Source organism: Oncorhynchus nerka, linkage group LG2 (genome assembly GCF_034236695.1).
Source record: "Oncorhynchus nerka isolate Pitt River linkage group LG2, Oner_Uvic_2.0, whole genome shotgun sequence".
Classification (NCBI taxonomy): domain Eukaryota; kingdom Metazoa; phylum Chordata; class Actinopteri; order Salmoniformes; family Salmonidae; genus Oncorhynchus; species Oncorhynchus nerka.
Window position 1 is genome coordinate 73,345,792 of NC_088397.1, and position 133,361 is coordinate 73,479,152.

General features: G+C 41.3%; 7 protein-coding genes across 14 annotated transcripts; 2 read left to right on the top strand and 5 right to left on the bottom strand.

Annotated features, from left to right (window-relative positions):
- Positions 1-1,685: 1,685 nt before the first annotated feature.
- On the bottom strand, positions 1,686-20,736 carry hdhd3 (haloacid dehalogenase-like hydrolase domain containing 3). Of its 3 annotated transcripts, none has more exons than XM_029681569.2 (3): positions 20,602-20,736; positions 2,606-2,943; positions 1,686-2,406 (listed from the first exon to the last, which is right to left on the bottom strand). In XM_029681569.2, the coding sequence occupies exons 2-3, from the start codon at positions 2,936-2,938 to the stop codon at positions 2,011-2,013; spliced, it is 729 nt and encodes a 242-aa protein (XP_029537429.1). In that variant the 5' UTR covers positions 2,939-2,943; positions 20,602-20,736; the 3' UTR covers positions 1,686-2,010. The 3 variants fall into 3 exon arrangements, with proteins under 3 accessions (XP_029537429.1, XP_029537416.1, XP_029537422.1); XM_029681556.2 differs by lacking the exon at positions 20,602-20,736 and adding an exon at positions 3,733-5,575; XM_029681562.2 differs by lacking the exon at positions 20,602-20,736 and adding an exon at positions 3,580-3,726.
- A 911-nt stretch (positions 20,737-21,647) lies between these two features.
- LOC115142106 (pseudouridylate synthase TRUB2, mitochondrial-like) lies at positions 21,648-25,578 on the bottom strand. Its single transcript, XM_029681577.2, has 8 exons — positions 25,306-25,578; positions 24,513-24,650; positions 24,276-24,350; positions 24,061-24,122; positions 23,627-23,708; positions 23,448-23,520; positions 23,051-23,187; positions 21,648-22,242 (listed from the first exon to the last, which is right to left on the bottom strand). Exons 1-8 carry the CDS (start codon positions 25,421-25,423, stop codon positions 21,899-21,901), a joined length of 1,029 nt encoding a protein of 342 aa, XP_029537437.1. The 5' UTR covers positions 25,424-25,578; the 3' UTR covers positions 21,648-21,898.
- Positions 25,579-32,854: 7,276 nt separating this feature from the next.
- On the top strand, positions 32,855-42,987 carry entpd8 (ectonucleoside triphosphate diphosphohydrolase 8). 4 transcript variants are annotated; one of them, XM_065002466.1, is made up of 10 exons: positions 32,862-33,296; positions 34,175-34,325; positions 34,780-34,897; positions 35,342-35,492; positions 35,937-36,096; positions 36,939-37,169; positions 37,749-38,015; positions 38,153-38,263; positions 39,143-39,274; positions 42,417-42,987. In XM_065002466.1, the coding sequence occupies exons 2-10, from the start codon at positions 34,203-34,205 to the stop codon at positions 42,603-42,605; spliced, it is 1,482 nt and encodes a 493-aa protein (XP_064858538.1). In that variant the 5' UTR covers positions 32,862-33,296; positions 34,175-34,202; the 3' UTR covers positions 42,606-42,987. The 4 variants fall into 4 exon arrangements, with proteins under 4 accessions (XP_029537465.1, XP_064858538.1, XP_029537460.1 ...); XM_029681600.2 differs by having other exon boundaries at positions 34,186-34,325; XM_029681605.2 differs by lacking the exon at positions 34,175-34,325 and having other exon boundaries at positions 32,855-33,296.
- LOC115131625 (uncharacterized) lies at positions 42,814-48,017 on the bottom strand. The gene is made up of 8 exons (XM_065002464.1): positions 45,353-48,017; positions 44,884-45,004; positions 44,523-44,657; positions 44,288-44,369; positions 44,014-44,128; positions 43,774-43,878; positions 43,501-43,577; positions 42,814-43,338 (listed from the first exon to the last, which is right to left on the bottom strand). The coding sequence occupies exons 1-8, from the start codon at positions 47,708-47,710 to the stop codon at positions 43,245-43,247; spliced, it is 3,087 nt and encodes a 1,028-aa protein (XP_064858536.1). The 5' UTR covers positions 47,711-48,017; the 3' UTR covers positions 42,814-43,244.
- Positions 48,018-58,343: 10,326 nt separating this feature from the next.
- LOC115142161 (uncharacterized) lies at positions 58,344-69,690 on the bottom strand. The gene is made up of 5 exons (XM_065021846.1): positions 67,309-69,690; positions 59,876-61,525; positions 59,391-59,513; positions 58,973-59,222; positions 58,344-58,735 (listed from the first exon to the last, which is right to left on the bottom strand). The coding sequence occupies exons 2-5, from the start codon at positions 61,505-61,507 to the stop codon at positions 58,344-58,346; spliced, it is 2,397 nt and encodes a 798-aa protein (XP_064877918.1). The 5' UTR covers positions 61,508-61,525; positions 67,309-69,690.
- A 101-nt stretch (positions 69,691-69,791) lies between these two features.
- Positions 69,792-79,325, bottom strand: LOC115142169 (serine/arginine-rich splicing factor 3-like). Of its 3 annotated transcripts, none has more exons than XM_029681634.2 (7): positions 79,152-79,286; positions 78,710-78,761; positions 78,315-78,525; positions 78,059-78,205; positions 76,434-76,472; positions 70,762-70,848; positions 69,792-70,612 (listed from the first exon to the last, which is right to left on the bottom strand). In XM_029681634.2, the coding sequence occupies exons 2-7, from the start codon at positions 78,714-78,716 to the stop codon at positions 70,585-70,587; spliced, it is 519 nt and encodes a 172-aa protein (XP_029537494.1). In that variant the 5' UTR covers positions 78,717-78,761; positions 79,152-79,286; the 3' UTR covers positions 69,792-70,584. The 3 variants fall into 3 exon arrangements, 1 of the variants encoding a protein (XP_029537494.1); XR_003865476.2 differs by lacking the exon at positions 69,792-70,612 and adding an exon at positions 77,066-77,551 and having other exon boundaries at positions 70,799-70,848; positions 79,152-79,325; XR_010459326.1 differs by lacking the exon at positions 69,792-70,612 and having other exon boundaries at positions 70,786-70,848; positions 76,434-77,551; positions 79,152-79,325.
- Positions 79,326-96,047: 16,722 nt separating this feature from the next.
- On the top strand, positions 96,048-127,373 carry LOC115142182 (peptidyl-prolyl cis-trans isomerase FKBP5-like). Its single transcript, XM_029681646.2, has 11 exons — positions 96,048-96,416; positions 105,105-105,237; positions 106,485-106,629; positions 111,407-111,549; positions 111,817-111,931; positions 112,197-112,353; positions 112,550-112,640; positions 113,077-113,160; positions 119,731-119,916; positions 124,487-124,726; positions 125,984-127,373. Exons 2-11 carry the CDS (start codon positions 105,133-105,135, stop codon positions 126,095-126,097), a joined length of 1,380 nt encoding a protein of 459 aa, XP_029537506.2. The 5' UTR covers positions 96,048-96,416; positions 105,105-105,132; the 3' UTR covers positions 126,098-127,373.
- The last annotated feature ends 5,988 nt before the right edge of the window (positions 127,374-133,361 follow it).

Here is a 133,361-nt window from a genome sequence, read left to right on the forward strand (position 1 = left end):
GTTCAATCTTGGTTTCATCAGACCAGAGAATCTTGTTTCTCATGGTCAGAGTCCTTTAGGTGCCTTTTGGCAAACTCCAAACTGGCTGTCATGTGCCTTTTACTGAGGAGTGGCTTCCATCTTGCCACTACCATAAAGGCCTGATTGGTGGAGTGCTGCAGAGATGGTTGTCCTTCTGGAAGGTTCTCCCATCTCCACAAAGGAACTCTATCAGAGTGAACATCGGGTTCTTGGTCACCTCCCTGACAAAGGCCATTCTCCCTCGGTTGTCCAGTTTGGCCGGGCGGCCAGCTCTAGGAAGTCGTAGTGTTTCCAAACTTCTTCCATTTAAGAATGATGGAAGCCACTGTGCTCTTAGGGACCTTCAATGCTGCATAAATGTGTTGGTACCCTTCCCCAGATCTGTGCCTCAACACAATCCTGTCTCGGAGCTCTACGGACAATTCGTTTGACTCCATGGCTTGATTTTTGCTCTGGCATGCACTGTCAACTGTGCAACCTTTTTATATAGACAGGTGTGTGCGCCTTTCAAACCATGTCCAATCAATTGAATTTACCAAAGTTGGACTCCAATCAAGTTGTCGAAACATCAAGGATGATCAATAGAAACAGGATGAACCTGAGCTCAATTATGAGACTCATAGCAAAGGGTCTGAATAATTATGTAAATAAGTTTATTTTTAGTTTGAATACATTTGCAAAAATGTCTAAACCTTTGTTCACTTTGTTATGAGGATATTTATTTAATTAATTTTAGAATAAAGGCTTTAACGTAACAAAATGTGGGAAAAAACTAGGTCTGAGTACTTTCCGAATGCACCGTATACAATCAGCTGACCTGTAGACAAAGGAACTTGTATCTTACTCTATAATTATGTAGCATGTGTTATGACGTAAAAGTATTTACCACATTTAAATACATTAATTTGGCTCCCTGACTTGCATACTGCTAGGCTACTGCTTTTTGAGCTCCAGACAACAATTATCTGTAGAAGTTATAAACATATTCTCTGAAGATGGGAATTTCCTCACTGCAGGAACAATAGGCAGTGAGGTGTGAGCCTCATTCTGGTACACGCTTAATTTAAGTTCGTTGTGGAGGACAGGCTCATTGTAACACAGTGTTGAAAATGTTAACTCCTGAATCAACACAAAGAATGTTACATTGAAAAGGTAACACTGGCCAATTTGCTGTGTAACAAAAGAGCTCTACTATTAATGAAAGACCAACAAAGAATTCATGCCTTTTAGGCCAAAACTACACAACAATGAAAATAGGCTTAAGATGGATAGCGGTATGCTTTTCACTGGGTTGTACTGAATGGTGGGATGGACCACCCATGCAAACAAATAAAGACTGGTTCCTGCCCTCAGATTGGATGCACTTTGGAGTGCTTCTCTCAATCATGTGCAGCCAGTCATAGCTTTTTATGTCAGGTAACAGTTTTGACTGGGTGGGATGCAGTTAATGTCAGAAGTGACTAGCAGGTTTGGAGAATTAGGTTAAGGTTAGGTAAAGGTAAGGTTAGGTAAAATGCTAAACTTTTGATATCACTTTGACATTAGCTGCATCATATCTAGCCACGACCATAAATAACCAGCCCGATTCCTCCTCGTCTCAGCTCAAGTGAGCTGAAATCTAATGCTGTATGAAAAAAAAAAAAAAAATTCCAAGAGAAGTTAAATCGTAGAAGAATGTAGCACTGGCTGTAGAACAGGCATTTTTATTTATTGAACATAATACATTAATTGGAGGGTGTCACAACGTGATATAAATATATATATTGGTGAAGTAAGTTATGAAAACATTAGATAAATTATATGTACATATTTAGATAATCTAAAAGTGGTCATTGCATATGTTAAGTTTTGGGGCTAGTTTCACTGCCATAGATTAAGGCTTGGCTTTTATATATAGTTTTTATACTTTAATGTCAAGTGCAGTGAAATGTTGGAACAGTGCGGTTTGTTTGAGTCCTGGCTTGAGTTTACTTGTGTAATAGATAACATTTAGTCCATATGTTGCTGGAGACGTGCAGGTAGCTCCTCCAGGGTCTTTAGTCGATGCTGTGTGGGAACATCAGGGTATTTATTCCTGCCCTGTCTGTCCAGCAAGTACCCATGGAGGCCCAGTGACCGAGAGGTCACATAGTCATAGACATAATGGTCCCCAATGTGAGCTACACTCGCGGCTGTTACGCCACATTTCTCTAGTGCCCGGTGGAAGATGGCTGGGTTAGGCTTGGCTATACCGGCCTCCTCTGAGGTGAGCAGGAAGCTGAAGTGAGACAGCAGGCCACAGCCTCGTAGAATCCCCTCCAGGCGATTGTCAAAGTTGGACACCACACCCTGCTTCAGTCCCAGGGAGGATATGCTCTCCAGGGTCTTCGCAGAGTCTGGAAATACCTTAGGACGGAAGATACATGCTATTCATTTCACAATGTGGCACAATTGTTCCAATTGATATTGAGGATGTTTACAATTTAACTATTTTAATGAATGCATGATCATTTTGCACAATCATAATATCACATTTTTGGAGATGTTACATGAATTATACAACATACTGTCATGCTGAGTGAAGCAATTATTATAATCCCCTCACCTCCCAGTTACTAGGGCTGCAGAAGCCATGATACAAGTTGTGGGCCAGTGTGTCTAGTAGGGCTGCGTCCTGTACTCTACACTGGGCGAAGGTGTCCCGAACCACTCCCATCCACCAGGCATTCCCCCCCAGGCCCTGGGCCGTACCGTAGTTGGGGTAGAGTTTGGAGTACTGGTGGAAGGACTGGCGGAAGGCAGCCTCCACCTCTGTAGGGTTAAGACTGAAACCTGCGGTTCGCTGGACCTCCTGGCAGTACTGCTCCCCGACAGACCTGCGCACCTTCAGCAGGGTGTCTTTCACATCCCACAGCACCCAGCGCAGTGGCACATGCATCACACCTGCCACAGAAATACACACATCCACACGCATCTCATGTTGTAGATGTAGCTGAGATGGAGGAAATCAGAAAAGGTATGAAAAATGGCTCAGCTACTTTCACTGCATTGACAAAAAGAAAATTAACAAAAATAGTTAAGGCTGCAAAATAAAACACAAAAAAGCTCTGGAAGGCACTGAAAGATTAGTGGAATCTGTGTGGGTAGCTGGACAGGTAGAATGACTGACAGTGAGGGTGAACAGGTGGTCACGGGTCGAGTGACAGAGGAATGGATGAGACTGAGGAAGGAATTATTTTAACCATAAAGTGGTATATTTACTGAGTAGTCTGTGCTGCATAACAAAGGAAACAATATAACATGTATCCAATCAAATTCATAGTCAAAGAGCAAATCATAACAATCATTATTAACATAATTTAGGTCATTCAACAGTCCAGTTCATTAAGAAGTCAATAGTAATCATCTGTGAGTTACTTAGGCTCGTAACTATTTATCATAAATCATGAAAGAATATGAACAGTGAATGGTTATTCAATCTATAATCCCCAGTAGTTTGATATCAAAGTCAATCAGTTCAGCAAACAATGACGTTTCTCATTTCACCCTTTCATGTGTACATGTAATTAATTTCATTACCTATTAACCATATCGATTGCATAATTGGCCTATGAGGATCCGTAGGGCCGTGATCATTGACAATTCACATTACACTATGTTTGAAGCGTGCGCTCCGCGGTAATAACAAACAATAACTGATGGCCCACTCTCCGGATCGCAACAGATTGTTACCTCTCATCTGAACTGAGTCGGGGGATTTACGTGGATTCATGGACGCACAGAACTTCTGGATCAGACGGAGTTAAGGAAGAGAAAGCAGTGAGCTCAAGCGATGGCAATTTCCTCCCTTTATGGAGTTGAGATCTGTCTGACTTTTCCTTCCACCTGACCTAATTAAAGCGCCCCTGGCCCAGCTGAGTAAGTGGCAATGAGTTAAAGGATTATTCCACCAACACCATGGGCCTTTTCTACAGGTACAAAGTCCAGATACTGTTTTATTTCTAACTGATTGATCCCACAGTGATACACTGACTTTTTTTGTTAGTTGCTCAATGATAACACCACATAGTGGTGCCTGGAGAAGTGAGTATACTCTAATTGAGCAAAACATTTCCCAAATGGCCTGCCCGGTGAAAGAAAGATGCTCTGTGTGAAAATGTATGAGAAACAGTGACATACACTCTGAATGACCAACAATTATCTTTCAGTCAGGCCAACCCAAGCTGTACTGTACAGGTAGGCCTACTAGTGAAACAGATAAATGGAGGCTGTCAACTAAGCCAGGTTTTCGCTCTCAAAGTTGTTAAGTTCATGTTTTAAGAATCCCAATATTTCTGTTATAACGGGGCTATCACTCAGTCAAGAGTGTGCCTGTGCAGGGAGTCTTGTGGTTGATGGACCTAGCCTAGAGTGGAATGGCTACCTTGTAGTGTGTTCATACGGTATAGTAAACTTTGTTAAACTGGAACCTTGTCATTGTGTCATTTCAAGTTAAAAGTCACACTTTTTTGAAAAAAAAAACAGAAAAACAACTAAATAGGATGTTCTATGTCCATAACAATGCTTAAACCACATCAGGAGTGCACTAAGGTCTGGGAATTGTATTTGTTGTTGTGTAGTTATCGTTTAATTTAAGTGGCAGGCACCTAGAACTGCTGTTTGGCTAGCAGTGTTTCTGAGATGTTGTTAGCACAACAAATGGCCACTGGATTGATGCAGATAATCATGATATCATTCTGCCAGGTAGGCAAAGACTACTTTGTAGCTAGTTAACATTTTAAATTGAGAGTTTTTGGGAAAGCCTTTCCATCTACCAGAAGACTGTTAGGCCAACCATTAGCATTGCTATATTTTTCCTTCCTTACGTTTTACTTCATGACATTATGAGGCATGTTTTGCCTTGCTTCATAGTAGCCTATAGCCAAAATCCCACCATAGAAACATGGAGAGAATTATTTTATAAAGACCTCAATGTTCTCCTGTTCTTTGGTTTACTTTAAACTTTATTACATTGTCTAGCAGCCATAGGTATGATCCTAGTCATATGATCCTAGCAACCCATGATAGTTGTAAGTTGTTGCATCTTCAGAGCTCCCTTCTTTCTAAAAGGATATGTCTATTTCTGTCTATAAAACTGCTTTCAGGTATGGGTGGTGCACATTTTAGAATGCTTTTCCTGTAAATTGCAATTTGGAACATTCACATGTAGGCCTGCACCATGTGCGCATTGCTGCACCTACAATGTGAGGAAATAATAGTTAAATCAACATTTTAAGCTAAACATTCTGATATGTTCCATCAACCTTATTAATTGATATGACATATTCCTCCAACCAAAAAATGTGATCATAGTACTCCAGTGCTAGCCTCCCTACACTGGCTTCCTGTCAAAGCAAGGGCTGATTTCAAGGTTTTACTGCCAACCTACAAAGCATTACATGGGCTTGCTCCTACCTATCTCTCTGATTTGGTCCTGCCGTACATACCTACACATACTCTACGGTCACAAGACGCAGGCCTCCTAATTGTCCCTAGAATTTCTAAGCAAACAGCTGGAGGCAGGGCTTTCTCCTATAGAGCTCCATTTTTATGGAATGATCTGCCTACCCATGTAAGAGACGCAAACTCGGTCTCAATCTTTAAGTCTTTACTGAAGACTCATCTCTTCAGTGGGTCATATGATTGAGTGTAGTCTGGCCCAGGAGTGGGAAGGTGAACAGAAAGGCTCTGGAGCAACGAACCGCCCTTGCTGTCTCTGCCTGGCCGGTTTCCCTCTTTCCACTGGGATTCTCTGCCTCTAACCCTATTACAGGGGCTGAGTCACTGGCTTACTGGGGCTCTTTCATACCGTCCCTAGGAGGGGTGCGTCACTTGAGTGGGTTGAGTCACTGATGTGATCTTCCTGTCTGGGTTGGCGCCCCCCTTGGGTTGTGCCATGGCGGAGATCTTTGTGGGCTATACTCAGCCTTGTCTCAGGATGGTAAGTTGGTGGTTGAAGGTATCCCTCTAGTGGTGTGGGGGCTGTGCTTTGGCAAAGTGGGTGGGGTTATATCCTTCCTGTTTGGCCCTGTCCGGGGGTGTCCTCGGATGGGGCCACAGTGTCTCCTGACCCCTCCTGTCTCAGCCTCCAGTATTTATGCTGCAGTAGTTTGTGTCGGGGGGCTAGGGTCAGTTTGTTATATCTGGAGTACTTCTCCTGTCCTATTTGGTGTCCTGTGTGAATTTAAGTGTGCTCTCTAATTCTCTCTTTCTTTCTCTCTCTCGGAGGACCTGAGCCCTAGGACCATGCCTCAGGACTACCTGACATGATGACTCCTTGCTGTCCCCAGTCCACCTGGCCGTGCTGCTGCTCCAGTTTCAACTGTTCTGCCTTATTATTATTGGACCATGCTGGTCATTTATGAACATTTGAACATCTTGGCCATGTTCTGTTATAATCTCCACCCGGCACAGCCAGAAGAGGACTGGCCACCCCACATACCTAGAGAGGAACCAGGCTTTCTTCCTAGGTTTTGGCCTTTCTAGGGAGTTTTTCCTAGCCACCGTGCTTCTACACCTGCATTGCTTGCTGTTTGGGGTTTTAGGCTGGGTTTCTGTACAGCACTTTGAGATATCAGCTGATGTACGAAGGGCTATATAAATAAATTTGATTTGATTCACTAGACCACTTTGAAATGCATCGAGGGGATTAAGAAGTGAGTATACGCAATGCCCATTGAAAAATAAGTGGCTATACAGTGTATACCCTCCACTACACCACTGACAACACACATAGGGGCAGGTGTACCGAGACTGCTTGCGTTACACGCGTTATTACATGCTGACGTTCGTCATGGTGTATACTTTAACCATGAAACAAATCAAATTTTATTTGTCACATACTTCGTAAACAACAGACTAACAGTGAAATGCTTACTTACGAGCCCTTTCCAACAATGAGTTGTATATAGCCATAAGTTGGCTATATACACGGGGTACCAGTACCGAGTCGATGTGCAGACGTAGTTAGCGACACCGTGTGCTATGGGGTGATCATAGCACACGGTGATCAGGGACATAAGCCTAGGCAACCGTACCACCTGACATGATACCAACGCCTTACAAACATCTGTGTGACTCCTGCGTTACGGGTCTGACTGACATGACACCAACGCCTTACTAACGTGTGCGTGATGCCTGCATCGCGTATAACTTCTCTAGGGTTTGTGGGACGCCATCGTCCCACCTGTCCAACATCCAGTGAGATTGCAGAGCGCCAAATTCAAATACAGAAATACTCATTATAAAAATTCAGAAAAGACAACTATTTTACATTGGTTTAAAGATGAACTTCTTGTGAATCCAACCACTGTGTCAGATTTAAAAAATGCTTTATGGAAAAAGCATTATAGTACAATTATTTGAGAACATAGCCCTGCAGACAAATCATTACAAACATAACCAGCCAAGTAGAAGAGTTACACAAGTCAGAAATAGAGAGAGAATTAATCACTTACCTTTGATGATCTTCATATGTTTGCACTCAGAAGACATTAATTTATTCTTATATCCGAAAATCTCAGTTTTGTTCCTTGTTTTCTTTAGTAATCCACAGGCTCAAACACAGTCACAACAGGCAGACAAAAAATCCAAATTGTATCCGTAAAGTTCATAGAAACATGTCAAACGATGTTTAGATTCAATCATCAGGTTGTTTTTAGCCTAAATAATCTACAATATTTCAACCGGACAATAACGTTGTCAATATAAAAGGTAAACAAGAAAGGCACTCTCTGGTCGCGCTCATGAAAAAGCTCTGTGACACGGCAGGGTCCACTCATTCAAACTGCTCTTACTCCCTCATTTTTCAGAATATAGGCCTGAAACAATTTCTAAAGACGTAAATTCTGGTGGAAGGCACAGTCCTAAGTCAGTGGATACTGTAATGGCATTGAATAGAAAACTACAACAACAACAAAATCCTACTTCCTGAATGGATTTTTCTCAGGTTTTCGCCTGCCAAATCAGTTCTGTTATACTCACAGACACATTATTTTAACAGTTTTGGAAACTTTAGAGTTTTCTATTCAAATCTACTAATTATATGCACATCCTATCTTCTGGGCCTGAGTAGAAGGCAGTTTAATTTGGGCATGCTTTTCATCCAAAATTCCAAATGCTATCCCCTACCCTAGAGAAGTTAATGAAAGTCATAATGTGCATAGTTTATATTTATATTAATTAAATCTCAACCATAAATGTTAGAAACGTACAATTTCTCCCGTGCAAGCAGACATTCCAACGTAGCCACATTGAACTATAGTGTAGCCTACGTGTATATTTCCTGTTATCGCTAATGGCCTAGAAAAGATGATGCCCAATCTGTCTTTCCCTCAACACCTCATAGCATGGTATGTTATCTTATCTCTCTGTATACAGATCTAAATGTTAGCCAATCACAGACGGTGTTGTTACCAGTTCCACAGACAACCAATAACAGTTGTGTCCACAGCTTTCAGAGGAGTTCATAGGTGCAATTAGGGATCCTTGGGATGTCCCTTCAGTCGAATAGAGCAGTTCATAGACTTTCCCAGAGGGTCTGTGCTAATCGGACTCCTTGGGATGTCCCTCCCTCTATCATGTACAGAGGGAGCCCCTGAACAAAGCAGTTAACCCACTGTTCCTAGGCCATCATTGAAAATAAGAATTTGTTCTTAACGGACTTGCCTAGTTAAAAAAGGTACAAAATAAAACAATAAAAAAGTATAATAATGTAAATTGGTTAAGTTTAGTGTTAGTTAAAAGTAAGGACGTCCCAAGGAATCCGGATTGCAGTGACTGTTCATAAAGTGAGAGACTGGCACGGTATTTCAGAGCTCGGCGGCGACACATTCATTCATTCTTGTTTTTCTTTACAAGCGACAGAAGCGATTTGAGTGTCTGTCCTAGGTAGTTTCATTAGAAACTATGAAAATAATTACCAAGATGTACTTGATCCAATTGAGGAGTAAGTAGGCTATATCGTTGTTGTGATATCGTTCGGAAATATTTAGGCCTACTGTGTTAAGGCAAATTTGGTTTATTTGAAAATAATATTTTTTTGTTGATAACATATCGTTGAAAGCACGTAGGCACTATTATTTACTGAGGAGTTCATATGCTTTCCCAGAGGGTCCATGCTATTTGGGCTCCTTGGAATGTCCCTATCAAGTATAAATGTATAAAATTGTAAAGTTCAGGGTAAGGACGTCCAAAGGAATCCGGATAGCAGTGACCGTTCATAAAGTAAGTGACTGGTACGGTATTTGAGAGCTCGGCGGCAACACAGACATTCAGTTGTTTGTTTGTTTTTCTACAAGTGGCACAAGCGATTTGAGTGTCTGCCCCAGATAGTTTCCTCATTAGAGACGATGAAAAGAATTACCATGATGTCCTTGATACAATTGAGAAGTGGGCTATATTTAAGTTGTGATATCGTTAGGAAATATTTATGTCTACTGTGTTAAGGCAAATGTGGTTTATTTGAAAATTATTTTTTGTTGATATTATTTACTATGTCGATAGCAGAGTAGGATAGTGTACAATAACGTCATTTGATGTGCTAGTATTATTTATTTCATGGATTAATTAAATTGTAAATTAAATAACTACTTTTCACTAAAGGGAAACGAGGTACAACACGCAACTTCGATTGAAGACCTAAAATCACAACGGTATCCTAATATAGTGTGGATACAGTAGTAGCCTATTCTACAATCTAACTGTATGTGCTAGTATTATTTATCTAATTTATCAATTAAATGTGGATGGGTACGCTATTTCATTCCATGATTATGTTATTGTAGATACAAGAGTAGTCTATATCTACAATAATAATTAATTGAATGTGATATAGTATAATTTATTTCATTGATGAATACAATTGTAAATGGGGATGGGTAGGCTACTTTATTCAGTGAATACATTGCTATCTCTGGGAGTATGTTAATGACAGCTTTTCAGCTGTTGAACTATGGCAATGTCTAAGTCATTTCTAAATCGCTTTCTTTTAGTCAAGATGTGATGAGCAATCAGCTTCACTGCAGGTGCTCAACCCACCACTTTTCTCCCTCCACATCCTCTTCTCCTGTTCAACTACTTTGCCACCACACAAAAAATGACTGTACATATACCCCTGTGCCCATCTCAGTGAAACATGATCCATCCAAGGCCTCAGCTCGATGCCTAAAATGTGAGAAATGTAAGCAAGGTGCTATAGTGTGTGTATGGATGGAGTTCCAAGTTAAGACATGAGAAGATGGCAAAGGAGATAGTGAGAGCATACAGTATGAAAATGGGATCTAAAATGAGTGTGAGGTGCCTTGTCTGCTTTTTGTCCGTTTGAGGATACTACAGTCACCCCTGGTGGAGGTTCTTGGAACACTGCGATTTAAGTCTGAGCACAGGTTGACGAAAACCTTCAAAAGGTGGTGGTGCTATGTTGCATATTATCTTGAATACCAGGCAGATGTTTGAGTACAGAATCAAATGGTGTAAACTTAACAGGCTAAACTTGTTGAGTACACTCTTTGAGAAACGGGTTCCAACAGGGTTCTTTGGTTGTCACCAAAGGAGAAAACTTTTTGGTTCCAGGTAGAACCCTCTGTGGAATGGAACCAAAAAGGGTTCTACCTAGACACAGAAGGGGTTCTACCTGGAATCAAAAAGGGTTCTCCTATGGGGACAGCGGAAGAATCCTGTTAGTTTGTAGATAGCACCTTTTTAACCGAGTGTAGACCTGTACTGCAGTTGTGGATATCTGTGAAAAATACAATTAATTGGTGCTGGTGAGTTAAGATAATCAGAAATACTATGAAACATCCCCACTTTTAGCACACATTTGCAAGCAGGCAAAGTAACCTGTGTGTGATCACAACATTGACAGGACCAACAAAAAAATACTTGCTTGGGACACCCGAGTGGCGCAGCGGTCTAAGGCACTGCATCTCAGTGTTAGAGGCATAACTACAGACCCTGGTTCGTTTCCAGGCTGTATCACACCCGGCCGCGATTGAGAGTCCCATAGGGCAGCGCACAATTGGCCCAGCGTCGTCCGGGTTTAGCTGGGGTAGGTCGTCATTGTAAATAAGAATTTGTTCTTAACGGACTTGCCGAGTTAAATAAAGGTTCAATAAAAAAATAAAAAACATGCAAACAAAATATGACACGTCTAACTTGCACCGTTATGCAATTATTATGAGACTAGATACACTGCTGCTACTGCATTGCCCCCCCTCTCCATTTGTTTTGTACAATGCTGTTACTCGTTGTTTATTAAACTATTCTTGAACTGCACTGTTGGTTAAGGGCTTGTAAGTAAGCATTTCACGGTAAGGTCTACACGTGTATGTGGCGCATGTGAAAAAGTTAGATTTTATTTGAAATAGCTAATCCTGGCTACCAATGTTCTAGAATTCATTTATTGAGGCAAGCAGATCATAGATGTCAAGGTGGTACTCAAGCATATGCCATGTGTATACAGTGGGGCAAAAAAGTATTTAGTCAGCCACCAATTGTGCAAGTTCTCCCACATAAAAAGATGAGGCATGTCATTTTCATCATAGGTACACTTCAACTATGACAGACAAAATGAGAAAAAAATCCAGAAAATCACATTGTAGGATTTATGAATTGATTTGCAAATTATGATGGAAAATAAGTATTTGGTCAATAACAAAAGTTTCTCAATACTTTGTTATATACCCTTTGTTGGCAATGACAGAGGTCAAACGTTTTCTGTAAGTCTTCACAAGGTTTTCACACACTGTTGCTGGTATTTTGTCCCATTCCTCCATGCATATCTCCTCGAGAGCAGTGATGTTTTGGGGCTGTTGCTGGGCAACATGGACTTTCAACTCCCTCCAAAGATTTTCTATGGGGTTGAGATCTGGAGACTGGCTAGGCCACTCCAGGACCTTGAAATGCTTCTTACGAAGCCACTCCTTCGTTGCCCGGGCAGTGTGTTTGGGATCAGTCATGCTGAAAGACCCAGCCACGTTTCATCTTCAATGCCCTTGCTGATGGAAGGAGGTTTTCACTCAAAATCTCACGATACATGGCCCCATTCATTCTTTCCTTTACACGGATCAGTCGTCCTGGTCCCTTTGCAGAAAAACAGCCGCAAAGCATGATGTTTCCACCCCCATGCTTCACAGTAGGTATGGTGTTATTTGGATGCAACTCAGCACTCTTTGTCCTCCTCCTTTTTTACCAAAAAGTTATATTTTGGTTTCATCTGACCATATGACATTCTCCCAATCTTCTTCTGGATCATTCAAATGCTCTCTACCAAACTTCAGACGGGCCTGGACATGTACTGGCTTAAGCAGGGGGACATGTCTGGCACTGCTGGATTTGAGTCCCTGGCGGCGTAGTGTGTTACTGATGGTAGGCTTTGTTACTTTGGTCCCAGCTCTCTGCAGGTCATTCACTAGGTCCCCCCGTGTGGTTCTGGGATTTTTGCTCGCAGTTCTTGTGATCATTTTGACCCCACAGGGTGAGATCTTGCGTGGAGCCCCAGATCGAGGGAGATTATCAGTGGTCTTGTATGTCTTCCATTTCCTAATAATTTCTCCCACAATTGATTTCTTCAAACCAAGCTGCTTACCTATTGCAGATTCAGTCTTCCCAGACTGGTGCAGGTCTACAATTTTGTTTCTGGTGTCCTTTGACAGCTCTTTGGTCTTGGCCATAGTGGAGTTTGGAGTGTGACTGTTTGAGGTTGTGGACAGGTGTCTTCGATACTGATAACAAGTTCAAACAGGTGCCATTAATACAGGTAACGAGTAGAAGACAGAGGAACCTCTTAAAGAAGAAGTTACAGGTCTGTGAGAGCCAGAAATCTTGCTTGTTGACCAAATACTTATTTTCCACCATAATTTGCAAATAAATTCATTGAAAATCCTACAATGTCATTTTCTGGATTTTTCCCCCTTCATTTTGTCTTTCATAATTGAAGTGTACCTATGATGAAAATTACAGGCCTCTCTCTAATTTTGCAAACCCAATTTTTCAGTTTTTGATTTGTTAAAAAAAGTTTGAAATATCCAATAAATGTCGTTCCACTTCATGATTGTGTCCCACTTGTTGTTGATTCTTCACAAAAAAATACAGTTTTATATCTTTATGTTTGAAGCCTGAAATGTGGCAAAAGGTCGCAAAGTTCAAGGGGGCCGAATACTTTCGCAAGGCACTGTAATTACTGCTGATAGGGGAGCTGTGACATCAATGAAGGGAGTTAGTAAGATATTTAACATTTCTTATTTAATATATATTTAGCATTTCTACATTATGGAGAATGACTAGTTCTTAAAATGGACGTTTCTCTATCTCAACACTAACTATTAATTCAGGTATGTAATGTGCAAAAATGCAATATGACTCAAAATATTGAGATAACATGGTTAGTTACATAGTCCATGAGTTTGGTGATGTTTGAAGGCAGTTTTAACTGAGTGAAATACTGGTTGGTATTATCCCCATTGTACGTAAGTTAATGGAATTAGGCTAGGTTGCTAATGGTTTACATTTATTTTTATTTCACCTTTATTTAGCCAGGTAGGCAAGTTGAGAACAAGTTCTCATTTACAACTGCGACCTGGCCAAGAATAAAGCAAAGCAGTTCGACACGTACAACAACACAGAGTTACAAATGCAATAAACAAAACATACAGTCAATAATACAGTTGAATAAAATGTATATACAGTGTGTGCAAATGCGGTAAGAAAAGGGAGTAAAGGCAATAAATAGGCCATGGTGGCGAAGTAATTACAATATACCAATTAGACACTAGAAGGATTGATGTGCAGAAGATGAATGTGCAAGTATAGATACAGGGGTGCAAAGGAGCACAATAAATAAATAATACAGTATGGGGATGGGCTATTTACAGATGGGCTATGTACAGGTGCAGTGATCTGTGAGCTGCTCAGACAGCTGGTGCTTAAAGCTAGTGAGGGAGGTAAGAGTCAGTGATTTTTGCAATTCATTCCAGTCATTGGCAGCAGAGAACTGGAAGGAGAGGTGGTCAAAGTAGGAATTGGCTTTTGGGGTGACTAGAGAGATATACCTGCTGGAGCGCGTGCTAAGGGTGGGTGCTGCTATGGTGACCAGTGAGCTGAGATAAGACTGGGCCTTACCTATCAGAGACTTGTAGATGTCCTGAAGCCAGTGGGTTTGGCTTCGAGTACGAAGCGAGGGCCAGCCAACGAGAGCGTACAGGTCGCAGTGGTGGGTAGGATATGGGGCTTTGGTGACAAAACAGATGGCACTGTGATAGACTGCATCCAATTTGTTGAGTAGAGTGTTGGGGGCTATTTTGTAAATGACATCGCCGAAGTTGAGGATCGGTAGGATGGTATGTTTGGCAGCATGAGTGAAGGATGCTTTGTTGCGAAATAGGAAGCCGATTCTAGATGTAATTTTGGATTGGAGTTTCTTAATGTGAGTCTGGAAGGAGAGTTTACAGTCTAACCAGACACCCAGGTATTTGTAGTTGTCCACATATTCTAATTCAGAACCGTCCAGAGAAGTGAAGCTGGGAAGGCGGGCAGGTTCGGCAGCGATCGGTTGAAGAGCATGCATTTAGTTTTACTTGCATTTAAGAGCAGTTGGAGGCCACGGTAGGAGAGATGTATGGTATTGAAGCTTGCATGGAGGTTAGTTAACACAGGTCCAAAGAAGGGCCAGAAGTATACAGAATGGTGTCGTCTGCGTAGAGGTGGATCAGAGAATCACCAGCAGCAAGAGCGACATCATTGATGTTTACAGATAAGAGAGTCGGCCCGAGAATTTAACCCTGTGGCACCCTCATAGAGACTGCCAGAGGTCCGGACAACAGGCCCTCTGATTTGACACACTGAACTCTGTCAGAGAAGTAGTTGGTGAACCAGGCGAGGAGGTCATTTGAGAAACCAAGGCTGTTTTGTCTGCCGATGTGATTTGTCTGACAGAGTCGAAAGCCTTGGCCAGGTCGATGAAGACGGCTACACAGTAATGTCTCTTATCGATGGCAGTTATGATGTCGTTTAGGACCTTGAGCGTGGCTGAGGTGCACCCATGACCAGCTCTGAAACCAGAATGCACAGTGGGATTCTAAATGGTTGGTAATCTGTTTGTTAACTTGGTTTCGAAGAAATTAGAAAGTGTGGTGGAAATGTCCTGTATTACCAAATCACAAGAGAGCAAAACCCACACACAAGTCAGAGTTATCATAAAGAGAGGGTCCAGATTGTCTAGCCCGGCTGATTTGTAGGGGTCCAGATTTTGCAGCTCTTTCAGAACATCAGCTATCTGGATTTGGGTGAAGGAGAAATGGTGGGGGCTTGGGCGGGTTTGCTGTGGAGGGTGCCGGGCAGTTGACCGGGGTAGGGATAGCCAGGTGGAAATCATGGCCAGCCGTAGAAAAATGCTTATTGAAATTCTCAATTATAGTGGATTTATTGGTAGTGACAGTGTTTCCTAGCCTCAGAGCAGTGGGCAGCTGGGAGGAGGTACTCTTATTCTCCATGGACTTTACAGTGTCCAATAACTTTTTTGAGTTTGTACTACAGGATGCAAATTTCTGTTTGAAAAAGCTAGCCTTAGCTTTTCTAACTGCCTGTGTATATTGGTTCCTAACTTCCCTGAAAAGTTACATATTACAGGGGCTATTCGATACTAATGCAAACCGCCACATTATGTTTTTGTGCTGGTCAAGGGCAGACAGGTCTGGAGTGAACCAAGGGCTATATCTATTCCTGGTTAAAAAAAATTTGAATGGAGTATGCTTATTTCAGATGGTGAGGAAGGCACTTTTTAAAGAATAACCAGGCATCCTCTACAGACGGGATGAGGTCAATGTCATTCCAGGATACCCCGGCCAGGTCGATTAGAAAGGCCTGTTCGCTGAAGTGTTTTAGGGAGCGTTTGACAGCGATGACGGGTGGTCGTTTGACCGCAGACCCATTACGTATATGCAGGCAATGAGGCAGTGATCGCTGAGATCTTGGTTGAAAACAGCAGAGGTGTATTTGGAGGGAGAGTAAGTTAGTATGATATCTATGAGGGTGCCCGTGTTTACGGATTTGGGGTTGTACCTGGTAGGTTCATTGATAATTTGTGTGAGATTGAGGGCATCAAGCTTAGATTGTAGGATGGCCGGGGTGTTAAGCATGTCCCAGTTTAGGTCACCTAGCAGCACAAGCTCAGAAGATAGATGGGGGGGCAATCAATTCACATACGGTGTCCAGGGCCCAGCTGGGGGCAGAGGGTGGTCTATAGAAAGCGGCAACGGTGAGAGACTTGTTTCTGGAAAGGTGAAGTTTTAGAAGTAGAAGCTCAAATTGTTTTGGTACAGACCTGGATAGTAAGTAAGACAGAACTCTGCAAGCTATCTTTGCAGTAGATTGCAACACCGCCCCCTTTGGCAGTTCTATCTTGGCGGAAAATGTTATAGTTAGGGATGGAAATGTCAGGGTTTTTGGTGGTTTTCCTAAGCCAGGATTCAGACACGGCTAAGACATCCAGGTTGGCAGAATGTGCTAAAGCCGTGAATAAAGCAAACTTAGGGGGTAGGCTTCTAATGTTAACATGCATGAAACCAAGGCTTTTACGGTTACAGAAGTCAACCCATGAGAGCACCTGGGGAGTAGGAGTGGAGCTAGGCATTGCAGGTCCTGGATTAACCTCTACATCACCAGAGGAACAGAGGGGAAGTAGGATAAGGGTATGGCTAAAGGCTATAAGAACTGGCCGTCTAGCACGTTCGGAACAGAGAGTGAAAGGAGCAGGTTTCAGGGCACGATACCATAGATTCAAGGCATAATGTACAGACAAAATAACGAGAAGGGATTAACTAGTTGCTCCTACCCTCTACTTTTTTGAACATTTTGTTAAAAATCGCGCAACATTTCAGCGCCCTGCTACTCATGCCAGGAATATAGTACGTTCATATGGTTAGAATGTGTGGATAGGAAACCCTCTGACGTTTTTAAAACTGGTTAAATCACGACTGTGGCTATAACATAACGTGCGTTACATCGGAAAGCGCAGGAAAACCTGATCACAGAAAATGGAAATAAATATCCTTGCGCCACTTCCAGCAATTGTTAACAGTGAGCCGAATTAGATAAGACCGAGCATTCAACTCCCACAGCATCCCCATGTTGTCTAGAGTCTTGTGAATTGAATCATCTTTGATTCTTGGTTGAACCGAAACAGGGGCACCACTTACCTCCAGTCTCCGCCCAGATCATTCTGGAAGAGCTCTCTCCTGAAATTTTTTCCAAGACGACAGCTAATGATTTTTACATCGCCTACGGATGATTTTTATCGCTTATTAACGTTTACTAATACCTAAAGTAGCATTACAAACGTATTTCGAAGTGTTTTGTGAAAGTTTATCGTCTACTTTTTGAATTTTAAAAAATGACGTTACGTTGTGAAATCGCTGTTTTTTTCGTTTATCACACAGTCTACATATAACGATATCTTGGCTTTATATGGCCCGATTTAATCGAAATAAAGACCCAATAGTGTTTATGGGACATCTAGGAGTGCCAACAAAGAAGATGGTGAAAGGTAATGACTGTTTTCTATTTTATTGTGCGGTTTGTGTAACGCCGAAATGCTAATTATTTTGTTTACGTCCCCTGCTGTGCTTTTGTGTTGTAGTGTATTGGTGCATGCTATCAGATAATAGCTTCTCATGCTGTCGCCGAAAAGCATTTTAAAAATCTGACTCGTTGCCTGGATTCACAACGAGTGTAGCTTTAATTTGATACCCTGCATGTGTATTTTAATGAACTTTTGAGTTTTAACTAATACTATTAGCATTTAGCGTAGCGCATTTGCATTTCCAGAGCTCTAGTTGGGACGCAAGCGTCCCAAGTAGAAGCAAGAGGTTTTTAACATGGCGCCCAGACATTCTGTACTTTTTTTTCAACGTTTTAGATCCAATTTGTTTTATTTTCTATGAACAAAGGCTCAGTTCACTTTAGGTAATACATGTAAATATGTGACGTCACGATAAAATGTGTTAGTGTTAATATTTGTACAAAAATAGTGTAACAGTTCACTAGCTTGATGCTAACCAAATTTAGCTTGGCTAAGCACAATAGTAGTTAGCTCTAGCCTAGTTGGTTTTAGTCGATGTCAGCTTAATGTAATGTGGCATGTTGTGGCATTGTTTTGCATTGGCGTCCAGTAATTTAGAGTTTTTTAAAAATTGACACTGATCGTACAGTGAGTTATATATAATGTGAATGTGTAGATGTATGGGGACTCCACATTTGGATGAACGGACCAAGGGGACTGCCACGGGCAAGTCCCTTGACGGGTACCAGGAATGGTGGAAGGACAATCTGAAGGTAATTGTCTTTGCACATAACACAGCAGTGTCCAGGCCTTCAGAGTATTCACTCTATTGCCTGCCATATGGAGGGGAGCCGCAGCAGTTAACTGACGTAAACAATGCAATTGTATATAACATTATTGCATATATATAACATATATATATATAACATTATTGCATATACTTGAAGCAGATCAGAATGCCTTTGAAGACCACCTTTAGGTGACTGTGTCTGTTAATCCGGTAAAGTGGTAAATCTGGGAAGTGGGGGGGAAACTAGGTCAAATCATGACGTCAGTGATTTTCAGGTAAGATGCAGAGATTCTGAGTTAGATGACTGTTCAAAACAAAAATTCCAGTCTGAGCTCGTTTTTTTCCAGAGTTCCCAGTTGTCTTGAAGGCACTGTATTTGGAAGTCAGAGATTGATTTGCCCGACTTGTGAGCTGTTTTGAATATGCCACTAGACACCTAGGCTACCTCCAACAAAGAAAAGGAAAGGGGATACCTAGTCAGTTGTATAACTGAATGCATTCAACTGAAATGTGTCTTTCGTGTTTAACCCAACCCAACCTCTCTGAATCAGAGAGGTGCGGGGGGCTGCCTTAATCAAAATCCATGTATTCACAGCCTGGGGGAACAGTGCTTTGCTTGGACAAGACAACAAAAAAAGTGAATATTTTCAGCTTTGGGATTCAATCTAGCAACCTTTCGGTTACTGGCTCAGCGCTTTAACCACTAGGCTACCAAGAAACCCTTGTGTTTCTATTGATGCGAGAAATAGGCATATCTACACAGTAATGGTGGCTACGATATCAACTAGCCTAATACTTTTTGCATTGAGGTGATGGGCCTATTTTAGCTAAATCAACAAATGAAATTGATAAACTAAACAGACACTTAAACTAACACTAACACATGTAGACGTTTTTAAGGCGTTCATGGTAAAATCATTCAGAATAAACTTACACGTGACTTGTTACACGATGTGAACACCACGAACACTATGTCTACATGACGTGTACGTGTCAGCAGTTTGATGCCTTAGAAACAAACTTGTCTCCATTGACAGTCCATGTTAATTCATGGCGTTATTTTATGGCGCTAGGAAAATGTTAGGTGACTTGGTGAGAGGTATCAGTAGCTTCACGAGGCTTAATTGTGGCATGAATCACCCCCCATAGTGTGCTGGCTAGCTAGCACAAAGTGTCACTCCCACCTCTCGCCTGCTGTGTCCCAGAGTCCTCCGTAGGACTAGCTGGATAAACTGGCACAGTGTCATTTGCTCCCGAATTCTGAACACCTGCCCTCGGCATCGTTAACAGAACTGCAGGAAAACAGTGCCCGTTGTCACCCTGCCCCTTCTTCTGTGGGTTTAATCGGCTGCTGGCATCCAACGTTATTGTTCAATAACGCCACCCACTGTACTGGATCGCTTCTGCCTTCCCTAACCTAAAAATGTACTTATAGAAGTATAAAGAGGGGTTCCTGCAGATACAGGAATGCAGGCCGAAATTGCACCATTCTCTTTCTCTAAGGCCTAGGCCCTAGACACATCACTACTATGGGCGCAAGACGAGCAAATAATCAGAGGCGCAAACAGTAGTTTTCCCACGAAAATGCTGGTAATGTTAGCTAACTAGTGTTGTAGTAGTGTGACAATGGCAACAGCGGCTGTAGAAGCTGTTATTTACTTCAAGGTGGATGTTGTTGCTTATTTGTTAGCACCACCCTTTTAACTTTCAAACTTTGTTTACAAATGATAATCTGGTGAATGGCACTTTTTTTGCAGCTCACTTGATGTTTGCGATCTCTGAAAATAATGACTATGAAACATTGTTGCATTTAAACTTTAGACCACTGGTTAGTGTGATGAAGGTCATAAAATAACTCTTGTTAATTTCATTTGGGAAATTAAATGGTTGTGCTTTTGTATTATTATGATTTTCTGTCTCCGAGGCTCGGCCAGGCCTGTTTTCATTCCTCCTTCAGTAGAACTAGAATGGTCCGACTCCAGAAGCTATAATAAATTATACTATGTTTTCTGTTATTTTCTTGATTTGAGTTTGACACAACGTATTGGAAGATTTTTGGTCCCTCTGAAGACTAGGGCCATAGTTACGGTTCGCCACTGATTTATAGGCAGGGATAAAGTGACTAAGCAACAGGATAAACAGCAGCAGCACATATGACAACATCGGAGTTAAATGATATGTATGTCAAAGATAACCGAAGGGTGTGTGTGTATCGTACCTGTCACTCTCGACGCTACAATCACCGACAGAAGAAGGGTTAGTTACCAATATATTTGCTACAATGCAATGAGGTATTGGTACTGGCAGTCGGTCCTAGGGTGCAGCACTTCAAATATCACCACGGAATCTCTTGCACAAAAGAAAGGGTTCCATTTGAGTCCTGCACTCAAACATGTAGCCTACCGTGTATTGTTTGTTGTGTTAATCCTTTGCATAAATGTATTATAATACTGAGGTTGGACAAAAAGTTACAGGACGTTCAAAATAGAGTAAATACATTCTAAATTGTGACAAATAACTGCTTCTCCTGCCATCTAATGTTGGGATAACCCAATATGTACCTACTCTTAAATAAGGAGCCTGTCTTAAGGTTCAAGGACCTTGTATGTTATTTTAGAGGTAGACTGGCTCTGGCAGCAAAATATTCTATTGAAACGTGAATCGATTCTCAATTGGAATACGGTTCTAGAAACAGAAGCCCGTTACGTTCGTTCATATAACATCCAAATAATTTATCGCAAAATATACACTGTACACTGTTTACCGGCTTTATCACAGTTGTAGCCGACAGTATTTTTTTCAGTGACAACACGTTTCTGGTGGCCTTATTCCATTACATACACAGGCGTTCAGAGCACGATAGATTGCTAATTAGCAGAGGTGGTCCGTCTGTCTTCCAAAAAACACGCGCTGTAACATAGCGATATGGCCGTGTGGGAACACTAACCCTAAAAAAGGTGTATCAATTGAACCGTTTAAAAAAAATGTTTTAAACGTATTGCTTGCTGATATGAAAAATAAGGTCCTTATGTTTCCAAAACTGTACTGCAAGCAACGCGTGTTAATGTTCAAAACAAGTGTCAGGGATCTTAACAAAAAACCCTATACAGAAGACGCCTTCGCCCAATGACTTATGTGTAATGTAATTGAACTGAGGGTCATGATCAAGGGCTAATGTTGGGATGGCTCAAGCTACTTACTAGTGTTTCTTAAAACTAAGAATATTTATTAGCTTATTTCCCCCTACTGATTGAGATGATCACATAATTTGGTATATTTTAATTTAAAAGAACAGACATTAACTAATACAAACTGGTCATACATTTTTACATTGGCCTAAAGAAAGCAGACATTACACATGAAAAAAAAAAAACATTGGTTTTCCAACAGCCACATCCTCATCGGCCTAGGCTCCAGGCTTCGCACTCGTAGGTGAAGTGAAAGCCTGTTTTCATTGACTAAAACCAGTATGTTTTGAGGCTGATGTAGCTTTCAAGGATATCTATTCCAGGGCATCAAGAGCCAAATGCTTTTGAGGTCAATACAGAGTGTAACCGGTGGGAATCACCAGTGACTGCTGCTTCTTCTGCCATCTCCTGTCTCTGACTGGCTGTTCCTGTATCCTTCCCTGGCTGTGTGTGCTTGGCTTTGCTAGCCTTTCTGGAAGAGCGGTACTGTCGGATGGCCTGTATGACATCTGGGGAAGTCCAGTGTTGATGGGTCAAGGCATGTTGTATGGTGAAGGGCCCGTCTCGAGTGCGGCGCACTCCCTTACATAAGGCCGTGCTGCGGAGCTCCAAGCCCACTTCATGCAGGATTCTGCACAGGTACCGCTGGGTTTCATTCAAACACTGCACCTCTGCGAGAGGGAGAAAACTGGTTAATGAAATGTACAAAACTGAATTAGCAAGTTTCAAGTTGTATTAGTCGTATGTAAGGGACACGCATGGTATACATTGTCCAATGAAATGCTTACTTGCAGGTTCCTTTTTGACATTGCATTAACAATATGAAATAGTAAAAAAATAAGAATATGAACAAAGTAAATGGCAGTAGAATAGAATTAACATTTGAGAAATATGTATAATACAGATAGGCACAATTTATAGTACCATATTTACACATGTATTGGGTAAGGGGGAGGGGAGTGTATACATTTAATTGAGCACTGGGCAATTCCACAGTAACAGATTTGATTTATAGTACAATATCTACACATGTATTGGGAAAAGAGTGTCAAGTGTATAAATTGAATTAAGCACTGGGCAGTTCCACGGTAACATAACTGTATGTCAAACAAAAACCAATGACTGCAAAGTTAAACAAACCATACAACTATGCACAATAACTACATTTAACTATTTATACTGTAGTTCTTGTGCATAGAGTTGTATGGTTTGTTTAACTTTGCAATCATTGGTTTTGGTTTGGCATACATTTTAAAGTGAAAAATCAGTCTCAGTGTCACTGTCATCATGGAATTGCCCCACTATTCAAGAATACTGGATACATATCTAATGCAACTGTTGCAGTTCATCAGTTAGAAAGAGCCATGTGCCATGTCCTATTGCATGCGAGTGTGTCCCTGTGTCTTTGTGTGTGATCAAGTGTCTATCTAGCAGGGTGTTGTACAGTACAGGTGAAACTGGAGGTGGCAATACATTTACCCAAGGTAAAATGGGGTGGTTGGAAGTGTAATAAACGCAGGCCTGTCATAATAGGGGGAGACTTCCCGTCGGGACGCAGTTCCCCCTTCACAGCCAGCTCATAGGCCCCCTGGGTGCTCATGTCCACCTTAGAGTACCTGCCAGAGCAAACAGTTATCCTACACTGCTCCACACACTAGGTATAGCAAAAATAACAAATAAGCTTTCACTGACACAGACAACAACTGACTGGCACTTACATCACAGCATTAGTTTGGTAAGTCATGGGGTTGAATTGGTACAGGTCTATGGAAATGCTCTAATTGCAATATACCTTGGTTCAGTGAGTAGATAAAGTAAGGTGAACAGAGAGGGATAAAGAGGTGGACCACAGAACTAGAATGAATGGTGGACGTACGTGAGCAGGGCCTTCTGATTGGATCCTTGCATCATGGCCAGGACTCTCTCCAGCTTGTCCCGTGTAATGTGATCTGGAAGGCATGTCAAGGGTTGCTACAGTCAAAATAATGTTTTTATAGATTCTGTATTTATTTCAATAAGGTGAAAGGCAAAAAAATAAAGTGCTGCTGTACCTACCATATGTGGTCCTTTCTATGAGGCGGCCTGTGTGAGAGAAATTATCTGTGGCCATCCCCAATTCACCTTCCAATGTATAATCCTGAATAAATTATCGAAAGTTGAACAAGAAATGCATCATGGCAATCTCGGCATTCTATCAGAACGATGCCATATGGATTTTCCACCTCCAATAAACTGTATGCTCTTTTACTTGTAACATAAATAGAGATGGGGCGGCAGGGTAGCCTAGTGGTTAAGAGTGTTGGACTAGTAACCGGAAGGTTGCAAGTTCAAACCCCCGAGCTGACAAGGTACAAATCTGTCATTCTGCCCCTGAACAGGCAGTTAACCCACTGTTCCCAGGCCATCATTGAAAATAAGAATTTGTTCTTAACTGACTTGCCTGGTTAAATAAAGGTAAAATAAAAAATAAAATAAAAATGAACGCTTACTCTAGTGACATGAGATCTGTAGAGATCAGTCAGAGCCTTGTTTGACTGGCCAACACCTAGAACTGAGGAGAAACAGATGCCATGATGATGTACATGATCTAACATGAAAACTTATATCGGTGCAGTAATGCAGGCACGATGTGGTTCAAATGAGCATATCCCTCAGCAGTATATATATATTTTTGTAATTTGGAGGACATGACAGAAAGTCCCACCTAGAACTCCAGAGGAGAATACATCCAGGCGATGTCCCACTCCTACTCCTATGTGCTGGAACTCAGGTCCACTCACTGACAAGAAAACAGTAAGACCGTTATTGAATTCACACAAATCCAGCATCATTACGATATGGAGAGCCTCACCTTTAAAATACAAGTGAACGCACTTATAGGTTGTGTAAGGGACAGGTCATGAAAGACTTGGAAGTGATTGTACAGTGAACCTGAACATACCCAGAGGGTGATGAGCCAGAGCTGGGACAGAGGCTGCAGACAGGGTGAGCTCATTGGAACCCTCAGCCACAACACTGGTGGGCTCAGCCAGAAACTGGACCCGCTGACGAGGGGCTGGAGGAGGGGCAGCATTTATCCCTTTGGAAAGAGATTGCATCAACATCATCGGTCCCGCCTGACTCAGTAAAGCATGGTGGTTGAAATGCCAGGGTAGTGGGTTCGATTCCCAGGGGGACCAGGACAAATATTTTTTATGAAAATGTATGCTCTTGCTACTAAGTCGCTCTGGATAAGAGCGTCTGCTAAAATGACTAGAAATGTAAGATGTAAAATTATTCTCTAATTTCCTTCAACTGCACTGCTGTGAATGAACTGGACATGTGACAGGAAATCCCTTGCTGGCATTTCTTGTCGAGTGGTAAACCCATTAGGTAACAGCAGTAGCAACTCATAACGTTACTACTAAACATTACCGGCTCTCTAAAATGTCGGGTAAATACTTTCCTGTGGATATTTTGTCTCAAATTACGAGCAGCTATAGTGCAAACCGTACAGACAACAGGTAGAGTAAGCTTAAATATATATTTTTTTCAACATTCAGGCTTGTAAGGTAACGTTACATTTACACGATTTTGCAGGCAATATTTCCAGGCTGAATATACCAATTCATTGTGTATTACAGCCTGATTAATCAAACTACAATTAAGCATGCAATTATCAAAATAACAACATGGGGGATTATGTTGCATTTGTAGTGCAAAAGTAAATGCTAGTGTCAGTAACGTTACAGTACCTTTGAGCAGGTTTGTCTCGATGGTATCCCGGACGAGTTTCCAGTGGACACCGGGGGGTTTGTAAATGGAAAACAATCCCTCTAGTTTATGAAACACGCGAACAGATGGCCTCGCCATGACGCTAGATCTCAACAAATATTGTCCAGCATTTGTTACCCATAAAAGGTGTTAAATAACGCTACACTTCGTCAAATTTCACATAAACGCAGTTCCAACCTGGCAATGTTTCACATCTCGACAATGTCAACATGTGGAACTAATGCGCACGCGTAGACGTGATTTAGATATTCCAGAACACTGCCACCTAACGAGTTGGAGTAGTTACTTCACTTGCCTTGGCAACGTTAACAAATGTTTCCTATGCCAATAAAGCCCTTGAATTGAATTTAAATTGAATTGTATTTATTTAACTTAAACCCAAATAAATAAATGTTAGAGTTAGAGTTATCAAAATAATAGAATAGAATACAACTTTATTGTTCATTATGGCGATTAGGATTAAGAAGGTCACACATCAAATCACATTTTATTGGTCACATACACATGGTTAGTAGATGTTATTGCGAGTGTAGCGAAATGCCTGTGCTTCTAGTTTGACAGTGCAGCAATATCTAACAAGTAATCTAACAATTCCACAACAACTACCTAATAAAGGAATGGAATAAGAATATATACATCTAAATATATCGATGAGCAATGACCGAGCTGCATCGGCAAAATGCAATAGATGGTTTAAAATACAGTATATACTGTACATACAGTGACGGTTCTAGCTTGTATGGCTCCCTTGGCGAACCCCCACTTTTGTGCCTAGCTCACAAACTAGAATCAGGGCACCCACTCCGACAAGGTTAATTGATCCACAGTCCCATATGATATCATTGACGTGACATGCAAATGACCGATAGAAAATTGATTGCACAAATTTCACCATTCCAAATGTTTTTGTGCGGGTTTCCCATGCCGCCCCCGGGAAGATGCTGCCCTGGGCGGCTGCCCATGTCGCCTATACCTAAATCCGCCACTGTAAACATATGAGATGAGTAATGCAAGATATGTAAACATTATTAAAGTGACTAGTGATCCATTTATTAAAGAAAGTGTGTACAATCCACTTTCAAATTTGCGACGCACTTGGATTGAGACAAAACAAAACAAATTTTAACGATATAACCAGGTGCGCAACTTTGGCTTTAGAAGTGTAGCATCGCTACAGCAATATTTGTGCTTAGCATATATGCATGTCCTGAAATGGGGTGTTATGGCTGTGCGCTGCTGGTGGAGAAGTCAGGTGCAGGAGAGCAGTGAGTATTGAACAAGCGCACATTTATTATGGCAGGAGATAAAAAATAACAGAAGAATGCAGCTTCTTAAAAAACCTCCAGCCCACAAGGCAAAAGTGCAAGGCGCGAATAATGTTCAATACAAGACACTGTAAATACCAAAATAAACAAACTGTGCAAAAGACACAGAAACATGAAACCCAGTCTGGCGCGTAACGATAACCACGTAACACGAAACAATTTCACACAAAGACATGGAGGGGAACAGAGGACTAAATACAAGTAGTGTTATTAGGGAATGAAAACCAGGTGTGTATGGAACAAGACAAAACAAATGGAAATGTGAAAAATGGAGCGGCGATGGCTAGAAAGCCGGTGATGTCGATCGCCAAACGCCGCCCGAACAAGGAGAGGGGCCGACTTCGGCGGAAGTCGTGACATGCAGACTTTGTGTTTGGAATGAATTGTAAGTTCTTGTTTCTAATCTGCAAGGTTATTCACCAACAATTTTTTTTGGTATTATTGATGTTTTTTATTTTTTATTATCCAGTCTGATAAACACTCAAAACAGCCTACCTGACCGCTCAGAGTCTTCCGAATGGTCCTAAAGCACACAGTTGCCTCATTTTGTATCAGATTCCAATTTATAAAACTGGAGGGACAAAAATGGTATTTCAGAATGTGAGGGGTACATGTCCCCCCTGTCCCCAGTGAAAGTTGCACCCCCAGATATAACTATAAACAAAAAAAAACTATTCACGCAGGTGAGCTCAGGGTCTGGCAGCAATGCCGCGCCCCCAATGTCTCTTTAATTAGAAACATTATAATAAAACACACAGAACACTCAATGCATAATTAGTACAAAAAAATATAAAGATGATACCGCCTACCCTGTGTCCAGTGCTATATGTGACATTGTATCCACAAATATCAAACTGTATGCTTGTGTCAGAGGAGACGACTCCACTAGCCTAACCATGGAGCTTCAGCGGTAATGTCCTAAGGAATTTCAGTAGCCCAGTAATGTTATATAATGTAAGGTTGCAAAAATCTGGTAACTTTCCCCAAATTCTCAGGGTTTCCAGAAATCCCAGTTATGGATTCCTAGTTTCGCAACACTAGTTCTGTGATACTTCAGTGGTAGTGTTCTATGAGGCTTCAGGTAATGTCCTGAGATTTGGTGATTGATACAGACTTAGTGCAAATAGTTCTTAATTATTCAAATGGGTATGAAGAAATGAATCACCGATCACTCCATCTACAAAGCAACTTGTGTTTGTGTGTGACGTGCGTGCATTACTGAGTATGTTTGTGCAAATTATCACGTTTTCTGTAATGCCGCACAATTGAATTAAGCATAGGTATTCTGTGAACTGATCTGTAATTATTGATTATTGATAGGTTTTATTCACACCTAAACATTATAAATCCTAAACGTTAATTTATAATTGACTCTGATGGGTTGCAGTCTTTGTGTGGGAGGCACAGGCCAGAGGTAAGTTTTTGTAACGGACTAATCAGGGAGCAAAAAGTGAGTGTGGAGAAAAGACATGGGAGAGGGTGCTCACACAGGTGCTCGGAGTCCAGAGGGCCATTGCCATAGCAACAAACGATGGGCATTTATTTATTTGTCAAGTTACATAACATTGATATCTCCATACAACTTATATCGGAGTGTTTTCAGTGTAAAGTGAATTGTTGTCTGTGCCACCTCTGCAGTGTGCTGTCTGTGCCTCCTCTTTCACACTGTGCTGTCTGTGCCTCCTTTACTACAGTTTGTTGTGTGGCGCATGATGGCTGTCAAGATCACTGTCCTTGGCTCAGAAAACAAAGTTTTCATTCATCACACTGACTTCTGAAACAACATGCAAAGCTCTGCGAAGCACACTATCAACAAACAGTATTATGTGATGAAACATTGCATATGTGAATATATCAAAACTTTCACATGTAACCCAACTCTTTTGAGAAACTACACAAACCAAATTATGGACACATGGGGAAAATGTATTAATAGTGTATTTGAAGTGGACAAGTTTTCTTTACAAAACGTTATATCCACCAAAGTCAAACGTCACAACACGTTCTAAACCGCTCTGATAACAAACACTTGTCCACCTGGCTGCGCTTCGCAAACCCTGAAAAATATTGTGAAGATTGACCACCATTTTGTTTTTGTCAGGACACAAAAAACAGAGGCAGTGAGAAAAACAATTCAGGTAAATAAATACACTTTTAAAATGTTAAAAGACAATATATTATTAGCTAGTTAGATAGCTGTAGGCCACTAGGTCACATTGTTGGCTAACTAAAATTAGCTGCTAGCTAGCTAACTGTACACGCTGTTTAGCTAAGTTAATTAAATTGTTATTCATTTTTTTGCTCCTTTGCACCCCAGTATCTCCACTTGCACATTCATCTTCTGCACATATATCACTCCAGTTTTTAATTGCAATATTGTAATTATTTTGCCACTATGGCCTATTTATTGCTTTACCTCCCTAATCTTTCCTCATTTGCACACACTGTATATAGATTTTTTGCTATTGCGTTATTGACTGTACGTTTGTTTATTCCATGTGTAACTCTGTGTTGTTGTTTGTGTCACACTGCTTTGCTTTATCCCGCCTAGGTCGCAGTTGTAAATGAGAACTTGTTCTCAACTGTCCTACCTGATTAAATTAAGATGAAATAAAACATTTAAAATAAATACAAATGTCATCAAGCTACACTCGTAGAAAAAGGTTTCCAAAAGGGTTCTTCAGCTGTCCCCATAGGATAACCATTTTTGGTTCCAGGTGGAACCATTTTTGGTTTCAGGTAGAATCCTTTTGGAACCCTCTGTGGAAAGGGTTCTTCACGAAGCCAAAAATGATTTTTCAAAGTGTACTGCTATGGGGACAGCCGAGTAACAGTTACACTCTTAGAAAAAAAGGGTGCTAACTTCCTATTAGTTAGATATCTTGATGTAATCATTGTAAATTAAAAACACAGTCTCCAAATGCATTTGTAGATAACAGCCATGGAAAATTGGGTGAAATTGCAGATCCATCTGTCATTAAAGGGAGATTGTAGGCTACTGGATAGGGCAGGTAATTTTGTGGGAGGACATTACGTAAAGATTCTCCAGTTTCAGCTCCTAGAGGGGAAATCTTTGAGGACAGAGAGATAATAGCAACATAATATAGAGTGCTCTCTAATTTGTGTATAATGAAGCCTGTTTCTTTGTGATGTTTTCGGTCCTTAGAAATGGAAAGTTGTGAAGGCAGATAAAGAGAGAGGTCCCAAGAGACTAAGGATATATCCTATATGCCATGGGTTATATGTGTAGGCCTACCTATGTTAGCAAATGTTGTATACAAAAATACAGTTAAACATCACACACAATGTATAAACCTATTACAATTGGAGCAGGCCAACCCTGCTTGTGGTCTGCCGGGTGTGCAGGGTTCTGTTTCAGCCCAGCAGCTGATTTAACTTATCAAATTTAATGAGTTGATAATCAAGTGTGCTTTTGCTGGGCTGGAAAAGAAGTCGGCTCACCTAGTAGATCAGGGATCAGTGGAGCAAGGTTGGCCACCACTGGTATGGAGTTTTTTTGTTCACTTGAAATTATGCTTCAGTAATTATAGTCTACTTGTTACCACTTAATTATCTATTGTTGTTTAGACTAAGATGTCTAATCTTTACATACAGTTAGCTTATTTGTATGTATTGAAGTGATGACGTGTTAATTCTTTGAAGTAAAGTGTTTAACCTTGTTTTAAATGTTAAACTATTATTCAAAATGAACCAGTGTCTGTTGATTAATCACATATCACAATCTGCAATAAATAGGGGAGGGGATTCTGTCTATAATGTGTCTGTGTTTATGTGTTGTATTCTCAATAGAACATTTCCTTTTTGTTTATTTGTAAGATCTCAAATCTGTTTTATTTGTCTGTCACTTTCTCTCATTATGTCAGCTATGTGAATCCATTTAGCAGCTTATCATATGGCATGCATCACCAATGCAGCCATAGGCCTACAGCATGATGGCATTACTGGGCTTATGGGCATCTGTCATCTGAGGCAGAGAATAGCTGAACTCACACATTGTTTACATGTTGAGCTATACACTGAGTATACAAATATTAAGAACACCTGCTCTTTACATTATATAAACTGACCAGGTAAATCCAGGTGAAAGCTATGATCCATTATTGATGTCACTTGTTAAATCCACTTCAATCAGCGTAGATGAAGGGGAGGGGACTGTAACAGACAGGTTCAAGAAGGATTTTTAAGGCTTGAGACAATTGAGACATGGATTGTGTACGTGTGCCATTCAGAGCATGAATGGGAAAGACAAAAAATGTAAGCACCTTTGAAAGGGGTATTGAAAACTCAATATTAGAATGGTGTTCGTAATGTTTGGTATACTCAGTGTATTTTCTCAATTTAAAATAGACAATGTATATGAGGCAAACCATATACTAGATTTTGTACATGCCCTGTAAGTGCTGACATATAAAATTGTTTAGTGTAAATCCAAGCTGTGTTATCGAGGTACTAATAAAGGAGAATTAGGCTAAAGGAGATGAGCATTACAGGTGACATTTTATGAGGTTCATTTTATTTTATGTCCTTTATTTTAGAAAAGTTTCTAGCAAAATTATTGCAGTTCCCATGAATAGAAAACCTCCCACTAATAGTACATGGCTGCTTCATGTATCACTGACTCTGGATAAGCTTGTGTGTCTAACACAGCTAACATTTTAGGTAAAATTAAAGGTTAGCTTTACAATCGTGAGAGGATTTAAACTAGCTAGTAGCTAGCTAGTTAATTATGCCTAGGTAGTTTACAAGGTTAGCTGACCTTTCTCTAGGATAAAGTAATCCCTCTCACCCCCCCCCCCCCCCCCCCCCCTTAAAAGATTTAGATGCACTACTGTTCCACTGGATGTCATAAGGTGAATGCACCAATTTGTAAGTCGCTCTGGATAAGAGCGTCTGCTAAATGACTTAAATGTAAATGTAAATGTAAACCTCATTGTGGCTAGATACTTGTCCCTCATGCTAGCCTTTACAGCCAAATATCATTTCAGAAACATCAACATAAAAATATTAATGTGGCCAGCTTTGTAGACCATTTCTCTCCTCTTTCTGCATGTTTAGCTCATCTCGAAATAACAGAGAAAAATGTTTTGTCACCCGTGCTTGTTTTGTTGACATTTTAATCTTCAGTGTTGCTCCTATGGCACTAATCTGGTGAGCACCTATAGAGTACCACAGTATGAGTCATAATACCTATCAAACCTAGCGGTCAAACAAGGAAATGGTTCCAATAGTTTTTCCACCATTCATTTTTCACATAAGGGATTTTAGGAACACTTAAAATAAGGGCTGTCTTTCATGTAGGCCTACCCTGGCGTGATGTTTTGATAACAGTGTAAATCTCTCTAGCAAAAAGTACCTTTTATCAATATATTCGCCTGTATTTACCACCCAAAAATGAAATTCTAATTAGCTGCTAATGTGAAGAACTACAAATGCCATCATGATCTGGATGAGTCTGACGACTTGAGGCAAAGGTAAGAATCTCTGGATTAACTATATCATATTAACAAAATGTTGTAATTAATAAACTAGCTACATTTCTTTAAATTCACAATTCTGTGAACTTTCTTGTGCAAGTTTTAAGTTGACACAATACCTGTTAGCAAACGTGTCAGCTCGAGATGACGTGCAGAAGCTTGCAGGGATTTGTAGTCTTGCATAATGTCTACTTTAATGCTAATTAGCATTTTCGAATTTGAGAGTAAATAGAGGCAAATATATTGATAAAAGTCACCTTGTCCGAGAAAGATTTACATGGTTATCAAAACGTCACGCCAGGGTAAGCCTACACAAAACACAGCCCTTATTTTAAGTGTTTCATAAATGAGCTATGGGGAAAAAATGATGGTGGAAAACGATTGGAACCTTTTCCCTGTTTGACCGATAGGTTTTATGGGTATCATGACACCTCCACTGTGGGGCTCTATTGAGGAATGTATTGACCCTGAGGGTAGGGCTTGGTTTTAGTGGTTTCGGTAAAGATAAGAGACAGTATCTTGTTAGTGGTTTCAGTAAAGATAAGAGACAGTTTCTTGGAAACACTGTCCTGCCCTGTGTGCAAGTGCAAAGTCAAGTGTTGAACGCTCAAACATTTGTCTTTCATGGTTATTTCAAAGGCAGCATTGTCAGCATTACGTCAAGCATGAGACATCACATACTTCAAATGTCCACATATTCAATGTATTCAAATTCGTGAGTAGCTGTGAGGGCTCTAACATTACATTTCAGCCTACCACTTGAGGAAGAAAGATGACAAATTGTACAGTGTATCAGATCTTGGGAGGAAGAGAGAGAGTGTGAGTTTATTGGGATATGTGAGGTAGGGAGGGAAAGAGTGAGAGAGAGAGGGTGAGTGAGAGAGACAGAGAGAGTGTGAGTTTATTAGGGATACGTGAGGTAGGGAGGGAAAGAGTGAGAGAGAGAGGGTGAGTGAGAGAGACAGAGAGAGTGCGTAAGTGATAGTCAGTGAGAGCACAAGAGAAAGGGGGAGAACACCTATACTCTGGTCAGTGTAAGATCTTGCAAAACATTTCTAAGGTAACGCATCTGTTTCTAATTTGACCTGGGGGTCAGAGAGAAGAGATCACAGAGAAGAAACTTCTCTGAAGGTAAGTCCAGTTGTTTTGACCATTTTGGACCATGGAGGATCAAGTGGAAAACTCCTGTCGTCATCTCATGTTTTAATAGAACAGTTCAGGGGCTTTCTCTGTTAATGGTTGACTACTAGTCAGTCACTGCTCCTATTTGTCTTTCATGGTTATTTCAAAGGCAGCATTATCTGTTCAATACGTTAGGCAAAATTCTCTCATGTTAACATCTTTATAATAGCACTATGCAGTAAACCAAGACAAAACTATACTGTTAAGCGATATGTATATTTTGGATGTACAGACAGCATTTTAAGATCACATAATGTACAATAGTCTTTGTCAGTTCTTTACACCTTTGGAGAAGAGGAGACAGTGGCATAGGAGACAAGTGGCATAAATACATTAAACTCACAATTGCTGTGGTAAAATCTGAATCAGAATATATATATATATATATATTGTCCTTGCCAACTCTGTAACGAGTCTGATAAGAATCTGATAAAATAAAGCAGATACATCAGATAAGATATACATTATTTTGGGATAGACTGTGTACATTGTGCCTATTTATAGAAACTAGTACTGTTATAATGTTATAAATAATGTTATATTTATGAATGAAGATCGGTGACAATGTAATATTTCACATTGATGGCATGAAAAAAAACTCCAGTGTAATTTGTTTTTATAATCAAAGGATTGATTTTAGAGAGACAGCTGATTAGTTCTCAACAAATTCGCCATGTGTGTGTATGTTTGTCCGGGAGAGTGGGCTTACGTGTGTTTGGAATGAAGATGTCACTGGTAAAACAGATGTTCTCTTTCGCGATGGTGGCATAAAAACAAGACCAAAGTGTAATTTACCCTGTGTGTGTGTGTGTGTGTGTCCGGGAGAGTGGGCTTACAGGTGTGTTTGGAAGGAAGATGTCAATGGGGAAACAGGTTGCGCTGGCTGCAGTGGTGGTAGTGATGGGATGTGTGGGCATCATCGCTCTAATCCTCACATTAGTTCAGCACCACTTGGTGGATCTCCCCCATCGCATGCAGGTGATGAAGAAAAACTGTTACCTGGGTTGTAACTACAGTAATTGGGGAATATTCACTCTGGGAACTCACCCATGTAAAATCCTAAAATTCACCTTAAAAATCGACGTTTTTCATGTTGAAATCATTTGACTTTGGGAACGCCGTTCCAACGCGTTCCCTCCTAATTCCACCCTTGACCCGTTTGGATATCACATTTCCTTCATCATTTCCCAGACATCAATGTTACTTCACAAAGCACATACCTCACAGGATGCAACAGGGCCCCTGTCAAGCTCCCAATATGGGACAATATTCAACAATAATATGGGAAAGTAGGTACTCAAAAATGTCTCAACATTAATATGGGACTTTATGAAAAATGTATATTTATGAGATTGTCCCAGTAAGGACGAAGTACTCTTAGTTTCTCTCTCTCTGTTGGTATTTGACTTCTCTGTCTCTGTGTGTCCTTCAGTATGGGATGGTGTTCGATGCTGGATCCACACACACTTCTCTCTACATGTATCGTTGGCCTGGCAACAAAGAAAACAACACTGGGGTGGTGTCACAGATGCTGGTCTGTGATGTTGACGGTCAGTGCTGAGTGCTGTCAGTGAACCATGATTACTACTCTATTATTTGATCTCTTAGGGGTGAATACTAACTTCTACGTAAGGCAAATCTTCACTTAGTCATGCAATGACGTTAAGGTTTAAAAAATTCCAGTAACTTTCCCAAAATTCCCAGGTTTTGGAATGTAGAGGGAATAAGCTGCAGGGGCAGCCTCCAACCTGGAGTTCCTCATCTGGGATTTTAGTTACCGGAATTTGTCAATCAAAATTGATGTCAATGGGAGAGTAGTTAGGATTTGCCCCTAGAAGGAAGAAGTTAGAATATGCCCTTAAGTCATCTTACACCTATTTTCATGGCAGCTTGATCGCAAGGGCCAAGACAAATCACCCAGTACCACCCAATAATGTTTGTCACATAAAAAAATATACCAGTGACTCACACCTCTGTCCCCTGCTTGTCCGTAGGAGATGGCATCTCTAGCTATGCCCAGGACCCACCTGGTGCAGGGCTCAGTCTGAGGAAGTGCCTGGAAAGTGCACTGGCAGCCGTCCCTGCAAACCAGCAGAGGGAAACTCCTGTGTACCTTGGTGCTACCGCTGGCATGCGACTCTTGCAGTAAGTCAAGACAGCACAGTGTTATCTTGATAGGTTTAATCATTTTCATTTACCTCATCCCAATACTACGACTTTATGAATGAATGTGCAAGGAAAACCTCCCACTAATCTATGTGGTGACTACACTCTAAGAATAAAAAGGTGCTATCTAGAACCTATAACGGTTCTTCGGCTGTCCCCATAGGAGACCCTTTTTGAAGAACCATTTTGGTTCCAGGAAGATCCCTTTTGGATTCCATGTAAAACCCTTTCCACAGAGGGCTCTACCTGGAACCACAAAGCTTTTGGAACCCTTTTTTCTGAGTGTATTTAACCTCCTGTACATTATGACTGGGTGATGTATGTTCTTTCAGGCTGCAGAACTTGGTTTTAATAATAAAGTAGCATTTATGAAATCTACTTTCATTGTCCGGTAAGAATGGCTGAATATTTTCCTCTCCTCAGGCTACAGAATCACACCCAGTCTTATCAGGTGTTGGAGCAGGTAACCAAGGTGATCCAGGGGTATCCCTTTGACTTCCGGGGGGCACGGATCTTATCTGGGATGGAGGAAGGGGCTTACGGATGGATCACCATCAACTATCTACAAGAGAGCTTCATCAAGGTGTGTATGAGAGGTATTGACATGTTGAATGCACCAAGCTGTCTGTCTAAACTACTTGCACATAGCTTGGCCACCCATACATAGCCCACAAGACATGCCACAATAGGTCTCTTCACAGTCCCCAAGTACAGAACAGACTATGGGAGGCACACAGTACCACATAGAGCCATGACTACATGGAACTCTATTCCACATCAAGTAACTGACACAAGCAGTAAAATTTGATTTAAAAAATATTTTAAAAAACACCTTATGGAACAGCAGGGACTGTGAAGAACACAAACATTGGCACAGACACATGCATACACACTCACACACATACACACACACACACACACACACACACACACACACACACACACACACACACACACACACACACACACACACACACACACACACACACACACACACACACACACGATAACATACGCACTATACATACACATCGATTTAGTACTGTAGATATGTGGTGGTGGTGGAGTAGGGGCCTTAGGGCACACAGTGTGTTGTGAAATCTGTGACTGTATTGTAATGTTTTTAACATTAACATTAAACTGCCTTAATTTCGCTGGACGCCAGGAAGAGTAGCTGCTGCTTTGGCTAATGGGGATCAATAAAAAATATGAATACAAATATAGGGAACGCGCACACGCACCCACACACACACACACACTCCCGAATGGTGTCAACCTTGTTTAGGCAAAATTAACAGAGGTTTGTGGATATACAGTAGTAGTACAATTTATAACCACTGTAAAAGCTTGTTATAATGGTGAATTGCAGGTCTTTGCAGTTTAACATTATAGCTAACATACAGTATTTGTACTTCTCCTGAGCAGCACACCTTTGAGGGAGAATGGGTGAGCCCTAAAGGAAGGAAGATCTGGGGCGCCCTGGACATGGGAGGTTCTTCTACCCAGATATCCTTTACCCCCGGCCAGCCTGTACAGGACCCTGCCTCCGCCCTGGGACCCAAGCTCTATGGTTACCAATATGAGGTGTACACACACAGCTACCTGTGCTATGGCAAGGACCAGGCCATGAGGCAGCTACAGGTTCATCTACTGAAGGTACTGTGAGTAGTTGTCTGGTCACCTGTTAGATATGACTCAAAGAAATTGCAGAATGGTTTTGGGTACTGGAAAAATGCCAGGTAAAGTTCCCCTACATGTCAATATAAAACCAGTTTTCAGGAATAGAAACGTGTAAACAGGCAGTAGTGTTTTGGCCTTACCCAGGCCTTCTTTAAAGCTAAGATCTGCATAAGTTGAAACAGCGCCACTGGATGCCTCAGGTGCATTTATTATTGTTTTTAGATTTAAAAAATTGTAACTGGTCAGAGGAGCATCCTGCATCGTGGTAAAAATAATCATAGTACATACTCTGCTGTTTTATTGCACGTGCAATGGTGTCCGAGGGGGAAAAACAATGTTCGTTGTTTAAAGTAGCCACTTTGTTGTTTACGCAAACAGACGTGGCAGTTTCACCGCTATGGATTCCAGCTTTAAAGCACGTCATAAATATCTTTGGGCCAATCTAATTACCCAAAATCTGTTTGACTGAATGCTTCTCAGTTGAGTCAGAAGCATTTTATGGCTGTTTAAAGGGCTGTTTTTCTTTTGATTCAAGCAAACTTCCTCCTCTCTTAGATGAGTGGGTCTACCCGCCCAGTCAAGCACCCCTGCTACCACCTGGGCTACAACCTAACCCTGACTCTGGGTGACCTCTATGACTCCCCCTGCGTTGCCAGACCCGTGACCTTTGATCCGGCCTCAGAGGTTACCTTCACAGGGACCAGTGAGCCACCGCGATGTCTCAACCAGATGAAGAACATCATGAACCTGACTGACTGCTCCCTGGCTCCTGACTGTGGCTTCAACGGGGTATACCAGCCCCCAGTCAGTGGCGACTTCTTTGTGAGTGTTCATCCTATATCTACGCAAAGCCCACTCAACTGGCACTCCAGGCAGGCTCAATCAAACACTCCAATTTGAAACATGTCTGAACTTTGTACAGTATATATTGTCACCATCATACTGTTCCTTCTCCCTAGGCTTTCTCAACATACTATTATACCTTTGACTTCCTTGGTCTGGCTCCTCAGCCTTCTCTGGCTGAGGCTACCACAACTATAGACACATTCTGTAAAAGGACCTGGGACTCGGTGAGATATAGAGACCTCTGCTGACCTTCCACATTACCAGTACACTTCCTAAAATCGAGCGGCATCTCGTTGTTGTTGGCAATCACGCCTACTAATGTTGTGTCATCACAACGGTGGTTTGATAGAAATAGGAGACAGAGAATATTAAGGTAGCCTGTAATTAAAACATTTGAGAGGGCCCATCTCTGCAAGCAAAAAAGCCTTGTAATTTAAATACTGCATAATGGCACAGCATTTCATAAACTTTAATAGATCTAAAACAAGTGTAATTTATATTTACAATGCATTTATCCAAACAGATTAATAATTTACCTACTGTAGCTCTTATCAAGTTGTAAATTACAGTGCATGGAGAATGGTGTTATTTCTATCTGAAAAATTAATTTGATGCTTTTTCCACTTGGGACCGGCAGGTAGACTCCACGTTATTCATGGTTTCCTCACACGTAAAGGTGGTGGAATTATTAGGGATATAAGTCAAGGTCAGAATACAGCATATCTGTCTACACACCTTCATTTATTTGATCGCCACCCCCAACAAATAGGGGGTGAATAGCATGCTATTCTCACGCTTAAGTTCAAGGTCAGAATACACATAGAGAGAAAAGTGCATAAAAAGGGAATTATGTTCCATTTACGCCACTGATGAAGACAGCTTGTCTGTCGTAACGTTGGTTATTAGGTTATTCAATTATTGCATCTGAGCTCCTAGAGTGTGTGACTCTCCTTTTCTTTTTCATGTGTTTTACTCCGCAAGCCAGCACCTCACCTAAACAGGTGTGCGTTTCTTTCACCTCCATGTACACCACTTACCTCGGGTCAGAATCGGCCCCAATGTTACTACAACTTTGTTTGTGATAATATCAATTATTTTGGCAGCTCAAGACAGAGTATAGTGAAAAGGACAAGTACCTTCGTGATTACTGTGCCTCAGCAAACTACATAATGACAGTACTACTAGACGGCTACAAGTTCAACCAGACCTGGGGAAATATATACTTCCAGAGACAGGTGTGTGCTTAACACTTGTGTATTGACATATGTAAAACATCAACATCCAATTCGAAAGATTTTGCTTCAAGGACATAGAATGAAAGACATTTTACCACAGAAATCATGAAAAAAGGAATGTTCTTGTATGGCAGTAAATGTGAATAGCTGTGCTGCCTTAATGAAGCTGTGTGTCTATTATATAAAGTCGTGGGCAAAAGTTTTGAGAATGACACAAATATTAATTTTCACAAAGTCTGCTGCCTCAGTTTGCATGATGGCAATTTGCATATACTCCACAATGTTATGAAGAGTGATCAGATGAATTGCAATTAATTCAATTAAGTCCCTCTTTGCCATGCAAGCGAACTGAATTCCCCAAAAATATTTCCACTGCCCTGCAACAAAAGGACCAGCTGACATGATGTCAGTGATTCTCTCGTTAACACAGGTGTGAGTGTTGACGAGGACAGGACTGGAGATCACTCTGTCATGCTGATTGAGTTCGAATAACAGACTGCAAGCTTCAAAAGGAGGGTGGTGCTTGGAATCATTGTTCTTCCTCTGTCAACCATGGTTACCTGCAAGGAAACATGTGTCGTCATCATTTCTTTGCACAAAAAGGGCTTCACAGGCAAGGATATTGCTGCCAGTAAGATTGCACCTAAATCAACCATTTATCGGATCATCAAGAACTTCAAGGAGAGCGGTTCAATTGTTGTGAAGAAGGCTTCAGGGCGCCCAACCCAAAGTTGATTCAGCTGCGGGATCGGGGCACCACCAGTACAGAGCTTGCTCAGGAATGGCAGCAGGCAGATGTGGGTGCATCTGCACGCACAGTGAGGCGAATACTTTTGGAGGATGGCCTGGTGTCAAGAAGTGCAGCAAAGAAGCCACTTCTCTCCAGGAAAAACATCAGGGACAGACTGATATTCTGCAAAAGGTACAGGGATTGGACTGCTGAGGACTAGGGTAAAGTCATTTTCTCTGATGAATCCCCTTTCCGATTGTTTGGGGCATCCGGAAAAAAGCTTGTCCAGAGAAGACAAGGTGAGCTCTACCATCAGTCCTTAGTCATGCCAACAGTAAAGCATCCTGAGACCATTCATGTGTGGGGTTGCTTCTCAGCCAAGGGAGTGGGCTCACTCACAATTTTGCTTAAGAACACAGCCATGAATAAAGAATGGTACCAACACATCCTTCGAGAGCAACTTCTCCCAACCATCCAGGAACAGTTTGATGACGAACAATGCATTTTCCAGCATGATGGAGCACCTTGCCATAAGGCAAAAATGATAACTAAGTGGCTCGGGGAACAAAACATTGATATTTTGGGTCCATGGCCAGGAAACTCCCCATTGAGAACTTGTGGTCAATACTCAAGAGGCGGATGGACAAACAAAAACCCACAAATTCTGACAAACTCCAAGCATTGATTATGCAAGAATGGGCTGCCATCAGTTGGGATGTGGCCCAGAAGTTAATTGACAGCATACAGCATGCCAGGGCGTATTGCAGAGGTCTTGAAAAAGAAGGGTCAACACTGCAAATATTGACTCTTTGCATCAACTTCATGTAATTGTCAATAAAAGCCTTTGACACTTATGAAATGCTAATAATTATACTTCAGTATTCCATAGTAACAAAATATCTAAAGACACTGACGCAGCAAACTTTGTGGAAATGAATATTTGTGTCATTTTCAAAACTTTTAGCCACGACTGTACATGCATATAAACTCAGTAAAAAAAGAAACGTCCTCTCACTGTCAACTGCGTTTATTTTCAGCAAACTTAACACATGTAAATATTTGTATGAACATAACAAGATTCAACAACTGAGACATAAACTGAACAAGTTCCACAGACATGTGACTAACAGAAATGGAATAATATGTCCCTGAACAAAAGGGGGGGTTAAAATAGTAACAGTCAGTATCTGGTGTGGCCACCAGCCTCATTAAGTACTGCAGTGCATCTCCTCCTCATGGACTGCACCAGATTTGCCAGTTATTACTGTGAAATGTTACCCCACTCTTCCACCAAGGCACATGCAAGTTCCCGGACATTTCTGGGAGGAATGGCCCTAGCCCTCACCCTCCGATCCAACAGGTTCCAGACGTGCTCAATGAGATTGAGATCCGGGCTCTTCACTGACCATGGCAGAACACTGACATTCCTGTCTTGCAGGAAATCACGCACAGAACGAGCAGTATGGCTGGTGGCATTCTCATGCTGGAAGGTCATGTCAGGATGAGCCTCCAGGAAGGGTACCACATGAGGGAGGATGTCTTCCCTGTAACGCACAGCGTTGAGATTCCCTGCAATGACAACAAGATCAGTCCTATGATGCTGTGACACACCGCCCCAGACCATGACGGACCCTCCACCTCTAAATCGATCCCGCTCCAGACTACAGGCCTCGGTGTAACGCTCATTCCTTCTGCGATAAATGTGAATCCGACCATCACCGCTGTTGAGACAAAACCATGACTCGTCAGAGAAGAGCACTTTTTTCAAGTCCTGTCTGGTCCAGCAACTGTGGCGACGTTGTTGTCGGTGATGTCTGGTGAGGACCTGCCTTACAACAGGCCTACAAGTCCTCAGTCCAGCCTCTCTCGGCCTATTGCGGACAGTCTGAGCACTGATGGAGGGATTGTGCGTTCCTGGTGTAACTCAGGCAGTTGTTGTTGCTATCCTGTACCTGTCCCGCAGGTGTGATGTTCGGATGTACCGTTCCTGTGCAGGTGTTGTTACACGTGGTCTGCCACCGCGAGGACGATCAGCTGTCCATCCTGTAACCCTGTAGCGCTGTCTTAGGCATCTCACAGTATGGACATTGCAATTTATTGTCCTGGCCACATCTGCAGTCCTCATGCCTCCTTGCAGCATGCCTAAGGCACGTTCATGCAAATGAGCAGGGACCCTGGGAGTCAGTAGAAAGACCTCTTTAGTGTCCTAAGTTTTCATAACTGTGACCTTAATTGCCTACCGTCTGTTAGTGTCTTAACGACCATTCCACAGGTGCATGTTTATTACTTGTTTCTCGTTCATTGAACAAGCAGTGTTTAAACCCTTTACAATAAAGATCTGTGAAGTTAATTGGAATTTTACAAATGATCTTTGAAACACAGCTTATGTTTATATACATCACTGTCTATCAGGTGGCAGATACAGACATCAACTGGACGCTGGGCTACATGTTGAACCTGACCAACCTGATCCCTTCAGAGCGCCCCCTGGTGGTGACAGGTGTGCAGCATGGCCAGTGGGCAGCAGAAGTCTTCTTCATAACGTTTGCTGTGTTCCTCAGCCTGTTGGTGCTAGCCATACTGTTGCTCTGGAACCCATGAGGCAACACAACAATCGATGCAATCACACTCTGAACGTCTCTGACTTCTAGTCTCTTCTAGTCCATACAGATTATTACAATGTGATAATAGCAGTGAGTCAATAAGATCGACGGATCGGACGAGCGTGGCAGCTTCTGGAACTCACAGTAATAGTTAAAGAAATAATTTGTAATATTTTCTGTCAATATGACTGGAATTATGGAGGCAATTGAATGTATTATGTATTTATTAGGCTTGTATAAACTGCATAGGTGGATGTTTTCAAGCAAAAAGAAACCCAACAATAAATTGTAATATGACACTATCTAACTGTAAATAAATAGTGTTGCTATGAATATATATCTCTTCATAATCTAATAAATACATTTTTTCCCCCCACAAACAGTGTTTGAAAGAAGTAGAAAAGGGAGAATCATCTCAAGCGTTACATTACTACCACTACAGTATATGCTTTGGCATGCACTGACAAATGTTTTTAACATTTAAATCTGCTATATTACATATAGAACATTTAGAAATAAAAATACTTTCATAAGGGGCTATAGGGCACAAATGCATGTGTGTGTGCGTACGTGGGTGCGTACGTGTGTGCGTGTATGTGCTGCAGATTATGACATGTACCAATCTTCTCCACCTTGATCAGCAGCAGCCTGATTTCTTCATTGGCGGTTCTTTCTGCAACACCAAGCTTCCCTCTTCTTGTCTTGTCTGCTCACCCAGCTGCTTTAGCATCCTTGAAGCAACAACACACCAAATCAATGTTTGAATATTCACAGAACAGAGTCCTCTTCCACTTGCAGATAATGACAATACGCAGCCAAATCCAGACTACACACAACAACACAAACAAACAATAGCTTTTACTGTACTTGGAAGACCTGTCGGCATGTCTTACCTTGCCAGAGTTTCCATAGACAGAGTCACATTGTCACCTGTTGCAGCACTACACTCCATAAAGTGCATGTCGTACCCCTTTAAGAGTGAGGGCAAGTATCATCAATAAAAGTATTATTTGTATTTATTATGAATGATCTCAATCCTGCTTTGCTACCACTGTCAATTTCAGCACCAGCTACAGAAGTGTAAAATAATCATTTATATCACCTGTAAATCCTACTGTCCAGTCGCCCACATTCTGCCTGTTAAAGTTACAGTAACGTCAACATACCTTTGCAAGGTTCTCCCCTTCATGAGTCTGAACCTCTCGATCTAGTTCAGCACAATCAGTCTTGTTCCCAAGGAGTATAACGATGACATCATCTGGAGCCCCCTCCTACAAAATACAAAAGGTTATGACAGTACAATAGATACCAGTGGAAGAACTGTGAATCCTGCAAACAATTGTTTGTGTTGTTACATAGTTGTTCTTTGATTATAATATTAAAGGCATGATTTAAATGCCCCCTACCTGAATGCAATTGACCCAGTAGCAGATGTCACAGAAGCTCTGAGAGGAAGTGATGTCATACATCAGCATTAGACCCTGGGCTTTGTGGAACACTTGTCTGGTGATGCTGTGGAATCTGGGGAGTAGAATGTAACAATAGTATAAAATGTATGTAATTATATACTAACAAATAAAACACACACATGGAGGGTTCAAATTAGGACAGAGGAACAGATTCTGTATCGATGCATTACATATAATGAACAATTGTGATGAACTTAGGTTAGAGACCCACCTTTCCTGACCTGCAGTATCCCATAACTGTAGAGTCACTGGGCTGCCATCCACTGTCACAGACTGTATACAGGTATCAATACCTGCTCAGATGATAAGCACACAAACAAACAAACATGAAACCAGACATGAATGAGTAATATGAATAATGTACAGTAATACCATGGTGTGTTCATTTCTTCGCATGACATGAAAGGGCATGATGCCAAACATACAACAAGGATGATGATACTCACCAATGGTTGCATCGTGGTGCAGACAGAACTCTCCACTTTGGAAACGCCTCATGAAGGAGGTTTTTCCCACACTGCTGTTTCCAACCATCACCACGTTGTAGGGGTTTGAACTAGAGCCAGAGCTTCCGAAGGTACCTGGAGGGGGATCAAAGAGACTGGTCTATTACAGTTGATATCACTTCTCTGATCTCACTCAAACCTAACTTGACTTATTCCTTTGGCTACAAGTGGAGAGCAAAGGGCCTCAACAGTGCATATCCAGCAGTTAATTCCAGGTGATTCCTGCCTGGTGGGCTTACTTACACAAGACTAACATTTCCATCCCACTTGTACATCCTCACTGTTGCTATTCGATACTTACCCGGTGGCTTCTCCACAAGCTCTGCCTTTTCTTGACCTCTTTTATTCCCAGGGCCTGGCTGTGGAGCTGGAGCCACTGGTTCAGACCCTTTTCCACTCAAAACCGTGCTTGAGACAACCACCTTAGACAAATAGAAAACATCATCTCACACAAAGGACAGGATATGATAATCTCTTCAAAATGAAATGTGAAATATCCTTGTGTGTTCAAAATTCTATATACTGTCTGGTATACACACTATGTAAAACATTTAAAAGTAACAAATCAGATGTTTAACATATATTGAAATGTTAGGGCCAAATTCAGATTTACAGTATATGAACAATTTCAGTTGTGACATCACTGCAGCTCTTTATCATAAAATGTTGAATACTCAAATATCCTCAAATACTCAGGGTGTTTGTACACGTCAAGAATGCTATGAGTTCAATAAAATAAGTGAAGCCATTTGTAAGGAAAGCCAGAGTACCTCTATGAGTATTGTCTCCTTCTCTGTGCTCTGTATCTCCTGTTGGTCCTCCAGACTGACAGCTTCAGCCCTGCGCTCCTCTTGAAATCTTTCCAAAACAGCATTGACTTCTGGATTTCCAATGGTTTCTGCTCTGACCTCTGCCTCTGTTATATTTTCTCCTGTCTCCTGCTTCTCATCCTCGTGGAGTCCTCCCTGTGTCCGATGAGTAAAGCCCATCTTTCTTCTCTTCCCTGTAGCTTTGGATTCACCAACATCCTCGTGAGATTGGGAACTCAGAGACAGAGATGATTTCGAAGGAAGACTGGGGCTATTACTTTGTGTTAACAGACATTGTTCCATGTCAGCTGTTTGGGTATGTTGAATAGCAGAGATGTAAGGGTCTATACAAACCATGTCACCTGACTCTTGGGCCTCTACTGTAAGAGCAGCTGTGTCAGTTTGGCTGCTCTCGCTCTCCATGACTGTATGCACTTCAACTTCTATCTCCTCCACCTCTCTAACTTTTTCTGTTGAAATCAGTGTGTCTTCAGTCAAGTGGGACTCAAGATTAGGAACATCAGGGTTGTGAAGAGTTTCCCTAATCTCAGAGAAATCTGATTGACGTAGAAGCATGAGTTTTGCTGTCATTGAATGATTTATAATTGATTGGCTCTCACTTTCTATATTGTCAGTCTCCATGTTTCTTCTCTCTTGATTTGAAGTACTGAATGAACAGCTGAGGTCAGTCAGGACAGTCTCCTCATTTCTCTCTTCTCCTTCATTCTTCTCATTACCAGCTCCAACCTTAGATTCCATCAACATTTCAAACTCCATGCAAGAACCTTCCTCTGCATCCATGTTTTCTCTCTTGTCTTCTATCTCTGTGCTTTCTATTTCCCCTTCTTGTTTCTCCTCTGTGTCCTCCTCTTCTCTTTGTACACCTCTAGGATGCCTACGAGTCGACCCCATCTTTCTCCTCCTGCTTGGAGAAGGACTCTGATTGGAGTTGATGTTTGCTGCGTTATCACCTTGGTCCTGAACACTCTGCAGTAAGAGTGAATTGGGAAAAGAGTTATGGCTTTCATCCGAGTATGGAGTTTGGTTGAGTTGACTAGCAGAGATATTGGGATCAGTGCTCAAAGCCTCATCTGTTTGACAGGGCTCTGTTGTGAGAGTTCTATCATCATACGTCATTTGGCTACTGACACTCACTTCATTTACAAGCGGCACATGATCACTCATTTCCTCCTCGCTGAGTAACATGACCTCTGATGTGTCCAGTCCCCCTGTGGTATTGGGGTCAGTGTTTGCACGACCCTCATTCCCCTGAATACTCTGCGGTAATAATGGTTTGAGAAAGGGGTTAGTGATTTCCATACATGGAGTTTGGATGAGTTGACTAGGAGAGATTTTGGGATCAGTGCTGAAAGTGTCATCTGACTCTAGTGTAAGAGCACAATCATATGCTATTTGGCTGCACTTGATCACTTCAGAATTATTCACAAGCAGTGTGAAATCACTAACTTCTTCCTCCCTGAGTAAAGTGTCTCCTGATTGGTCCAGTCCAACACTGAAGGGCTCTATTGGGTCAACTATGTGGGCCATGCTTGCTTCATTGTTGCTCTCAGTTTCTGTATTGACAGAGTCTACAGTGAATCTGTTGCCTTTCTCTTGGTTATATAATTGATCTGCAATACCAAATGAATCGATGTATTGATCAAAAGGGGTGGGTTCAATCAGACTTTCTTCTTCCATTCCTTTCTTCTCCTCATCTGCTCCATGCTCCGGTTCCAATAACATCAGAGACTCTTCCGATGTTTCAACACCAGATCCTTCCACTGTTCCCATGTCCCACTCCAACCTCCTTCCTGGCTCTTCTATGTTTTCTGTGTCTTCCTCTGTTTGGAAATTCTCCTTTTCCATCTGCTCTCCTTCTTTCTCGTCTACACTGGCTCTATCTTTAGGCTCCATAGATATTTCAAACTCAGTGTCTTCGATGCCAAACATTCTTTCTTTTCCCAATATGACCTCTTCTCCCTCATCATAAAGGTAACGATATCCATGCATCTTACTCTCTCCATGTTCTTCCTCCTCATGTATAGCTCTATGATTCCTGCGAGTTGAACCCATCTTTCTTCTCCTGGATTCTGATTGAGCACTTTTGTCATGACCCAAAGAGCTGTCTGAGGGGGTTGATTGTAAAAAGCAGGTCATATCCTCACTTTGTTCAGGTTCAATGCTTTCTACATGGTCTGGTTGTCTAAAATGAGTTATATTTGCCATTACTATGTTTTCCTCAACTATCAGATCAACAAAGTCATCATCTTCATCTCTTTGGTGCAACGTTTCCTGATTGCCTGGACCAGTAGAGTTCATATCATCTTGCAATTCTGACTCATTTACAACAGGTTCAAGTTTCTCGTCACCTTCTCCACTTTGGAGGATTATTGTGTTATTGAATGACTCAAACTCTTCTGTGTTGGTTAAAGTGTCTGACTCAAGGGATTGATCTAATGACTGCCTAGAGCTGAGAAATGTGGAGGACTCCACCTCGGCATGCTCACTTTCCTGCCTCCTCTCTTCCTCTTTCTTCAACTCCTCTGTTATGGGTTCAGCAGCGAATCCATGAACAACTTGCAACGTAAGGTCTAGGGGCAGATGCAAGAGTGATTCGGTTCCAAGAGTATCTTGAAGCAATTCACTGCTATAACTAACTACAGCTTCACTACTAGGTTCAATATCCTCACCAACTTCCTCTTTCCATCTGTCATCCGGTTTGTCGAGTGTGTTAGAAGCAAACAAAGACACTCAGTGTCCGTTTCACTTTCCTTTGGACCCAGGAGCTCTTCTGTGTTGCTGTAGGACCAGGATTCCACAACTGCAATGGATGCCTGAAGTTGTAGGGATTTGTCTGTGTCTCCAGTTTTGGCGTCTTGTTTCTCCCCAAAGTCTGTCTCTGCTTGTTTACCTTTATTCTGACGAGTAGAGCCCCTTTTCCTTCTCTTCTTTGTAGTGTCAGGTGATTCCAGCAGATATGGGTTTTCAGTTTGAGACATATTTAATTCTGTGAGCTCATTTAATGAGGGATTATTGTCTTCCAGGTATTGTGATGTTATATATGGCTCTATACAAACCATGTCACATGACTCTTGGGCCTCTACTGTAAGAGCTGCTGTGTCAGAGGGAGTTTGGTTGCTCTCGCTCTCTGCGACTATTTTCACTTCTACTTCTATCTCCTCCACCTCTCTAACTTTTTCTGTATGTTCTACAAGCTCAGACCTTTCGATGCCAGATTCTCCTTCTACTACTATGTTGACCTCTCCCTCCACTACTATGATCGCTGGGTCTCCCATCGCCTGCTGCTCTGTCACTTTTTCTAGAAGTTCCCCAAGCTCTACAAGCTCAGTCTTTTCTATGCTAGAATCCATTTCTGCTGTTGTAATGACATCTCCCACCTCTCCTATAACATCTGTGTCTTCTCCTTTCTCTTCCTCCTGTCCCTGCTCTCTTCTCTCCTCTCCTTTTCTACCTGGATGAGACTTGCTTCGAGTGGAACCGATCTTTCTTTTCCTCCCTGGAGTGTAGGATTCTACCTCTGCTGTTTCCTCTGGAACAAGAGAACTCTGCAGTGAGGGTGGATCTGGAGGGGAGTCAGTGTTTCCTCTTGATTCATCAAGTGTTTCCTCCAATGATGTTCCTTTGTGTTGCAAACCAGTGATGGCAGGATTTGAGTTCAGTGTGTCATCGGTCAGGTAGGAGTCATATGACTCTATAGTAGGAACATCAGGGTAAGTGTTGTGAAGAGGTTGACTAATCTGAGTCAACTCTACTTCACGTAGAAGCAATAGTTTTGTTTCCATTGATTCCTTTATAATTGATTGGCTCTCACTTTCTATATTGTCAGTCTCTATGTTTCTTCCCTCTTGATTTGAAGTACTGAATGAACAGCTGAGGTCAGTCAGGACAGTCTCCTCATTTCTCTCTTCTCCTTCATTCTTCTCATTACCAGCTCCATCCTTAGATTCCATCAACATTTCAAACTCCATGCAAGAACCTTCCTCTGCATCCATGTTTTCTCTCTTGTCTTCTATCTCTGTGCTTTCTATTTCCCCTTCTTGTTTCTCCTCTGTGTCCTCCTCTTCTCTTTGTACACCTCTAGGATGCCTACGAGTCGACCCCATCTTTCTCCTCCTGCTTGGAGAAGGACTCTGATTGGAGTTGATGTTTGCTGCGTTATCACCTTGGTCCTGAACACTCTGCAGTAAGAGTGAATTGGGAAAAGAGTTATGGCTTTCATCCGAGTATGGAGTTTGGTTGAGTTGACTAGCAGAGATATTGGGATCAGTACTCAAAGCCTCATCTGTTTGGCAGGGCTCTGTTGTGAGAGTTCTATCATCATACGTCATTTGGCTACTGACACTCACTTCATTTACAAGCGGCACATGATCACTCATTTCCTCCTCGCTGAGTAACATGACCTCTGATGTGTCCAGTCCCCCTGTGGTATTGGGGTCAGTGTTTGCACGACCCTCATTCCCCTGAATACTCTGCGGTAATAATGGTTTGAGAAAGGGGTTAGTGATTTCCATACATGGAGTTTGGATGAGTTGACTAGGAGAGATTTTGGGATCAGTGCTGAAAGTGTCATCTGACTCTAGTGTAAGAGCACAATCATATGCTATTTGGCTGCACTTGATCACTTCAGAATTATTCACAAGCAGTGTGAAATCACTAACTTCTTCCTCCCTGAGTAAAGTGTCTCCTGATTGGTCCAGTCCAACACTGAAGGGCTCTATTGGGTCAACTATGTGGGCCATGCTTGCTTCATTGTTGCTCTCAGTTTCTGTATTGACAGAGTCTACAGTGAATCTGTTGCCTTTCTCTTGGTTATATAATTGATCTGCAATACCAAATGAATCGATGTATTGATCAAAGGGGTGGGTTCAATCAGACTTTCTTCTTCCATTCCTTTCTTCTCCTCATCTGCTCCATGCTCCGGTTCCAATAACATCAGAGACTCTTCCGATGTTTCAACACCAGATCCTTCCACTGTTCCCATGTCCCACTCCAACCTCCTTCCTGGCTCTTCTATGTTTTCTGTGTCTTCCTCTGTTTGGAAATTCTCCTTTTCCATCTGCTCTCCTTCTTTCTCGTCTACACTGGCTCTATCTTTAGGCTCCATAGATATTTCAAACTCAGTGTCTTCGATGCCAAACATTCCTTCTTTTCCCAATATGACCTCTTCTCCCTCATCATAAAGGTAACGATATCCATGCATCTTACTCTCTCCATGTTCTTCCTCCTCATGTATAGCTCTATGATTCCTGCGAGTTGAACCCATCTTTCTTCTCCTGGATTCTGATTGAGCACTTTTGTCATGACCCAAAGAGCTGTCTGAGGGGTTGATTGTAAAAAAGCAGGTCATATCCTCACTTTGTTCAGGTTCAAAGCTTTCTACATGGTCTGGTTGTCTAAAATGAGTTATATTTGCCATTACTATGTTTTCCTCAACTATCAGATCAACAAAGTCATCATCTTCATATCTTTGGTGCAACGTTTCCTGATTGCCTGGACCAGTAGAGTTCATATCATCTTGCAATTCTGACTCATTTACAACAGGTTCAAGTTTCTCGTCACCTTCTCCACTTTGGAGGATTATTGTGTTATTGAATGACTCAAACTCTTCTGTGTTGGTTAAAGTGTCTGACTCAAGGGATTGATCTAATGACTGCCTAGAGCTGAGAAATGTGGAGGACTCCACCTCGGCATGCTCACTTTCCTGCCTCCTCTCTTCCTCTTTCTTCAACTCCTCTGTTATGGGTTCAGCAGCGAATCCATGAACAACTTGCAACGTAAGGTCTAGGGGCAGATGCAAGAGTGATTCGGTTCCAAGAGTATCTTGAAGCAATTCACTGCTATAACTAACTACAGCTTCACTACTAGGTTCAATATCCTCACCAACTTCCTCTTTCCATCTGTCATCCGGTTTGTCGAGTGTGTTAGAAGCAAACAAAAGACACTCAGTGTCCGTTTCACTTTCCTTTGGACCCAGGAGCTCTTCTGTGTTGCTGTAGGACCAGGATTCCACAACTGCAATGGATGCCTGAAGTTGTAGGGATTTGTCTGTGTCTCCAGTTTTGGCGTCTTGTTTCTCCCCAAAGTCTGTCTCTGCTTGTTTACCTTTATTCTGACGAGTAGAGCCCCTTTTCCTTCTCTTCTTTGTAGTGTCAGGTGATTCCAGCAGATATGGGTTTTCAGTTTGAGACATATTTAATTCTGTGAGCTCATTTAATGAGGGATTATTGTCTTCCAGGTATTGTGATGTTATATATGGCTCTATACAAACCATGTCACATGACTCTTGGGCCTCTACTGTAAGAGCTGCTGTGTCAGAGGGAGTTTGGTTGCTCTCGCTCTCTGCGACTATTTTCACTTCTACTTCTATCTCCTCCGCCTCTCTAACTTTTTCTGTATGTTCTACAAGCTCAGACCTTTCGATGCCAGATTCTCCTTCTACTACTATGTTGACCTCTCCCTCCACTACTATGATCGCTGGGTCTCCCATTGCCTGCTGCTCTGTCACTTTTTCTAGAAGTTCCCCAAGCTCTACAAGCTCAGTCTTTTCTATGCTAGAATCCATTTCTGCTGTTGTAATGACATCTCCCACCTCTCCTATAACATCTGTGTCTTCTCCTTTCTCTTCCTCCTGTCCCTGCTCTCTTCTCTCCTCTCCTTTTCTACCTGGATGAGACTTGCTTCAGTGGAACCGATCTTTCTTTTCCTCCCTGGAGTGTAGGATTCTACCTCTGCTGTTTCCTCTGGAACAAGAGAACTCTGCAGTGAGGGTGGATCTGGAGGGGAGTCAGTGTTTCCTCTTGATTCATCAAGTGTTTCCTCCAATGATGTTCCTTTGTGTTGCAAACCAGTGATGGCAGGATTTGAGTTCAGTGTGTCATCGGTCAGGTAGGAGTCATATGACTCTATAGTAGGAACATCAGGGTAAGTGTTGTGAAGAGGTTGACTAATCTGAGTCAACTCTACTTCACGTAGAAGCAATAGTTTTGTTGCCATTGATTCCTTTATAATTGATTGGCTCTCACTTTCTATATTGTCAGTCTCTATGTTTCTTCCCTCTTGATTTGAAGTACTGAATGAACAGCTGAGGTCAGTCAGGACAGTCTCCTCATTTCTCTCTTCTCCTTCATTCTTCTCATTACCAGCTCCATCCTTAGATTCCATCAACATTTCAAACTCCATGCAAGAACCTTCCTCTGCATCCATGTTTTCTCTCTTGTCTTCTATCTCTGTGCTTTCTATTTCCCCTTCTTGTTTCTCCTCTGTGTCCTCCTCTTCTCTTTGTACACCTCTAGGATGCCTACGAGTCGACCCCATCTTTCTCCTCCTGCTTGGAGAAGGACTCTGATTGGAGTTGATGTTTGCTGCGTTATCACCTTGGTCCTGAACACTCTGCAGTAAGAGTGAATTGGGAAAAGAGTTATGGCTTTCATCCGAGTATGGAGTTTGGTTGAGTTGACTAGCAGAGATATTGGGATCAGTGCTCAAAGCCTCATCTGTTTGGCAGGGCTCTGTTGTGAGAGTTCTATCATCATACGTCATTTGGCTACTGACACTCACTTCATTTACAAGCGGCACATGATCACTCATTTCCTCCTCGCTGAGTAACATGACCTCTGATGTGTCCAGTCCCCCTGTGGTATTGGGGTCAGTGTTTGCACGACCCTCATTCCCTGAATACTCTGCGGTAATAATGGTTTGAGAAAGGGGTTAGTGATTTCCATACATGGAGTTTGGATGAGTTGACTAGGAGAGATTTTGGGATCAGTGCTGAAAGTGTCATCTGACTCTAGTGTAAGAGCACAATCATATGCTATTTGGCTGCACTTGATCACTTCAGAATTATTCACAAGCAGTGTGAAATCACTAACTTCTTCCTCCCTGAGTAAAGTGTCTCCTGATTGGTCCAGTCCAACACTGAAGGGCTCTATTGGGTCAACTATGTGGGCCATGCTTGCTTCATTGTTGCTCTCAGTTTCTGTATTGACAGAGTCTACAGTGAATCTGTTGCCTTTCTCTTGGTTATATAATTGATCTGCAATACCAAATGAATCGATGTATTGATCAAAAGGGGTGGGTTCAATCAGACTTTCTTCTTCCATTCCTTTCTTCTCCTCATCTGCTCCATGCTCCGGTTTCAATAACATCAGAGACTCTTCCGATGTTTCAACACCAGATCCTTCCACTGTTCCCATGTTCCACTCCAACCTCCTTCCTGGCTCTTCTATGTTTTCTGTGTCTTCCTCTGTTTGGAAATTCTCCTTTTCCATCTGCTCTCCTTCTTTCTCGTCTACACTGGCTCTATCTTTAGGCTCCATAGATATTTCAAACTCAGTGTCTTCGATGCCAAACATTCCTTCTTTTCCCAATATGACCTCTTCTCCCTCATCATAAAGGTAACGATATCCATGCATCTTACTCTCTCCATGTTCTTCCTCCTCATGTATAGCTCTATGATTCCTGCGAGTTGAACCCATCTTTCTTCTCCTGGATTCTGATTGAGCACTTTTGTCATGACCCAAAGAGCTGTCTGAGGGGGTTGATTGTAAAAAGCAGGTCATATCCTCACTTTGTTCAGGTTCAAAGCTTTCTACATGGTCTGGTTGTCTAAAATGAGTTATATTTGCCAGTACTATATTTTCCTCAACTATCAGATCAACAAAGTCATCATCTTCATCTCTTTGGTGCAACGTTTCCTGATTGCCTGGACCAGTAGAGTTCATATCATCTTGCAATTCTGACTCATTTACAACAGGTTCAAGTTTCTCGTCACCTTCTCCACTTTGGAGGATTATTGTGTTATTGAATGACTCAAACTCTTCTGTGTTGGTTAAAGTGTCAGACTCAAGGGATTGATCTAATGACTGTCTAGAGCTGAGAAATGTGGAGGACTCCACCTCGGCATGCTCACTTTCCTGCCTCCTCTCTTCCTCTTTCTTCAACTCCTCTGTTATGGGTTCAGCAGCGAATCCATGAACAACTTGCAACGTAAGGTCTAGGGGCAGATGCAAGAGTGATTCGGTTCCAAGAGTATCTTGAAGCAATTCACTGCTATAACTAACTACAGCTTCACTACTAGGTTCAATATCCTCACCAACTTCCTCTTTCCATCTGTCATCCGGTTTGTCGAGTGTGTTAGAAGCAAACAAAAGACACTCAGTGTCCGTTTCACTTTCCTTTGGACCCAGGAGCTCTTCTGTGTTGCTGTAGGACCAGGATTCCACAACTGCAATGGATGCCTGAAGTTGTAGGGATTTGTCTGTGTCTCCAGTTTTGGCGTCTTGTTTCTCCCCAAAGTCTGTCTCTGCTTGTTTACCTTTATTCTGACGAGTAGAGCCCCTTTTCCTTCTCTTCTTTGTAGTGTCAGGTGATTCCAGCAGATATGGGTTTTCAGTTTGAGACATATTTAATTCTGTGAGCTCATTTAATGAGGGATTATTGTCTTCCAGGTATTGTGATGTTATATATGGCTCTATACAAACCATGTCACATGACTCTTGGGCCTCTACTGTAAGAGCTGCTGTGTCAGAGGGAGTTTGGTTGCTCTCGCTCTCTGCGACTATTTTCACTTCTACTTCTATCTCCTCCGCCTCTCTAACTTTTTCTGTATGTTCTACAAGCTCAGACCTTTCGATGCCAGATTCTCCTTCTACTACTATGTTGACCTCTCCCTCCACTACTATGATCGCTGGGTCTCCCATTGCCTGCTGCTCTGTCACTTTTTCTAGAAGTTCCCCAAGCTCTACAAGCTCAGTCTTTTCTATGCTAGAATCCATTTCTGCTGTTGTAATGACATCTCCCACCTCTCCTATAACATCTGTGTCTTCTCCTTTCTCTTCCTCCTGTCCCTGCTCTCTTCTCTCCTCTCCTTTTCTACCTGGATGAGACTTGCTTCGAGTGGAACCGATCTTTCTTTTCCTCCCTGGAGTGTAGGATTCTACCTCTGCTGTTTCCTCTGGAACAAGAGAACTCTGCAGTGAGGGTGGATCTGGAGGGGAGTCAGTGTTTCCTCTTGATTCATCAAGTGTTTCCTCCAATGATGTTCCTTTGTGTTGCAAACCAGTGATGGCAGGATTTGAGTTCAGTGTGTCATCGGTCAGGTAGGAGTCATATGACTCTATAGTAGGAACATCAGGGTAAGTGTTGTGAAGAGGTTGACTAATCTGAGTCAACTCTACTTCACGTAGAAGCAATAGTTTTGTTGCCATTGATTCCTTTATAATTGATTGGCTCTCACTTTCTATATTGTCAGTCTCTATGTTTCTTCCCTCTTGATTTGAAGTACTGAATGAACAGCTGAGGTCAGTCAGGACAGTCTCCTCATTTCTCTCTTCTCCTTCATTCTTCTCATTACCAGCTCCATCCTTAGATTCCATCAACATTTCAAACTCCATGCAAGAACCTTCCTCTGCATCCATGTTTTCTCTCTTGTCTTCTATCTCTGTGCTTTCTATTTCCCCTTCTTGTTTCTCCTCTGTGTCCTCCTCTTCTCTTTGTACACCTCTAGGATGCCTACGAGTCGACCCCATCTTTCTCCTCCTGCTTGGAGAAGGACTCTGATTGGAGTTGATGTTTGCTGCGTTATCACCTTGGTCCTGAACACTCTGCAGTAAGAGTGAATTGGGAAAAGAGTTATGGCTTTCATCCGAGTATGGAGTTTGGTTGAGTTGACTAGCAGAGATATTGGGATCAGTGCTCAAAGCCTCATCTGTTTGGCAGGGCTCTGTTGTGAGAGTTCTATCATCATACGTCATTTGGCTACTGACACTCACTTCATTTACAAGCGGCACATGATCACTCATTTCCTCCTCGCTGAGTAACATGACCTCTGATGTGTCCAGTCCCCTGTGGTATTGGGGTCAGTGTTTGCACGACCCTCATTCCCCTGAATACTCTGCGGTAATAATGGTTTGAGAAAGGGGTTAGTGATTTCCATACATGGAGTTTGGATGAGTTGACTAGGAGAGATTTTGGGATCAGTGCTGAAAGTGTCATCTGACTCTAGTGTAAGAGCACAATCATATGCTATTTGGCTGCACTTGATCACTTCAGAATTATTCACAAGCAGTGTGAAATCACTAACTTCTTCCTCCCTGAGTAAAGTGTCTCCTGATTGGTCCAGTCCAACACTGAAGGGCTCTATTGGGTCAACTATGTGGGCCATGCTTGCTTCATTGTTGCTCTCAGTTTCTGTATTGACAGAGTCTACAGTGAATCTGTTGCCTTTCTCTTGGTTATATAATTGATCTGCAATACCAAATGAATCGATGTATTGATCAAAAGGGGTGGGTTCAATCAGACTTTCTTCTTCCATTCCTTTCTTCTCCTCATCTGCTCCATGCTCCGGTTCCAATAACATCAGAGACTCTTCCGATGTTTCAACACCAGATCCTTCCACTGTTCCCATGTCCCACTCCAACCTCCTTCCTGTCTCTTCTATGTTTTCTGTGTCTTCCTCTGTTTGGAAATTCTCCTTTTCCATCTGCTCTCCTTCTTTCTCGTCTACACTGGCTCTATCTTTAGGCTCCATAGATATTTCAAACTCAGTCTCTTCGATGCCAAACATTTCTTCTTTTCCCAATATGACCTCTTCTCCCTCATCATAAAGGTAACGATATCCATGCATCTTACTCTCTCCATGTTCTTCCTCCTCATGTATAGCTCTATGATTCCTGCGAGTTGAACCCATCTTTCTTCTCCTGGATTCTGATTGAGCACTTTTGTCATGACCCAAAGAGCTGTCTGAGGGGGTTGATTGTAAAAAGCAGGTCATATCCTCACTTTGTTCAGGTTCAAAGCTTTCTACATGGTCTGGTTGTATAAAATGAGTTATATTTGCCATTACTATGTTTTCCTCAACTATCAGATCAACAAAGTCATCATCTTCATATCTTTGGTGCAACGTTTCCTGATTGCCTGGACCAGTAGAGTTCATATCATCTTGCAATTCTGACTCATTTACAACAGGTTCAAGTTTCTCGTCACCTTCTCCACTTTGGAGGATTATTGTGTTATTGAATGACTCAAACTCTTCTGTGTTGGTTAAAGTGTCTGACTCAAGGGATTGATCTAATGACTGCCTAGAGCTGAGAAATGTGGAGGACTCCACCTCGGCATGCTCACTTTCCTGCCTCCTCTCTTCCTCTTTCTTCAACTCCTCTGTTATGGGTTCAGCAGCGAATCCATGAACAACTTGCAACGTAAGGTCTAGGGGCAGATGCAAGAGTGATTCGGTTCAAGAGTATCTTGAAGCAATTCACTGCTATAACTAACTACAGCTTCACTACTAGGTTCAATATCCTCACCAACTTCCTCTTTCCATCTGTCATCCGGTTTGTCGAGTGTGTTAGAAGCAAACAAAAGACACTCAGTGTCCGTTTCACTTTCCTTTGGACCCAGGAGCTCTTCTGTGTTGCTGTAGGACCAGGATTCCACAACTGCAATGGATGCCTGAAGTTGTAGGGATTTGTCTGTGTCTCCAGTTTTGGCGTCTTGTTTCTCCCCAAAGTCTGTCTCTGCTTGTTTACCTTTATTCTGACGAGTAGAGCCCCTTTTCCTTCTCTTCTTTGTAGTGTCAGGTGATTCCAGCAGATATGGGTTTTCAGTTTGAGACATATTTAATTCTGTGAGCTCATTTAATGAGGGATTATTGTCTTCAGGTATTGTGATGTTATATATGGCTCTATACAAACCATGTCACATGACTCTTGGGCCTCTACTGTAAGAGCTGCTGTGTCAGAGGGAGTTTGGTTGCTCTCGCTCTCTGCGACTATTTTCACTTCTACTTCTATCTCCTCCGCCTCTCTAACTTTTTCTGTATGTTCTACAAGCTCAGACCTTTCGATGCCAGATTCTCCTTCTACTACTATGTTGACCTCTCCCTCCACTACTATGATCGCTGGGTCTCCCATTGCCTGCTGCTCTGTCACTTTTTCTAGAAGTTCCCAAGCTCTACAAGCTCAGTCTTTTCTATGCTAGAATCCATTTCTGCTGTTGTAATGACATCTCCCACCTCTCCTATAACATCTGTGTCTTCTCCTTTCTCTTCCTCCTGTCCCTGCTCTCTTCTCTCCTCTCCTTTTCTACCTGGATGAGACTTGCTTCGAGTGGAACCGATCTTTCTTTTCCTCCCTGGAGTGTAGGATTCTACCTCTGCTGTTTCCTCTGGAACAAGAGAACTCTGCAGTGAGGGTGGATCTGGAGGGGAGTCAGTGTTTCCTCTTGATTCATCAAGTGTTTCCTCCAATGATGTTCCTTTGTGTTGCAAACCAGTGATGGCAGGATTTGAGTTCAGTGTGTCATCGGTCAGGTAGGAGTCATATGACTCTATAGTAGGAACATCAGGGTAAGTGTTGTGAAGAGGTTGACTAATCTGAGTCAACTCTACTTCACGTAGAAGCAATAGTTTTGTTGCCATTGATTCCTTTATAATTGATTGGCTCTCACTTTCTATATTGTCAGTCTCTATGTTTCTTCCCTCTTGATTTGAAGTACTGAATGAACAGCTGAGGTCAGTCAGGACAGTCTCCTCATTTCTCTCTTCTCCTTCATTCTTCTCATTACCAGCTCCATCCTTAGATTCCATCAACATTTCAAACTCCATGCAAGAACCTTCCTCTGCATCCATGTTTTCTCTCTTGTCTTCTATCTCTGTGCTTTCTATTTCCCCTTCTTGTTTCTCCTCTGTGTCCTCCTCTTCTCTTTGTACACCTCTAGGATGCCTACGAGTCGACCCCATCTTTCTCCTCCTGCTTGGAGAAGGACTCTGATTGGAGTTGATGTTTGCTGCGTTATCACCTTGGTCCTGAACACTCTGCAGTAAGAGTGAATTGGGAAAAGAGTTATGGCTTTCATCCGAGTATGGAGTTTGGTTGAGTTGACTAGCAGAGATATTGGGATCAGTACTCAAAGCCTCATCTGTTTGGCAGGGCTCTGTTGTGAGAGTTCTATCATCATACGTCATTTGGCTACTGACACTCACTTCATTTACAAGCGGCACATGATCACTCATTTCCTCCTCGCTGAGTAACATGACCTCTGATGTGTCCAGTCCCCCTGTGGTATTGGGGTCAGTGTTTGCACGACCCTCATTCCCCTGAATACTCTGCGGTAATAATGGTTTGAGAAAGGGGTTAGTGATTTCCATACATGGAGTTTGGATGAGTTGACTAGGAGAGATTTTGGGATCAGTGCTGAAAGTGTCATCTGACTCTAGTGTAAGAGCACAATCATATGCTATTTGGCTGCACTTGATCACTTCAGAATTATTCACAAGCAGTGTGAAATCACTAACTTCTTCCTCCCTGAGTAAAGTGTCTCCTGATTGGTCCAGTCCAACACTGAAGGGCTCTATTGGATCAACTATGTGGGCCATGCTTGCTTCATTGTTGCTCTCAGTTTCTGTATTGACAGAGTCTACAGTGAATCTGTTGCCTTTCTCTTGGTTATATAATTGATCTGCAATACCAAATGAATCGATGTATTGATCAAAAGGGTGGGTTCAATCAGACTTTCTTCTTCCATTCCTTTCTTCTCCTCATCTGCTCCATGCTCCGGTTCCAATAACATCAGAGACTCTTCCGATGTTTCAACACCAGATCCTTCCACTGTTCCCATGTCCCACTCCAACCTCCTTCCTGTCTCTTCTATGTTTTCTGTGTCTTCCTCTGTTTGGAAATTCTCCTTTTCCATCTGCTCTCCTTCTTTCTCGTCTACACTGGCTCTATCTTTAGGCTCCATAGATATTTCAAACTCAGTCTCTTCGATGCCAAACATTTCTTCTTTTCCCAATATGACCTCTTCTCCCTCATCATAAAGGTAACGATATCCATGCATCTTACTCTCTCCATGTTCTTCCTCCTCATGTATAGCTCTATGATTCCTGCGAGTTGAACCCATCTTTCTTCTCCTGGATTCTGATTGAGCACTTTTGTCATGACCCAAAGAGCTGTCTGAGGGGGTTGATTGTAAAAAGCAGGTCATATCCTCACTTTGTTCAGGTTCAATGCTTTCTACATGGTCTGGTTGTCTAAAATGAGTTATATTTGCCAGTACTATATTTTCCTCAACTATCAGATCACCAAAGTCATCATCTTCATCTCTTTGGTGCAACGTTTCCTGATTGCCTGGACCAGTAGAGTTCATATCATCTTGCAATTCTGACTCATTTACAACAGGTTCAAGTTTCTCGTCACCTTCTCCACTTTGGAGGATTATTGTGTTATTGAATGACTCAAACTCTTCTGTGTTGGTTAAAGTGTCTGACTCAAGGGATTGATCTAATGACTGCCTAGAGCTGAGAAATGTGGGGGACTCCACCTCGGCATGCTCACTTTCCTGCCTCCTCTCTTCCTCTTTCTTCAACTCCTCTGTTATGGGTTCAGCAGCGAATCCATGAACAACTTCTAACGCAAGGTCTAGGGGCAGATGCAAGAGTGATTCGGTTCCAAGAGTATCTTGAAGCATTTCACTGCCATAACTAACCACAGTTTTAGTTCTAGGTTCAGTATCCTCACCAACTTCCTCTTTCCATCTGTCATCCGGTTGGTTGAGTGTGTTAGAAGCAAACAAAAGAAACTCACTTTGACTTCTGCTCTCAGTGTTCCTTTCACTTTCTTTAGGACCCAGGCACTCTTCTCCTTTGCTGTGGGACTCAGATTCCACAAATGCAATGGATGCCTGAAGTTCTAGTGATTGTTCTGTGTCTCCAGTTTTGGTGTCTTGTATCACCCCAAAGTCTGTCTCCTCTGGCTTTCTTTTATTCTGACGAGTAGACCCCATTTTCCTTCTCTTCCCTGCAGTGTCAAGTGATTTTAGAAGATATGGGTTTACAGGTTGAGACAGATGTGACTCTGTGACGTAATTTAATGGTGGATTATTTATTTCTGTGTGTTGTGTTATTGTTGATAAGTTATCTGATGAGACAAGGTCCGTTTGGAGCATCACTGAAACTGAATCAGCCCCAACTTCAACTACTTTCCTTTCCTTTGACAACATTTGGGACCCATCATCATCTTTGTTGGTCTCATGTTCATCTTGATTCTGACGTGGTTGACGTGATGATCCCATTCTCACTTTTCTTGACTTCTTGCCAGACATGGTTCTTCAAAGTCCCTCCTATATCACGACACAGACAGTTAATCACTAAACCCCGCTGCAATTAAAAGGCTTCCGGGGATTATATGCTCCTTGCATTTTTTACACAATAAAATGACTCACTGTGAAGGCACCACTAAAAGAATTGTTGGCATCACTCAACCTTTTTAGGGACGTAGTCCAGCTATTTTTTATTTATTTTTTTCGGTTGAAAAACAATATCCCACATATAAATACAGTCATGTACACACACTTTAGCGTAAAAAAAATGGTTTTGAGCAAAATAGTGTTTTATAGACACAAGTGCAAACTTCATGCAGTAGGCCAGGTTTCCCCAATAGGTGTCCCGTGGGTCAAATGGATTTTTATTTGCACTCCAAGTTGTCTGAGCAACAAAACAAAAAAAGGAAATGAGCTCAAAGTGATTTTAATTTTGGAAATATGTTCCCAAGTATTCCCTCGCATAAATAGAAATCATATGTGATTGTATCCAAATGTAATCAATGTTTGAAATGATTCTGTTTTTGTCAAATAATATATCTGTTTGAGATTCTTGTGGTCAATTTGCAGTCCACAAATGATTTCTAACTGTTACTAGGTTTCCATCCAAAATGTTTATGCAAGTAAAGTAAGTCAGATATATTTTTAATTACAGGCCTTTTTCCGGTAAACTTTACCTGCTGGGGCGGCAGGTACCCTAGTGGTTAGAGTGTTGGGCCAGTAACTGAAAGGTTGCTAGATCGAATCCCCGAGCTGACAAGGTAAAAATCTCTAGTTCTGCCCCTGAACAAGGCAGTTAACTGACTGTTCCTAGGCCATCATTGTAAATAAGAATGTGTTCTTAACTGACTTGCCTAGTTAAATAAATGTTGACAAGCAAACTTGTTTTTGTTATATAGTTCTGCTAATACAGGACTATTTAAGGCCCAGTGCAGTGCTTTTATGAGAGAGAAAAGAACGAACCCTCGGCTATGTCACAGGGTGGTGAAAGTGCAAGGTGATGAGCTTGATGCTCCTTTCCAATAAATATCCAGGGTCTTATTCTGAGGGTTTTATTCTGGTGATATGATAATCGATGTTTAGCAGCCGTTTGACAATAAAAAATAATCTCGCTCTATTGTCTATTGTTGGCTATACTGTATCTGGGCTCTACCCAATCATCAGTAGAGTTGAAAATGGGATGGAAACCCATTGAACTTTTTTTATTTGGTACATGGAAATTGTGCACTACGTCATTGGGCACAGCCTTGTATCTGCAACTAGTCAATTTGATGGAAACACATCTCTCATGGGAAAATATGAATATTGTTTTTATGCAGATTTTTTAATATTCGCATGAAAATCTGTCGCCAATTGGATGGGAACCTAGCCTGTAACCAGGTTTCCAGTTGTACTTGTTTGGGCCCGCTCGCTCTTGTGGTTTCTTCACGCACTCTCACTCTAAAGTGGTTCTCGCGCTGGCCTGCCTGGAAGTCACTGGGTCAGTTGAATGAGAAAGCCAACTGAAAACTGAAGAGACCCACCATATAAACGAACTATTTTACACCTTATCACCACGGTGAGCAAGTTATAAGGCATAGGATATGAAACACTAAGTTAAGCGGAGTGATGATTGTGTAATGATTGTGTAACAACCCTGGGTTTATAAGCGTGGATATCGACTCTGCGGTTCGAGCATGCTGTTGGGGCACATTCGATAACGCCCTGGGACTTCGGGCTAGAAGGTTGAGGGTCCGATGCCAGCTACCTGCCTGTTTCGTTTCAATATAATTGTTATTTTTATTATGTTTTGATAGTTTAATTAATTTATAAATGTCCGTTAACTTTAAACCGACGTTAGCTTCTACGCTAACTCCAGTCAAGCTAGCCTTAAGGCGAAAGGACCATCGAACTTTCTTAAACAAAGTGAAACATCGTTACATGACGTTTTTAGTGATATGTTGAGAATTACACGATGAAAATCTATCTTTTAGATATTATGGTAATTCATACCTTTTTACAAATCGTTTTTTTTTTTAGTATGTCGTCTATTTAGAATTGTATAAGAGTAAAAATCAGTTGAATGAGAGAGCCAACTGAAAACTGTAAAGAGAGAAGCACCACATAAAACTATTTTAAATCTTCAGGGCAATTCCAGCGTTATGGATTTGACATTAGGACACAAAACAGAATTGACTTATCAGGCATACATTTAAATGTTAATGTGTATATTTGTAAACCCCTATAGGCCAGGGAAAATGTAGACACAATACAAAACTAATACCACTTTGACGTAAAGGAACAGCAAAACTTACAAATATTAATAGCCACTTTGAAAGTAAGGCATGGGTACACACAAAAACAACGATGAAAATATAAAAAGTGTCATACAAAAACAACAATGGAAATATACAAATTGACATATGTACTCTAGAGAGGAAAATGTACCGTTATGGATGTGACGCTGTGCAAAATACGTATTTATATACTCAAGATTTCTTCACCAAACATCATCATAATACTTTTGTTTTTCATTTGAAAATGCAGTGTACCTCAAAGAACCAAGAAATCACTAGTATCTTGAATGGTTATTGCATAGGCTATCAAAGTGCACTCGTGGGTCCCGTCTTAACCAACCATAAGTGCACAAAAAAGTGCACACAAAAAATGCATTTGCAATTCTTTATTTGAAAAACTATTTTCATTGCAAATTAAAGTGCTGCATACTTCAACAATTACAGAAATATTTGCACTTTCATAATAACACTAAAGGAAAATGTTGTTATGGATGTGACATTCTGCTTTATCGATGTGACAGGGTCTCAAAAGACAGACAGCAAATTATGACACTGCACTCCATTTCAAATGTACAATGTTTTAGTAATTTCATTCTAGACTGTTTTATTTAAAATATTAAATGTTATTTTCAATCACTTACGGAGTAACAGAATAAACATCCAAAAACTAAATTCAAAGTACATTTTTTATAAACTCATGGTTTGTATTAATCTCACACCCTTTAATCTGCCAGCACAGGCTCAATGAAATGATACCTCCTCCCCCTGTGATCACATGCAATACTCCAGTTAGCAGAACAATGCATGATTGCAGTTCATATGAGAACATGAGGACACCCGAAATAGATCACACACACAGATAATGACTGCCCGCGAGTTTGTTTGCTAACATAAACACACTTCAGAAGCATTAACCTGTTCAACCTATGGGGGTGCTATGTCATTATTGGATAAAAAGACGTGCCCGTTTTAAGCGCAATATTTTGTCACGAAAAGATGCTCGACTGCATGGAATTGACAGCCTTGGAAAGACAAAACTCTGACGTCTCCAAAACTGCAAAGATATTATCTGTGAGTGCCCCAGAACTAATGCAACAGGCGAAACCAAGATGAACTTTCATACAGGAAATGCCCCAGATTCTGAAGGCGCTGTGTTCCAATGTCTCCTTATATGGCTGTGAATGCGCCAGGAATGAGCCTGCGGTTTCTGTCTATTCCCCGAGGTGTCTGCAGCATTGTGACGTGTTTGTAGGCATATCATTGGAAGATTGACCATATAAGAGACTACATTTACCTGGTGTCCCGCCCGGTGTCCTGTGTGCGTAATCTGTAGGTCCATGCGCGTTCCATTTTTTCAGAAGAGAAAGTAAACTGCCACGATGGATTTTATCGTCGATAGATATGTGAAAAACACCTTGAGGATTGATTCTAAACATCGGTTTGCCATGTTTCTGTCGATATTATGGAGTTAATTTGGAAAAAAGTTCGCGTTTTAATGACTTAATATATATATTTATTTTTTTTCCCTCCCCAAATGTGATGAACAAAACAGCGACTAGTCGACACAAATAATATTTTTTTGTAAAAACGGAACATTTGCTATCTAACAGTCTCCTCATTGAAAACATCTGAAGTTCTTCAAAAGTAAATTATTTTATTTGAATTATTTTGTTTTTTGTGGAAAATGTTGCATGCTGAATGCTAGGCTTAATGCAATGCTAGGCTATCAATACTCTTACAAAAATGCTTGTTTAGCTATGGTTCAAAAGCATATTTTGAAAATCTGAGGTGACAGTGTTGCTAACAAAAGGCTAAGCTTGAGAGCAAATAGATTAATTTCATTTCATTTGCGATTTTCATGAATAGTTAACGTTGCGTTATGGTAATGAGCTTGAGGCTGTAGTCACGATACCGGATCCGGGATGGCTCGACGCAAGAAGTTAAGAAGGGCATGAACATTTTATCATGATTGCGTTATGCAGTGATGCTAACTAGTGAGTCATTGATCATGTTATGAAGTGTCCGTAACCGTCACATTCGATATGCTTAGAATGAGTACTGACAAAGAGAGAAAGGAAACCAATTTTACATCACCTAAGCCCTTGATGAAAGTTAGCTTTGCACAGAAAGTTTGCATACAATCATACTCGAAATGGGTCCACAATAACAACCTTTCCTCAAAAACTTTTCGGGTGTGACACTGCCTGTCCAAATCAGATTCTATCTTCACTATATTGTAGAATTCTATACTAGCACTCAATGTACAAAAATGTGTTTGATGTTTTTTCATTAACATTCGGACTTGGTCAGAAACACAGGGGGACAGATGTGAGTACCAAAACAAGTTCTGGGAGCCGTAGCCAAATGCTATTAAATCTGGATGACTAAAATGACCTATTTTGAGACTTTGTATACTACTTTGTAGTAACAATAACATTACACTTGTCAAATATAAAGGCCAAATGTAGTCTTTACCTCATAATACACACATTCAAGGTAAATATGAAAGTCGTTTTTTCATGCTCAGGTTGACCGTACTATGGAAATATGGAACTGCACTTCAAGGTTTCAGATTGCCTTCATTCTTCTCACCATACCCTACCCAGCTCCCATGTATGTTGTGGTTTTTCACTATGAGCTAGAGGTTTAAGAGGGTACAATACACTACTAGACCATGCATCTTGTGTTTTTTTCACTATGAGCTAAAGAGGTTTAAGAAGGTACTAGGCCTAAGCTTTGCAATTGCAGAGCTAGTGTTCAATGTTGTCCATAAATTACATTTTTGGTCACTTTACCCGAAACAAACAGTGGGGCACAGACCACCATAATACATTGTAAACAACTACCATGCTTTCATGTTTCACTACATGCTGCTAGTACAAAACAAATGGTATTTTTTTTCCATTGTACTACCATGGTACATTTTTGTAAGGGAGAAAAGCCTCCCCACTTGTGCCATTTCACGAGGATATTTTGATTACATGATGTCCACAAAAGCTATGGAGAATATACATTTACATTAAATGCACAAATTAATAGTCAAGAGTTATCAATGTAAGTGATGCAAACAAAGGTTTGCAACAACACCATTTTAAACACCTGTCTGATTCATAATTTCCTGTTTCCATATGAAAACCCACAAGAGTATCACACACAGAACATGACACTTTTTAAAAACATGTTTTATAAAAAATGTTCAAGAAACTAAGTTACTCGGTACCTGCCCCAATTCTCAATAAAATCTAGCTTTTTAAAGGTGAGGGTTTTTTAATTCAACCAATAAAAGTGTGCTGGAGTTTGTTGCTAAAACCATGTCATTGCAAATGATATGTATTATGAATTGTAATGCAGCAGTATTGTAGTAAATATGCATGTGTAGATATATTTATAAAACCCCAATAAAAATATATTTAAAGAAACCATGTCATTACTGTAATACCTAACATTTGCATTGGAATCTGCACATATACAAACCCTTGACATTACATATGCCTTGCTCTAACCATAATACAACATTTATGTACTCACCTCCAGAGTCCACTTGTGGCAAACTTTCATGTAAAATGTTCAGGAAATCATTTACCTCCTCCCAATACACCGTATGATGTCAAGTGCTGGCTAGAATTATAGCATGTCATGTTTCATTCTTCTAAAACATTTTCCTATTTCTGCAACCGTGACCAAAGACTTCCTGTGTGACCAAAGACTTCCTGTGTAATTAACACCAACCCCTATGTTGAAACAAACTGAGCAAAAATTATCCTTCCCGGAAAATGCTTAACTTACAGCTTTGAGACATCTCTGGTCATGAGAACGTCACTAAATATGATATACGGAAGGTAAAACTCACCATAAAAAATAAAAAAAATCTTTACCAACAACATAACTGTTGCTACCTGGGTATGTGCAGCCAATATTGTGATGTACAGTGCCTTCACACCCCTTTACTTTTTCCATGTATTGTGTTACAGCTTGAATTTGAAATGTAGATGTGTCACTGGCCTACAACCAATTACACTACACACAAAACATGCATCTTGTTAGCAATAACACACTAAAGTAAAAGTGCCAAAAATGTGTCAAAGAACTTAATGCTTTGTATTCAGGACATAAAGTTATGTTTGGGGAATATCCAACAACACATCAGAGTACCACTTCAAATTTTAAGCATGGTGGTGGCTGCATGATGTTATGGGTATGCCCGTCATCGGCAAGGACTGCATTTTTTTTAAGGTTAAAAATAAATGGAATAGAGGGAAACCTGGTTCAGTCTGCTTTCCAAAAGACAAATTCAACTTTCAGCAGGACAATAACCTAAAACACAAAGGCCAAATATACACTGTAGTTTCTTACCAAGACAACACAATGTTCTTGAGTGGCCTAGTCACAGTTTACTTAAATCTGCTTTAGAATCTACAGCAAAACTTGAAAATGGCTATCAATGATCAACAACCAACTTGACGGAGCTTGAATAATTTAAAAAAGATAAATGTGCAAATATTGTACAATCCAGGTGTCCAAAGCTCAAGACTTACCCAGAAAGACTCACAGCTGTAATCGCTGCCAAAGGTGATTCTAACACATACTGACTCAGGGGTGTGAATATTTATTTAAATGGAATATTGCTGCATTTCATAAAGTTGTAAAAACATGTCATTATGGGATATTGTGTATAGATGGGTGAGAACAAAACTATTTAATCCATTTTGAATACTTTCTGAAGGCAGAATGCACCTTCAACATACATTTGGGCCAATTACCCTTCATGTTAACTGGCATCATGTTTATAGTCAAACCTGGATGTGTGAAATATGTTCCTAACTAAAAGGAAATACCAAATGGAGCGTGCTATAAATACACACACAAAAATAAAGTATACACGACTGAATTAGCAGTGGGCATTGTTTCTCAACCTTACTTAACTATGACTTCGTTAAAGGGATTGAAAGTTTAAAAAAACTTACAATTTAAATAAAGGTATATACAGTGCATTGGGAAAGTATTCAGACGCATTCCCTTTAGACATTGGTTACGTTACAGCCTTAATCTAAAATGGATTAAATACATTTTTGCTCCTCATCCAGCTACACACAATACCACATAATGACAAAGCAAAAACATGTTACAAAAAGTCTGAAAATGTAAAAAAAAACAAAAAAAACTGAATTACATTTACACAAGTATTTCAGACCCTTTGCTATGAGACTAAATTGAGCTCAGGTGCATCCTGTTTCCACTTGTGGTAAATTCAATTGATTGGACATGATTTGGAAAAGGCACACACACACCTATCTATATAAAAATGTCAGAGCAAAACCAAGCCATGTGGTTGAAGGAATTGTCTGTAAAGCTCCGAGACTAGATTGTGTCAAGGCACAGATCTGAAGGGTACTAAAAAAATATAACATCTACAGCATTGAAGTTCCCCCAAGAACACAGTGATCTCCATCATCCTTAAAATGAAGAGGTTTGGAACCACCAAGATTCTTCCTAGAGCTGGCTGCCTGGCCAAACTGAGCAAATCGGGAGAAAGGCCTCGGTCAGGGACCAAGAACCTGATGGCCACACTGACAGAGCTCCAGAGTTCTTCTGGAGAAAGAACCTTCCAGAAGGACAACCAACTCTGTAGCACTCCACCTTTATGGTAGTGGCCAGACAGAAGCCACTCCTCAGTAAAAAGGCACATGACAGCCTGCTTGGAGTTTGCCAAAAGGCACCTAAAGGACTGACCATGATACAAGATTATCTGGTCTGATGAATCCAAGATTGAACATGACGGCCTGAATGCTAAGCGCCAGGTCTAGAGGAAACCTAGCACCATCCCTATGGTGAAGCATGGGTGGCGGCAGCATACTGTGGATGTTTTTCAGTGGCAGGGACTAGGAGACTAGTCAGGATCGAGGGAAAGATTAAAGCGCAAAGTACAGAGATTCTTGATGAAAACATGCTCCAGAGCACTCAGGACATCAGACTGGGGTGAAGGTTCACCTTCCAACAGCACAACAACCAAGTAATTTTTTAAATTTAATTTATTAAATGTAACGTTTAACACATTTGCAAACATTTCTAAAACCCTGTTTTTGCTTTGTCATTTTGGGGTATTGTGTGTCGATTGAGATTTTTTTAATACGCAGTTTCAGAATAAGGCTGTAAAGTAACAAAATGGAGAAAGTAAATGGGTCTAAATACATTTTCAAATGCACGGTACTTGCAATGTGGGTAGAGCTCAACAAATCAGTCAGAATCAATTAAATATGCAGAAGTTAAAATGGGATGTACTCAAGTTGAGTTAGACAAATTTCCACATGAAGAACAATTTAATGACAGAACGGTTAAAGTGTAACTCAAAAGCTGTATCTCCCATCCAAGAACAGTGTCACAATCAAAATTCTACATAATTCAAAAATGTATGCCCAGTGAAACGTTACCAAATGTTTAACAGAAACAAATAACGTAGTTATGTTATTCCCACATTGACAGATACTCCCATACTCCCATATTTAGGCTGGACTGAATGTTCAAAACAAACCCCTGCCCCTATTGGACAATGTGTTAGTTGTAGTTGGACAGTAATTCAGTCATCTGTATGTTTAAACAAGTGAAAGAGACATTTGGTAGAATAAAGACAGTAATTCGAACTATACAGCTTTCAAAAACAGTTGTTTCACAGATGGACAGACATGGCTGTCTCACCTAAACACAAATCTAAAAAGGTTAATCATTTTAAAATGAAATGCACTCATTCAGAACCTGATTCTATACAAGACATACTCAGGTTTGGACTGAGTTCAGACTGTCAGACACTCACTTTCTCTCAGCGGTCCTGGAGCGGCTGAAAAATAAATGAAATAAAAAGTTGTCAGAAACAAGAATAACTTGCACAATGCATTACTACAATCCATAGGCCTAAAAAAAATACAAGCCTATATAGGAAGACGCATGTCAAGACACAGACGCCAGTGAACACGCACACACATTTACCTCCGAGACCTTGAGAAGGATCTTGAAGGTTTATGGATCCTGTCTCTGGAGATAGACCTCTCTCTTCTTCGGTCTCTTGACAGAGACCTAGAGAAGAACAAGTTAGTGTTTCCAATGTACTGACATGTATTCAGATATCTCTCAGGATTATTACATTTGAAGAATTGTCACTTGAAACTAGACAGCCCCAATTAGTATCAACAATGTGAGAACCATGTGTACTAGGGGTGTAACGGTACACGTAGTGAGGAAGCTCAGTCAACCTGAATACAGAAAATAAACACTGCATTGTAGGCCTATGCACCCTGAGTAAATATCTATGGCGTACGTTAACTAGACCCTATGGGGCTTCCCAAGCTGCGCAGCGGTATAAGGCACTGCATCGCAGTACTTGAAGCGTCACTACAGACCTGGGTTTGATCCCAGGATGTCACAACCGTGAGTCCCATAGGGCAGCACACAATTGCCCAGCGTCGTCCGGGTTAGGGGAGGGTTTGGCCAAGGGTGGGCATTACTTGGCTCATTGCGCTCTAGCGACTCCTTGTGGCGGGCCGGGTGCCTCTAGGCTGACTTCAGTCATCAGCTGAACTGTGTTTTCTACGACACATTGGTGCGGCTGGCTTCCGGGTTAAGCAAGCATGTGTTAAGCGCGGTTTGGCGGGTCATGTTTCGGAGAACGCATGGTTCGACCGTCGCCTCTCCTGAGCCCGTTGGGGAATTGCAGCAATGAGACAAGATCGTAATTGGATAAGGCCAGACGGATTACCAGGACGTGTACTGCGAGCATGCGCTGACCAACTGGCAAGTGTCTTCACTGATATTTTCAACCTCTCCCTGTCCGAGTCTAATACCAACATGTTTTAAGCAGACCACCATAGTCCTTGTGCCCAAGAACACTAAGGTAACCTGCCTAAATGACTACCGACCCGTAGCACTCACGTCTGTAGCCATGAAGTGATTTGAAAGGCTAGTCATGGCTCACATCAACACCATTATCCCAGAAACCCTAAACCCACTCCAATTTGCATACCGCCCCAACAGATCCACAGATGAGTGCAATAGAGATTGTATCCACACTGCCCTTTCCCACCTGGACAAAAGGAACACCTATGTTAGAATGCCATTCATCGACTACAGCTCAGCATTCAACACCACAGTACTCTCAAAGCGCAACAATAAGCTAAGGACCTTAGGACTAAACACCCCCCTCTGCAACTGGATCCTAGACTTCCTGACGGGCCACCCCCAGGTGGTAAGGGTAGGCAACACCACACCTGCCACGCTGATCCTCACCACAGGGGCCACTCAGGGGTGCGTGCTCAGTCCCTTCCTATACGCCCGGTTCACCCACAACTGCACAGCCAGGCACGACTCCAACACTATTAAGTTTTCCGATGACAACAGCGGTAGGCCTGATTACCGACAACGAGACAGCCTATAGGGAGGTGGTCAGAGACCTGGTGGTGTGGTTCCAGGACAACAACAACCTCTCCCTCAACGTGATCAAGACAATATTAGATGATTGTGGACTACAGGAAAAGGAGGACCGAGCAAACACCCACTCATCAACAGGGCTGTAGTGGAGCAGGTTGAGAGCGTCAAGTTCCTTTGTATCCACATCAACAAACTAACATGGTCCAAGGACACCAAGACAGTCGTGAAGAACCTATTCCCTTCCAGGAGACTGAAAAGATTTGGCATGGGTCCTCAGATACTAAAAAGGTTATACAGCTGCACCATCGAGAGCATCCTGACTGGTTGCATCACTGATTGGTATGGCAACTGCTCAGCCTCCGACCGCAAGGCATTACAGAGGGTAGTGCGTACGGCCCAGTTCATCACAGGAGCCAAGCTTCCTGCCATCCAGAACATCTACAGCAGGCGGTATCAGAGGAAGGCCCTAAAAATTGTCAAAGACTCCAGCCACCCTAGTCATAGACTGCACAGCAAGCGGTACCGGAACACCATGGCTAGGTCCAAGAGGCTTCTAAACAGCTTCTACCCCCAAGCCATAAGACTCCTGAACAGCTAATCAAATAGCTACCCAGACTATTTGCACTATTTGAATATCTACATAGGCGTAGAGGCCCATTATCAGCAACCATCACTCCTGTGTTCCAATAGCACGTTGTGTTAGCGAATCCAAGTTGATCATTTTAAAAGGCTAATCGATCATTAGAAAACCCTTTTTCAATTTTGTTAGCACAGCTGAAAACTGTTGTGATGATTAAAGAAGCAATAAAACTGGCCTTTAGACTAGTTGAGTATCTGGAGAATCAGCATTTGTGGGTTCGATTACTGGCTCAAAATGGCCAGAAACAAATAACTTTCTTCCAAAACTGTAAATGAGAACTTGTTCAACTGGCCTACCTGATGAAATATATATATTTTTAAGCTTGTCAGTCTATTCTTCTGAGAAATTAAGGATATTTAATGTGAGAAATTGCCAAGAAACTGAAGACCTCGTACAAAGCTGTGTACTATTCCCTTCAAAGAACACCGCAAACCGTCTAACTAGAATAGTGGGAGGCCCCGGTGCACAACTGAGAAAGAGGACAAGTACATTAGAGTGTCTAGTTTGAGAAACAGACACCTCTCACTTCCTCAACTGGCAGCTTAATTTAAATAGTACCCGCAAAACACCAGTCTCAACGTCAACAGTGAAGAGGCGATGTTGGGATGCTGGCCTTCTAGGTAGAGTTCCTCTGTCCAGTGTCTGTTCTTTTGCCCATCTCAATCTTTTATTTTTTTTGGCCAGTCTGAGATATGGCTTTTTCTTTGCAACTCTGCCTAGAATGCCAGCATCCCGGGGTCGCCTCTTCAATGTTGACGTTGAGACTGGTGTTTTGCGGGTACTATTTAAATGAAGCTGCCAGTTGAGGACTTGTGAGACATCTATTTCTCAAACTAGGTAGGCCAGTTGAGAACAAGTTCTCATTTAGTTTCAGAATAAAGTATTTTTCTGGCCATTTTGAGCCTGTAATCAAACCCAAAAATGCTGATGCTCCAGATACTCAAGTCTAAAAGGCCAGTTTTATTGCTTCTTTAAAATCAGAAAAAGTTTTCAGCTGTGCTAACAATTGCAAAAGGGTTTTCTAATGCTCAATTAGCCTTTTAAAAATGATAAACTTGGATTAGCTAACATGTCACCGGAACACAGGAGTGATGGTTTCTGTTAATGGGTCTCTGTACGCCTATGTAGATATTCCATAATAGTCATACAACATTAACAATGTCTACACTGCATTTATGATCAATTTGATGTCATTTTATTGGACAAATTGTGCTCTTCTTTCAAAAATAAGGACATTTCTAAGTGACCCCAAACTTTTGAACGGTAGTGTACATATTACCTCAATTACGTTGACTAACAGGTGCCCCCGCACATAGACTCTGTACTGTTACCCCCTTTATATATATAGTCTCGCTATTGTTATTTTTCTGTAGCTCTTTAACTACTTGTTACATTTATTTCTTATTTGTACTTTTTAAACGGCATTGTTGGTTAGGGGCCTGTAAGTACAGTTGAAATCAGAAGTTTACACACTTAGGTTGGAGACATTTAAAACTTGTTTATCAACCACTCCACAAATTTCTTGTTAACAAACTATAGTTTTGGCAAGTCAGTTAGTACAACTACTTTGTGCATGACAGAAGTCATTTTCCCAACAATTGTTTAGACAGATTATTTCACTGTATCACAATTCCAATGGACAGCAGTTTACATACACTAAGTTGACTGTGCCTTTAAACAGCTTGGAAAATTCCAGAAAATTGTCATGGCTTTAGAAGCTGGTATTTCAAGGCCTACCTTCAAACTCAGTGCCTCTTTGCTTGACATCAAAGGAAAATCAAAGGAAATCAGCCAAGACCTCAGAAAAAAAATGGTAGACCTCCACAAGTCTGGTTCATCCTTGGGAGCAATTTCCAAATGCCTGAAGGTACCACATTCCTCTGTACAAACAATAGTATGCAAATATAAACACCATGGGACCACGCAGCAGTCATACCGCTCAGGAAGGAGATGCGTTCTGTCTCATAGAGATGAACGTACTTTGGTGCGAAAAGTGCAAATCAATCCCAGAACAGCAAAGGACCTTGTGAAGATGCTGGAGGAAACGGGTACAAAAGTATCTATATCCACAGTAAAACGAGTCCTATATCGACATAACCTGAAAGGCCGCTCAACAAGGAAGACGCCACTGCTCCAAAACCGCACTAAAGCCTGACTACCGTTTGCAACTGCACGTGGGGAAAAAGATCATACTTTGGTCTGATAAAACAAAAATAGAACTGTCTGGCCATTGTTATGTTTGGAGGAAAAAGGGCGAGGCTTGCAAGCCGAAGAACACCATCCCAACCATGAAGCACGGGGCGTCAGCATCATGTTGTGGGGGTGCTTTTCTGCAGGAGGGACTGGTGCACTTCACAAAATAGATGGCATCATGAGACAGGAAAATCATGTGGATATATTCTCAACATCTCAAGACATCAGTCAGGCAGGAAGTTAAAGCTTGGTCGCAAATGGGTCTTCCAAATGGACAATCACCCCAAGCATACTTCCAAAGTTGTGGCAAAATGGCTTAAGAACAACAAAGTCACGGTATTGGAGTGGCCATCACAAAGCCCTGACCTCAATCCAATACATTTGTGGGCAGAACTGAAAGAGTGTGCGAGCAAGGATGCCTTCAAACCTGACTCAGTTACACCAGCTGTCAGGAGGAATGGGCCAAAATTCCCCCAACTTATTGCAGGAAGCTTGTGGAAGGATACCTGAAACATTTGACCCAAATTAAACAATTTAAAAGGCAATGCTAACAAATACTAATTGAGTTAATGTAAACTTCTGACCAACCAGGAATGTGATTAAAGAAAAAAGCTGAAATAAATAACTACTATTATTATAACATTTCACATTCTTAAAATTAAGTGGTGATCCTAACTGACCTAAGACAGGGAATTTTTACTAGGGTTAAATGTCAGGAATTGTGAAAAACCGTTTAAATGTAGTTGTCTAAGGAACAAACTCCCTCACGACGCCAGGACAGCGGAGTCAATCACCACCTTCCGGAGACACCTGAAACCCCACCTCTTTAAGGAATACCTAGGATAGGATAAAGTAATCCTTCTCACCCCCCCCCCCTTAAAAGATTTAGATGCACTATTGTAAAGTGGCTGTTCCACTGGATGTCATAAGGTGAACGCACCAATTTGTAAGTCGCTCTGGATAAGAGTGTCTGCTAAATGACTTAAATGTATGTAAACTTCCGACTTCAACTGTAAGAATTTCATTGTAAGTCTACCCCTGTTGTATTCGGCGCATGTTACTAATAAAATGTGATTTATTTTAGTTGTGAGTACTGGGTTGGTATTCCTGATTGTGCTTTCATCAGGCATTACAGGACTCATGATCATGCATGTAAATAAGAAATAGCACCACTTTGTAGTTTATTAAATAAACATTTACTACAGAAACTGTTGGCATTTAATTTTTCCGCAGTACCGAAACAGAACTGTGACCCCATGGGTTTGGTGTACTGTTACACCCCTAATCTGTACTAGACTGATCTACTATTGGGTACAGATATATTTATATTTGTGAGGAAAACTATAGTTAGTTACCACAACACTGATTACATTGTAGGCTGGGGTAAAGAGGCACTTAGGCTCACCTGCTGCGACTGCGGCTGAAGCTCCTCCTCCTAGGAGAGCTGGAGGTGGATGGAGCAGGAAAAACATTTAATACAGTGCATAAAGGCATCACCTCCAATCAAATATGGCATTCCTTATCCCTGAAGAAACACCATTCCAATCATTTAACAATACCACACAGCCTTCCTCTTTCTGCAGACAGATCAGAATAGGACATCCTCTCTGCACCCCTGCTAGAGGACAGAATGCTTGGACAACCAACTGAGGTCAAAATGAGACCTCTTATAAAACCAAGTGAGAATGAATTAGAGAGAACATTTTTAAGTACAGGTATGCAGACTTAAGCTACATACTGTACTGTTTTGTTGCATAGATGGACATAGGGCACAATACCAATATTGGACCTCATACAGTTCATGCTAACCAGGGCAGCTCCAAGACCACAGAACTTTTGAGTTTAAGGATAAAAGCTTTTCATTTATGATCTATGGGAGGGGGATTCAAGATTCTTATTATTGTACTCACAAGTTGATGTTTGAAACTAAATTCAAATGACAATTTCCATGACTGCCAATTTCATACCATCAAGCAGCTGTAAAACCAAACCTGTGGTAAGCATGACACTACAAAAAGCAGGAGAAAAGGAACTTACTATTTTTTCAGGTTTGGACACAAGATAGAAATGACGCAAGGAAGCCAGACTGATGGCGAGGGAGGTAGAATTTGCAGAGAGGATTACCCACAAGTTGCAAGTGTTGGAGATATGAAGTTGGTTGGCTGGAGGGGGTACAGTAGTTGTAGATTTTCCCTGTCTTTATGGGGTTAGCCGAGGGCTGCTGTGCTGCTTGTAGGTAGTTGTGTTGATAATTGGGGAAAGGAGTTAAAAATCGCTGATTGGTCGGAATTGTGAGGTGGGCTGCGACGATGCCGATCGGGTTAACGTTGGAGGAGGCTGAGAGCTGCATGCTCAGGAACCAATAGGCTGGAACATGACTGGCCATGCCTGGGTCATGTGACACGGCACCAGCCAAGCTGATTGGGTGGGGCACGGTGCTGGCGCTGGTCAGTGGTCACATGATGCTGTAAGAGGACTAGTTGACTGTCTGAGAGGGTGGTGAGAAGAGGGATGGTGATGACTCTGCAACGGGGTTTATTTTTATTAATATAAATATAAAAATCAAACTGAGAAAAGTGAAACAAAACCAACATCCATATAGTAATAAAATGATCAAACAAGTGCCCCCTTTATTGAAATTTGTTACCATTATCTAAAATGTAATTTCGAAAATGTATTGCCTAGATCTAAACAAATGATGCCTGAATTAAGCCTTTCAAAATCACCTAAATTGTCACTGTTAAAAGGGGACCCAATCCCTGTGATGAGTAAATTGACATCTCAGCTCTGATTGTGTCCATAGCAAAAAAAAGTTCTAACGTATCACAGCACTAACGAACCTACAGTGCGGGATTGTGTGTTAGGTCCAAGTGTTTAAATTGAAATTATAGTACATATGGAACAGTTGGAAGTGAGGGAGATGTGATGGAAGGGCTTGGGGTTGACTGGCAAGGTAGGTGATAAACACTTGTAGGACTACATGTTAAAAGTGGGTGAGAATAAGTGTAGGTGAGAGTTGATGTATTATACCGGCGTCTGACAGGCGGGCTCCCACGGCGCCTGCTGCTGTAGTCTTCACGTCCAGTGCGACGGCTCCCGGAGGGAGGAGGTCCACGGCTCCTCGAGCGTTTCTCCCCATTGGACAATTCAACTCTCACTCTGCAGCCACACAGCGTCCTGTTCACACGGAGCAATAGCAGAATCACAAGTTAAACTGGAATAATCTTTCAATGTATGTCATGAGCTATGACCCAAATAATCAAGTGAATATCCCCTTGAGGCCTACCGTCCATCCAGTTCTCTCACAGCATCGGTTGCATCTCTGGGATCCTCAAACTCGACAAAGGCAAAGCCTGGGGGGTTCCTGGCCACCCACACACTCCGCAAAGGGCCATAGTACCCAAACGCCCTCTCCAACTCAGTCTTGTTTCCACTGTTGCCCAAGTTCCCTACATACACCTTGCAATCCAGAGGACAATCTCTGAGATGAGCAGGTTCTGAGTGAAAGGTTAAAGAGGAAAATTAAATAATCTAGATGAGATCCAGTCATGCACAATTACATTAATTAATATATTATGAAATACATATTTCGTGATTTGTGACAACACTGTTGGTGCCAAGCAGTTATTTTCATTTTCAGATCAGGAGACCGGAAAAGACGATGGATGCATAGCTAATTACCTCCCATCTCGACGGATCCTGGTTTCCTTTGAACAGCTGACGAAATAATAAACTGGAACAAAAGAGGGAGTCTTGATTAGTTAGCTAGGTACCAGACAAATTATAGTGCTTAGCCAACGTTAGCTAATATTAACATTAGGTTTCGACCTTGCTACTTTGCTAAAAAAAAAAAAAAGTGCATGGTTACATGCATTTAATAATTACAGACAGTAAAAAACAAAACAAAAACTGTATTAATTGTATCACTCTAGTTAGTCAATGATGTTCATTGTTTGTTTCATTAGTTAGCAGCCACATTAGCCGTCGAGGCGCATCGGGGTTAGCAAGCAAGCTAGCTGGCTTTTGTTGACGGTTCAATTTAACTGAAGATAAACTATTTTACAGTGCATGTTACTAAATCTTAAATTATTTTCATTCCCAGTTCCATGAATCGAAATGTTACCAGTTATGTATTGGCCAAAGTCTCCGATTACAGCTCCGAAGAATTTTTGCTAGCAGCAGAAGAAGTCCACAAGGCGTTCGAAAATGGCGTTGACCGGAAATAAATAATCTTACTAGCCAGTTTGTGGCATAAATATTAGAGAAAGACCTCATCCAGCAGACTGTCGACCAATCGCGTTGACGTTGTCATCTGCGTCACGCGGTTTCTAAACTAATCGTCACGCAATCCCGTCTCAATGTAAGGGAATGAGTCGAGAAACCTGCCCGTTTTCCTCAAAAGTACGTACTGTCACGATTCCAAAGCTCTATGATAGTACAGAGAACAAGTTAATTATCTCACATGTCGGAAAAGATGTGTAATGTTGTAATGCAACCATAAACATGTCATCCCCCACAAATGATGGAGCCAATTAGTGACAACTATTCTAATTTATGATGGGTGGATTAATGAGAGAGAGAAACAAACAATCAAGTGTTGCTGTTACTATAATTCCACCCTTGATCCAATTAGTGTAATTTTATAAATGCTGGATGTTGATGGCAAGAAGCATCATTCATCCACGATTCGTCAATATGGGAAAACAGGGCAGGATATATGCTTGTTCAAAGTTTGGTGGGGGACAAAAGGTCAACTTTGCAGAAAATCTAATGTTCAGAGTTTATAGGTTCTTATGGGAAAGTTGTTTCTCATGAGGGACTCTATTTGCTGTATGTACAACATGTAATGACTGTAGCTGAAACGGGACAGGAGATACGCTTGTTCAAAGTCTGGAATTTAAGTTGATTACTATAGACGCCACTTGGGCCAATCAGTGTAATTTTGTAAATGCAGAATCTCGATGGCAAGACGCATCATTCAACCAAGTTTTGTCAAAATTGGGTCAGCAGTGTCTTAGATATAACTTGTGACGGACGTATTAACATATGGACGGAGACAGATCCATAGTATCCCTCCCGATTTCATCATGTGGTACTATCAGGAGTCATGGAATCCCAACAAGCGTCACCACTTGTAGCCTATAGGCTTTGGTTAAGTTCAGACTGTTTGACCTAGTTTCTAATTACAAACATTACTCTGTCTTTGCCTTCCAATAAAACATACTCCCTTTCTTCTTATCACTCATCCCCCTCTCCTACAGCCAGGTCCCTCCGTCTAACTTATTTAAACCACAAACATGGTGCTTAGCTTTGCCCTATTCATTAAAAAAACAGGGCTTAGTAGTTGACTCTGGCCCCCAGCTCAGAGCTCTAAACTTTGAGATAATATCTAACGGAATGTATGATTTAGAGCACAGCGCGGTTCAGCCAGACGACTTCCATGTTCCTCAACTATCAACCCCTATGACCCCCGGAGGCTAAAAGTCCACAGCTAAAAAGGATTAGGACAGGAGATTAAATTTATGGGGTTGCATAACACACATGCCTCGCTAACAAACAAAGAGCATTATGTTGCTCAGCTTTTATTTTGTTGTGGTGTTCATGTTTGAGTGAGAGTGCACTAGGCAACTTTTCTCACACTATGGGCTAACAAAATCCAACAAAATGTCTTGTGTCTGTGGTTCAAATGTTTTGTTGTTTTCGTTGTTGTTGCTCTTCTTCGCCTGTGACACAGAATTCTCTTTTAGCTTAAATAAAACATCTTATTTTTTTCTTCCGACCACTCAGGGCAGTGTTTTTCAATCAGATTAGTGCAGCACATTCTGTTCTGTTTCACTTCCTGATGACTCGGTATCCTTGCATGAACCCGCCCTCGTACTTGCAGTTACAACACACACACACCCACACACGCACACACAGACACACTCTCTCTCTCTTTCTGATAATAGTGGCATTAAATTCTAGAGTCTGTTTGGAGGAGAATATATATTATTTTCAGAACAAGTACTGTTTTTCTGGAAGATAAGCAAAATGATAGTTCAGCAATAATACAATAATTCCTTAAAATCTAAAAAATAAGTATAATTACACTTTTGTATAAATACATATACTACCGATCAAAAGTTTGGGGTCACTTAGACATTTCCTTGTTTTTGAAAGAATTTTTTTTTCCTGTCCATTAAAATAACATCAAATTGTTCAGAAATACAGTGTAGACATTGTTAATGTTGTAAATGACTATTGTAGGTGGAAACGGCTGATATTTTATGGAATATCTACATAGGTGTACAGAGGCCTAATATACCACGAACGTGGTGACATATTGGCCATATACGACAAACCCCCAAGGTGTCACGCCCTGACCTTAGAGATCTTTCTCTATGTTTGGTTAGGTCAGGGTGTGACTGGTGGGAAATTCTATGTCTTCTGTTTCTTTGTTTTTGGCCGAGTGTGGTTCCCAATCAGAGGAGGCAGCTGTCTATCGTTGTTTCTGATTGGGGATCATACTTAGGCAGCCCTTTTTCCCACCATTAGGTTGTGGCATCTTGTTTTCTGTTTAGTGTCTGAGCCTGACAGAACTGTGCGCTTTTGTTTTTTTTTACTTTGTTATTTTGTTTGGTGTCATCAATAAAGTTAAGATGTACGCCTACCACGCTGAGCCTTGGTCTCCTACCAACGAGAGCTGTTACACAAGGTGCCTTATTGCTATTATAAACTGGTTACCAACATAAATAGATAAGTTAACAAGTATTGCTAGTGTATATATTCACAATTGCACATACTAAAAAATACAAAATGCTGTGTTAGGAAAAAACAACCAAACACCCCAGAACAAAGTCATTTTTTTGGAATGAGTTCTGGTGAGCAATGCGCAATGTCACCATTTGTGTATAGGTGTAGTGTTAGTAACCTTTATTTAACTAGGCAAGTCAGTTAAGAACAAATTCTTATTTACAATGACGGCCTACACCGGCCAAACCCAGACAATGATGGGCCAATTGTGAGCCGCCCTATGGGACTCGCCGGTTGTGATACAGCCTGGATACCTAGGAAACTAAACCAGCAGTAGGCATTGCAGAACAAAAACAGGACAGGGGAAATAAAGTACTTTATTGGACTGACTGACTAATGCCATGACTCCTTTTATCTGAGGGATATGAAACAGATCAAGTATAGCCCTTAGAATTAGGCTTTCCTGATGTTACCTAGTCCAGTAAATTGTTGAATGTGTCCTAGTAGAGCAACAGAATATGATCATGCTCGATTAATTTACTTTCCAACATATGAAGAGACAGTGACTATGATGGATGGGAAAAACTTGCAGAAATAGTGCCAGAGGATTATGATTAATACTCATAATAAATTATATCAAACTTTTTATTTATTTTTAATCAGAAACCTGAATGTGCTCATTATAGGATAGCATGTAGCCTAGTGGTTCCTCATGAAACTAGAACAATAAAAAAATATTTTCACTAAATGTAATCCTTTGGTGGAAGGATTGTCAACATATATTTGATATTATATATTAAAGCATAATTGAGAAATAATGAATTGAAGATGGAATATTTGTGACATTTTGGCCTTACCCATGCCTTCTTTAATAGCTCAGAATCCCCCATACGATTGTCAAACTTTTGCCTGCCGACAGTATTAGCACCTCTGAAAAGTGTCGGCAGTCAATCTATTTTGTGTTCACAGAGCAAAGACCTCTGAAGTCATCAGCCACTCAGCCTTGTTAATATACTCCAAACCAGAAGGTGGCAGTAGCGTTGTTTGGCAATTGCATGTCTGTGTGTGTTGCTTAGTTTATGGTCTGTTGCTATTTTGTTGAAAGCCCTTATTGATACTAGCCAGATGGCCACAGCTAGGGCTGTTATGGTGACCTTATTACTGCTACACCAGCCGTCAGGAGTCATGACCGCAGTCAAATTCCACGTGACCATTCGGTCATGGTAACTAGGCTTCTCCAAAACTGTGCTCTGATGCCTCTGAAGGTCATTAGTAGCCTACCAAACTTGCTAAAGGCCAGTCACCAATGATCACTCTGACATCAATGCAAATACAATCGAAAATCTAATCAAAATCTTCATGAGAGCCCTAGCATTCAGAGTTTGAGTGGAATAGGATTGATTACCTGTTGTGCAGCGAAAGCCAGCTCCTCATAACTGGTTGATGCATGTAATAAATAAGTGCAGCATTTATATAGGCTATACTATGCAATTGCGTGAGAAAACAGTTTTGATGACCTCTATCGAAAAGAGGAGGATCCCATGAGCTTTCTATAGGCGGTGGTGGTGTACCCGTGGATGTATTTTAAGGCCTACCTTCAAACTCATTGCATTTTTGCTTGACATCATGGGAAAATCAAAAGAAATCAGCCAAGACCTCATAAAAAAATTGTAGACCTCCACAAGTCTGGTTCAACCTTGGGAGCAATATCCGAACGCCTGAAGGTGACACGTTCATCTGTACAAACAATAGTACGCAAGTATAAACACCATGAGACCACGCAGCCGTCATACAGCTCAGGAAGGAGGCACGTTATGTCTCCTAGAGATGAACATACTTTCTGACTCTCTTCTCTCTATACATCAATGATGTCGCTCTTGCTGCTGGTGATTCTCTGATCAACCTCTACGCAGACGACACCATTCTGTATACCTCTGGACCTTCTTTGGACACTGTTAACTAACCTGCAGATGAGCTTCAATGCCATACAACTCTCCTTCCATGGCCTCCAATTGCTCTTAAATGCAAGTAAAACTAAATGCATGCTATTCAACTGATCGCTGCCCGCACATGCCCGCCCGTCCAGCATCACTACTCTGGACGGTTCTGACTTAGAATATGTGGACAACTACAAATACCTAGGTGTCTGGTTAGACTGTAAACTTTCCTTCCAGACTCGCATTAAGCATCTCCAGGCCTTCTTTAATAAATCTAGAATCGGCTTCCTATTTCGCAACAAAGTATTCTTCACTCATGCTGCCAAACATATCCTCGTAAAACTGACCAGCCTACTGATCCTCGACTTTGGCGATTGTCATTTACAAAACAGCCTCAAACGCTCTACTCAACAAAGTGGATGCAGTTTATCACAGTGCCATCTGTTTTGTCACCAAAGCCCCATATACTACCCACCACTGCGACCTGTACGCTCTCGTTGGCTGGCCCTCGCTTCATACTCGCCGCCAAACCCACTGGCTCCAGGTCATCTACAAGTCTCTGCTAGGTAAAGCCCCGCCTTATCTCAGCTCACTGGTCACCATAGCAGCACCCATCCGTAGCACGTGTTCCAGCAGGTATATCTCATTGGTCACCCCCAAAGCCAATTCTTCCTTTGGCTGCCTTTCCTTCCAGTTCTCTGCTGCCAATGACTGGAACAAACAAAAAATCACTGAAGCTGGAGACTCACTTTCTCCTGACTCTGAAAAACACCAAAAGAAAGATGCCCAGGGTACCCGCTCATCTGCGTGAACGTGCATGCTTAGGCATGCTGCAAGGAGGTATGAGGACTGCAGATGTGGCCAGGGCAATAAATTGCAATGTCTGTACTGTGAGATGCCTTAGACAGCTCTACAGGGAGACAGGACGGACAGCTGATCGTCCTCGCAGCGGCAGACCACGTGTAACAACACATGCACAGGATCTGTACGTCCGAATATCACACCCGCGGGACAGGTACAGGATGGCAACAACAACTGCCAGAGTTACACCAGGAACGCACAATCCCTCCATCAGTGCTGACTGTCTGCAATAGGCTGAGAGAGACTGGACTGAGGGCTTGTAGGCCTATTGTAAGGCAGGTCCTCCCCAGACAGCACCAGCAACAACGTCGTCTATGGGCACAAACCCACTGCACAAACCCACTGTTGCTGGACCAGACAGGACTGGCAAAAAGTACTCTTCACTGACGACTCTCGGTTTTGTCTCACAAGGTGTGATGGTCGGATTTGTGTTTATCATCGAAGGAATGAGCTTTACACCGAGGCCTGTACTCTGGAGCGGGATCGATTTGGAGGTGGAGGGTCTGTCATGGTCTGGGGCGATGTGCCACAGCATCATCGGACTAAGCTTGTTGTCATTCCAGGCCATCTCAATGCTGTGCGTTACAGGGAAGACATCCTCCTCTGACTTCATCTGTATATATTCAGATCATGTGACCACTTAGATTGCACACAGGTGGACTTTCTTTAACTAATTATGTGACTTCTGAAGGTAATTGGTTGCACCAGATCATATTTAGTGGCTTCATAGCAAAGGGGGTGAATACACATGCACGCACCACTTTTCTTTTTTTCCTTCTTTTTTGTTGTTGAAATAAGTTGTTTTTTTCATTTCACTTCACCAATTTGGACTATTTTGTGTATGTCCATTTACATGAAATCCAAATAAAAATTATTTAAATTACAGGTTGTAATGCAACAAAATAGGAAAAACGCCAAGGGGAATGAATACTTTTGCAAGGCACTGTAGCTTATATATTTGACATATATTTAGCCTTTATATTTCATCCATACTGAGGCCTAGGTCTATAAGGCCTAGGCCATAGCCTAAACGTATGTTTTGGGCTAACCTCCTCATCATTGTTTCAATTTGCCTAAATGCTGATAAGCAGGACTCTAGGGATCAACAAAATATCAGTCTAATATGGAAAAATGAGAATCAATCACTATGTTCCTCAAGTATTATAACAACATGTCTTAACCAAGGTTTTAAAAACATATGTCTTATAGATGAATTGCCTTACACTATCTTTTAGGAAAACCCACAGAATAGAGCCCATTACCAGAGAGAACTCCAATACATTATTAGAAGTGAAATCAGTAGGCTGTTTGAGGAACTACAGAATGACCTGTGATTCAACTGTAACTGGCAGAGGACATTTGTTGCTAGTTTATACTGCATGTATGTCATGTAGGTAAATTATAGTATATATCATGTCAGGTGTTTCTCAACTAGGCTATATAATCAAAATAAACATAAAAATGTCAGGTGTGATTTAAAGGTATATATCACCTTCATAATTTGTGAATCTTGTCTTTGGTAGTTAAAAAAAAAAATGGTCCTGCCAATGTTTAGTGTGCCAAAATCAACTCCAGTTCTCAGTGAAATAGGAAGTTGAGGATGTGTATATTGTCTAAGTATAGGATTCCAGTTGCTATAATCCACAGGCAGTTCTTTGTTTGCCTCGGGGCACTCTGAACAAGAACGTTTCCAATTGAATTCGGACCCGCAGCCACTCCGAAAAAGAAATTCATAGTATAGTTTCTGTGATGGTTTACAAAGGGAGGAAAATGGCACCTCACTATACTATGAATTGATATGCCTAGAGCTAAATAACATACCTCCATGCTTTCAAGTAACAGTTGAACAACAATAGAAATCAAAACTGGGTGGTGTTCAGAGATAGGTGGGAGGGGTTGAGTGGAGCTGAAGGATGGGACTAACAACAAACAAAAGTCTGTGTACTGTGTAAAGTGCTGTGTCCATAAAATGTATATTGTATGTGTAACCTGGAAGTAGAAGCCTAAGTGTTGTTGTCCATTAGTTTACTCCAATTAGGGGAGGGGTGGCAGGGTTAGGGGTAAAATAAAAAAGTTTAAAAAAATATATATATATATGGGGTATTGGAAATGATGCAGACAATTACATTGAAGGAAGCCACAATCTTTTTGCAATATTAAAGGTGATCTACCACCCTAAAAAAAGTGTACATCACTTGAGAGTGAAATTCTTGCATGAGATAATGCTGTAAGGCCTCACACCCCTGACTTTGCCAAAGGTCAATGAGCTGCTATCCTGCTGCTTGTAGTTTAGCCTACATACACATCGCTTTCCCTATCAGATTCATGTCATGGGAATTTTATAAAATACAAAATAACACACAGTAATTCCCATACATGACAAATTTACCCTTTCATAAGAGTTTTGTTTCACTTTGTAACCATTGGCCTGTTAATCACATTACATTGTCATTTGAATATGATGTAGTTACTGTGCTATTCGTGCTAATAGTGCTATTTAACCTCAATACACAATTCAGCAATGCCAGTGCAATTTAGCTTAATTCTACACTGGTAGTGACGAAAGCCTGTAGTGTAGTGGAGGGTATACGCAGGTATACGCGGTATACCCACTTACTTTTCCATGGGCATTGCGTATACTCACTTCTCACCACTGATATGTACCAAAATAGTGTAGTGGAAGTATAGGCAGTTTCAATTAATACATCTGGATGAACAGATCAGAATGTTTAGCTTAAAATGTTGATAAACAATTTCTTCACATTTTAAGTGCAGCAATGTACAGACGGCGGTAGGTCTTCGTGTGAATGTTCCAAAATGCAACAACTATCATGGCTAGGATAATGCCTTTGGCTGCTAGACAATGAAATAAAGTTGAAAGAAAATCATTAGAACAGGAGAAAGTGTATGAGTAAGTCTTTATAAAAATAACTGCCACCATGTTTCTATGGTGGGATTTTGGCTATAGGCTACTTCAAGTAAGGTAAGACATGCCTCAAAATGTGAAGTAAAATTCCCAGGTTTCAAACAATTAAGGAATAGATGCTAATGGTAGGCCTAACCATCTCCTGGTAGATTGAAAGGCTTTCCCAAAAACCGTCTCTATTAAATGTTAACTAAAGTAGCTACAAAGTGGCCCATGCCTACCCGTCAGAATGATAACATGATTATTTGCATCAATCCAGTAGCCATTTATTTTTGCAAACTCCATCTCCAATGGTCTACAGAAACACTTCTAACCAAACAGTGCTAGGAAGGATGCTCCAGAGTGGCGCAGCGGTCGAAGGCACTGCATCTCAGTGCTAGAGGCGTCACTACAGACACTCTGGTTCAAATCCAGGCTGTATCACAACCGGCTGTGATTGGGAGTCCCATAGGGTGGCGCACAATTGGCCCAGCGTCGTCCCGGTTTGGCTGGTGTAGGCCGTCATTGTAAATAAGAATTTACAGTGCCTTGCAAAAGTATTTATCCCCCTCTTGTGTTTTTTTCCTATTTTGTTGCATTACAACCTGTAATTTAAATGGATTTTAATTTGGATTTCATGTAACGGACATTCACAAAATAGTCCAAATTGGTGAAGTGAAATGAAAAGAATTACTTGTTTAAAAATAAAAACAGAAAAGTGGTGCGTGCATATGTATTCACCCCCTTTGCTAGGAAGCTAAATAAGATCTGGTGCAACCAATTACCTTCAGAAGTCACAATTAGTTAGATTCCACACAGGTGGACTTTATTTAAGTCTCGCATGATCTCAATATATACAGATGAAGTCGGAAGTTTACATACACTTAGGTTGGAGTCATTAAAACTCATTTTTCAACCACTCCACAAATTTCTTGTTAAACTATAGTTTTGGAAAGTCGGTTAGGACATCTACTTTGCAATTTTTCCAACAATTGTTTACAGGCAGATTATTTCATTTATAATTCACTATCACAATTCCAGTTGGTCAGAAGTTTACATACACTAAGTTGACTGTGCCTTTAAACAGCTTGGAAAATTCCATAAAATGATGTCATGCCTTTTAGAAGCTTCTTATAGGCTAATTGACATCATTTGTGTCAATTGGAGATGTACCTGTGGATGTATTTCAAGGCCTACCTTCAAACTCAGTGCCTCTTTGCTTAACATCATGGGAAAATCCAAATAAATCAGCCAAGACCTCAGAAAAATATTGTAGACCTCCACAAGTCTGGTTGATCCTTGGGAGCAATTTCCACATGCCTGAAGGTACCACGTTCATCTGTACCAACAATAGTACGCAAGTATAAACACCATGGGACCACGCAGCCGTCATACAGCTCAGGAAGGAGGTGCGTTCTGTCTCCTAGAGATGAACGTACTTCGGTGCGGAAAGTGCAAATCAATCCCAGAACAACAGCAATGGACCTTGTGAAGATGCTGGGGGAAACAGGTACAAAAGTATCTATATCCACAGTAAAACGAGTCCTACATCGACATAACCTGAAAGGCCACTCAGCAAGGAAGAAGCCACTGCTCCAAAACCACCATAAAAAAGCCAGACTACAGGTTGCAACTGCACATGGGGACAAAGATCTGACTTTTTTGAGAAATGTCCTCTGGTCTGATGAAACAAAAATAGAACTGTCTGGCCATAATGACCATCGTTATTGTTTGGAGTAAAAAGGGGGAGGCTTGCAAGCCGAAGAACACCATCCCAACTTTGAAGCACGGGGGTGGCAACATCATGTTGTGAGGGTGCTTTGCTGCAGGAGGGACTGGTGCACTTCACAAAATAGATGGCATCATGAGACAGGAAAATTATGTGGATATATTAAAGCAACATCTCAAGACATCAGTCAGGAAGTTAAAGCTTGGTCGCAAATGGTTCTTCCAAATGAACAATCACCCCTAGCATACTTCCAAAGTTGTGGCAAAATGGCTTAAGGACAACAAAGTCAAGGTATTGGAGTGGCCATCACAAAGCCCTGACCTCAATCCTATAGCACATTTGTGGGCAGAACTGGAAAAGCGTGTGCGAGCAAGGAGGGTGACAAATGATCAAATTATACAAATTCCCCAAAAATGTATTTTAATTCCAGGTTGTAAGACAACAAAATTTGACAAATGCCATGGGGGTGAATACTTTCACAAGCCACTGTAATTACAGTGCATTCGGGAAAAGCAAATTGTGTTATGTTACAGCCTTATTGTAAAATAGATTAAATATATTTTTGTTCCTCATCAATCTACACTGTTACGACTTCTATAAATGGTGCGGTGGAGGAGTCAAATCAAATTTTATTTGTCACATACACATGGTTAGCAGATGTTAATGCGAGTGTAGCGAAATGCTTGTGCTTCTAGTTCCGACAATGCAGTAATAACCAACAAGTAATCTAACTAACAATTCCTAAACTACTGTCTTATACACAGTGTAAGGGGATAAAGAATATGTACATAAGGATATATGAATGAGTGATGGTACAGAGCAGCATAGGAAAGATACAGTAGATGGTATCGAGTACAGTATATACATATGAGATGAGTATGTAAACAAAGTGGCATAGTTAAAGTGGCTAGTGCTACATGTATTACATAAGGATGCAGTCGATGATATAGAGTACAGTATATACATATGCATATGAGATGAATAATGTAGGGTAAGTAACATTATATAAGGTAGCATTGTTTAAAGTGGCTAGTGATATATTTACATCATTTCCCATTAATTCCCATTATTAAAGTGGCTGGAGTTGAGTCAGTGTCAGTGTCAGTGTGTTGGCAGCAGCCACTCAATGTTAGTGGTGGCTGTTTAACAGTCTGATGGCCTTGAGATAGAAGCTGTTTTTCAGTCTCTCGGTCCCAGCTTTGATGCACCTGTACTGACCTCGCCTTCTGGATGATAGCGGGGTGAACAGGCAGTGGCTCGGGTGGTTGTTGTCCTTGATGATCTTTATGGCCTTCCTGTAACATCGGGTGGTGTAGGTGTCCTGGAGGGCAGGTAGTTTGCCCCCGGTGATGCGTTGTGCAGACCTCACTACCCTCTGGAGAGCCTTACGGTTGAGGGCGGAGCAGTTGCCGTACCAGGCGGTGATACAGCCCGCCAGGATGCTCTCGATTGTGCATCTGTAGAAGTTTGTGAGTGCTTTTGGTGACAAGCCAAATTTCTTCAGCCTCCTGAGGTTGAAGAGGCGCTGCTGCGCCTTCTTCACGATGCTGTCTGTGTGAGTGGACCAATTCAGTTTGTCTGTGATGTGTATGCCGAGGAACTTAAAACTTGCTACCCTCTCCACTACTGTTCCATCGATGTGGATAGGGGGGTGTTCCCTCTGCTGTTTCCTGAAGTCCACAATCATCTCCTTAGTTTTGTTGACGTTGAGTGTGAGGTTATTTTCCTGACACCACACTCCGAGGGCCCTCACCTCCTCCCTGTAGGCCGTCTCGTCGTTGTTGGTAATCAAGCCTACCACTGTTGTGTCGTCCGCAAACTTGATGATTGAGTTGGAGGCGTGCGTGGCCACGCAGTCGTGGGTGAACAGGGAGTACAGGAGAGGGCTCAGAACGCAGAGAGCAGGTAATATTGTACGTGAATCTATTTATTCCAACGACAGCGGAGACATGGACATGCCAACACTCGGGCGTATGAAACCACCCGTCCAAAATACATAGGACTAAAACTGTCCGGAAAATAATGAGATCACACTTATATACCAACACCAAAATAACAGAGAACAAGCCTGCACAAATACCCAGCGGGCCTAGTGCCCTTAAATAGCCTACAAACAACACTAACTGAAAACAGGTGTACCCAATTAAACCCAATAAACAGAAACAAATGGAAAGGGAATCGATGGCAGCTAATAGGCCGGCGACGACGAGCGCCGAGCGCCGCCCGAACAGGCACCATACACACAATATGCCATAATGACAAAGCGAAAATAAGTTTGTAGAATTAAAAAAGAAATGTATTCAAAATAAACAACATAAATACATTATTTACATACAGTACCCGTCAAAAGTTTGAACACACCACACCTTTTTCTTTATGTTTGCTATTTTCTACATTGTAGAATAATAGTGAAGACATCAAAACTATAAAATAACATATGGAATCATGTAGTAACCAAAAACGTGTTCAACAAATAAAAATATATTTTATAATTTAGATCCTTCAAAACAGTCACCCATTGCCTTGATGACAGCTTTGCACACTCTTGGCATTCTCTCAACCATCTTTACCTGGTCTTGAAGGTGTTCCCACATATGCTGAGCACTTGTTGGCTGTTTATCCTTCTCTCTGCCGTCAAACCATCTCAATTGGGTTGAGGTCGGGTGATTGCGGATGCCAGGATATCTGATGCAGCACTCAATCACTCTCCTTCTTGGTCAAATAGCCCTTACACAGCCTGGAGGTGTGTTGAGTCATTGTCCTGTTGAAAAACAAGTGATAGTCCCATTGGGATGGGATGGCGTATTGCTGCAGAATGCTGTTGTAGCCATACTGGTTAAGTGTGCCTTGAATTTGAAATAAATCACAGACAGTGTCACCAGCAAAGCACCTCCACATTATAACTCCCCCTCCATGCTTCACGGTGGGAATCATACATGCAGAGATCATCTGTTCACCTACTCTGCATCTCACAAAGATACACAAAGATACTTCTGGTTGCAGCAATTCGACCATGAAGGCCTGTTTCACGCAGTCTCCTCTGAACAGTTGATGTTGAGATGTGTCTGTGCAGAGATATTACTTGAACTCTGCATTTATTTGGCTGCATTTATTTGGGCTGCAATCTGAGGTGCAGTTAACTCTAATGAACTTATCCGCAGCAGAGGTAACTCTGGGTCTTTCTTTCCTGTTGCGGTCCTCATGAGAGCCTGTTTCATCATAGCGCTTGATGTTTTTTGCGACTGCAGTTGAAGAAACTTTCAAAGTTCTTGAAATTTTCCAGATTGACTGACCTTCATGTCTTAAAGTAATGATGGACTGTCATTTCTCCTTGTTTATTTGAGATGTTTTTTTGCCGTATTATGGACTTGGTCTTTTACCAAATAGGTCTATCGTCTGTATACAACCCCTACCTTGTCACAACACAACTGACTGGCTCAAACGCATTAAGAAGGAAAGAAATTCCACAAATAAAATTTTAACAAGGCACACCTATCAAAGCACAAGGCAAGACCCACATTCAGACACAGGAGGCAGATGGTTGGAGTCTTACAATGTTTTTTAATCCAAAGGGGTAGGCAAGAGAATGGTCATGGACAGGCAAAAAGGTCAAAACCAGAACACAGTCGAGAGTGGCAGACAGGCAGAATGTTCAGGCAGGCGGGTACAAAGTAGAGAAACTGGCAAGGGTCATAACCGGGAGGACTAGGAAAAGGAGAATGCAAAAAGCAGGAAAAAGGAAAAAATGCTGGTTTACTTGGAATCATTCAAGACGAACTGGCACAAAGAGGCAGGAAACACATGGATAAATACACTGGGGAAAATAAGCGACACCAGGAGGGGTTGGAGACAATCACAAGAACAGGTGAAACAGATCAGGGCGTGACGACACCTGTTCATTGAATTGCATTCTAGGTGACTACCTCATGAAGCTGGTTGAGAGAATGCCAAAGGTGTGCCTAGGTGTCATCAAGGAAAAGGGTGGCTTCTTTGAAGAATCTCAAATAGAAAATGTATTTTGATTTGTTAAACACTTTGTTACTCCATGATTCCATATTTGCTATTTCATAGTTTGATGTCTTCACTACTATTCTACAATGTAGAAAATATTACAAATAAAGCAAAACCCTTGAAGGAGTAGATGTGTCCAAACTTTTGACTGGTACCGTAAGTATTCAGACCCTTTGCTATGAGTGTCGAAATTGAGCTCAGGTGCATCCTTTTTCCATTGATCACCCATAAGATGTTTCTACAACTTGATTGGAGTCCACCTGTGGTAAATTCAATTGATTGGACATGATTTGGAAAGGCACACACCTGTCTATATGAGGTTCCACATTTAACAGTTCATGTCAGAGCAAAAACCAATCCATGAGGTCAAAGGAATTGTCCGTAGAGCTCTGAGACAGGATTGTGTCAAGGCACAGATCTGGGGAAGGGTACCAAGACTTCCTAGAGCTGTCTGCCCGGCCAAACTGAGCAATCGCGGGAGAATGGCCTTGGTCAGGAAGGTGACCAAGAACCAGATGGTTACTCTGACAGAGCTCTGGAGTTCCTCTGTGGAGATGGAAGAACCTTTCAGAAGGACAACCATCTCTGCAGCACTCCACCAATCAGGCCTTTATGGTAGAGTGGCCAGACGGAAGCCACTCCTTAGTAAAAGGCACATGACAGCCCTCTTGGAGTTTGCCAAAAGGCACGTATTGACTCTCAGACCATGAGAAACAAGATTATCTGGTCTAATGAAACCAAGTTTGAACTCTTTGGCCTGAATGCCAAGCGTCACGTCTGGAGGAAACCTGGCACCATCCCTATGTTGAAGCATGGTGGTGGCAGCATCATGCTGTGGGGAAGTTTTTCAGCTGCAAAGAAATGGGAGACTAGTCAGGATCGAGGGAAAGATGAACAGAGAAAAGTACAGAGAGATCCTTGATGAAAACCTGCTCCAGAGTGCTCAGGACCTCAGACTGGGGCGAAGGTTCACCTTCCAACAGGACAACGACCCTAAGTACACAGCCAAGACAATGCAGGAGTGGCTTCGGGACAAGTCTCTGAATGTCCTTGAGTGTCCCAGCCAGAGACCGGAATTGGACCCGATCGAACATCTCTGGAGAGACCTGAAAATGGCTGTGCATCCAACCTGACAGACCTTGAGAGGATCTGCAGAGAAAAATGTGAGAAACTCCCCAAATACAGGTGTGCCAAGCTTGTAGCATCATACCCAAGAAGACTCAAAGCTGTAATCGCTGCCAACGGTGCTTCAACAAAGTACTGAGTAAACGGTCTACTTATGTAAATGTGATATTTCAGGTTTATTTTTTGCTTTGTCATTGTTTTTGCTTTGTCATTATGGGGTATTGTGTGTAGATTGATGAGGGGAAAACAACTATTTAATCAATTTTAGAATAATGCTGTACATAAAAAATGTGGAAAAAGCCAAGGTGTCTCTGTACTTTCTGAATGCACTGTATAGGTTAAATCCCCCCAAGTATTGAAAGGTTGTTCACACAGGCCTACCTGAAATAGATACATATATATACTGCATGTAATTGAGTAGGTATTCATTGACGAGAACCAAAGTTAATGTACACAACACAGGGAACACAGTGACATCTACTGATCCAATTTCCAACTTGGCACTTATGAGGTACTTGATGGAATATATCATAAACTAACATAACAGAATTGCCCTGCTCATTGAGGACTTGGTCTACTTCCAAAAACAGATGTATATGTCAGTCTCCTTGTACAACACAGAAGGAAGTGTAAATATAGATGTTATTCACACTCATGGCTGCTCAAGTGTAATAGCTTAAGAACTTATGTTGTTGATAGTTAATTTGAAAAATAAAATGCCCATTACAAGCATTTAATGCATTGCATGTAGTATGTATGTTTTACAATGTGTAATTGTATCCATTTCATAGGCTATTACAGTAGGGTTATACTACACGTAATCCTTACTGATGACAACCTATAGGATTGGTGGTATTTTGTGACCTGAAAGCTTAAGTAACATACATCATGTCCCCGAGAGAGCTATTGAGCATGATTTGATAGCGTCAATGTGTATCCTTGAAATATAAGAAAAACATCAACAACATACACTAGCATAAATGCCTAGTTTTTAGCCTAGGGCCTATAACATATTGTGCATTAGGCTACACCACACTTGGTAAAACTGCCAATCTTGGTTTATGAAACAAAAATAGAAGATTGGAGCACTGAGGTAAACTAACTAGAAACGTTATATATTATTCATATTTTGGTACATTTGATTGTTATTCGTCCAAAACATGGTCTACACAAAGGCCCTTGATTATGAGGCCTAAATATATGACTGGATTCTGCTTTGTAAAAAATACAAAAATAAAATGAGTCTAAAAAGAAACCCCCCAAATACATTTTCAATCTGTCGAATTTTATAATAAATGTCTCATGTGCTTGATTAATCTAATGAATTGTGGCTGACAATCAATGCTCCAAATAGCCTGCTTGTTGTTATGATGATTAAGATGTGAAAATGACTATGTAAATATTATTCACCCCCCAAAAATATTTAATTTAGCCGACATAGCAAATTGAATGACATTTAATTCCACATCTCCTTATTAACCTAGGCAGCCAGTATGTTACTTGATAAATTATTCCATTCAATATGGCGTAGCCTAACTATCTGTCCTCCAGTAAAGCATTGAACACTTCTGAAACCAAAGTTCATCTGTGTACTTACAGAGTGAGTACACTGTTGTACAGGCTGTTCCTGGTAATTGCGCTGCGCTGCGCGAGCTGCTGCGGCGCTCGGAACAGAACGGGTTACAGGGTCAGGGTGTCTGCTAGAACAGTGTGTCCTCATCAGAGCGCAGCTACAGTACTACCGGAACATTGTGTTACTTTGTGGCTACTTTCCAAGGCCTGTTCGTATTTTTTCCACTAAACCGCCCTCCCCCTCGCAGTTCCCTCCGCCTTCCTAGTGTAATTTCAATTCTCCTCTCCTTTAGGGCTCACACTCGCGTTTTGATCTTCACTAATGTCGGGGGGTTTGAGTGTAAAAAACTGCCGGCAGAACATTCAGTACCCTGTTTTGTTATGAGAGGGCGGGTTTGAAATCAGCAGCATAGAGTGCTTACTTGCGTTGCAGAGCTAGCGGTGATATACCGGCTGAAGTTAGCACGAAAGCAGCACACGAGCAATCAAAAGAGACAAAAGACAAAAGATAAATAGGTAAGTTACAGCTTTATTTCTTTGTCTTGTATGGACATAGGATAACTGGTTTGCTGTCTTCTGAATGGCTTTATTGGGCATATTTTATCTAGCGAGACCAATGAGTATTGAGTTACATTGTATACAATTGTAGCCTAGTGTTGTATATACAATTGTAGCCTCAGAATAAGATGAAAAAGTAGATAATAAGCAATAGGTTTTTAATAATTCCAGTTTTTAAAACATATGATTCCGGTAATTTGGCTAATGTGTAGAATCAGTGTTCAGTGCAAAAGTTCTGTTCTATGGTTCTTTTCCAGATACATCTAGGCTAGATCTCATGCTCATGTTCTAGTCCTTCATTTATCACGTGTCAATGTTTTTTATGCGAGTGAGATGAATTTACATCCATTGAAGGCTGTAATCCAATGCTATTATAACCGATTTACTCTTTTCATGATTTTTCTTTCTTTCTCACTCTATCTTCACACACACACACACACACACACACACACACACACACACACACACACACAAACAAAGCGAGAGAGAATAATATATCAATTACAATTTCTATTTAATTAAAGGAAAATCTATAATTGACCTAAAATGAATATTTAGCCCTATTTCTTATTACAGGCTTATTACATATAGTTTAAGAAATAGCAATATAACAGACTTTGTATGCTAGATGTTTACATTTATTCAACATGTTCCTCCAGAACTGTTGCTTATGCAGTGAAGCATAGTATAATAGGTGTGACTATTGTTAAAAACAGTATGATTTTATCCAATCATTGTTCCAGTCTAATTACTGACTGGAAGACTGGGCAAAACGGATAGAAAACTAGGACACTGTTAAATATGTTCATCTGTCATTTCCTTTGCATTGTGATTGCTGGATAAGGTTGCAGGTTGAAGGCAACCAAAGCATCTATTGCAGCACACGTTCAAGGCTTGTTATGTGTGGGGGATTAGGTGTACATACTGTACCCTCTATTATCAGACCAAGGTTTCCTCCCAAGGTCTGCTTGGCCACACAATGGTTTACTGCATGTTTATATGTGGATTAGTGTGTAGCATTGACTTGTGATAGAGAGCTTGGAGGCACAGTATGCATCTGTGTAGTGCTGGAGCTCTCAGGACTGAATGTTCTCTGCTCTGTTGTGTTCCGTCCCTGCATTTATCCACAGGGTCTCTGTTCCACTCTCTCTCTGAATAACCTTTTACTGCAGTGTACTAAATCAGGGTCACACAGAGTGTTTCTTGATTCTTAAACAAATCTACTTTGAAACAAAAGTAAAAAAAAAGACATGTACCATGTCAGATAGAGTTGAAATGTATTACATTTTGAGTTTGCATCCAAATATTACACTTTATATACATCACAGAATACAGATGTATATAACAACATTGTTTGACATAGAAACACTGGATAAAAAAAGATAAAAAAAGTTGATTAATTATGAAATGATGAAGAAAATAACATTCCACTCATGAGGCCACTAGGTCATTTGACTGCAGGCAAGGGCTACGAGACGAACTAACGCACTACCGGCTGTAACACAGCTGTAACTTACATTAATAATAACATACCAAGATGGTTTATATTTCTTCATCATAAATATGAACTTAAAGACAAATTCACAAGGATTCCGAATGAATGATGTTTGGATTAAATACTGTGGTACATAATTAATAACAGTTACATTCCGCTATTAATGTTCCGTAGCCTGTGTAACCAAACATTTTAACGCCTTCCAAACTCAGATTTGACATTTCAGAAATTAAAATAATAGATTTTTTAGTACATCTGCGTCAATCCCTGCATTTCCCCCATTAAAAGAAGACGGAATGTGTGTTAGTCTCCATTTGTGTTGCGGGGAGCCTATTTGGATATCGCCACCGATGCTGTGTTGTGACTGAGTGGGTTTCAGATTGGTGAACACCATCAGATTGTGCCAGGAATTTGGAACGGAAGAGTCATAGTGTTCACACACACACACACACACACACACACACACACACACACACACACACACACACACACAACCTTAAACCTGACCTTAACCCTGAACCTAACCTCTAACACTAACCTGAATTGTAACCCTAAACCTAACCCCTAAACCTAAAATAGCCTTTTTCCTTGTGGGTACTGGGGAAATATTCCCACACATCAGAATTGTCCTTGTTTTACTAATTTCTGGTTCCCACAAGGATAGTAAAACCACACACACACACACACACACACACACACACACACAGACACATAGACAGACTTACCCACACAGATGGAAACACACACTACTGCGCAGGTGGACACAAACAGAGATCGATAGAGGTGGACAGACAGAGATGGACATAGAGTCATACAGGCTATTACACAGGTTTATTTCATAATTATATTACTAGATCATTAAATCAACTAATTGTTCTTACATGTTAGTTGTGTGTGTGTGTGTTTATGCATTTGGCTCTGTCAATGTGGAAACTATACATTTACAGCTCCCAGAACATGATGTTCCATTCCAACATTTCTTAGAAGTGATATCCATATGAGGAAAGGCAGAGTCACAGAAAACAATAATAATTTGATGATTTATTACTATGGTTATTGTTGTTTATGTTAACAATGACAAGTGATCACAGGCTCCTGATATCATTCTGACATACTGTATGCGGGAACAAATGTGAGATTCTTACAGATCTAAATTAAGCATCAAATGTGTGTGAGAGTATGTGTGTATGAGAGCGAGAGTGCGTGTCAGTGGAGGCAGGTGGAAGAAGCTATAGGAGGATGGGCTCATTGTAATGTCTGAAATGGAATAAATGGAACGTAGTCAAATGTGGTTTCCATATGTTTGATCTGTTTGATACCATTCCATGAATTCCATTCCAGACATTACAATGAGCCCGTCCTCCTATAGCTCCTCCCACCAGCCTCCTGTGTGTGTGTGCGCGCTCACAAGCACCTCTGTACAATATGCACCAGTATACCAATAGGTACTCTCCACTTGAGCCATGGCCTGTTTACCCCGCTACCATCTAGAAGGAGACAGTATAGATGCATCAAAGCTGGGACTGACGAGAGATTGATAAACAGCTTCTATCCCCAGGTCATCAGACTGTTAAACAGTCATCACTAGCCGGCCACTGCCCAGTACCCTTCCCTGAACCTGAGACACTATCACTAGCCGGCTACCATCCAGTACTCAATCCTGCACCTTAGAGACTGCTGCCCTACAGAGTTATTGAACCCCTGTCACTATAATAATGTTTCCATACTGTTTTACCACTTTATATGTATATACTGAATTGTAGTCATGGTTCATCCTTTATAACTACTGCTGTACATACCTTTTCTATTCATATACTGTACATACTGTCTATACACACCATTCACATATGTACCAGTCAAAAGTTTGGACACACCTACTCATTCAAGGCTTTTTCTTTATTTTTACAATTGTCTACATTGTAGAATAATAGTGAAGACATCAAAACTAGGGATGCACGATATATCAGTGAACATATCGTAATCGGACGATATTAGCTAAAAATGCCAACATCGGTATCGGCCGATGTCTAGTTTAACGCCGATGTGCAAAACTAATGTCAAAGCTGATGTGCATACCTATATAACATTGGTACATGAAGTAATGACGTTAGGGTCTTTGTGTGTCAAAAAAGATACAGTAGCACTGTCAAATCTGCACAAAAAAGTCTGCAAACACCGGCCACGAACTATGCGTTTTCAATACTGCGTTGGTAATAAAGCATAATTTGTTCGACCGCAACTTCTGGGGTAGATAGCTTTAGCTTGGTACCTAGCTAGCACCAATACAACCAGCCTGAAAACAATGACCAGTAGAAACTGCAGTCATTTTCATTATTCTTAGCAATGATTTAGGAATCCTTGTAAGTATTAGCCAGGTTTCCACTTGTTGTTCGCCTATTGAAATTGAACTTCAGTTCATGAAAATAAATAGCTAGCCAGCCAACTCTGTTGACCAAAGCTAACGTTATAAGTAGCCAGCTAGCTTCATCTAGCTAGTGATGCTCGACCGGACCTGGTTATGTGTTGTGAAGCTAGTCACAATAAAGATGATGTATAATAGTGGAATTTGTGGTTTGCCTTCAAAATAAAAATCCAGACAGCTGATAATTGGAAAAAGCTGCAAAATCTGGATCCCTACAAATCAGCTGGAATAGACAATCTGGACCCTCTCTTTCTAAAATTATCTGCCGACATTGTTGCAACCCCTATTACTAGTCTGTTCAACCTCTCTTTCGTATCGTCTGAGATCCCTAAAGATTGGAAAGGGCCGCGGTCATCCCCCTCTTCAAAGGGGGAGACACTCTAGACCCAAACTGTTACAGACCTATATCCATCCTGCCCTGCCTTTCCAAAGTCTTTGAAAGCCAAGTGAATAAACAGATCACCAACCATTTCGAATCCTACCGTTACTTCCCTGCAATGCAATCTGGTTTCCGAGCTGGTCACGGGTGTACCTCAGCCACGCTCAAGGTCCTAAACGATATCATAACTGCCATCGATAAAAGACAGTATTGTGCAGCCATCTTCATCAACCTGGCCAAGGCTTTCGACCGTATTCTTTCACCCGTATTCTTATCGGCAGACTCAACAGCCTTGGTTTCTCTAATGACTGCCTCGCCTGGTTCACTAACTATTTCTCAGATAGAGTTCAGTGTATCAAATCAGAAGGCCTTTTGTCCGGACCTCTGGCAGTCTCTATGGGGGTGCCACAGGGTTCAATTCTAGGGCAGACTCTTTTTTTTCTGTATTTATCAATGATGTCGCTCTTGCTGCGGGTGATTTGTTGATCCACCTCTACACAGACAACACCTGTATACATCTGGCCCCTCTTTGGACACTGTTAACAAAACTCAAAATGAGCTTCAATGCCATACAAAATGCATGCTCTTCAACCGATCGCTGCCTGCACCCACCCACCTGACTGTCATCACTAATCTGGACGGTTCTGACTTAGAATATGTGGACAACTATAAATACCTAGGTGTCTGGCTAGACTGTAAACTCGCCTTCCAGACTCACATTAAGCATCTCCAATCCAAAATTAAATCTAGAATTGGCTTCCTATTTCGCAACAAAGCCTTCAACACTCATGCTGCCAAACATACCCTCGTAAAACTGACCATTCTGCTGATCCTTAACTTCCGCGATGTCATTTACAAAATAGCCTCCAACACTCTACTCAGACTGCATCCAATTTGCTATCACAGTGCCATTCGTTTCGTAACCAAAGCCCCATATACTACCCACCAATGCGACCTGTATGCTCTCGTTGGCTGGTCCTCGCTACATATTTGTCGCCAAATCCACTGGCTCCAGGTCATCTATAAGTCTTTGCTAGGTAAAGCTCCACCTTATCTCAGCTCACTTGTCACCATAGCAACACCCACCAGTAGCATGCGCTCCAGCAGGTATTTTTCACTGGTCATCTGTCACGTCCTGACCTTAGTTCCTTTTTTATGTCTCTATTTTGGTTTGGTCAGGGCGTGAGTTGGGGTGGGCATTCTATGTTTTGTTCTGTGTGTTGTATTTCTATGTGTTTGGCCTGGTGTGGTTCCCAATCAGAGGCAGCTGTCAATTGTTGTCTCTGATTGAGAACCATACTTAGGTAGCCTGTTCCCACCTGTGTTTGTGGGTAGCTGTTTCCTGTTTTGTGTTTTTTCACCTGACAGGACTGTTTCGTGTCGTTCACGCTCTTTGTTGTTTTTTGTCATTCAGTGTTCAGTTTATTTAATTAAATTTACTATGAACACTTACCACGCTGCGTGTTGGTCCGATGATTCCTATTCCTCATCATCAGACGAAGAGGAGAGCCGTTACATCATCCCCAAAGCCAACACCTACTTTGGCTGCCTTTCCTTCCAGTTCTCTGCTGCCAATGACTGGAACGAATTGCAAAAATCACAGAAGTTGGAGACTTATATCCCCCTCACTAACTTTAAGCGTCAGCTGTTAGAGCAGCTTACCGATCGCTGCAGCTGCACACAGCCCATCTGTAAGTAGCCCATCCAACCAACTACCTACCTCATGCCCATATTTGTTTTTGCTTTTTTGCACACCAGTATTTATACTTGCACATTTATTGCCTTACCTCCTTACTTCATTTGCACACACTGTATACAGATTTTTCTATTGTGTTATTGACTGTACGTTTGTTTATCCCATGTGTTACTCCGTGTTGTTTTTGTCACACTGCTTTGCTTTATCTTGACCAGGTCGCAGTTGTAAATGAGAACTTGTTCTCAACTGGCCTACCTGGTTAATATGCGTCACATATCAATTTGCATTTGGTACCTTGGTTCAAGTGTTAGCATCAACTCACGAAACCCCCGTTTCTTGACCGTGTAAATTGGGGCCATGTCTTTGCAGACTTAAGTTGTAACGGCAGCTGTTATCTCCTTCCATCTTTGATTCTTTGCCATATGGTGTGTCGCGGGCAAAAGCCTCTTGCAACGTCTGAGTCGGGGGTTTGTTTTGAGCATGCGACTGTACTTTTTTGGGTCTCATCCGTAGACTCTCTCCGTACTGTTTCACATGATTATTTTGAGCACGCGACTGTACTTTTTTGGGTCTCATCCGTAGACTCTCTCCGTACTGTTTAACATGATTCTTGAGTAGGTGGTAAGAGGTTAGTGGTGTTTGAGCCTGTTGTCGGACCGGCCTGCGGCATATTTAGCAAAGGACGGTTTTCTGGTCCGTGTCAGACTTTTCATACCCAAACCACGTCCGTGCGACCAAAGTAGCCCCTCTTTTAGGTACGAGCTCCGTGTCTCCATGCTCTGTGTCCCGTTCACTCTCCTCCATGTTTGTTTGTGTTGCAAATTTCCTTCCACACGGCACGAAAAGCATCGTCCAATTGAGGAAAAATATTGCTGTAAAGAGTGTGATTTTTCAACACAGCGAAATAAACGATATACGTTTTTATATCGTTTCATATTATGCTCTATCGTCACACAATATATATCATCATATCGCCCAGCCCTAGTTCACGGGCAGGCTAAAGCTATAAACAGATATAGACATTCCAAAATCAACATTGACACAATACACGTTAACTTGGCAAATATGACAGCAAAGCAGCATTTTAATACCATAGCGCTCTTTAGGTAGTCACATAGCGTCATGGTGGACTGAACTCAAATCTGGAGTTGATGAAAGATGAATGATGATGACTTTAACCCTGATTGCGTCTACCTAATTTTCTTATGTCCTAAGGCATGGGACCAGGCCCTAATCTTATTGCCTTGAGGGGAAAATTAAGTTGTATCTTATCTCTAAAGATGCAACAGGCTCTGGCGTAGCACACCCAGCCCCCTGTCTTTTTATGTGTGTGGAATTTTCATTAAATTAATGTGAGGAGTTTTTACAGTTAGTTCTAAACTATGTGCACTGCACAGTTGATGCTAGTATTATGGTATGACAGCAACAAATTCCATGAGTTAACATGATGTATTGTGGTTTGAGAGATACAACTCATGAAGGTTGCCATTGAAAGACATCAGGATAATATTATATGTTAGCTCATCATCAGAAAGCTCTTTTGGCTCTTCAACGGTGTCCCAGAACGCACTGTGCAGCATCACAAAGATTGACTGCACTGTTGCACCATCATCTCTCATATTTCATTCATCAAGGGCCAGTTTTCAGAATGAAGTAGGAACAAAAATAATTTTATTTGGCCATGGAAGAAAAAGAGCTACTGTGTAAATCACTTACCACATTGCAGTTTAGATTGAATTTAACATTTTGGCATTGTAAATAGTGAATGTGGGAATAGTATACTGCAATGAAACAGCATGGATACTGTACATAAAGACCTACAGATGTAAGATCTTAATTTCATCACCTTGTTGCAGGAGAACTTTCCTGCAATGCAGGATATTTTTAATTTGTAGTGTATTTGAAGTTTAAAAAGGCGTCTGGAGTTTGTAATTTCCACTTTGAAATTTCAGACTTGATTTTCCCTTATGAAAAAAGGTATCATCCCCTACAAAGAATTATAATCCACATAATAATTTTGCATTTCCTGTTGCTTCCGGATTATTTTCCTGATGTAGCATCTTAATTTGAGTCAGTTTACTACATGTGTACGTTTTCTGGTGTCGACATTAGTGTGATGGTATGACTGCAGAAAGTTAACACGATGTATCATGAGTTAACACGATGTACCGTGAGTTAACACGATGTACTGTGGGCTAGGAGATAAGGCAGCCATTGAGGCACTTTCTCTAGCTCCTCATCAGAAAACATGTTTGGCTCTTCAATGACAACAGTCTATGAAGAACGTACTGTGCTGCATGCCTCACAAAGAGGGACGGCGCAGAGTTTATTCTTCGTTAGTCAGCACCTCAACATACATTTTTGGGTATGCGTCAGCTCATGCATTTTATCAGAATGAAGAAGAAACAGAGTTGAGATGATAGAGGCGCCATTCCCTGACTCACATGATGTCAGAGATACTGTATAATATAGTTAACAATGTACCTACCTAAAGGTCATATGAATATCATTGATTACATTTAAAGTGAAAGTCAGGTGGTTCTGAGAGGCCTTTCTACTGGTGACTTTGTGTGTTGGTGGGGTTTTGTGAGTGTGTTATTACATTGGTGCATATCCCAGTTCTAACAATGGTTGTGTGTGACTCTTTTGTGCAGGGTTAGAGTGGCATTCTCAGGTGCCGATATGACCACAGATAAGGATCAGCCCATGGATGACCAGTCTCCTGCTGTGGTCTTTGCCGTTAAGGGCATTGACGTCACTCCTAACAAAGACGAGGGAATTCGCAAGGTAGGCTTTAACCTCATCCCACCATCCTCTGTAAAGGACAAACTCGGACTTGACATAAAGGAGCTCAGCTCAAATTAATATTAGGATTCAGCTCTACTTTTCATACTCTGCGTTGCTTATCATTCCATAAACATGCGTTGTTGGTTATGAAAGGTAGGATGTGTTCTACTGTTGTCATCCTCTTTTAAGCCAGGCCTGAAGCACACACACACAATGTGTTCCCTTTGGCATGTTATTCAGAGAGACTTCAGAGATACTCTTCTTTCATAATTCTGCCACCACTCAAGTGTTCCTTTGTTTTGAGCACATCCTCCTCTAAACGTGGCAAGAAGAACAGAGCACGGCACGAAATACCGTTAGGATTAAAAATACTAGTAGCGGTACATGAAAGATAAATATTTCACATGAATAAAGTCATATCGTATTAAAAAAAATCACTACAGCTGTGATGGATACAGGACGTTTCGGTACAATTTTATGAATGCTGACAGATAATTTGTTAATTTGACATTGTGTGATCTTTTTGTGTCTGTAAAATCATTAATGCGAGAAATGGTGGTGGAAACGCTTTTATGCACAAATATTGATATAAGGACAATCATATCAAAGTAAATTTGGAGTCACACGATGCTATGGTGTGTGGTCCTCCCACTACAACTCGGGAAACCTTGCAGTTTATTAGGCTATAGGTAAAATAAGTTATGATGAACTTCAGTGTGGTGAAAGTACACAGTGATCTTGATCCTCCATTCCAATAAATATCAAGGGTCTTATTCTGATGACATGATGATCGATGCTTGACTGCCATTTGACAAATAAAAATATTCTTGCTCTTATCCATAATAATCTCATCATGTATACTAGCCTAACCGCACTGTATCTGCAACTGTTGGCTAGAGAGCATGTGCCAAGACCAGAGCAACGTTAGGCACATTTGCTATTTAATGCAACTGTTTTTGTGACAAAACTATCGGTAGAGTTGAAAATTATATGGAAACACATTGAACTTTAGATTTGTATTCAGTACATGAAAACTTATGCAAAATGTAATTTTGAGGGCACTACGTCATCACACAGTGATTTATATTCGCAACAAGTCCAATTGGTGGAAACACATATTTTCTTTATGCGGATTCTAGAATATTTGCATGAAAATCTTTCTCTTTCTCTTACTGTCTAGCTATAGAAAACAAGTACTAACTAGCATGCTGAGCTGATCTTAGGGCTGACATCTGTTCTTTGTACAGCTGGTGAAAAAACAGGGAGAGGATGGGGACAGACCCATGATCGGGGACAAGGTAGCAGTGCACTACACTGGCAAACTTCTCAATGGGAAGAAGTTTGACTCCAGTATGGACCGCAAGAAACCCTTCATCTTCAATCTGGGAAAAGGTATGTCTGAGTCTGCCTCTTCCTTCCAGTACTCGTTTCTGTACATCTCAGTAACTTTTAGCTGAAGATGACCGTTATCAGGATCTACAGATGTACATAGCTTTTACATCAGGTAACACTTTATATTAAGGTCCCTTAATAAACCATTTATAAACAGTTTGTGAAGTGTTTATTTGCCATTTATTAATCATTGTTCCTACATTTGTAAATGTCAATATGCAATCTCTAAATAGTTATTTACGCATTTATAAACACTATTTTAAATGATTTATTAAGAGTTAATAAGATAATGAATAAGGTGTTTGATCATAACATGTTCACAATTTGTTCATGATCAATAATATACTACTAATGTACTTATAAACCAGTTATAAAGGCGTTATTGTGGCTCAGTTGGTTGAGCATGGCGCTTGCTACAAGGTTTTTGGGTTCGATTCCCATGGGGGCTCAGAATAAAAAATAAAAAATGATGCACTCTACTGTAAGTCGCTCTGGATAAGAGCATCTGCTAAATTACTAAAATGACAAAAATCTCATCTCTAACTCACAAGACTATTTATAAGGAATTTATTAACGGTTTTTAAAGACAAGATGGTGCCGACAGAGAGGGTCGCCTCGCTTCTAGTCCTTAGGAAACTATGCAGTAGTTAGTTTTTTTAATGTATTCTTTCTTCCATTGTTAGCCCAGAAAATCTTAAGTGTTATTACATACAGCCGGGAAGAAATATTGGATATCAGATTGACATCAATTTACCAACATTACGACCAGGAATACAACTTTTCCAAAGCGGATCCTTTGTTCGCACCACCACCCAGGACATTTGATCTGATTCCAGAGGCCGACCCAAAACAACATCGCTGCAGAAGAGGTAGATGGAGCGGCCTTCTGGTCAGACATCAGAGGCGTGGACACCACCCACCGCTTCCGAGTATATAACAAGGTAGACTAAATTAGGGCAAGGGTTGCTTTCCAGAGAGACATCGGGGAAATATGGCTTTCTCGGGATATGTTGTCAGAGTCGGAACAGCCACCGGAATTCTTTATGTGTCGCTCCGACAGAAATAAAAAATTCTCTGTGAAGAAGTGCGGGGGTGTATGCTTCATGATTAACAAATCATGGTGTAATCATAAAAACATACAGGAACTCAAGTCATTTTGTTCACCTGACCTAGAATAACTCAATCAAATGCCGACCATATTATGTCCAAGATAATTCTTGTTGGTTATTGTCACCGCCGTGTATATCCCCCCCTTAAGCCGATACCACGACGGCCCTCAAGGAACTTCACTGGAAACCATATATCCTGAGGCTGCATTTATTTTATCTGGGGATTTTAACTTCTTATGGCTGGGGGGCAGTATTGAGTAGCTTGGATGAATAAGGTGCCCCGAGTAAACTGCCTGCTACACAGGCCCAGAAGCTAATATATGCATATTATTAGTAGATTTGGATAGAAAACACACTGAAGTTTATGTTTGAATTATGTCTGTGAGCATAACAGAACTCATATGGCAGTCAAAAACCTGAGAAAAAGTGCTTGGATTTGGTCCGATTGCACTTCTTAAGGCTTCCACTAGATGGCAACAGTCATTAGAACCTTGTTTCAGGCTTCTACTGTGAAGGGGGAGTGAATAAGAGCTGTTTGAACCAGGTGTCTAGCAGAATTCCATGAGCTAAGTCTCGCGCATGGCCGTAAGAGCGAGCTGCGTTCCCTTCCATTTCTAATGGCAAAGGAATTGTCCGGTTGGAACATTTATTGAAGATTTACGATAAAAACATTGTTTGACATGTTTCTACGAACTGTAACGGAACTTTTTTGACTTTTCGTCTGGACTTCGTGCTTGCGCCGTGTGAATTTGGATTTGTGAACTAAACCCTCGAACAAAAAGGAGGTATTTGGACATAAATTATGGACTTTATCGAACAAAACAAACATTTATTGTGGAACTGAAATTCCTGGGAGTGCATTCCGATGAAGATCATCAAAGGTAAGTGAATATTTGTATCTGTATGGCTTGTTTTGGTCTCTGAGCGCTGTACTCAGATTATTCAGAAATGTTCGATCGGGTTCAAGTCCAGCCTCTGGCTGTGCCACTCAAGGACATTCAGAGACTTGTCCCGAAGCCATTCCTGCGTTGTCTTGGCTGTTTGCTTAGGGTCGTTGTGCTGTTGGAAAGCAAACCTTCACCCCAGTTTTAGGTCCTGAGCGCTCTGGAGCAGGTTTCAGTCAAGGATCTCTCTGTACTTTGCTTCATTCCCTCAATCCTGACTATCCCCACAGCATTTGTATTTATTTTTGAACCTTTATTTAACTAGGCAAGCCAGTTAGGAACAAATTCTTATTTGCAATGACGGCCTAGGAACAGTGGGTTAACTGCCTTGTTCAGGGGCAGAACGACAGATTTTTACCTTGTCAGCTCGGGGATTCGATCTTGCAACCTTTCCAACCAACAAGTCCAATGCTCTAACCACTAGGCTACCTGCCGCCACAGCATGATGCTGCAACCTCCATGCTTCACCATAGGGATGGTGCCAGGTTTCCTCCAGACGTGATGCTTGGCATTCAGGCCAAAGAGTTCAATCTTGATATCATCAGACCAGAGAATCTTATTTCTCATGGTCTGAGAGTCATTAGGTGTCTTTTGGCAAACTCCAAGCGGACTGTCATGTGCCTTTTACTGTGCAGTGGCTTCCGCCTGGCCACTCTGCCATAAGGCCTGATTGGTGGAGTGCTGCAGACATGGTTGTCCTTCTGGAATGTTCTCCCATCTCCACAGAGGAACTCTGGAGTTCTGTCAGAGTGACCATCTGGTTCTGTGTCACCTCTCTGACCAAGGCCCTTCTCCCACGATTGCTCAGTTTGGCAGGGCGTCCATCTTTAGGAAGAGTCTTTATTCTGCCCTGGAATTGCGTTCCCATGCAGAATAAGCAGATAGCTAACAACTAAGTCTTCAATAAAACTCCCAAGGCTTGACTTTTCTTGAACGGATATATTGAAAACGTTTGTTGTGAAACTGCAAAATACAGAAAATAATCTACTTTAGTATTCAATTCACATTGACATACTGTAGCTGTACATTATACATTCCAAGTTGAAGTTGCATAAATACAAAGCACCTGCCAAAAAACCATGTATCTGGCATGATGCCAAACTAGATAGCTAATTACCATATGAATAGTAACTAGCCAACTCTTTTCATTACTCTAATAATGTGAAAACACCTCTGTACAATAAAGCATATTACACTACAAACAGTAACAAAAGTACAGTATTGTATGTTTTACAAACTAATACAGCTGACTGGCATACATGAAAGGCATTGGAATTTGTGTGAGTAAATGCAACCAACCAACATTGATAAGTAAGCAATTTTATCAATAAACAATATTATCATCACTAGCAATATGCTTTAATTGAACTTACAAACAAATATTTTCAGTGGCTGAAGCGTGACAAGGAATAGCTGCACAGAAAGAACTGCACAATACTTCCTGATTCCGTGCAGTCTTTCTAAGTACCAGAAAGCTCCCTAGGGGGCGATAAGCACAATGAAACACAATGAAAGTTAATCTTAACCACTATAATAAAATACTATGTTACCTTCTAACAGGATGGCAGCACAGTCTTGGTGGTTCCAAACTTCTTCCATTTAAGAATGATGGAGGCCACTATGTTCTTGGGGACCTTTAATGCTGCAGAAATGTTTTGGTACCCTTCCCCAGATCTGTACCTCGACACAATCCTGTCTCTGCGCTCTACGGACAATTCCTTCGACTTCATGGCTTGGTTTTTGCTCTGACATGCACTATCAACTGTGGGACATTATATAAACAGCTGTGTGCTTTACCAAATCATGTCCAAACTATTGAATTTCCCAGAGGTGGACTCCAATTTCGAGTCTCATAGCAAAAGGTCTGAATACTTATGTAAATAAGGTATTTCTGTTTATATTTCTAATAATGCAAGCATTTCTAAAACTCTGTTTTCGCTTTGTCATTATGGGGAAAAAAATCAATTTAATCCACTTTAGAATGAGGCTGTAACGTAACAAAATGTGGAAAAAGTCAAGGGGTCTGAATACTTTCTGAATGCACTGTAAATTTTGAGTCAAAGAATTCATTTTTGACCTAGATAGTTTGTGTGTATGTATTGATATGTAGGCTGTGTGCCTTTTGTTTAAAAAAAAGTTTATGCTGTTGTCTATTGATGTTCTGTATTATTTCATGTTTTATGTGGACCCCAGGAAGAGTAGCTGATGCTTTGCATCATTATACTAATAATATACCGTATAAACCATTAACAAATGCCTTATAAATAATATTTTGAGTTGACAATAACTCCTTTAGACCAGGTTTATAAGTACATCAGTAATACATGATTAATCATTTACAAATTGTGAACATACAATGATGAAACACCGTACTAATTTTCTTATAAATCATTAACACATTATTTAAAATAGTGTTTATGTATGTGTAAATTACTATTTAGAGATTTCTTATTGACATGAACAAATATAGGAATAATGATTAATATTTGATAAGTAAACTCTATATAAACTTATAAATGGTTTATTAAGGGACTTTAATATAAATTGTTACCCTACCATCATACTTACATCTCAAAGTGTGGCATGTGTTTGACATCTGTGTGCATTTTGGGGAGGGAGTGTGGATGGTGGGTTGTGGTAACACATCTTATTCACCTGCCGTATGTCACTGCATATGTAGCCTACATCTGTTCATCATGTCTCTTCTCATATATCACTCCACAGGTCAGGTCATTAAGGGCTTGGATATTGGTGTGTCCTCTATGCAGAGAGGAGAGGTGTGCATGCTCCTCTGCAAACCAGAATATGCTTATGGTTCAGCTGGATGCCCCCCCAAAATACCTCCCAATGCCATGCTACAGTTTGAGGTAGGTTAAGCAGAGTGGTTTCCAATGTGATGGTGGTATACGTGCCTTCATCTGCACATACAGTAGCAGGTTTCCCCTATACTGTATTCTGACTGTGGATTGTTCTAGATTCTCTCTCTGCATTGTGAACAAAACACATAAATAACACTGTCTCTGTCATAATTCTCATCATTATGGAATCATATGGTTACTGTTGTGGTCAACTGCCAACAAATGGATGTGATTTTATGTTTTTTCTGTTCTTACGTGTCTCTTCACTTCCTTTAGGTGGAGCTGCTGAGCTTCAAAGGGGAGGTGCTGACGGACGATGGCGGCATCACGAGGAGGATAAGGGTCAAAGGGGAAGGTTATAATAGTCCCAATGATGGATCAACTGTCCACGGTGAGGCAGACATGCCTTCTCTCCATCACATTCATTGTGATCTCATTAACTGTGAACTTGGTGATCAATATTTGTATTGATTTTGGTACAAAGGCTTTGTCTCACATTGACTGTGATCAACATTTTGATTTTTGTAGTCTCAAACAACACAAAAAAACAGTGAACATTCAAACCTACATTATGTTTGTTATCTGAAGTATAATAATAATATTTTCCATTAAAAAAAAAATCGGTATATTTTCAATTGCAGTCCTGTATTCCACAGTGCACCTGGAGGGTCGCTGTGGGGAGCGTCTGTTTGACTCCAGGAACGTGCACTTCGTTGTGGGCGAGTCAGAGGACATGGGTGTTCCTCTGGGTGTAGACAGAGCCATGGAGAAGATGCAGAAAGGAGAATGCTGCATGCTCTACTTAAAACCCAAGTAAGGGCCTTTACTCTACTCTACTTCCTGTCGCTGAAGTGGACCTATTGCAACACAAAGTAGATATGCTTACTCAGTCATCATCAGCAATGATTTGTAACCTTCAACAAGCATCTCTATAGAAAAATCACGAAAGAATGTAGGTGTGCGTCAGAAATAATCAGCCATACAATACTCTCGCTCTTGTTTTTTGTAGGTATGGCTTTGGGAAAGATGGTAGAGCACAGCATAAGATTGGACCAAACTCAGACCTGATGTATGAAGTGACTCTAAATGACTTTGAGAAGGTGAGTTCTACTTGCTGGATTAGATAGGGTAAAGATACTGTGTTCATGTATCCTATTAGTGTCCCTGGAAGATACCAACAGATTGCTTTTATTTGAGCTGGTGGAGTTTAGACAATGAGGGTCTCAGTTAGATATTGCATGATGGCAGAGTGACCCTGGAGAAAATAATGGGAAGAAACAGGCATCTCATTGAAAGTCACCATCTCTGAAACTGATAACAGTATGTTTTCTTTTCAAGGCCTTCTCTGAAACTGATAACAGTATGTTTTCTTTTCAAGGCCTTCTCTGAAACTGATAACAGTATGTTTTCTTTTCAAGGCCGTCTCTGAAACTGATAACAGTATGTTTTCTTTTCAAGGCCTTCTCTGAAACTGATAACAGTGTTTTCTGTTCAAGGCCTTCTCTGAAACTGATAACAGTATGTTTTCTTTTCAAGGCCAAAGAATCCTGGGAATTGGATCTAAAGGAGAAACTGGATTTGTCTGCTAGAGCCAAACAGAAAGGGACCCAATATTTCAAGGTATGGTGCACCATCTCTGTCTTTCAGACAATAGACAAAATGTAATGACCATTGAATGCATCTGTGTATGAATATTTTAGCTAGTGATGCACCGATATGACATTTTTGGCCGATACCGATATCCGATAGTTTCCTTGCCAAAAGAAACTGATACTGATAACCGGTATTTAAAATTTTAGCAGCCTTTTAAGCATTCTAGTCCAGTTAAATAGTGAAAACACACACACATGGACGCAGCGGTCTAAGGCACTGCATCTCAGTGCAAGAGGCGTCACTACAGTCCCTGGTTCGAATCCAGGCGTTATCACATCTGACCGTGATTGGGAGTCCCATAGGGCGGCGCACAATTGGCCCAGCGTCATCCGGGTTTGGCCAGGGTAGGCTGTCATTGTGAATAACATTTTTTTTCTTAACTGACTTGCCTAGTTAAATAAAGGTTACACACACACACACACACCACACTGACCAAAACATTATTTTCTTGGCATTTACGTATGTCCCCTTTACCAGTAAAACATAGTCAAAACCTATTTCTTTCACCTAGTTGCTTTGCTGTTTCGTTGTTCATTTGTTCAGTCATTTCATTCTCAACCAGGATTTCTATGAAACGCCGTTTGGGTCTTTGCATGTTATTTGACCTGTCAAATAAACTTGTTGACCAATCAGGACCTAAATATGACTGCACATAATAATTTAACGCATTCATTCGTTTTTTTGCGTAGTTAATACACATTGATTACACTATCACTCGTATTTTATATGTCACAACGATTCATCGATAGGTATGCTATGATGCTGGTAAAGTTGTCTCGCGCAGCGTGAGTAGAGTTCCACATCATTTTAATCAACTGAAACTCACCCAACAAAAACAACCAAATTAACCGTGACGCTACAGGTGTGCACTCAGGCAACTCAATGTAGACAAGATCCCACACCAGAAAGTGGGAAACAGGGCTGCCTAAATATGATCCCCAATCAGAGACAACGATAAACAGCTGTCTCTGATTGGGAACCATATCAGGCCAACATAAAAATACAAAACCCCCTAGACCTACAACAACCCTAGACATACAAAACCCTAGACATACAAAACCCTAGACATACAACACTAGAGTACCCACCCTAGTCACACCCTGACCTAACCAAAATGTATAGAAAACAGTGATATCTAAGGTCAGGGCGTGACACGCATCTACAGTGCTGGTCATAAAAAAAGTTGGCTAGCTCATGGATGCAAACAATGTTCTTCCCAAAAACAGCAAAACTACATAATCTGTTTCACTAGCTATAGTTAGCTAACTAACTATATAGCTAGTTGTCATACTCTAAAATAACCCTCATTTATAAGACAGTTCTTATTTGATTAATGGTGGTTGTACCCATCTATGTGAAGCTAGCCACAATAAGGATTAGCCACAATAGTAACTGTAACTGACAGTGATGCAAATGCATACAAATAGTAGAATTATGCCATAATTGAATAGATCATGCTAAACGAGGTTGGAATGTTGTTATATAAAATCAACAAAAGACAATAATTTGCTGAAATCAGACTGGATGTATTACACTTTAGAATAGCATTGGGGGAATATTATTTCACTGTATAGCCTTACTTTTTTTTTTATAACTAGGCAAGTCAGTTAAGAACAAATTCTTATTTTCAATGACGGCCTAGGAACAGTGGGTTAACTGCCTGTTCAGGGGCAGAACAAGGGATTTGTACCTTGTCAGCTCAGGGATTTGAACTTGCAACCTTCCGGTTACTAGTCCAACGCTCTAAACACTTGGCTGCCCCACCTATGGATTGTGGATTAATGACATGGGGTATCAGTCTACTCAGTGACACTCAGAGAACATTAGCATCGTAGCCCTTATTTTAGGACTCTGAAACCATTGTGAATTGAGCCACATTTATTGTCAAAATATTTGTATTGAGCACTATTCCCGAGGAAAAACAATACTGTGTGGATGTTTTGGAGGACATTGGGAAAAAAATATATAGGGTATTGAGTAGACTGTTACCCCATTTCATTGATCCCCAATCCTTAGGTAAAGCTGTACAGTGCAATATGAATGTCAATACACACAGTAGGCTGACTGGGAAGGTGATTTTACACAGTCACAGTCCCGTGATAAGAGTTACATGCTAATATTTGTGTAAACTCTTCACAGTTGTGTTATGTGGGTGTCACAGAGTAGACTGATAACCCATTTCATTGCTTCATATTCCAACCTTGTTTAACATTATCTAGTCTACATTTGTCATGATTCCACCAATTGTAACTTTCTGCATCACTTTCAAAGAGGTACATTTAGGCAAACTGAAAATTCCACTATTGTGGCTAGCTTCACAACACATAACCCGGTCAGGTCGAGCCTTGCTAGCCAGATGAAGCTAGCTGGCTGCTTATAACGTTAGCTTTGGACAACAGGGTTAAGTAGCTGGCTAGCTATTTATTTTCATGAACTGAAGTTCAATTTCAATAGCCGAACAACAAGTGGCTACCTGGCTAATACTTACACACAAGGATTCCTAAATCATTGCTAAGAATAGTGAAAATGACTGCAGTTTCTACTGGTCATTGTTTTCAGGCTGGTTGTATTGGTGGTAGCTAGGTACCAAGCTAAAGCTAGCTATCTACCTCAGAATTTGCTGTCAAACAAATAATGCTTTATTACAAACACGGTATTGTAAACACGCCGTTCGTGGCCGTTGTTTGCTTGTTTGCAGATTTCCTTGTACAGCTTTGACAGTGCTACTGATAGTAGTGGTGGTGCTTGGCTTGCATGTGCAAATTCAGAACACACAACAACGAAAGGTTGCAAGTTCAAATCCCCGAGCTGACAAGGTACAAAATCTGTTGTTCTGCCCCTGAACAGGCAGTTAACCTACTGTTCCTAGGCCGTCATTGAAAATAAGAATGTGTTCTTAACTGACTTGTGTTATTTGACGTGTCAAATTAAAAGCTTATTTAAAACGTCAAATAGTGTTATTGTCAAATATTGTTATTTGACATGTATTTCTTTTGACACGCAAAGACCCAAACGGCGTGTTCTGAAGCTAATAGCAGTGATGCTATTGCTGTGTAACTCTGGTAGGGCAACATGTGAACAATAGCGCACTTGGTAACGTTAGTGTGTACCGGTGCTCGACCATTCACGAAAGCCAACATCACCCACGACAGAGCGGAACAGTGTCAATGAATTCCATTATCTTGGTGTTAATGGATTTCGCCTTTGAGTTGTGTCGCTGAAATTGTCTTACTCTTTCAAATGACTGCTCGACTTGACTGCTCAATCCACACAGCAGACATTGCGGGCTAGGTTAGGAATGCCGTGTTGCAGGTGTAGTGCCAAATTTTAGAGCCAAAATGTATCTAGGTTATATAGGTATGCACGTCAGCTTTGATATTGGTTTTTCACATCGGCGTTAACCTAGACATCGGGCCAATACCGATGTTTGCATTTTTAGCTAATATTGACCGATTCCGATATGTTCACCGATTTATATTGTGCATCCCTAATTTTAGCCAGGTCACCCGTGATACAAGTCAGTATTCAATGTCCATCCATGTCTGAGGACATCAGGACATGACGTTGAAACCGGCCACTTGGGGCAACAGTGAGCGCTGTTACCTTCAACTAGGTTTCGGGTTTTGCTAGGACATGGATGGGCACAAGCATCTGCCTCTGATTCCAAAGGTTGCAAGTTAAAATCCAGTGATAAAAAGTTGTTTTTGAGATTTTTGTTTTTAGCCATCCCAGACCTTAACCCTTACCTTAACCATTCGGAGTTAATGCCTAACCTTAAGATTTCTGAGTTAATGCCTTAACTCTAACATTAAAATGATGAGTTAATTCCTAAACTGAGAGATTGTAATAATGCTTACTGTATTTGTTGTACTTTTCACAAGGGTTGTGTACAAAACATTTTTTGGGGAGGTTTTTATTTTATTTAACTAGGCAAGTCAGTTAAGAACAAATTCTTATTTACAATGATGACCTAGGAACAGTGGGTTAACTGCCTTGTTCAGGGGCAGAACGACAGATTTGTGCCTTGTCAGCTCAGGGATTCAATCCTTTTGGTTACTGGCCCAACGCTCTAACCACTAGGTTACCTGCCTCCCCAGGTGCTCAAACTATAATAAGGAACCCCCGAAAAAAGAAATTCTGCAACCGTGGTCACAGACTCATTGAGTAATTATGACTTTGATTATTTAGTTACATAAAAACAATAGATGGCCGCATCTTAATGGCTAAATAAATGACACATTTAACGATGGTGGGTTCAGAACAACAATGACAAAACTGTATACAGTTAACAGTTTGTTTTTTGTATACATTTCTTTCTGAAATATTGTAACAAAATATGCAAATGAGACCATATATATTGAGTGTAAAAAACATTAAAAACACCTTCTTAATGTTGAGTTGCATCAGGGCATGGACTCTACAAGGTGTTAAAAGCATTCCACAGGGATGCTGGCCCATGTTGACTCCAATGCTTTCCACAGTTGTGTCAAGTTGGCTGGATGTCCTTTGGGTGGTGGAACGTTCTTGATACACACGGGAAACTGTTGAGCGTGAAAAACCCAGCAGTTTTGCAGTTCTTGACACAAACCGGCACGCCTGGTACCTACTACCATACCCCATTCAAAGGCACTTCAATCTTTTGTCTTGCCCATTCACTCTCTGAATGGCACACATACACACTCCATGTATGGCTCCTGAGTGGCTCTGCGGTCTAAGGCACTGCATCTTAATACACGAGGCATCACTACAGTCCCTGATTCAAATCCAGGCTGCATCATATCTGGCTGTGATTGGGAGTCTCATAGGGCGGTGTACAATTGTCCCAGTGTCGCGAGGGTAGGCTGTCATTGTAAATACTTTTTTTTATTAACTGACTTGCCTAGTTAAATAAAGGTTAAATAAAAATACATAAAAAATACATGTCTCCACTGGCTTACAAATCCTTTAACCTGCCTCCTCCCCTTCATCTACACTGAGTGAAGTGGATTTAATAAGTGACATCAATAAGGGATCATTGCTTTCTTTCACCTGGATTCACCTTGTCAGTTTATGTCATGGAAAGAGCAGGTGTTCATAATGTTTTGTACAGTCAGTGTGTGTGTGTGTATATATATTGTTGTGTCTTTGGTTATGCTGGATTAAGTGACATGACATGCTATTCTATAAAATAATTTCTCTGTAATTCATAATACCTTATTCAGCTAATCAGTTGAACGTAATTAACTAGAAAGTCGGGGTACCACTAAAGAATGTTTATAGAGCTGTTATCTTCCAAATAAACTCTTAAAGACCTAGTAATCTTTTACATCAATAGCAGTCAATATTTAATCGTCACCTTGTTTAGTCTCATCTAAATGTCAAAAAGTTTGAAAGTTTCCTCAAGTGCAGTCGCATAAACCATCAAGCGATATGATGAAACTGGCTCTCATGAGGACCGCCACAGGAAAGGAGGACCCAGAGTTACCTCTGCTGCAGAGGATAAGTTCATTAGAGTTAACTGCACCTCAGATTGCAGCCTAAATAAATGCTTCACAGAGTTCAAGAAACAGACACATCTCAACATCAACTGTTCAGAGGAGACTGTGTGAATCAGGCCTTCATGGTTGAATTGTTGCAAGGAAACCACTACTAATGGATACCAATAATAAGAAGAGACTTGCTTAGGCCAAGAAACATGAGCAATAGACATTACACCGGTGGAAATCTGTCCTTTGGTCTGATGAGTCCATATTTGAGATTTTTGGTTCCAACCGCCGTGTCTTTGTGAGACGCAGAGTAGGTGAATGATGATCTCTGCATGTGTGGTTTCCAGAGTGAAGCATGGAGGAGGAGGTGTGATGGTGCGGGAGTGCTTTGCTGGTGAGACTGTTAGAATTCAAGGCACACTTAATCAGTATGGCTACCACAGCATTCTGCAGCGATACGCCATCCCAACTGGTTTGCACTTAGTGTCACTATCATTAGTTTTTCAACAGGACAATGACCCAAAACACACCTCCCGGCTGTGTAAGGGTTATTTGACCAAGGAGAGTGATGGAGTGCTGCATCAGATGACCTGGCCTCCACAATCACCCGACCTCAACCCAATTGAGATGGTTTGGGATGAGTTGGACCGCAGAGTGAAAGAAAAGCAATCAACAAGTGCTCAGCATATTTGGGAACTCCATCAAGAATGTTGGAAAAGCATTCCTCATGAAGCTGGCTGAGAGAATGCCAAGAGTGTGCAAAGCTGTCATCAAGGCAAAGGGTGGCTACTTTGAAGAATCTCAAATCTCAAATATATTTTGATTTGTTTAAACACTTTTTTTTTTGAATGAGTAGGTGTGTCCCAACTTTTGACTGGTACTGTATACTTTTTTATAACCCAATACAAAAGGGAACTTTAGAGATTGTAAGGGCAAAGGGGCATGTGCTCTGCGTTGGTAGAGCCCTATCTGTGTATGTTCCTGCTTTGCACATTTCTTTAGCGTTATTAAATGTTGCTTTTTTGCATGAGAGACCTGCAAAACCTACTCCATGTGTTGTCCCTGGTTCTAGGCAGGGTGTTTCCTGCAGGCGGTGGTCCAATACCAGCGTATTGTGTCGTGGCTCGAGATGGAGTTTGGTGTAGGGAAGGAACAGCAGCAGACGATCCAGAACTTCCTACTGGTCGCCCAGCTCAACCTGGCAATGTGCTACCTGAGGCTGAGAGAGTATGCACTGGTTGTGGAGAACTGCAACAAGGTACAATCTCAATGCATACCTGGCTGCACACATGGGATCCCCACACACATATACACGTATATCATATTCTGAAGCCAAACAGAGCATGCAGCTAGTGCCTGTGCATGGAATAGCATACAGTTGTGTGTCTCTTTAACTCTTTTCTCTGGGTCAGTGGGGTTGTATACATATGTACATTTATATATACTGTATATATATATAATTGATTTGATTGCCCGAGATGGCATAGCAGTTCAGACGTCTTTTGTCCTTGTCTTGTCGTGTCGTGTATATATATATATTTACAACTTTTTTTCACATACATTTTATTTTTATTTTCCATCAACTCATCTTCAATACACTCTCCTGCAACCCGCCTCACCAATTTATATTTATAAATAAGTATTATTTACCTCAAATCTGCAATCCTCCAAGAAGCTAGCCAGAAGCTAGCCAGAAACTCCAAGAAGCTAGCCAGAAACTAGCCAGAAGCTAGCCAGGAGCTAGCCAGAAGCTAATCAGAAGCTAGTTAGCTTCTTTACTGGCAACTCGTTAGTATTCAGCTAACCACGGTTTGTGGTCATCAGCTATCCTTTAGCTCGAAAATCTATCGCCAGTTTTGTACGGGAAAGCGCAGCATCCCCTCTTCAATCACTTGGCTCGGAACGGAACATACCGGACCAATTTTTCTCTCCATGTCCCTGGATTTCAACTGCTCTCTGGACATTCACTCCCGGATCTCACAGCTAGCTGGCTGCTATCCGTGTGTCTATCTGCTTTCGTCGATTCCGGAGCAAACATCAATTACTCCGGAGCTAGCCAGCTCCGTCAATCACTCCTGAGCTCCGTCAATCACTCCAGCTCGCTGGTCACCATAGCATCTCCCACCTGTAGCACACGCTCCAGCAGGTATATCTCTCTAGTCACCCCCAAAACCAATTCTTTCTTTGGCCGCCTCTCCTTCCAGTACTCTGCTGCCAATGACTGGAACGAACTACAAAAATCTCTTAAATTGGAAACACTTATCTCCCTCACTAGCTTTAAGCACCAACTGTCAGAATTGCTTCTGTAACCGTAGCATCTTACAGATTACTGCACCTGTACATAGCCCACCTATGATTTAGCCCAAACAACTACCTCTTTCCCAACTGTATTTAATTAATTAATTTATTTTGCTCCTTTGCACCCCATTATTTTTATTTCTACTTTGCACATTCTTCCATTGCAAAACTACCATTCCAGTGTTTTACTTGCTATATTGTATTTACTTTGCCACCATGGCCTTTTTTGCCTTTACCTCCCTTCTCACCTAATTTGCTCACATTGTATATAGACTTGTTTTTTTACTGTATTATTGACTGTATGTTTGTTTTACTCCATGTGTAACTCTGTGTCGTTGTATGTGTCGAACTGCTTTGCTTTATCTTGGCCAGGTCGCAATTGTAAATGAGAACTTGTTCTCAACTTGCCTACCTGGTTAAATAAAGGTGAAATAAATATAGTATATATATATATATACTATATGCACTATATATATACTATATGCACTATATATACACTATATTTACAAAAATATGTGGACACTACTTGAAATTAGTGGATTCAGCTATTTCAGCCACACCCGTTGCTGACAGGTATATAAAATCGAGCACACAGCCATGTAGTCTCCATAGACAATCATTGGCAGTAGAATGGCCATACTGAAGAGCTCAGTGACTTTCAACATGGCACAATCATAGGATGCCAGTTTTCCAACAAGTCAGTTTGTAAAATTTCTTCCTTGCTAGATGTAACGCTTCTCGTTTGTGGAAGGAGAGGAGGACCAAATTGCAGCGTGGTAAATGTTCGTAATATTTTAATTGAACAAACAGAACACAACACAAAATAATAACTAGACGAGAAAACAAAACAGTTCTGCCAGGTTAACAGACACTAAACAGAAAACAATCACCTATAACCACGGTGGCGGCTCTGGCGCGGGACGTGTCCCCACTCCACCATAGTCTTGGCCCACTTTGGAGCGGCGACCCTCGCCGCCGACCTCGTACTGGGCACCCTAACAGCGGGCCCGAATAGACGGGAGACTCCGGCAGTGCCGGAGTGAAGGGCGACTCTGGCAGCGCCGTAGTGAAGGGTGACTCCGGCAGCGCCGAAGTGAAGGGCGACTCTGGCAATGCCGGAGTGACGGGCAGCTCCGGCGGCTCCTGACTGACGGGCGGCTCCGGCAGCTCCTGATTGACGGGCGGCTCCGGCAGCTCCTGACTGACGGACGGCTCTGGCAGCTCAGGACAGACGGGCGGCTCTGGCAGCTCAGGACAGACGGGCGGCTCTGGCAGCTCAGGACAGACGGGCGGCTCTGGCAGCTCAGGACAGACGGGCGGCTCTGGCAGCTCAGGACAGACGGGCGGCTCTGGCAGCTCAGGACAGACGGACGAACCTGGAGGTAGGAGATGGAGAGACGGCCTGGTGCGTGGGCTGCCACAGGACCCTCCAGGCTGGGGATACCTACAGTAGGCGCGGTGCATGGAGGAGGCACCAGATGGACCTCTCCCTTAGGCTCAATGCCCACATTCGCCCGGCACGGGCGGAGCGCAGGCATAGGATGCAGTGCACCCTCCCAGAGCCCTGGAGACACAGCACGCAGAGCAGGTGCAGGATACCCTGGGCTGAGACGGCGTACCGGAGACCAGACACGCTGAGCCGGCACAACACGCCCTGGCTGGATGCCCACACTCGCATGGCACTTGCGGGGGCTGGCCTATAGCGCACCGGGCTATGAGCGCATACTGGCGACACCGTGCGCTTGACCGCATAACACGGTGCCTGACCAGTACTACACTTCCTCCGGTAAGCACGAGAAGTGGGCTCAGGTCTCCAGCCTGACTCCGCCACACTCCCCGTGTGCCCCTCCCCCAAAAATGTTTGGGGCTGCCTCTCGTGCCTGTCGCACTGCCGTGCTGCCTCCTCATATCGCCGCCGCTCAGCTCTCGCTGCCTCCAGTTCTTCCTTGGGGTGGCGATATTCCCCAGTCTGTGCCCAGGGTCCCTTACCATCTAAAATCTCCTCCCATGTCCATGAGTTCAGAGAACGCTGCTGCTCGATACCACGCTTCTTGGTCCTTGGTTGGTGGGTGATTCTGTAACACTTCTCGTTGGTGGAAGGAGAGGAGGACCAAAATGCAGCGTGGTAAATGTTCATAATATTTTAATTGAACAAACAGAACACTACACAAAATAATAATGAAGAGAAAACTAAACAGTTCTGCCAGGTGAACAGACACTAAACATAAAACATCTAAACAAATCACCCACAACCAAAATGGGGAAAACAGGCTACCTAAGTATTATTCTCAATCAGAGACAACGATCGACAGCTGCCTCTGATTGAGAACCATACCAGGCCAAACACAGAAATACAACATAGAAAAAGAACACAGACTACCCCAACTCACTCCCTGACCAAACTAACACAAAGACATAAAAAAGGAACTAAGGTCAGAACGTGACACTATAGCTGTGCCGGTCAATTGTAAGTGATGTTATTGTGAAGTGGAGCAACAACGGCTCAGCTACAAAGTTGTTGGTCTAGGAGCAACAATGGCTCAGCTACGAAGTGGTAGGCCACATAAGCTCATAGAACAGGACTGCAGAGTGCGGTAGCGCATATTGTGTAAAAAGTATCTGTACTCGGTTGCAACACTCACTACCGAGTTCCAAACTGCCTCTGGATGCAACTTCAGCAAAATAACTGTTCGTAAGGAGCTTCATGAAATGGGTTTCCATGGCTGAGCAGCCGCACACAAGCCTAAGATCACCATGCATAATGTCAAGCGTCAGCTGGAGTGGTGTAAAACTCACCCCCATTGGACTCTGGGGCAGTGGAAAAGTGTTCTCTGGAGTGACAGACAAATCTGGGTTTAGCGGATGCCAGGAGAATGCTACCTACCCCAATGCATAGTGCCAACTAAAGTTTGGTGGAGGAAGAATAATGGTCTGAGGCTGTTTTTCATGGTTCGGGCTAGACCCCTTAGTTCCAGTGAAGTGAAATCTTAACAGGAATGCTCATTCATGTTTCAGCATGACAATGCCCCCGTGCACAAAGCGAGGTCCATACATAAATGGTTTGTCTAGATTGGTGTGGAAGAACTTGACTGGCCTGCACAGAGCCCTGACCTCAACCCCATCGAACACCTTTTGGTTGAATTGAAACGCCGACTGATCAGTGCCCAACCTCACTAATGTTCTAGTGGCTGAATGGAAGCAAGTGTAAAGCCTTCCCAGAATAGTGGAAGCTGTTGTAGCAAGCAGCAAAGGGGGGACCAGCTCCATATTAATGTCCATAATTCTTGAATGAGACATTCGAGGTGTCCACATACTTTTGTTCATGTAGTGTATGTATTAATCTGTTTAGCAAGCGTTCAAAAAATAATCACACAATTTCAACCATTCTGTTATTTTTTTTTTTTTTTACAGCTTTATAAACTAATAATTTGCTTTTTATAACTATTTATAAAGCCCTTTATAAATCCCTGTAGGTATACCTTAATGTAAAATGTTACCAATTTAGTTGTGTGTCTGTGTGTATCTCGCAGGTGATCGAATTGGATGGGAAGAATGAGAAGGCTCTGTACCGGCGTGGGGAGGCTCGTCTCTTCCGTAATGAGTTCAGCCTGGCCATGTCTGACTTTAAACTGGTGCTGCAGGTCAACCCCTCCAACCGGGCGGCACACGGTCAAGTCTCTATCTGTCAATGCAAAATCCGGGAACACCATGAAAGGGACAAGAAGATCTATGCCAACATGTTCCAGAAGTTTGCTGAACATGACGTCAAGGTCTGTAACAACATCTTTCACAGTCTGGATGGGTTGCATCCCAAACTGCAACTTATTCCCTATATAGTGCACTACTTTTGAACAGAGCGCAATCGGCCCTGGTCAAAAGTTGTGCACTATATTGGGAATAGGGTAGCATTTGGGACGCAATATGGATGTGTAATTAGTTTTACAATCTGACCTTGTTCACTGTTTGAGTAATTTGATACATGTGATATGAGAAGTTTATCTATTTCAATAATCTGTGCTGTGCTGCTGACTGACTGTGGTCCATCGTTCATGGTTTAGAGCAGTGGTTCTCAACTGTGTTTTTAGTTTCATCCCAGTTTTTTTTTTACAATCTCATTGTTGTTTTATATGACAAGGGAACACATTTCCCACATCCTGCATTATTAATTATTCCATATTGATCATGTTTTTCATGATAAATGTTGGCAAGCTTACTGGTTTGACCACACAATTAACGAAATCCAATAGCGCTGCTATTGAAATCTCTGTGATTCAAGAAAAATAGTTTAGATCAAATGATTGGTCCATTATCATTTCTACACACTTTCTATCTGGTTTTAGTCGTTTATTTTCAGACTGGAGTATTTATTTCATGGGGGGGGAAATCCAGATTTTTTTGACAATTAAATGTTATAGTTTTTTTACTCAGAAACACTAATTTGGGTTGTGACCCACCAGTAGAGAATCGCTGGTTTAGAGTTTCACGTTTAGTGGTAGTAGGCTGACATCTAGTGGTAGTACTGAACTTTTGTTCTCTGTTTATAATATATGTTTTTCCTTTATTTTACTAGGCAAGTCAGTTAAGAACAAATTCTTATTTTCAATGACGGCCTAGGAACAGTGGGTTAACTGCCTGTTCAGGGGCAGAACGACCGATTTTGTACTTTGTCAGCTCAGGGATTTGAACTTGCAACCTTTCGGTTACTAGTCCAATGCCATTTTGCAGCAGGGTAGCCTATGCCTGTGCCATTTTGCAGATGCTGTTATCGAAAGGACTCATGCCCAAGTGTATGGGTGGTTGTCTGAATCAAACCCACTATCCTGACATTGTCATGCTCTTACAAACTGAGCTACAGAGGACCACTCTTTACCACTCGATGCTTCCTTTTTACTCCATGATCTATTGTAATAAATATTATACTCGTTAATATTGCAAAACAAAATGTATAAAAAGTGATTTATTTTTGCACAATGGAAGACATCTAAACATTTAAAAGTCCCTCTCCTTTGTATTTGTGTGCTCAACAGGCAGGGAAGGGGAAGAGGAGGTGGGGGGAGGACAGTGGAGTGATGAACGAGAACCATCAAGTGGCAATTAAGAGACGCCGCAGGAGTCAGGACCACGGCCAGGACTGTCCTTGATGCTCCCGAGGACGCCAGGGGGGCAGGTCTCCCCTCGCTACGCACACAGAGGCAGGGACCAGACGGGGCCAGACCACACCCCTCCACCCTGACCTCATCATCCCCTACCTACCCCCCACCATATGTGCTGTCCCCTGCACGACAGACAGGGGGCGCGAGTGAGTGGGGAAGGCTGCAGGCCAAACAGCATTCCTTCTTTCAGTCCATAACATGGAATCCAGTCCAGGTCTAGTCCTGAACCTCTTGCGTTGCACAATGCCTCCAAATGCACACCTCAACTTAACTCAAACCCACAGTCTGCATTCTGATGTTGATAATCAAATATCATTTTGCCATTGCATTTTCTCGTTTGGCACAATACAGATGAGCAACAGGTATCATTCTATTTTGGTAGCTTCAATCTGTTGGTTGAGTTGGCTGGGGTTGCCTTGCACCTTGTGCTTAGTCACAATTGTAATCCTCAATATACATAATTTGGCAATGTGGAAGTGGTGACACTGTGCCACTATAACAGACAAAACAGCTGGCGTCATCGTCACTTAATTGTCATAACACCCACAGTCCCAGAAGACTACTTATGTTAAGACAATAAGTCATACAGTTTATTTGCAGTGACTAAAGAACCCCCCCACTCTTTACTCTTGAACATGGAGAATTAACAAGTACAGGCTCATCCCAGATAGACCATTGCATGGTACAAGTGCTACATACTGTTCTGTGTGTGCTACTCTCGTTGACTGCCCAAATCAATGTCCAATAATGAAGCTTTAAGTCTCAGCTTTCCAAGCTGCTGTCCAGTCCTCTCTGACTTCAACCTTGCATTCTCTCCTGGACAAATGATTTTTTCACAGTACACTGTTTGAATTTAAATTATGTGACTGATAATATCTAGGGCATGTTTTTATTTAACCTTTATTTTGACAGGGAGTCATGCTGGGACCAAGGTCTCCCGTAATTACCAAAAAGGTTCTAGTCTTGTAGTTCTCTTCCTCCTCAGTCCTGGAATGGGTGGCTGTACTGTCTGACTTGTCTTATTTCCATTTAATAAAAGAGTGTTAAATTATGGACAAGGATGCACCTCAATCTTCAGCTAAGATTGTAAAATCACCGATGTTGTCTTTTAATGAACAATAACTCTCAATGATGCCTTGGATAAAATCTGGGCTTTCGTTTTTTTGCATTCATTGGACATCTGCCCTTGGTTGTCTTAATGATTTTATAATTGTTAAACAAAATAAGGGAGGCTTATGCTCTCAATATAAAAAGAAGCCATTGACTCCTTGTGTGTGTATGCTTTTTTTATTGAAACGTATCTGTTTAATTTAAAATGTATCTCTGTGCCCAACACTATTTATTGGGGGGTGGTTACCTTAACCCACAGTAATGCCACAAGGTTAGGATTTAAGTGTAGTGTTGCCAGGACTAGATATCAAAGCATTTAAACCTTATCAAGAGTTTCTATGTTAATAACATCCATAATATTTGTTCACCAATGCTCTGGATACAAATGACCTGCTACTATTCATACTGACCCAACTATGTTATTGAGCGTTAGACATAAGAGTCTTACAATGCACCACATACTGTACATAATCCGTTGTAAGTGTTATTATCATGACACAGATGGTATTGAATTAGATTTTTTTATTTAACCTTTATTTAACTAAACAAGTCCGTTGAGAACAAATTCTTCTTTACAATGACGGCCTACCCCGGACGACGCTGGGCCAATTGTGCGCCACCCTATGGGACTCCCAATCACGGCTGGATGTGATACAGCCTTGAATCTGTTTCAACAAATTAATAAAGGGATACTTTGGGATTTTGGCCCTTTATCTACTTCCCTAGAGTCAGATAAACTCATGGATACAATTTTTATGTCTCTGTGTGCAGTTAGAAGGAAGTTGCTAACTAGCGCTAGTGCAATTGATTATTAGCATTAGTCAGTACGCTAACACTAGTTAGCACTGGCTTGCGAAACTAGCTCTATCTTCCTTCATACTGGTCAGAGAGATACAAATGGTATCCATGAGTTCATGACTCTGGGAACAAGATAAATAGCCTTACTGCCAAAATCTCAAAGTATCCCTTTAAGTATTCACTCTATCTCTGGTAAATGTGCAAATGCAGGCATTAGAGATTACATTTTTAGTTTACATTGGCCTGCCCAACCCCAACTGGACTTTTAGTGATGCATATTCTTTATCTACCATGGCACATTAGTGAAACAAGTGACTGGATCTCCATGGTGATTTTCAGTCAGAGGATCATGATGATGTCCTATGTGTAAACATAAAATAGACCTCCTGCATTTAAAGACTTGAAAAGGAACAAAGGAAACCCCGGTCATAAAGCCCCAATATCAAATTGCTGTAAACGTAACTTGAAATAGTTATTTCGTACCCTCATTTCAACAAAATGCTGTATGATTAGTAATATCATGATTTTAAACAATAAAACATTAAAAACGATATTACTATATTGCTTGAGGTGTCAAACAAGGGGAGGTGTCAAACAAGGGGAAGTTGTAGTTGCGCTCATATACTCAGGCAATACGTCTCAGCTCTCTTCTCTTGCCTGAAATATCAAATACAGAAAGGGGGCATTGACATTTGACACATGAATGCAGTAGGAAATAGTATAAAATACAACTTCTCACTCATAACAGGCACACTCTCACTGAAAGTCTCTAACAGAGTGATCTCATTTTTCCATATAGGCATGTTGTACAACCTGATAACTGGCACACTTTAAATAGACATTCTGTCTTACCTTACAACAACAAACTTGTCAATTTCATATTTGAATTGGGTCACACTTTATTTGGATCGTCCATCTGTAGATGCTCTACAGATAGTTTGTTGATAGAATGACCATCTGTCGATAAGCAATTGCTTGCTACGGTTAGGTATAGAATAAGAGTAAAGGTTAAGTTTAGGCTTAGAGCTAGGTTTAGTATAAGGGTTAAGTTCAGTGTTAGGAAAGTAAGGGTTAGGGTTAGTAGATGGTTGAAATGTTGCTGATGGTCTATAGAGCATCTACAGATGAACTATCCAAATAAAGTGTTACCTTAAATGCAAGGAGCACACAATATCAGACTTATTCTGTTGTTCTTTATTTACTGTAATGCAATAGCGTGGGGGCAATGAGGGAACCTTTCAAATACTTGTTCATGGTAAGGTGACTTTGGCATGTCTTGTCAGTCTCTATGGAATGGCTACTCTTTCAAATGTCTAATCAGTATTAAGAAGGATAGGATATAATGAGCCAGTTTCCCAGACACAGATATAGCCTAACCTAAAAGGCATTTTCAATGGAGATTCTGGGAAACCGAACATAACATGTTATGTGAATTCATAAGTTACCATTCAACTTTTTTTCTTGAAACACTTGAAACCCTTAATGACCTCGTCTTTAAACTCAGTGGTTAGAACCAGAGCCTTTTAGAACCAGAGCCTTTTACAAGTCTGTCTAACATCTCTGTTAGAACTAGTATTACAAAGTGTAGAATAAAAGAAGGGAAGCGCTGCTAATGTACACAGTAGTAGGTCTTTGTAGATAGAAGGTGCTCTTTGGTAAAAGGGGTAAATTGGTCATCAAAAAGCAAGGAGGACTAAGGCACTCTTCATGTAATTCAAATGCCTTTATTTGTATGGCATGTTCAGTGGAACAAAGATTTAAAACTGACTCCTTTTCAAGGGTATAACTACTTTGTATTTTCTAATAGTTCTAACCTTAATATGCATTTTGATAACATATCTATTTCACTTTTGAATGTATATGGCTGTTTACTAGGTGTTGTCCAATAACTAAATAACTTTAGTCTATTAACTAAACCACTTCCTCTTCAATCAGGGTGATTGGAACATGGTTTGTGCAGAAGTACACATTGTATCTTTGTACTCCCTGACGAAGGCCATGCTGCTTAAAACGTGTCTGTTGAAAAACTTTGTTCCATTCAACATACCATACAAATAAAGGCATTTAATTTTATGAAGAATGCCTTGGTCATCCTTGCTTTTTGATAGCATTACAATTTGCTGAAGCACACCAGATGGTAGCCTGACACAAGGTTATGTGGAGTGACACAACTAATCACTCCACCATAATGTCAAATACTAATGGAATAAGCAGCTGGGGATTTGTGTAAAATGATCATGAGAAAAACAATAATATGCCCACATCTTGAAACACTCATCACCCTAACCTGCTACAATGAGGGTTGTTAAGGTATCTATGAACAAACAAACCCCACCAACTATCATCAGAGGGATAGTAGAGCTAGAGCTCCCACCTCATTGGTCAGCAATCATCAGATCCTTTTGCACACTGTAGATCTTGTACAAACAACCATCTAAAGCTTCATGTATTCATTTTCATATCAGGCTAAATTCACCTCAGACACAAATTCAGGTGCAACTGTGCTCTGTGTTGGTATAGTTACTGGTAACTGCTGTTATTTACCGTTTTGTTCAGTAACTAATAGAAGGGCATTATTCCTGCATCATTTTTCAGCCCGGCTATAGAACACAGTCTGTCTATACCCTCTGGGAAAAACTTATTGAAAGCCCCTGGAATGAGAGGATGTGTCTGTTCAATTACCTCAGAATAGGAGTGCTGATCTAGGATCAGTTTCAGATGACTCAGATGATATTTCTGTAGCTAATTACACTTTTAATTTACAGTAGTGAAAAAATAAATGGGTGAAAAATGTACATATAAACCATGGCACTAGGTTTAATGAATGTATTGATATTGGCAAAAAAAATCATATCACAGTACTGTAGAGTGTTTCTACTCTATTCGTAAGCCTTTGTGTCTACATACACTGATGATTCAACATTATACACGTCAGGAACAGCAGTGAAATCACTGCAACCCTAAACAGAGTTGCGGTCAGTTTTGGAATGAGTGGCTTGTAATAAACTAGTCCTAAGCATATCTAAAATGTATAACATTGTATTATGTAAAAATCATTCCCTAAGTTATAGACCTCAGCTGAATCTGGTAATGAATGATGTGGATGTTGAGTAAATTGAGAAGACTAAACTTCTTGGTGTAAATTGTCATGGATGTTCAAGGCATAGATTAAATTGTTGTAAAGATGGGGAGAGATCTGTCTGTGATAAAGAGATGCTTAGCACAGCTCTTAGGCATAATAATATGTACTGATGTGTGGGTAATTGTCAGTAATATGTGTAACTGTCAAGTAGGACCTTTTTTTGGTTCTATTATTTTAATTTGAAATTTGTGCTGTTTAGTCCTTGAGCTGTTCTTGTCTATTGATGTTCTGTATTATGTCATGTTTTATGTGGACCTCAGGAAGCGTAGATGCTGCTTCAGCAACAGCTAATGGGGATCCAAATAAAATACAAATTATTACTATACACTCAGTTGCCAGTTCATGAAGTGCTTTGAGAGGCTAGTCAAGGATCATATCACCTCCACCTTACCTGTCACCCTAGACCCACTTCAATTGGCTTACATCCCCAATAGGTCCACAAACAATGCAATCGTCAAAACACTGCCCTATCCCATCTGAACAAGAAGAATACCTATGTAAGAATAATGTTCATTGAATATACAGTGCCTTGCGAAAGTATTCGGCCCCCTTGAACTTTGCGACCTTTTGCCACATTTCAGGCTTCAAACATAAAGATATAAAACTGTATTTTTTTGTGAAGAATCAACAACAAGTGGGACACAATCATGAAGTGGAACGACATTTATTGGATATTTCAAACTTTTTTAACAAATCAAAAACTGAAAAATTGGGCGTGCAAAATTATTCAGCCCCCTTAAGTTAATACTTTGTAGCGCCACCTTTTTCTGCGATTACAGCTGTAAGTCGCTTGGGGTATGTCTCTATCAGTTTTGCACGCACATCGAGAGACTGAAATTTTTTCCCATTCCTCCTTGCAAAACAGCTCGAGCTCAGTGAGGTTGGATGGAGAGCATTTGTGAACCGCAGTTTTCAGTTCTTTCCACAGATTCTCGATTGGATTCAGGTCTGGACTTTGACTTGGCCATTCTAACACCTGGATATGTTTATTTTTGAACCATTCCATTGTAGATTTTGCTTTATGTTTTGGATCATTGTCTTGTTGGAAGACAAATCTCCGTCCCAGTCTCAGGTCTTTTGCAGACTCCATCAGGTTTTCTTCCAGAATGGTCCTGTATTTGGCTCCATCCATCTTCCCATCAATTTTAACCATCTTCCCTGTCCCTGCTGAAGAAAAGCAGGCCAAAACCATGATGCTGCCACCACGTTTGACAGTGGGGATGGTGTGTTCAGGGTGATGTGCTGTGTTGCTTTTACGCCAAACATAACGTTTTGCATTGTTGCCAAAAAGTTCAATTTTGGTTTCATCTGACCAGAGCACCTTCTTCCACATGTTTGGTGTGTCTCCCAGGTGGCTTGTGGCAAACTTTAAACAACACTTTTTATGGATATCTTTAAGAAATGGCTTTCTTCTTGCCACTCTTCCATAAAGGCCAGATTTGTGCAATATACGACTGATTGTTGTCCTATGGACAGAGTCTCCCACCTCAGCTGTAGATCTCTGCAGTTCATCCAGAGTGATCATGGGCCTCTTGGCTGCATATCTGATCAGTCTGCTCCTTGTATGAGCTGAAAGTTTAGAGGGACGGCCAGGTCTTGGTAGATTTGCAGTGGTCTGATACTCCTTCCATTTCAATATTATCGCTTGCACAGTGCTCCTTGGGATGTTTAAAGCTTGGGAAATCTTTTTGTATCCAAATCCGGCTTTAAACTTCTTCACAACAGTATCTCGGACCTGCCTGGTGTGTTCCTTGTTCTTCATGATGCTCTCTGCGCTTTTAACGGACCTCTGAGACTATCACAGTGCAGGTGCATTTATACGGAGACTTGATTACACACAGGTGGATTGTATTTATCATCATTAGTCATTTAGGTCAACATTGGATCATTCAGAGATCCTCACTGAACTTCTGGAGAGAGTTTGCTGCACTGAAAGTAAAGGGGCTGAATAATTTTGCACGCCCAATTTTTCATTTTTTGATTTGTTAAAAAAGTTTGAAATATCCAATAAATGTCATACCACTTCATGATTGTGTCCCACTTGTTGTTGATTCTTCACAAAAAAATACAGTTTTATATCTTTATGTTTGAAGCCTGAAATGTGGCAAAAGGTCGCAAAGTTCAAGGGGGCCGAATACTTACACAAGGCACTGTACATATGAGATGAGTAATGTAGGGTATGAAAACATTATATAAAGTGGC

Coding starts and splice junctions, on each gene's coding strand:
- hdhd3 (XM_029681556.2), bottom strand. CDS start 3,772: ATGAATCCACGTAAATCCCCCGACTCAGTTCAGATGAGAG. Junction 2,944..3,732: donor CGACTCAGTTCAGATGAGAG/GTAACAATCTGT, acceptor TTTCTGTGGCAG/GTGTGATGCATGTGCCACTG. Junction 2,407..2,605: donor GCAGCCCTAGTAACTGGGAG/GTGAGGGGATTA, acceptor TTCCGTCCTAAG/GTATTTCCAGACTCTGCGAA.
- LOC115142106 (XM_029681577.2), bottom strand. CDS start 25,423: ATGGCGAGGCCATCTGTTCGCGTGTTTCATAAACTAGAGGGATTGTTT. Junction 23,709..24,060: donor ACAGATCTCATGTCACTAGA/GTAAGCGTTCAT, acceptor TAATTTATTCAG/GATTATACATTGGAAGGTGA. Junction 22,243..23,050: donor ACCACCCCATTTTACCTTGG/GTAAATGTATTG, acceptor TCCCTCTCGCAG/AGGTGCAGTGTTTGAATGAA.
- entpd8 (XM_065002466.1), top strand. CDS start 34,203: ATGTCAATGGGGAAACAGGTTGCGCTGGCTGCAGTGGTGGTAGTGATG. Junction 36,097..36,938: donor TACAAGAGAGCTTCATCAAG/GTGTGTATGAGA, acceptor TCTCCTGAGCAG/CACACCTTTGAGGGAGAATG. Junction 37,170..37,748: donor TACAGGTTCATCTACTGAAG/GTACTGTGAGTA, acceptor CTCCTCTCTTAG/ATGAGTGGGTCTACCCGCCC.
- LOC115131625 (XM_065002464.1), bottom strand. CDS start 47,710: ATGAACTCTACTGGTCCAGGCAATCAGGAAACGTTGCACCAAAGAGAT. Junction 44,658..44,883: donor GCTTGTGGAGAAGCCACCGG/GTAAGTATCGAA, acceptor ATCCCCCTCCAG/GTACCTTCGGAAGCTCTGGC. Junction 43,339..43,500: donor TCTATGGAAACTCTGGCAAG/GTAAGACATGCC, acceptor TGTTGCTTCAAG/GATGCTAAAGCAGCTGGGTG.
- LOC115142161 (XM_065021846.1), bottom strand. CDS start 61,507: ATGTCTGGCAAGAAGTCAAGAAAAGTGAGAATGGGATCATCACGTCAA. Junction 59,514..59,875: donor TCAATACATCGATTCATTTG/GTATTGCAGATC, acceptor TTATTACCGCAG/AGTATTCAGGGGAATGAGGG. Junction 59,223..59,390: donor ATGTGCCGCTTGTAAATGAA/GTGAGTGTCAGT, acceptor CTCTTACTGCAG/AGTGTTCAGGACCAAGGTGA.
- LOC115142169 (XM_029681634.2), bottom strand. Junction 78,206..78,314: donor GTGAGAGAACTGGATGGACG/GTAGGCCTCAAG, acceptor CCGTGTGAACAG/GACGCTGTGTGGCTGCAGAG. Junction 76,473..78,058: donor AGCCCGCCTGTCAGACGCCG/GTATAATACATC, acceptor ATCCACCTCCAG/CTCTCCTAGGAGGAGGAGCT.
- LOC115142182 (XM_029681646.2), top strand. CDS start 105,133: ATGACCACAGATAAGGATCAGCCCATGGATGACCAGTCTCCTGCTGTG. Junction 112,354..112,549: donor ATGCTCTACTTAAAACCCAA/GTAAGGGCCTTT, acceptor TGTTTTTTGTAG/GTATGGCTTTGGGAAAGATG. Junction 112,641..113,076: donor CTCTAAATGACTTTGAGAAG/GTGAGTTCTACT, acceptor TTTCTTTTCAAG/GCCAAAGAATCCTGGGAATT.